The sequence below is a fragment of the Drosophila simulans genome, chromosome X (genome assembly GCF_016746395.2).
Source record: "Drosophila simulans strain w501 chromosome X, Prin_Dsim_3.1, whole genome shotgun sequence".
Lineage (NCBI taxonomy): Eukaryota > Metazoa > Arthropoda > Insecta > Diptera > Drosophilidae > Drosophila > Drosophila simulans.
Genome location: NC_052525.2, coordinates 19,257,898 through 19,399,466, shown reverse-complemented (window position 1 = coordinate 19,399,466; position 141,569 = coordinate 19,257,898). Strand labels below are relative to the sequence as shown.

Here is a 141,569-nt window from a genome sequence, read left to right as displayed (position 1 = left end):
CTAAATTAAATGTATAAAGATGCAGAATTGTAAATAGGTTGTGCATGCAATGTGTAAAATGTAAAAACATTTTACGCCGCATTAGCTGGCATAGTGTAGGTGCGTTCGTCACCAGATTTTTACCTGGTAATGGGAATTACAATTTTCTAGATATCAAAGATGAATGATGCTGTGCCATGGAAACGCCAACTTCTTATTTGGTACAGGGTATTTGATGGTTTGCTGGATATTGCTTTGTTTGGTCATTGTTTGCTTGCAACACCCTTCTGCTCAGAACCCTCTCTACCACCCACAATATAAACCCCTTCCAGAAGAGGGGGCAACCCCCATCATTTAGTGGCGACCGCGGCTTGCGTTGATTGTTATTTTATTGCCCGCATAGAGAACATCGCATTGCGACCGAAAGCCAAAATTGTACTTGCCGTTGTTTTGTGGTTAAAATTTCATTTCTGCCCCTTGAGCCCCCTCCAATTATATGGCGGGAAATTTGGGCAATTAATGGGTGACTGAAACTACAACTTTCGATTAGGGAAAATAATAATCGAATGAAAATACAGGCTTCTGTTGCAGAAAATCAATTACAAATTTACGATTACCTTAATAAATAAATCCATTATGACATTTCGGGGTGCTGTATAATTTTGGGTGCGCTTCGTTACTAAGTGAGTCACCGTCCACAGTGATAGACTGATAGCTCTCCTAGGGATCTTCGTCACTACGTGTACCGCCGGTCAGGAAGACTTTGCCCTATTTGATATGCTTTACTTAACTTCATCAAAGATTAATGCTGTAGCAAGCAGAAATCAATTGATTTGGCAAGCCGTTACATTACTATTTAATAACTTTAAGTTTATTTTAAGTTACGTGAGAATGCAACCATTAAACAAGTGACTTCAGGTGTATTTCCGCTGAAGTACACACAATTTTAGGCCAAGAGTCAGGGTTACACACATTCAAACTCTACATTATGCTGGCGACTGCGCCCTTCTGACGTCGTGTCATCTAGTTATTAGCCAGCATTTTGCCCGCTGCCGAACACTTAGCCTTGGCTTTGCGGCAATTCATTTAAATATGCAAATTAAGGGGCAAGTAATTAAATAAATTAAATGTTTTCGAGCCACGCCGCAAACTCACAAACTTATCTCCGCCTACGCCCACTCATCACTCGGCCCGTTTTCACATCCACATCCACATCCACATCCACATCCACATCCACCTCAACATCCACATCCACATCCTCTTTGTGTCATGTGCTAATTTTTGCATGTTGATTTAAATTAACATAAATAAACAAACGAGCAAATGAATGCCTGAGTGAGTGCAGAAGGGGGCTTATGGACATGTCCACGCCGAAACATATGCATATTTACGCCCTGCCGACCCACAAAACCCACTCTCGCCATAGCTCGGCTGCATAATAAACAACGAATAACAACAATAATAATAATAATAATAATAGCAACAATATTAATTGCAATTACACTCAACTCATTGCTAAGCACTTGTCATTTGGCCGAGCCTTTAAATTGTTTTGTTTTCATTGCCCATTAATCATGCTAATCGCCGAGGAATGCGCACTTTCGAAAACAATTTAAGCCTTATGCTCCAGCTTAAAAGGCAAAGAAAATTGCACAATAACCACAAGACGAATGCTCTGCGTTGGAACTCGAACATTATTAAATCCATTTAAATGGCAATTTAGTCATGCATATATATTAGTGGAGTCGCGGAAATCACTGCCATGTAATTAAAGATTCTATGACGAAGTTATACGCACTCAAAACCATCGAAGATATCATTAATGTCTATTAAATACTGTTAGTAAATAAATAAGTTATTTGGTAAGCCCAAATAATAAGCAATATTTACAAGTTATGATAGTTTATTACAAGCTTCTGCTTATCAGAGTTCAAATTTTTGAAACAGACTGCATGCAATTCAAATTGCCAAATTTGTGAAACTTAATTAGTAATAAGGAATTGTTATAAATGTATTTCTTACTGTTGCATAATGGAAACAGAGGCTATTTAAAATGGCAAAAAGTAACGAAACACTCTGCTCAGAATTAAAAAAACTCCAAGCTGCTGAAGAACAAAAAACAAACAAAACAATCGGATAAGGATTTTAGTCACATGACGATTCATTTTGAACTCTAAAAACCCAATGTTTTTTCCGTTTTTCGTATGCATGCCGTTATCCTGGCCTGGATTGCATTAATTAGCTCCAGACTCGCTGATGACATCATTCCGTGGATAGCAACAACATCGACGTATAAATCCGAAGCTAAAGGAAGCTGTCAGTAAGTGCGGCGGCCTAATTGCCATTTAAGCAGCCCATCTCCATCTGACCCCCGAGTCCTTGCCGGAGGGATGGGGTGGGTGGGGATACCCGATTCGGGGAATGCGATAAGACGGCAGGTCGAGGACATCCACATCCACATCCACATCCATTCCATGGCTGTATGGCTGTGGCAATGCCGCAGGCAGGATTTATGAGTCGGCATCGCCATCTCTCGCCACTAAGCAGCTTGAATTCTCTGGCGAAAATGCTCGGATGCCAAGCAACCGGGATAAGCCGCAATGATAAAAATAGGCAAATCCGACGAAGGACTCCAGCAAACTTGGCCCACCTTTGGCACAATCACCGCACCAAAGAACCACCGAGCCACAGAGTGCCACCGCACCACCAACACCACCAACAGCACCAACACTCCACCTGTGTGTCGATTCACTGTGGGCGCAAAAATGTCTGGCTAAAACTTGCGGCTGACATGCGAACAAACAAGTGCCATAAATAAATTTAAATTGCGCTAAAAATCGCACGCTATTATTATTATTTATTATGTAAGCAATTTGCTGGCATTTCTGTATATCCATCCACATACGGCTGCCAGTGTGTGGGTGTCTCTGTGTGCAAGTGTGCGAGGTTGGGTGCGCAACAACACCGAAAGTTTATTAGAACTTTGTCATAAAGCCAAAGTTCGACCGATTTAAGAGTCAGGGGTTGCGAAAATTTCTGTAATTTGTGCCCGCCATATTTAAGACAGCAAGTCAAGTCACAATTTAATAACTTAACAGTGGTGAACGAAATGAATGCAGTTCATTTATGATGAATATACACGAATTATCGAAAGCACTAGCAATAACTTTAACAAATATTTTCAAGGAATAGTTAGAACAGTGAAATACCAACAGGGGCTGAGCAAATTGGTAGAATGAATCCAATTTATTTATGATCAACTTGCACATAATTTCAGAAGCACGAAACTTCTAACTATAATTTTGCGAGGGTGGTAAGAGCAACATGGGTATTAAAAACTGAAAATGAACTTTAAGGAGTTAAAAAGTTGAAAAATGCATATTTTCTACGACGCAGTGGAGAATGCATCGTTGATTCTATATATGTATATAGCCAGAGCAACAGCAAAAGCAACAATGCGGAAGCAAAAGCGCAACAGCGCAAAAGCAAAAGCAAAAAGCAAAAGTAGACGCGCAAAAGCAGAAAATCCAACGCTTGTGCTTTGCTTTTGGCCTATGTGCACTTTTGGGTCTGCATATCTGCTTTTCCGCTGCTTTTGTCTTATTTGTTTTGTAATTTATAAAGTTATTTAAAATTTATTTAGGCAATTTTACATGCTTAAGCTTTTTACATTCGCTTTTCTGCTTTTGCTCTCGACTTTTTCTATTGGGCTTTGGTTTTTCCATAAGCACAATACCCCTTCCTTTTCCATTATGATTGAAAATGGGTCTTTGGTGTCTTGCTAATTTGCTACCCTGTGATAGCCCTTACTGAGCAACTTTTCCCTTTGTACAACAGTATATCAGTTTTACAAAATTCAGTGTGTTGAGTAGTTGGTTTCCCTTAGTCGGGACGCACGACTATAGCATAATTTATTGTTTTTTTTTCGCAAATGTATACATGCACATATACACTTTATTAATAGACAATAAAAATAATTCGCATTTAAACATTCAGTTAATGTATATGTAGTTTGTATAATAATAATATTTTAATATTTGTATTATAGTTATCATTTCTTCATCTATCATATAGTACATATATAGAATACAAAAATCATCTGCTTGATATCTCGATGGATATAGAGGGGTTTTAATAGTATACCCCCTTAGCTACCCCCGTTCCCCCTTTCTATCAACTGATTGGGGCAAACTATAAATACATACACATGTTATATAATACATCAACTTAGTTTTGTTCTGTGTCCAGATACTCCCAGCATTTAAAATCAAATGATTCGGGAAAGCAATGACTAAATGAAGAGATAAATGCATTCGTCGTATGTACGTTGATTCTGAATCGAAAATGTGGATAACAATCGAAACTACATAAATGGAATGGCCCTCGAGAATCGGGCTAGTGAACCGAAAAACCTTTTGGCCATATTGTCTAGCTAAGCTGGAGGAGATTTGTGCTCTGACTGATTGAGGATGTTCATTATCTTATAGCTAACTTCTTGGATTGATTCCGATTTGGTGCCTAGGTAAGTTCCATAGATATACGTGGTTGGTGTTGGCTTTTTTCACATCATCTTAGTCTGATATGTTTTTCTTTCGTACAAAAGAAAATCCCTCCAATTTGGTTGGCTCTGCATCTCAATATCTGAGCGATTATTAATTAATTGGTGTTGGTTTGTGTTCTGTTCTTTTCATTCCAATTCCAGACTTTGTCTATTTTGCTATTCTGCTTGACAAGGTTATAACATAAATTCAAATCGACAACAATTTGCAAATTTTTAGGAACCCGTAAAGAAAACAAATGTATCAGACGGAGCTATTTTCCGATCGAAACAAAAATTCTTTAATTTTCAACTTATAATAATGAAAAACTAAATCACGCATTTATTTCGTGTTCACTTTGGCAACTGAAAAGCTTCAAAACTGTTTGCCTCTCTTTCTATATCTCTATCTCTATCTCTATCTCTATCTCTTTCACTTTCGCACCCAGTAGCCCACCATTTTATTTCTATCCCGTTCTCAGGAACTTCGTCGCAATCGTATTTTAAGAAAAAAAAATGAGATTTTTCAAAACTCTTTCGAAGGTATTTCTAAGTTGGGAGAAAACCTTCTTCTTTCGGACACGAGCTGCGAACTTTGTATCTTTATAATACAATATACATTCATAGTTCTACAAATAGCTAAGTTACAATTATCGTTTATCGTTATCATATCTATTTATATATATATATATATATATATCTTTATATATATATATATCAGACCCGCTGGGCGTGTGCCGCATCTCGCTTGATCGCACACACCCATCCCATAAAGTTGGTAGCTCGTGCGTTCACATTCAAATGTAGTTAAGGGTCCCTTGATCCTGCTCCAGGACCTATTATGTATAGATCGGCACTCCAGACCCCTTGGAGTGCGAACGTGAATTTATCGCCAGTTTCTATCATTTTCATAGGCACAATGACTGACGGTCTTTCGACAAAATACAAATGGCAACATAAAAATAAAAACGAAGTGACACAACTTAAACAATAAAATCCGGAATACAGGATCAGCACTTTGAGCCTGTATCTCCCAGTCTGCATCTGCATCTGCATCTGTATCTGTATCAGCGTCCCACCATCCGCACCTGAAATGGTTGTCTAGTTGCTCGGCTTTGGCTTTGGCTCCATCTTTGGCTCGTTCTGAGATCGAAATTGCGCTACCCCCTTACCACACCACGCACTTGTCGATGGGATTCATCCGTTTGCCGGGCTTGCACTGGAAGACATCGGCGAACTCCTTCATGTTCGACAATGTGCCGATCACCCGGAACTGCGACGGCGAGTGCGGATCCTTCTCCATCTGCAGCAGGTTCGTTTCATCCGTTGTGCTGGAGCACCAGACCTTCGGGAATGACCACAAGTATTCAGTATTCCGTAGTGTAGCTATGGAAACAGCACTCACCTGGGCGAAGGACACGAAGAAGAGCTGCGAGTGCGTGAGATTCAGGCCCGGCAGCTTCAGCACATCCACATCACGGTCGCTCTTGGTTCGCTGGTAGGCGTGGTAGGCCGCCTTTAAGCCGCCATTGTCGGCTATGTTTTCGCCTATAAGTATTAAATGAGTAAATACAATTTAGCTTAGGTAGTATACATATTCCCCAATTCTGGATGCTGCGTTCTACATACTAAATTGATAAATCCCCTACAGATCCTATATAGATCATCACATAGATTACTCACCCAGCGTCTGCTTGCCGTTGAGGGTGCGTCCGTTCATCTTGTATCCACTGTACTGTCTGGCAATGCATTCGGACTTTTCGTTGAACCGCTCGATGCTCTTGGAATCCCACCAGCGATTGATGTTGCCGAACTTATCGTACTCACGTCCCTGGTCATCGAAGGCGTGGGTCAGCTCGTGACCCATGACCACGCCCATGGCCCCGAAGTTCAGGCTCTTGGGGTTGTTTATGTCGAAGAAGGGCGTCTGCAGGATGCCCGCGGGAAATACGATTTGGTTCTTGGTGGGCGTGTAGTAGGCGTTGACCGTCTGCGGGGTCATGCCCCAGTTGGTCTTGTTCACCGGTTGGTCGAGACGCTTCAGGTTGCTCTTCAGATTGTAAATGGCCACCTGGATGTTGTTCTCAAAGTAGGCATTCGGTGTGATGTTCAACTCCGCGTACTTCTTGTCCAGTTCCACGGGGTCCAGAATATAGTCGGGGAATCCGATCATGTCCGAGATCTGGTTGGCCTTCTCGATAGCTTTCTCGCGCGTCTGCTTGTCCACCCAGGTCAAATTCTGTAGATTCATCTTGAAGGCCTCGCGGATCTCGCCGATCATCTGCTCGGCCGCCGGCTTCGACTCCCCATGGAAGGCCTGACGCACAAAGATAGCACCCACGGCGAACCCAACCACATTGTTCGTGTCCGAGACGCAGTATCGCCAGATCTCCTCGCCGCCATCCGAGCCCATGAGGGCCTTCCGCACGCCCTTATAGGCATCCCGGAATGGTTTGGACAAGCAACTGGTCAGCGTGCGTACCGCCTGCCAGACGAGGTAATTGTTCAAGGTGCTGAAAGGATCAGAGATTCAGTGCAGGAACTTGAATAGCCCAAGCAGGAAATGGTAGTCATAGCGCCAACGGTCATACATTTTCCCTTTAAGTTCACTCACATTTTTCCCTCCTCGGTCTGTTCCATCTTGAGAATGATGTCCGATAGGTTCTTGAGGAAGTCGGGTGCGTAGACGACCACCACCTCGTCGTCGGTGACCCGGCGACCCACCATCTGCATGGCATTGTCGAAGTGATCCGTCCAGTTGAGGAACGGCGCCAGCTTGGACAGCTGTCGCAGCTGCATCGGATGATACATGGCCTCCTCGTTGCGGCGATCCTCCAGCGGAATGGTGATGTTGGCCAGCTTCTTCTCGAAGTTAATGACGCCGATCATCTGGGCGCGGGCATCCGACTCATTGGCCCCGAGCAGGACGCACACCTTGGTCATGTACTCAATGTACTCGTTGAGCACCTTGCGGTGATTGTCCGTCTTGTTGTTGTAGTAGTCAGCGGTGGGCAGCGTCAGACCGCCCTGATCGATCTGGATGACGTGACGCGAGGAGTTCTTGTCGTCCTCCCCGATCGCCCAGCCAAACAGGCAGTTGAAGTTGTACCTGCAGAGATGAATGCATGGTAGCTATATAAGTCGCCATCAGAAGCCCTGCTTAACTCACTTGTTGTGCAGAATCTTTAGAGTGTGTCCCATCGTCCAGTTGGCCACGTTGTAGCCGCTCTTGGTCACGTTCCATCCTCCGATCTGCAGCAGGAGATCGTTCATGGGCTTGGCCCCCAGCTTCTCCATGTGCTCATCCGCATCCAGGCAGGATTCATAGTAAATCTTGGCCTTCCGCTCCGCGTCCGACTTAAAGCTCTTTGCCGGCTTCTCCAGCACGTTGCGGATTATCAACTGGTTCATCTGCTCCAGCTTGCCGAAGGTGCCCCACGTGGACTTCCCCTCGGGAATGGGGTTGTTCTTGATCCATTGATTACTGCAATTTCAAACAAACAGTTACTCGAACTCCTCTTGAACAATTTGAATTATTTTTAGTTAACGCACCAGGAATATCCGTAGAAGTCATCGCAGGGATCCACGGTCACATCGATGGACTTGAGGATCTCGCTCGAGGCGAAGATGCAGTGCTTGTTCAAGCAAGGAAGCTCATTGCCGGAAGGACAATCTGGAAGGGAGAAGATTGAGTATCCTTAGATTACATTCACTCAATCCATACCTTTTTGGTGCGGCTGGACGTGAAGGACGTGCTTGGTCGCATCGCTGCTGCCTCCATCTGTGAAAAGGACGATGAGCAGCGTGAAGATCGTGATGGCCATCACAAAAGTCGTGATGAGCAGCCATTTCTCCGTCTTGTTTCTCGAGCGCCAATTCCATGTAGCCTGTGGAATGAAAACGCCGCATTAGCCACCAATCATTCTGGCCTCCACATGCACAAAAGATTCGCCCCATAAATCTTTTCCAGCGAATTGTGTTTTGTAAACAAGACGACGGCGGTTCAAATGAGTTCAAACTTGTACACATTGGGGTGGTATCTACATGGGATCAATCTCGCAAGCGTAAGGCACTTGCCTGCTAATTTTTCCATATATCGCTGAGATGGAGAGGGGGAATTTGGCTTATAAATGACTTTTCAGACGCCACAACGACTCTGAAATGCACTCTCCGAAGACAAATATTGGTTGCATTGCACGTTGCTTAAGTTAAATTGCTTTTTGTACACACTGTTTAAATTGTATAGTAATTTGCTTGCTTTTAGACATTTTGTTGATACAATTGTATGGAAAAGTGTGTAGAAAGTTGATAAAATTACGGACAAGTGCTATATACCAACTATCGTCTATCTACGGAATAATATCACATGAAGTGAAATTTTATTTGAACCACGAACAACGAACCGCCTCTCAAAGCCGTCGTTACCCTGCCACCAGATAGGGAATTCGTGTGAGTTCGCAGAGGGAAAAGCTCACACCAGCGCACTCCCACTCATAGGAGCCGACTTTTCACTGTCAACTGGCAACCTTCGAGCAGCGAATGAGAAAAGCGCTCACGTTGGCCCCATTTGCCACTCGTTTCTGGGTCATTGCCACAAAGATAAAGCTGATAAAGCTGCCTGAACTGCACTGCACGGAAGGTGTTATATGCGCTCTGTTCCCCGACAGGTTTCTCACATACCCGGGCGGTGTGGTAGCGTATCTGCATGCCCGTGTGGCCGGTCGCCTCGTTCAATTGAATGCCGCCAATGGAACTGGAGTCGTCCTCCGTGAATTCGGTCTGCTTGTAGCGCGTCATCTGGAATGAGAATCGAATTGTTGTAATCCCATCAAATTGTCTACCAACGCGCGTTAGATTAGATCTAAATATGTTGCTGCTTTCTGTTATCACATGTTTTTTGCTGTAGGGCATCCGATAAGTAGCCCGTCGTATCCGTACATACATGCGAAGCTTTTCCGCTCGGATTGTATAGATACCGTGCGTTCTTTAGCGCTCACTCAACGCCTTGTGCTTTACATTTCTCTCACATCCCCGCCCACTGCTGCCCATTGTCATATGGGGCTCTATGTACTCAAAAGTGTTAACCCTTGTGTCAGCAGAGCATTCCAAGGTTTTCAGATAATCTGCATTCATCGTAAAAACAATTTGAAAGTTACCTAAACTATATGGAAATGAAGAAATAGAAGCAGATAATGCCCAACTACTTAAGAGAAATATATATAATTTTGTCGAATATATAATTGAACTTGCTTTCTCATCATTGGTTTCTATGAAACACTTTTTATTGCTGACCATTAACTGTAGTTCCACGAAATCTTTGGACTATTTTTACTCGCTGCCTAGATATACATTCGAAAGAAATCGAGGGGTCTGAAGCACACATGAACTGTTTCGCCTAAGGGTTAACCCAAACAAAAACCATTCTCAACCACTTGTCAGCATTCCATGTCTAACTGAAACTTAGTGGAGGAGATACAGAAGCTGAAGCACGGACATACCGAACGGCAGTCGGAAAGCCACATTCTGGTATATCGATGTGTATGGGGAGCACGGTATGCGGTAGTGTGTTTATTTTTCGGAACTTCGACGGGACGAGCGGTATGAAAACAGAGCGCGGCAACGATACTGTATCTGTGCTTAGCCCATGACCGCTCGCAAGGCACTGGCGGTCGAGCCCGGCGAGCTTCGGAACTCAGGGACTGCGAGTTCCGAGTTCTGCGACCACCCAATTCAACAATGCCCGAAAGCAGAAAACATCTACGGGCCAACGGCGCGATATATTGGATAGTTTTGCATTGTACTCAAATTAATTGACTGGCGGCTGTGTGCGTGTTTGCTGCGGCAATATGTGCCAAGATGTAGCCGAAATGGATATACTGGGCGCATTGAAATGGAAAGGAGAGGCATATGTATTCAATTAACACAATGCAATATACCCCAAAGATTCGGCCTTGCTCATATGTGCATGTCTATATATGCATCTGTTGCTTACACCCATCCATAATATTCTAATGTCGATTTGGGATCGGGGATCGGAAAGGCGCCATATGACAGCTTTCGAACTCGATCTGTTTGCCAACGAATTGGTATCTCTAAGATAGATACGAACGTGATCTGGTGTCGGACAACAAGCGATATAAATAATATATGATGGATGGGGGCGATATGATAAAGAACCACTCTTAAAAACACATTAAGCAAGGGGTATCCCTCAGTCTGGACTGCCTCTCGCCACGATTTTCCATCGCAATGTAAACACAACTGACATTTAGCAGACTGTTGAATGTAAACACGCATTAAATGGCGTTATAGCCTAACGAGCACTCCTTTTGCCACGAATCAATCGGCTAATGTATTGGAAAAAAAGGAGGTATGAGTTAGTCCATAACATAATTGGATATGAGGCATCTCTAGGTCCCATTGAACATGATTAGCTAAGTTCTGAGGCAGCATTATATACCTTATCCTCAAAATAAGGATATTTAATACGACTGTTCTGCCAGTTTTAATGAACCGGAGCCCATCTGAAAGTCAATGGTGGCTACTTCGGATTCCCCAAGTTCATAAACGCTCTTCATGGCATTTTTTCTGGGCAACAGATGATAACTGCAGGGCTTCCGAATCGCCACAATGGGATTTCACTTGAGCTGCACTGAGTTGAAATCTGGTAGAACGAGTGCTCTCCACTCGTCATTATCCGTCGTTATGCCACCTCCTTTCCCGACTTTGCTGCGAGTATCCTGGCTACTTGGTATACCATATGGTAGCTACTAGCTACTTCATTTGTGCTGCATTCCTTCCAGTTTCTCTATACCAAGGGCCATAAAATCGGAGCAGCTTAGATGTGTGAGTGGCAGAGGGGGGTGTGGCTGGGATGCATTTATTCAATTGCAAATGAAATTATGACTTTGAATCGCACTGTTTGCAAGTGGTGGGGTGGGGGTGGGGACTTCTGGTGATTGCACATACAGCACACACTCGCACTCGCACACACACACACACACATACGGCGAAAGAGAGGCGCGCTCTTGGCCTACCTTTGCGCTCATTTTCTTTGTGCGCTAGAAAGAAGGCAATGCAACTTTTCCAGCTCCCTGCGCTCGCTTTTTCTCGACCCTTTTCCGTTTATTGTTGCACTTTCGATAAAGTTTGGGCGACCCTCGATGGGTATTACATTCGACCGTTCAGCAATTCATTTAAAACGCGTTTATCTGCATTCCGCTCGCGGTCAAACAAACCGCTCTGAGCCACAAAAAGGCAACGGTATCCACCAACACGGCCAACTCGAGCCACTGACAGCCAGCTCCAGCACCAGCAGCAGCGGTAATCGCACTCGAACTAGCCTTTTCTCTCCAATTTCACTCGGCGCTGGGAGTCGGGTGGTTGGACTCCCCCGAAAAAGGAAAAACCATAACACAAACGTAGTAGGTGAGCAAAACACACACAAACAGAGAGAGAAGTGCGTGGCAGGAGGGAGCGAGTTGAAGCCATGGCCGGAGAACTTGGTCCACTGCGCAGGATCTGTTTGCCCGGTGGCAACGCTCCGCGCGACGAGTTGCCAGACAATCACAGTGCCTTTCACTAAAGCTATCGCTTTAACACACGTAATCGAATATCCCAAGCTTACGATTCTCGAAATTCCCAATTAATCGGAAGCCAAGTTTGGCCAGATATAGTTTAATACCCGTAGGGTATACCAGAAGGAAGCGAATATATAAGGTGTATATATTCTTGATCAGGATCAATAGCCAGGTCGATCTAGCCTATTCCGTCTGTCCGCCTGTCTGTATGAACGTCAAGAGCTCAGGAGCTATAAAAGCTGGAAGGTTAAGATTCAGCATACAGATTCCAGAGACAAAGACGCAGCGCAAGTTTGTTGACCCATATTGCCACGCCCACTCTAACTCCCACAAACCGCACAAAACTGCCCCTCCCACACTTTTCAAAAGTGTGTTGAGATTTTTTCACATTTGTACTAGTCCACTTCAACGCCCTAAAACCGCCAAAACGGTCACGCCCACAACCTGGAACATTTTTTAAATTTTTTCTAATTTTTTCCCCAATCGAACTCAAGCAAATCTTAGAAAAAAATAAATTTAAAGATCGTCAAAAACGTCAGCACCATTCAATCTGAAAATTTATGACTATAATGGCATGCTCAGGTTGCATGCAAAATCGATGCTTTGGTTTTCGAATTCTTAAACATTTTTCGATTTATAAAACGGGCAATTTTGTCTGGCCGAAACGATAAGCTTTTTAAATCAAATCGAATTATTTAGTAAGGGAAAAAAATAGTTTAGTCAGTGGTCTATTGATGTTTATTCCACATCATCACCACAAGATCATGCTGCTACTTAATTATTTTATAAAAAATTTATTTCTGACCCCACCTCGGCAACGTAAATTTTAATTTTGCATGGGTTCACAAGTAGTACGTCGACAAAAATTAATGCGAAGGCTGCCACACTGTTGGTGAAACGAAACAGGCAGGTAAAATACTTATAAAATATAAAAGAGTTCATTAATTTAAAGGTATATTAATATATATATTATTATTATATATATTTAATTATATTATATTATATTAAATTATATTTTATTATATTTTATTATATTATATTATAATTTATTATAAATATATATTATAAAATTATTTTATATTAATTATCTATATTACATACAGGGTCTTTTAATATTTAATTTTGACTGAAATCAAAAACGTTTTTATTGTTTTCCTCAGCACGGACGGATACACCAAAGACACTAGAATAACAAAAATATAATAATAATAATAATTATTCTAGTGTCTTTGGATACACTTTTCCTGTGCGAGCAATGGGTATGAATAGTGAACGTCAATGAACATGTCAGTCGAATGACAGTCACTATTCAATTTCACTATCTTCGGCAGAGCAGCAAAAATACAAGCATAAGCTATTGAATAGTTTCGAATCGCACTGCATGGATTCCATATCGGCCGACCCAAATTGCTTTACGTCACAACTGAGAAAGCAAACAATTCGCACATGCCCACCAATTGTATTGTGGGGCTTTTCGTTTTCTACATATGCATGTATGTACATATACGTATGTATATTCCGTCGAACGGTAGCCACAACGTAGCTGCATTGTTTGCCCGCCCCCGACAGTCCCTCCTCCATCTGCATCTTAAAAGTGCGAAACGAACGGACAACAATATACCTATACATGTATATATGTTAATATTTAGATAGATATGCATGCAAAATATACTTGGTCATAAAAGATCAACGTAGGTTCGAATACAATTCGGGCGATCATCAAAGCAGCCTGACTCGACATTCCCCATTCGTCAGAAGATCTATGTATCTCGACTTCTGGGGTAAACCAACATGGGAGCACACCTTAACCCATGATGACCCCGGCCCGTGTCGTGCATATCATTAATGACCCAACCAATTATCGTGTTCTATACAGCAAAACAAAAAACATCTCGAGACTCGAACATGAAAGCACTTGAAGTTGGGTGTTCTCGATTGGGAAATAAAGTACGACTGCGGTTTTATATTCTTTGATCGAATATAAAATAAACTCAAATGCATGTGGAACAAATAAACTATGAATAAATTTGGAGTTTCTGCATACATATTTGTTTATATGTACATATATACAATAAGATACCTTTAGTATAGCTAAATTTTATTTTGAGGATTCACTAATTTAGCAGAAGCAAATAAATAAGGAAAGGGTATCAACTAAAAGATACCCATTACCTGCAGCTTAAAGACACATCGAATTAAAGAGTGAGATAAATCCAAGTTGTAAACGTTGTACATTTGTATGCGATTCGACTATATGATACCTAATAGTAACATTACAGATCTATAACTGCTGTTTATATAAATTTCGATTTCAGTGTTTGTTTACAGTGTTAAATAAAGTGCCTATTTCGATCATACCCCACCGAAGCTACAGCTCCATTCAAATTGGGTAAATAAACACCAAAAAATATGACTCATGGCAGCAAATCGCTATTGTTGCTCATAACATGAGAGCCGGGCTTGGGAATCGAGTTTAAAACCGTCAACGGCACTTCGGAGGCGGTTTAGTTGAAGTCAAACGCGCATTCGGAAAACATGTCGAATTTCAATCGCATTCTGATCGTCATTGTTATCGGGTTGGCACTAGTTCATTTTAGTGCTGGTGAGTGAAACGGTCCCATAGCCTATGAAAATTCGCACCAATAACACTATAAATAAACAAACGAATAAGCCTCAGCGGCTTTTCCATGGAAAATAACACATCGCATTCGCACATACATACGATACATACGATTTTGACAGTGCCAAGTAAACAAATTCAATTTCAACTTGTGATGGAGAATTAAGCACTGGGATATTACCAGCAATTCATTGATCCCTAGTTTTTGGGAAACGCATTAAATGTACACAAATGTATAGTAATATTTGTTCAAAATTGCGCCAATTTTAGGTTTCCAACATGGGGAGAGAATATAAGTAGTTATTGTAAAGTTTAAATAAGTGTTCGTTTTTAGTTGAAACCAAATATACTATATGGGAGCAAAAGTTTTGAACTATTTGGTTTAAAATGTGCAATATTATAGGTTTTTTTTTTGTCCACTAGGAGTGGCGGGTACTTTGTGGTCTAGGAAACTTACCTTTTAGATGCGTTACTAATGCAAGCACATTTCATTTGAATCCAGTGGATGCCCAGGCCGGTACGGTGCACTGGAACAATGGAAATGCGGCCGGCGTGGGCGTCTATTCGAACGCCCAGTCCGGCGGGATGCATCCGCCGGGAAGTCTGAGTGGCCAGGATCCGCAATACAGCTACGGATACGCCGGCATCGATTCGCGTGGTTCCTACGGCGGAGCGGGCGGCAATGGAGCCTACTACGTGGGCGGCACGGACGAGCACGGTCGCCCCTTCTCCTACAGCAACCAGGTGGGCCAGCCCGGCCAGCCGGGCTACATGGGCGTACGGCCGGACCCCAACTACCCGGGTAGCTACGGCTACCAGAATGGCGGAGCAATCATCGCCAGCTCGGTGGGCGCCACCGTGACCATAGCCCTTGGATTGGCCTTGGGCGGCATGAGACTTTGATGCGGCTGCAGCGTGGGATCGTTTTTTTTTTAAATTTTTTTTAATTAGTCTCTTAGCTTAATTTATGTAAACTTTTCAGTTGTGTAAATTCTCCATTATTTACTAAAACATAAAATGCTTTCTACTGCAAGGTGGTTTGTTGTCAGAATGAATTAGTTGATTTGATTTTGGTACGCCCAGAAGGCTTAGAGAACTCCATTGAACGTCACAATCGAAATTATATTTCATCAACGTAAAAGCCAAATTATTTTGTAAACGGAGAAAATTCGATTTTCAAATGTCGCTTAGAAAATCAGACTTTTGCCAACTGGTGATCCAGTGCGTAGACGCCGTGGGTGGCTCTGCCCCCAAGTCGGTCATCCTGAGAGCGGTGAGCACAGCCACGAAAATCAAATTCAGGGGATTGGACAGGCAAATTGAAGACGCTCTTAATGAGCTTATCGTTCAATGTATGATCCACGAACACGACGGCAACTATTATATTAAACATGCAAGGGATGAGATAACAGCAAGTGACAGGCACAGTGGCAATGGTAAATAATCTTCGCATCAATGGTATTACTTACATTACATTTACATTGCAATGTTTTACATATTACTTACAGAAGATTCAGATTAACTTCGGATTTAGAGGTAAGATATATGAAAGGCATTTCTTGCATATAGTAAGACCCTCTTTGTTTTCCAGAATAAGCTTAAAAGCTCGACAAATTCGTATGTATTCAAATATTTCTACAACTAATTTAAAACACTCCAAGTGGAGCGTTAAATAAAGGAATAATTAAATGTAAATTCATTTCGTTGTTTTATTCAGCATTTATATATATGTACATCATCAAATTAAAGTTTGCACGTAAGATCGTGAATTTGTTAAATTATTGCTTCCAACGCAGCTGCTCAGTTTAAGTGACTAACGATAAACAAGTTGAATTAGCAGATCGGCTGCGTCATCTTCTTGGGACACGCCCACCCAATTGATATATTTAAGCGGGTAACGCCCATGTAATTAGCCGCCCCTTCGGAAGGCAGAAAAGCGAAAAGAACCCAAACGAAAACAAAGACGACAAACAAATATGGAGTGGAATATGGGCTGACACATGTTGATAAAGCTTTTGGGCCAGAATAACTGAGTCGCAGGGCTTATGACCTCATAGGCAAACTACACCTAGAACACACATGTTTGCATCTACATACATACATATATAAGTACGAGATAATTGAGGTATGCATATGGCGGCACTAATTAGCACATAAGTATATCTGACTTTCTTCCGTGTACATATGTATGTAGTTATGTCTGAGGTAACAATTTAACCGGCTATTAACCTAATTGCCCGACCAAAATATTTCGTATTTCAGCGTTTGCGTAGTTCACATCAATGTCACTTCTGTGATCACTTTTGATTTCAGTTCTCAGACTTATGTACTTACGTGCAGGTGATGATTATCATACTCATGCCCTCAGCGACTTATCGAAGCGGGAAATACCCTATACGACACTCAAGTCAGCGTAATAGCAACTGAACTATTGTGTTCTCACAGAAGTTGGTATAACATTTAGAGAATCTCAAGAAAATGACTGAAAACTGTAGAAGAATAAGCATATAAATGTATGAAAGTATAGTAAACATGCAAATATACATATAGCATAAATCTACGCCAGTTGATAAACAAATTTCAAATTCGGCAGCATTTCCTTTGTCTTTGATTTTGACATTGCCTTTGCCAGCACTTTGATACCCTATAAGATAAATAAGCAAACTTAAAGTAAACACAGCTTCCGCTTGGAGACCAAGCCATGATCAACTTTCTGCTCTTCAATCGAACTGCATCAGTCAGCAAATCTCAATTTCACAATGCACTGAAATAATTTCATCATAAAGCTTTTATCCTAAACATAATTGAAAGTTCGAAAAGTTTCGAATGAAAAGCTTCTGGTCGAGGTTGATTGGATCAGGATTAAGAAGTAGAAGATCAGTCTGATTCGGGACAAGTTCGAGAACGGTTTCGAATTAAGGATAAGCTAAAAGAGTGTCTCGTAATAGTTTAAGTGAAATAGTTTATCATCAGTTGGTTGTAATTTTGGTCTATTCCTCTATGAGTTCGACGTTGTGTTTCATTTATTATGATCGCTTTATCTTCATTATTCTCTACGTCTTGCAGAAAAATCTTAGTAAAAATAAATTGGTCAGTAAAATTATTTTTTTGTCAATTTTTTCATAATCTCGGAAAAATTAAAAACTTCTAAGCTCTCTTTCTGAAATCGGATACTTTATAATTGTGAAAATCTGTTTTAGTTAAATTGTAAGAAACAACATAACCAAGAAATGCTACTTCTAATTTAAAGAATTTAGATTTTTCAAAAGAGATTTTCATATTTGCTTGTTGTAAAATATTAATTATTTGAATTAGATTGGTATAATGTTGTTCAGTTATATTTGAAAAGATTATTATATCATCCAAATAAACATGACACGTTTCTCTTAACATATCATCCATTGCTCTTTGAAATATTCTAAGTGCGTTTTTCTTCCCATTGTTAATAGAAAAGGCTGTTTTTTTAATATCTGATTCTTTTATTAAGATTTGGTGAAATCCTGATTTCAACTCAATTGTTGAGAAATATTTTGACTTTTCTAAGTTGGTTAATATTACAGATGGGTCTTGCATCGGGTATCTGTCCGGTATTGTGTTTTCGTTTAATTTTTTATAGTCAAAAACTAGTCGATGTTTTAGAATTCCATCTTCGTTTTGTCCCTTTTTGGGTACTACTAAGACTTGTGAATTATAAGGGCTTCTACTTGGTCTTATAATTTATTCCTTTAGCATTCTATCGATTTCATTATTAACGAAATCTGAAACTGACATAGCATAAGAATATTTTTTGATATAAATTGCTCGTCAGTATTTATTTCACCCCGAATATCTGTTCGAAAAGGAAGTTGCATATTTATTTTAGAATACTTCTTAAATACTTTTTCATCAAATCAATTTTTTATAATATATTCTTTTAATGGCAGAGCATTTTTTCCCCCAATTAAGCACAAATCGTTTTTTCCTCATTGCCATAATATTCGAGCTTTTCTCTATTATTTCTCTATTATAGTCCATGATACCCTTTTTTCCAACTATTTTAGCTCAAATTTTCCTTACTAGCACCCAATTAATAAGTCGGATTCTAAACTTTCTATTTCATAAAATAGATATTTTGTTTTAAATATTGTCAATTTATAGTAATATTTTATAATTGAGTATCCATGAACTGTAGATACTCTTGTAAGTTGGCAATTCTTTTTTATTTTCATAAATTCCCTTTTTGACATAGCAAGATGTGGCTGGTTGACTTAGGGTCCCAGTTTCTTCCCTTTTTAACTAAAAATTATTATAATTCTGTCTGTTATTATTATACCCCCCCTTAAATAATTATTACTCTGGCGATAGTAATTATTATTCGGACGATTTTGGTACCTTATGGAACTATCTACCTGCATTGGTTCTGGTGGGGGTTTTACCTTAGAATTGCTATTTGAATTACAATTATTATTTTGTCCAAGGTTCCCGTTTGGCGTCCAATTATTATTCTGATTATTATTAAAATTATTAATTCAATTATTACTCATTCTATTATTCTGTCTGGAATCTACTGGATTATATCTTAGGTTGTTTCCCTGATTTTTATTTGCATTCCTAAATCCATAATAACTATTTGCCAATTGGGCTCGAAGATTTTTAAGACTCTAATTCCTGACAATTTGCCAGAGCATTCGGCAAGTTTAGTTGGTTTAGGTACATAGTGTTTCTGAAATTGAACCGTTCGATCCAGAAATAAAAATTCTAAGAGCGTTGCTTCTAATTGTTTTATTCGTTTCCTCGGCTATTTCGCTGTCTTTTGCATATCTCATTATAGTTTTATTTATGAGTAATGTCATTTTCTTGTTTACTTCGTTGTAGAATTCTGTAATGGTCATGCGTCCCTGTCTTAAGATGCTTAATTCTGAATTGAGTATATGGATTGGTCTTTTATCGTTATAAATAAAATCCAATCTGGAAAGAATTGCTTGAAAGTTAAAAACTGTATTATGGTTAGTTAGAGCATCATGTGCTGCTCCCATGATTTTAATTAATTTTAAAAGCGATAAAATATTGTTCGCTTTAAATTTTTTTATAAAGCCCCATGGCAGTTTCTGCCGCTTCTCTCCAACCTACATATTGGGTTATTTCACCTGTGAACTTTGGTAAAGATTTAACTACCTCTAGGGTAGTTTCGCATTTTATAGTTCGGTCAATTGTTTGGATTTTATAGTCTTTCACTTATTTTCTGCTAGCGTTTAACTGCCCATCTATCCCTTCAATTTTTCTGGTCACTTTAGCCAATTGTACATTTATTAATTAAATTATTAATTAACTAATTCCTTTGTCAAATTGATGGTGCTGGATATCCCGCCCGCAGAAAAGGTTGGTGCTGAACCTCCGGTTGCCATTGTTAACTTTACATCTTCAAAACTATTTGTTAAATTTTCCAGATTTTTATCTTTAATTAATTGTTAAAGTTGATTTTGTAATGTTTAATTTCAAACGTTATATTTTTCCCTGTATCTTCCTATTATTTTATTAATTTCTTTTAAATATTTTATATTATTTTCTGCTCACGATACTTTCCGTTTGAGTCTTCTTTCCGTTTAGTTGTCCTGATTATTATCTATTTGGGTTTTTATTAAATTTTTGTATTTGACTGTGACGGGGATTGCCCTCAGCTCTTCATTCCTTCATGGTGTTGATTTTTTTATTTTTGAAATATATTTGTGGTTATAGTTTTTGGTTTGATTTTAATTGTGTTTGTTGTTGACTCCGATTTTTATTATTCATGTGTTCTCGTAATTTGTTTTAAGTGTTCAGTCCACCTTTTTAAATATTAAATTCTTAATTGGATTATTGCATTAATTAATTTCCAATTAAGTTTTTCCCGATCACTGTCACAGTAGTTAGATGTCGTTGGACTAATGTGGATGTTTTGATTTTTCCACTAAAAATATGAGTTTTTGGCGGGGCGAGTTCCTTTTTATATTTAACTTATTATCCTTAATATTTTGAATTGAAATTTTGAAGTATAAGAACCCACGGCCCCAATTTAACTTGTTACTGTTTAATTAAAAAAAAAATATATATTTTATTTTAATAACATTTTATATTTTTTGGTGATAAACTTTTTCAAATAAACTATTACAAGACGATCTTTTTTTGCATATCCTTAATTAAAAAAACCGTTCTCGATCTTGTCTCCAATCAGACTGATCTTCCAATTCTAAATCCTAACCACTCAACCTCGGCCAGAAGCTTTTCTTTAGAAATTTCTTGAACTCTCAATAAATTTGTTAACCGTGGCCCTCGGGACACCCAATTAAGGGGATAATCGCTTTGCCAGCCTCTGCATTATCCCCTAAGCTAAGAAAAAAAGGCAGAAATTACCAGTTGATTTCCCAGACCTCCCTGAAACACAAAATCAAAAAGCTCTCCGAAAACCATATCCGAGTATAACTGCTTTGCCGTCCATAGGGCCCTTAAGTATATCATCAAAGACATCATATCCATCTCCAATCTTCGCGACGCCCTCTTCAAAAAATCTGTACTTTCGGCCAAGCGTAACTCCCCTGAAAAATTAACGTCCAAAATCTCCCTAGTGTCCTCCACAAAAAAGTCTGGTTCGATATAAAACGCCTAGCCGGCATCAATCCCACTTCGTTTAAATATATCAAATCCAACTCAGGTACTCTAACTGGATCAATTAATTTAGCCATAGAGTTTGCCTTATCTTGGTCTGAATACTCATTCCGAGCAACATTTTTCAACAGAGTATATATCTTGGTCTGAATTATCTTGGTCTGAATACTCATTCCGAGCAACATTTTTCAACAGAGTATATACGAAAAGAAATCGGTATCTTTCAGAGCTCTATCTCATCGATTCACTTTCACCATTTGCTATATGCTTAGATTTCGAATTCACATTGCTTAAAATAGAAAAGTCAGTAGCATAGTATCATACCCTATGCTCAAAAACCTATCCTTCAACCTAAAAAACTAAACTTTTGGATATATTTAATCAAATGTTAAACACTGGAAAATACCCACAAACATGGAGATCGATTACCATTATCCCTATCTCAAAACCAAACAAAACTCCTTCCGATATTAACAGCTACCAATTTCCATGTTATCCCGTCTAGGAAAAACCATAGAAAATATAATATAAAATTAAAAAGAAAAAATTATAGCATTTGAAATGCTATCCAACACTCATCACCATATTATCCAACACTTCGCGTCGAGCGCTCTTTCGACCAAAAATTACATCTCTATCTTGGCGACGGATTTTGAAAGAGCCTTCGATCGCGTGGGGATTCATGCCGTACTTTGTAGACTCGAGCGCTGGGGCATTGGTCTAAGAATTAAAGCCTTCATGACCAATCGGTCCTTCAGGGTTCAAATAAACAATGTAACATCGAATTCCCACATTTTACACAATAGAATTCCGCAAGGTTCGCCATTTTCTGTGGTTTTATTTACGATAGCAATTGAAGAAATAAGTAACATTGTAACTCGGCATACAGATATTTACAGCTGTGTTCATAAAAATAGCAGTGCTTGCGACCTGCGAGTTTAAGATAAAAAATTCCTATGATTTACAGTTTTAATGGGCACATTTTTTTTATAATATCATTACATTTTACTGTACGCAGACGACGCCATACTTTTTTTAAAAATTAAGAAATGTAATACAGTCAGATTAAAATTTTTAGAAATATTGCAACAAATTAACTGGAAAATAACTCTTTCCATTGAAAAATGCCAACTATTTTACATATTTGTCGGTAACAACATTGTAACCTTTCCAACATTGACTTTAACATAATAATAACGCATAATAAAAGATGTAAACTTTTTTAAAATCTTGGGGATTCGACTTAAAAATACTTTTCAAACAGCACTGTCTTCTAAGAAAGAAGATAAGATTGTAAGAAAACAACTGGAAACTAGATTTAGCATTTTTAAATTTCTATCATGTAAATATTCTTGCATACATATTAAGACTCTCATAGATAAAAAAAATCTTCGGTTGGTGTGCAATTAAATCGCACTTAAAACAGCTAAAAGCCCCATGTCACACATCTCCAGTAGCGTTGACATTGGCAGAATCCGGTCTACCAAGTATCCAATCACGCGTAGAAGAAACTACATTGATGCTTATCCCGAAGCTGTGCACCACATCCAACTGCCTGCTAACCAAAGACTTCGGAGTCATTTTCAAACCAAAGCGGAATTTTAAATGCATCAAGCAACTTAACCTCCAGCTGCCAAAGCCCAGGAGGTTCTTCAAATCGCCAGCACATTGGGGTTCCAAACAGCCCAACATAAGCCTTCAAATCTACAATGCTGCTAAAAAGGATAAAGGATGCCGCTTAAAAAACCAAAAACGTTTTTTGAGTGCACAAGGAGATCTTGGTGAGATTAACTGGACGTGCGGTCGTTGACTGCAACCGTAAAATAATTCCAGGAGGTAGGCTCCCGTCATAAATACTCCCTCCATATTGACAGCCGAAGATTTCGCATGCCAATTCGCCGCCAGAATCGCTGGTAAATCTGTTATCTTCACAGATAGCCTTTCCTCTCTTTCCGCTATACGCAACTGGAATAACAATGAGCCCACATCACAAGAAGTTAGGCACATTGATAAGTTATCATCCAACAAAAAGCACCTTACTCTGGGTTCCCAGTCATCAAGGAATCCATGGAAACGACCAAGAGATGAGACTTACACCATCAATCCTTTTCACTCCGTTTAACTGCAAGGATATCCAGAGTCGAATTCAGCTATTCCTTCAAATAAAAGAAACTCTCCGAATGGGCAATCTTCCTGCACAACTACCAGATTATTAACCCAAATTGCATCATGTCCAAGCCACCACCGAACGTACGTACATATAAACGGAGATGCGCGATCTTCATCCGCTTCCGCCTCGGGCACACACAATCCACACATCAACACAATCCACACAATCCACACATACTGCCAACTTTGCGAGGACGACAATATTCTCGACGTCTGCAGTCGATTGCACTCAATTGTTATTTTTATTATTTATTATTTCGTACAGATAGTCTTTCAAATTGTTTAATCTTGTGAAAATATCTCAAATGTGTCCATAAAGCTCACTTTATTATATAAAGTAATAACCCATAATTCTCGTCGAGTCGAAGGTCCCCGTAGCTAGTACTCATTTAATTTGTTAGGCTTAGTATTGTAAGCTAGATTTAATTTTGTTAAATAAATAAAATAAATGTACTATATATGGCATACAAATATATTGTGTGTTTGTTTATTTTGGTAATTTAGGCTGTAAATTCGCTTCATGTCGTGCGTTGCCTTACACATGCCTACATATAAATAGTTATATTTGCAATCAAGCATCTTATATATTTTAATTTTTGTATTTTATCAATGTAAATAATATTTTATTGTAAAAAGGCGTCAGATTTTATTTGAAAACAAACTAACTTTGTTGGAGAAAAAGTTTTAAACTATTTGTGTAATAGTGATTTAACAGAAATTCTTCATAAAATGCTTTCTACTGCAAGGTGGTTTGTTGTCAGAATGAGTTGAATTAGTTGACTTGATATTGGTACGCCCAGAAGGCTTAGAGAACTCCATTGAACATTACAATCGAAATTATATTTAATCAACGTAAGAGCCAAATTATTTTGTAAACGGAGAAAATTTGATTTTCAAATGTCGCTTAGAAAATCAGACTTTTGCCAACTGGTGATCCAGTGCGTAGACGCCGTGGGTGGCTCTGCCCCCAAGTCGGTCATCCTGAGAGCGGTGGGCACAGCCACGAGAATCAAATTCAGGGGATTGGACAGGCAAATTGAAGACGCTCTTAATGAGCTTATCGTTCAATGTATGATCCACGAACACGACGGCAACTATTATATTAAACATGCAAGGGATGAGAGAACAGCAAGTGACAGTCACAGTGGCAATGGTAAGTAATCTTCGCATCACTGGTATTATTTACATTACATTTACATTACAATGTTTTACATATTACTTACAGAAGATTCAGATTGACTTCGGATTTAGAGGTAAGATATATGAAAGGCATTTCTTGCATAGAGTAAGACCCTCTTTATTTTCCAGAATAAGCTGAAAAGCTCGACAAATTCGGATGTATTCAAATATTTGAACAACTAAATTCAAACACTCCAAGTGGAGCGTTAAATAAAGGAATAATTAAATGTAAATTCATTTCGTTGTTTTATTCAGCATTTATATGTATGTAAGATCGTGAATTTGTTAAATTATTGCTTCGAACGCAGCTGCTCAGTTTAAGTGACTAACGATAAACAAGTTGAATTAGCAGATCGGTTACGTCATCTTCTTGGGACACGCCCACCCAATTGATATATTTAAGCGGGCAACGCCCATGTAATTAGCCGCCCCTTCGGAAGGCAGAAAAGCGAAAAGAACCCAAACGAAAACAAAGACGACAAACAAATATGGAGTGGAATATGGGCTGACACATGTTGATAAAGCTTTTGGGCCAAAATGACTGAGTCGCAGGGCTTATGACCTCATAGGCACACTACACCTAGAACACACATATTTGCATCAACATATATAAGTACGAGGTAATTGAGATATGCATATAGCGGCACTAATTAGCACATAAGTACATATATCTGACTTTCTTCCATGTACATATGTATGTAGTTATGTCTGAGGTAACAATTTAACCGGCTATTAACCTAATTGCCCGACCAAAATTTTCGTATTTCAGCGTTTGCGTAGTTCACATCAATGTCACTTCTGTGATCACTTTTGATTTCAGTTCTCAGACTTATGTACTTACGTGCAGGTGATGATTATCATACTCATGCCCGCAGCGACATATCGAAGCGGGAAATACCCTATACGGCACTCAAGTCAGGGTAATAGCAACTGAAACTATGTTTAATTGTCATCTGAACTACTGTGTTCTCCCAGAAGTTGGTATAACATTTAGGATCTCAAAAAATGAATCCAAAAAATATATTACATTAATTATTAATAAAAATAAAAGAAGCATTTTAATCAGTTAAGGACAGGCAGAAAATAATAATAATAATAATAATAATAATAATAATAATAATAATAATAATAATAATAATAATAATAATAATAAAAATAATAATAATAATAATAATATAATATAATATAATATAATATAATATAATATAATATTTTTTTTATCCATATACGTCCGTTCGTTTGTTTGCTTGTCTGTCCGCTCGTTTGTCCGTATCGTTCTAGACGATTATTATTTATTTAAGTGCGCCGATCTGTTGTACAAATATAATAAAATACATAAAACATGTTAAACAAAATCTTGGGCTATCTAAGAAATGTACATATAGAGGTAAATGAGCACGTTTAGAGGGTATCATCTAGTCTGGAAAGCGCAATCATCCAATGGCACTTATCTGTTTTTATTGCGGCATCGTGTGAACTTGATTTGGTCTGGATCGAAGGTAGTACCACTAGGTAGTAGCAATAATAGCAGTGGTTTTGCTGCTACGATGATGAAAACCTGCCAGGGGAAATCGAGGAAATTCGTGCAAATGAATTGACAACACTGTTTGTAATCTGCCAAAAAATACATTTATTAGTCTAGTAATAAACAATAATTATATTGGATTTGTTTTATTGATCTTGTTCTGTTGTTGTTCATTCTGGTTTTTTATTATTTATTTTGTTCCTGCTCCGGTTAATGTTAATTTTGCGCTCGTGGTGTTGTGGATTTTCAGTTTTGCGTTACAATGTTATTCAAATGTATTTCTTAAAGCAAACATCGAAGAAAATTTCAGACCGTAGGCTTACAGACGTACATGTAACTAACAACTATATGGAAATTATCATGCCGAAGGACATTGACAAGACTGGAATGAAATGGTGTCATTTGTTTATAAACGTTATCATATTTCTCTACAAAATACAATGGGGGATGGGGATCCACAGTTTTTGATCGATAGTCCGACAGAAACCAGCGGAAAAACGTGTTCGTTCATCGTTCATCGTTCATCGTTCATCGTTCCTTGTTCATCGTTTAACGTGTTTTCGAGTTTTCAGAGGCAATGGTGTGTATGTTCGTTCGTGTGTTCCTGTTAGTGTGGCCTGACTGTACTCAGCTGGGAAGGGCGCCAGAGTACTGGACGCCGCCCATCTATAATACAAACTGGATTGAATTGCTTTCGGTTGTGGGTGCTTCCTGTGGTTCCTTCAATTTGCCTATAGAAATATATATGTGTCCTTGCATTGGCCCAGCAGGAACAAGGCTCCAGTATATATAGATATCTATATATATATATTTGTTTTTGTATATGTGTATGTATATGTATTGTGTGTATATATATATTATATATATGGCATACAAATATATTGTTTGTTTGTTTGTTTGTTTTGGTAATTTAGGCTACAATTTGTGGTTGTTTCTTGGTTTTTCACTAATTGAATTCATTCGTCGTCCTGCTTCACTAGGTATACATATGTATGTATTAATGGATCGTACGCTCCTTGGGCGTACGTGTGCGTGCGTGTGTGTGCGTGTGTCTGAGTGTGTGTGAGTTCCTGTGGTTGTATACTTGTATCATATGTGTGTTTGTCTGGCTATGCTCCCTATATATGAGTGTATTTTTATACGATTTCTATCTTTGTTTTTGCACATTCTATTCCAAGCATCTATTCCAAAATCTTCGCATTCGCTTCATGTCCTGCGCTGCCTTATCCATAGCTCTACACATTGCCACGCCTACTAGCCTACTGCAGCTAACCGCCCACGAGGCTGGCAGATCTGGAGAGAGTATCCTACTTGCGCCCGCAAGTAGGCTCCGAAAATAGCTCTGCCCGTCCTCAAGTCACGTTAAAAAATAGAAAATGAGGAAAACAGTGGTTGGTTTAAAAAATAATACATGTAATTTATATATAACATTTATAGAACTATACACTTGTGCATAGATGTATGTGTGTGTGTTTGGGTGTGCATAAATAGGTTTCTTAGAATCGCTTAATGTTTTTTGTGTATTTGGTATAAAACAAACTATTTGCAATATCAACTTAGCAACTAAAAACGCTACTGCTAAATTAAATTAGGATTACAAAAAAATGTTTTATGGATAAGGATATTTGTTTATATAGAACTACGTAGATATATTTATGCATATATATTAATATAATAATGTGACTTGTTGTTGTTTATGTTGTTATTTTCCCTAAAAATTCTCGTTAACTGTTTGCAGCTGAATAATATAGTTTACTCATGTCTCTGAAATCAAATTTCCAAACTAAGGCGAACACAAAAGATAAATGTCAAATCAAGAGTACAAAATGTGTGTTCCATCCATCGCTTACAAAAACTAACAACAACTAAAAAAATATACCAACAGCGCCTAGCAAAAATCGATGTCAAGCCATCATCCAGTTTTCCGCCTCTGGAGCCAGAAATCTCAATTATGTCAGAGTTCAATTATAGTTAGATTGGTTTTGTCTGTGCGCTAAGTTTTTGCCTGACCATCAAGGGGTTAAGCCTGGTCTTTCATGCATCTGAATTTATGGACTAAACGACAGAAAAGGATGTCTCATAAATGGAAAAAGTGGAAACCGTAGGTGAAGTATATAAAATTATGGTTAATTCAGCTATTCCTAAAATAATAATCGGAATATTCCAAGTTCTTTTCAGGCATGCGCGATAATCATTACAATTTAAAGTCGGTAGACTTGATTTGGCGATTTAAAAATCGGTTATACCAAAAAAAAAACTATTTCAACGACTATCCGAACACTTTTTAGTTAAAAAAAAAAGCAAGTAGAAAACTTGTTCTTATTCGGGAAGCCGCAGAGATCTCTACAGAGCAAATGGATTTAGTTTTGGGAAAAGACAATTAAAATCGCAGCAAGTCGGTTTGCAGAGATTTCTGTGGCACACCAAATAACTTTTTGGCCATCGAAAGGGTCTTGGCTAATGGATATGGTTGTCGGTAGTAGGTTAAACCAATTCCTTGAGCGATTAGAGCAAAAGCGAGCGGAAAACTGTACACAGAATGCTGACTAACTCAATATTAATGATAATAAATACATACAACTTAATAACAAAAATATCCGCGTGTGTGTGAGGGTTGGCGGGGGGTGGGGTGTGTGGTCAGAATAAATAAATTATGTAATACAATGTAAAGTATTTAATGCTTTCGCCTAGCAGTTGTCTCCCAACATTCTCCCTCTTCTCTTTCCCATCTCTCGAAATTCTCACGTCTAAGTGAAAAGCCTTCGCCTACATTTTGGTCTGGTGTATGTTTGTGTGTGTGCTTGTGTGTATGTCTGCGTGTGTCCTGGGTGTACTTGGGGTCCCGGGTGTGGCTGTGTGCCCCTTATCCTGCCCCGACAGAGGTAGTGTACGTGTCCGTGTCCGTGTCCGCATGTGCTTGGGTCAGGAAACGTCGAACGACGGGCGCGACAAGAGCAATCGAAATTTGGTTAGGAACAACGAATGCAGATGCACAGCCCGGGCCCTTCCTTGCAGATATCTCTTAACAACAAAGACAAAAAATATCTTTAACAATACTGTAGACTGGTCAAAACAATGTAACTTTCTCTCTATGAGTTCCTTGTCCATCCCTCTGCCAGGGCTTCCTCCATCGCCACTCCGCATATCGCTCCCTTACGCTCCTCCTCCTCCAATTGCCACTGCAATCTGAATTTAAGCTAATGTTCCTACACTCCGCAGTTCATCCGTTGCCTGGGTTGACGGGAGCTCGATCGCAATGGCTCATGCCTTGCGCTAGCTGGAGCTGCACACGAGCCCGTTCTTATGGGGCAGCTTGAGCAGACGGCGCGTCCGGAACTCGTAGGCTCGGCGGCAGAACATCACCAGCTCCGGATTGGTGTGTTCCGGCACCGTTCGCACTGGAAACCCGAGAGCGGTGGCACTGCTTGGCCGACGCGGCACAATGCTTACGTCTTCCACATCCTCCTCGGCGGCACGTAGGCGGCGACGATACCTGTGGCAATTAAAATGGTCACTCAAACACACTCGACAGTTTTCCACGGCTTCCACTAACCTGCAGTATTCGCTGAAGGTGAGCACGTAGCACTTGTCCTCGACGCATGCCACCGAGTTGTGATCGCGATGGCGGGAGGCATAGACCTCGTCCGGACAATCGTTGCGCTGCCGTCCCTGATCGGTATGCTCGGGTCGGTAGTACCACAGCAGCGACATCATCATCTCGCCTGGAGAATTAAGCGAATTTAGTTTACATTTCACAGTCAAGCAATTAATCTTTGGGCACCCACCGTCCTCGGGATTCTGCCAGAGGTGCGCCACTTTGGCCACATATGGCAGCTCATTGTCCTCGTTGGCCTTGAGCAGCACACAGTCCCTGATGCGGATAATGTCGCCCTCCACGTGCCGCATGGCCGGGTAGCAGGTGCGCAGCACCAGCGGATCATCGCTCTACGAAATACAACAAAAACGTTAAGTTAAGAGCTTCCCAATATACGACAATCAAACACTTACATTGAGAAAGACAGCACCCTGGAACGCCTTGCCGGCCCACATCCATCCATTGTTCCACTTGGGCACCACATTGGCCTTGGTGGCCGGCGGCTGGGTCACATCCAGCTCGTAGCTCACGCCGCCAGGTCGGTGTCTTTGGCGCTTTCGGTTTCCGAACTTGCAGCGCGATCTGGTCCGCTTTGTATGCGTCGCCTGACCTTGGCGGCTGGGCGGAGGAGTGGCTGCTAGGGCAGCGGTGGCGCTGCCCGTCGCTGGATGACTGGGCACCAGGAACTGGTGTTGCTCGTCGGAATGTTGCTGGTTCTGCTGCTGCTGGGAGACTGATGTGGATGTCCCTGTTCCCACTGCTGTTGCATCAGTGACGGCCGGAGACTCACGGAACTTTTGAGCCTGCAGATCTGCCGTCTGATACTCATTGTTGTTCGTCTCCTGGTTGGATGCAGTGATGGCATTTACGGCCTCCGTCTGAGTTTCAGCTGTGGACGCAATTGTTGTCGCTGCTGCTCCCGTTGCCTTCTTGCCCTTACCCTTCGCCTTGCCAGCAGGCTGTTTGCGCGGCTTCTTGCACGGCAGACCTGACTCGGAACTTTCTCCCGACGGTGACTTCTTGGTCTCCGACTTGGAACGCTTCTCGGCAGTGGGCTGTTTGCCCCTGTGATCGGTCGCCGGAGTTAGCGGCGAGGACGCGGCATACAGCCCACCCACAGCCGTCGGCGCCTGCTTGCGACTACTGTGATTCAGTTCCGGGTCACTGAAGTAACCACGACTCAGCGTCGTGTCCAAGCCTTCGAGCAGATGCAGAGCAGCAATCTCCTGTTTCCGGGGACGTGCTCTTTTCGGCGAGGCACTGGGCGTGGCCGAGCTGTTGGCTGCTTGATCTTTAACGATGGAAACTTCTGATCCTTGCTCCATGGGAAGAGATGGAGTGACAACTGCTGCTGCAACTACTTCTGCAGCCGCTTCGCGTTGCTGGCGACGTTGCTGCTGCTGTTCGCGGCGTTGCAGACGCATTCGCTGCTGCTGCCGCTGCGTCAGAATCATCTGACGCCGTTTGACATATTTGGCCGGGGCACGTCCGTGTCGACGGATGAACCTGCGACCGGGGCACAGGTAATTCTTGGGCTCCGCCTGCTTGATCAGGCTCTTGTAGCTGTTGTTTGCTTTCGTCTTTTTGTTGCCGCTGGACGAGGCCAGCAGGTTGAAGCGTTGCTTGCTGCCGCCTGGCGTAGGCTGTTGCTCCTCGTCAACCGGCGGTTCCTGTTGTTCCCGCTCGACCTCCATTTCTTCTGGTTGCGGTTCCGTTTTGGCCACAGAAGGTACTGAAGCCGTTTCTAGCTCCAGCTCCTGCTCTGGCTCCGTTTTGATGGTGGGCTTCAGGTCCGGCAGTTCGCTGATATGTGTGCTGGCCTGCGCCTCGCCGTCGTGCTCGATTTTGATTTTGGTCTCTGCTTTGATTTCCGCTTTAAGTACGAAAGGCATCTCTGGTTCCGCTTCTTGTTTCGCAGCCGCCTCCTTTGGCTGCTTCAACTGCTTCTCGGGAAGCAGCTGCTGCTGGGCAGCATAGACCATTTCCCTGGCCATGCTCTTGCCAATCCTCGCCTTGCGCGGCACTGCTGCCGCCTGGGGCACGGTGACTGGGGGCGGGGTGCTACAGGTGAGATCGTACGCCTCGATGTGCTGCTGCCCACCGTGACTCTTCTCCAGGCCCAATCCCAGACGCAGGCGGAGCTCCAGCTCGGCCTCCTGCTCCTGGTCATCGAGCAGCTTCTCGTCACTGGCACAGTAGCTTTCCGGCGGCGTGGGCGGCGGCATCACGTGTGCCTCGTACTGCATCTTGGTAACCTGAGGATTCTCGCCCTTCAGCTCCGTCTTCACCAGCATCTGGCACTGGGTGCCTGTTGTGGCGGTTGTCGCCGTCGTGCTTGTCGTGTTGGTTGCTGCTGTTGCCCGTGAGGTCGTCTCAATTGTCTGACAGCTGCTGTTACTGCTGTTGTTGCTGCTCCTGCTGCTGTTGGTGCTGCAACTGTTGCTGGTGTGGCTGCTACTGTTGCTGTTGTTGGGGGTCACATTTTTCACTGGGCCTCTACTGGTAGTCAATGCTGACGCTGTGGTTGTTGTCGTAGCGCTGCTGCAGGCAGGCAAGGTGCTGCTGCTGCTGCTGCTGCTGCCGCTGCTGATGTTGCTGTTGCTCGTGGCACTCAGCAACATACTGCTGCTGCAGCTGCTGCTCTGATCGATGTTGCTGATGATGTTGCTACCAATATGAGGCCCAGTATGGACGTTTTTTGGACACGATTGAGGCATTGGGCAGGGACACTGCGGTGGATATTCTGCGAAGAGCAAAAGTGGATCGATGTTAAAACGTGTGCGCACATACTAAGAAGTGTTGCCAACTATAAGTCTTTGATAGTTTCCGAATCTAATCTTCATTTTAAAGGTAACAAAAAGGTTGTTGGTTTGGGTATTGAAAACTAGACCTTCACTTATTCCCTACCTCTACTAGTATTTAAATATTAAATCATTCTGTTTTGTGTTTCAGGATAATCCCGTATCGAATTTATGTTTGATAGCCTGCACTACAGACCCATCGAATCTTGGCTAGCTTTGTTGGCAACTCTTCACAGTGGCTATCATGCATCCGGGACTGGACCATACTTTTCCTTACCCATATACGGTCCTTGCAGTCCGCGCGTGTAGCACTGACCGGCGGATGCTCCTCCGCCGGGACTGTATCCGGCGTAGTAGCTGGGCGGTCCCGGATAGTGCTCCAAGTGCTGCTGCTGGTGCTGTTGCTGATGGGCCGGAACCAACTGGCTGCCGGTTGGTGCTCCCGCTGTTCCTGCTCCGGCTGCGCCTACAGATGCTGAGCTGCTGGTGGGCGGTTGCTGCTGCGCCGGCCCAGACACCGATCCGGATGAGACGGGCGGCGGGGGCGGCTGCTGTTCGTAGAGCTCGTGCGGCGGCGGCGGACCCGCGTGCTGATAGTAGGGGTAACGGCGATAGGCGCCCGGCGGCGGCGGACCCTGCGGATGAGCGGCGGGATGGGCGGGATGCGACGGCTGATAGACCTTGCTCGAGAAGTAGGGCGGGTAGGTGGGCGGCGAGTAGCACATGACCTCGCCCGGATATGGCGCGTAGTAATTGGGCGGATAGCCGGTAGAGTAGTGCATCTGGGCCGCGTGCATCGAGCGGGAGTAGGGCACACCCTGGTGGGCGGCGGCTGCCGCTGCTGCGGCCGCCACGGCGCCGGCCGGATACGGCTGTGGCTGCGGCGGATGCTGCGTCTGCTGCGGATTGTGGGCGTGGCTATGGGCGTGTCCGTGCGTTTGGCCCTGCGACTGTGACTGGGATTGGGCTGCCGCCTGATCGGCGGCGGCGGCGGCTTCTGCGGCCGCCTGTTGCTGTTGCAGCTGCGTGGGCGAACCGGCGGCTGGAACGGGACCGTCCTCCTCCTGCAGCTTCTTCACTTGCGCAGGCGGCGGAGGTGCGGCGATCACATGCGGCGAGATCAGCGGTCCAGCCGGCTGATAGTAACCTGCAATGGAAGTAAAGGATAGTACGTCATTAGTCAAGTGGTTTAAACTTTTTCAGTGGTATTTACACTATCATTATTTGCGAGCTGATTAGATGATGTTTTGGGTATTAAAACATTCCATGCTTTTGATAACTGATTTATTTTCTGAACCAAAGTTGTTGCTGGGGACTATACCAATCAAGAACATTAGCTAATTTGATCAAATGTATGATATTGTATAGCTAGATTCCTGTTTAACCCACTAGGAATCTCCCAGCAGAGGTGAGTTCATAAGGTGCTTAGAACATCATGGATAAGGCGGAACCACGTCGGCTTCGGACAGATCCCTTTATCGATTGCACTTCAGCTGGAACTAGGACTAGGACTACAACTAGGATTGTAAAATATTTGCCATTCAGGATCTCCACAAAGTGGGTTTTTTTTTGAGCGGGGCGGCAAGTGCAATTCGAGCCAATGTGAAGTGAAGTGCGGCAACAATGCATAAAGTGAAAGTTGGCCTGGCCGAAAAAATTGAAAAAAAAAAGCTAGCGAAACCAGTTGAGCGGCTCCAGTTTGCTGCTGCCCACAGCAGCAGGTCGTGCAACGAAACCCCCCTAAAAGATACGTGTACATGCTGCATCTTCCCCGCCTTTTCCCGCCCACCAGTGGCGGCGGTGGTGGCGGTGATTCCTTTACCTCTTCCCAGCATGTGGGCCGCATACAAAATGTCGCGAAAATGATGCGCCGCATGCTGCTGCAGGAACGTGAAAGACTCGGCGATGTTGGCCGCCAGTGCAGCGGCGGCGGAGGCCTCGTCGGCCGGCGATCCCGCTGCAGCTCCAGCTGGACCCAGTGCGTCGCCCGTCGCCCCGGCCAGGCCGGGCATAATGCCGCCAATGCCACCGATGCCACCGATGCCGCCGGCGGGCGAAAGCGCCGATGAGCAGGAGCCGGCGGACTGGTAGGAGCGGTCGGTTTCACAGGTGCCGCTGCTGCTGGTGCTGCCCACGCTGGAGCAGCGTTGCTGGTGTTGCTGGTGCTGCTGTTGCTGCAAGTGCTGCAGCTGATGTGGCAAGGGGTGCTGTTGCTGCTGGTGGTGCAACTGGTGCTGCAGCTGCACGGAGAGCGGCAACTGGTGCAGTGACGGCGAGATGTGGAGCGTACTCAGCAAACCGCCGGAGGGCGGTACGGTTTTATGACTGTGAGCGGATGTTGTTGCTGATGGCGCCGACTTTTTTGTGGTCTCTTTTAGGCGCATTTTCGAATTGCGATTCCAAGTGGTTCCTCTTTTCGTCACTCGTATAAAAAATAGATATATTTCTGACTTATGTGCTCCTGGTTTCCGTGATATTTGCTTTGTGGTTTTGCTTCTTCTTTCTTAGTTGTTCCTTTTGTATATAATATTCTTGTATATATGTACACTGTATATGTTTTTGTATATATGTATATGTAAGTCAACAAGGAAGTTCTATTGTTAAGGCAACTCTTGTTTTAAACATTTCCCTCGCTTGGTTCAGTTACAGTTTGTCCAAGGCGCCCGCTTTTCCAAGGCGTTTTCCCTTTTTACTTCGGTTTTTTCCCTTCAGTTATTTTATTCTACTCGAATTCTTCATTTGACGGGCTGCAATCACAAAGGTAAATCAAGAAAAGCTATTGAGCATTCGAACACAAACACTTTTTACTGCATTCACTGGCGCACTTTCATCACTTTGAGTCTGTTTCTCGAATCAACTGTTTTTTGATCGCAGTTTGTTCAGTGACACGCAGTGTTGGTAAACGCGGCAATTGGCATTTCCGGACAGCTGTGAAAGCTCATTTTAAACGCGTGCTTTACAATTTCTGTTGGCAACATTTTTCGAATTTATTCATTACTTATTTAACTTTCTATGCAAATTGTTAAAGTTTTTAGTTTTGCGGTGGAATTTTTTATTTGAACTGCATAACTTTGTTGTCCGTTTCACTTTTGAAGATTTGTTTTTATTTTATTTTGAACATTATATCAGCCGCGATTTTTTTATTATTTTTGTATTAAGAAGTGTTACGTTAAAATTTGTTTTACAAAATTTTGTAAACAGGGGTTCTAAAACTGTGTTGGGAAAAAGATATAAGGTACAAGCATGGAGCTAGATCAGGTCGCAAAGGCCAAAGTTTAAACAGCGCGTGTGTTTCGTTACCAAATAAAAATGCAACTAATGATAGCAGATACCCGCTCTGCGGATCCTCCGACTCCCAAGTTCCTAACGCAATTTCTCGCACCTTCTGTTCGAGAAAGCCAGAAAGCCAAACGACCAGTGACGAACGAAACCGAATGCCCGAGAGCAGTAAAAACAATAACAATAGCCTCCGAAGTTGAAGCGTGTGAAAATCGACGCCGGCAGAGACGCAGGCAGAGCGAGAAAGAGAGACAGGGACTTCGGCACGTAGCACGCAGCACGTAGAACGCTGACGTCACGCACCATAAGTTGTGCTGCGAAGCTAGCTAGTTTATAGCCAGTTGTGTCGTTCTTTTGAAAGGAGCCTTGTTTGTTTTGAAATACGAAAACATTTGAGGAGACGAGTCTTAAACTCTTGTATGTAACAGGGGCAACTGACAAACATATGAACATACATAAAAATATAGTAATATTCATTTTATATGTGTAAATAGATAACATTCGGTTTAATGATAAAACTGCGGCATAAGAGACATTAACCTTTATATGGGCATTTTAAAGGGATCTTAATTCTTTTAATACGATATTCGGCAAAAAGAGACTAGTAAGATGTAGAACTTAGAATGAAACAAGTTGTCTTTGTCGATACCTATGTATTTTTGCCTCAATAAAAATTGAAGCTACACTTTAAATGTTCAAACAAAGCCATAAGCAATTTTCCTATCTGAAATGGTGTCAACACTGGCCTTTAGAACACGTTGACGGGAAAGGGATGAGTGGTTCTGCTCTTCGCTGTCCGTTCAAAGGGGGGCAGACTGTGCAGAGAGCAGGCAAATGGAAATGGGATAGATGGCGCTCGAGTGCAGGCCAGGTGCTGTCATCATTATTGTTATTTTATGCCATCGCCTGTCAAATGCAAACAGGATTGTGCAAGACAGCACGCAAACACCGACGACAATTTGTCAACGCCTGCACTTGACCTACACACACACACACACGCATACACAGCCAGAGGAACGACAAAGGGATACGGTGATATACAGCTATTGACAACTGATTAGAACCCCGAGTAATGATATATATTAACAACAATAACAAACCTAAGTATAATTCAAATTAAAGTTAAGCTGTACATTTTGATATCCAGTTTATTTAAATTATTATTATTAAATATATAATCAGCATTCTATAGCTGTATGTATGTATATCCGTGCCTCGCTTGTGTTTTTCATGCCGGGATAATGGAAAAGGTGGCCGAATGGGTGGCTGCATTAAAAGGCAGTTAAGTAAAACACGACCAATATAAAACAATTTTCTTTCCCGCTTTTCCATAACCCCTTTCAGATGGCACATTTAATCGAGTTAAGTGTGCCCCCAATGCAAAGACGACATTAATAGCGCGAAATGCGAGTGACTTTTAATGCAATGCAAACGAATAGCACTCTAAGATTCTAGCTCTTCGGAAAACTGAAATTTTTTTGGTAACAGGAGCTACTTTTCACACATTTTCAATTAAAAGACGCCACGAGGAAGCAGTAGAAAGCCGATAAACGAAATGAAAGCCTTTCGCTGGCATCGATTTCAGATTCTTCTGGATCAACGAAGCTTAAAGAAGGCCTTGGATTCAATGCTCCACAATGCGGGTCAAAAGAGAATGGTTATCGCACATGACGAAGAACAACTCGATTGCGGATTAAACACTATACTTTAATCGACCGATTTATGTGCTTAAAAAAAAAAAGCATTATCTTAAACAGGTGACACAGTTTAAGTTATATTTAATATTATAAAAAACTAGCTATAAATATATATATATTTTTCTCGCTTCTTTATCTTTCCACGCGGTTGCGTCACTTAGTCAACGCTAATCGCCGCGCTTACAAGCCACGTGAGAATTACAAGAAAACGCGACGGAGGCAAAACTTTGGGCGGCAAACACGTGTAAGACACCAGTTTTTACCACTCCCCATCCGAAAATCAACACCCGGCCCTACATGGATTTTCCACCGCCCCTCCTGGGATTTCGTTTTGATCGCGGCTCGTGCAATTAGCGGAAAACGCTTGCAATTAAGGGCCCACGAACGTCATCTTTATGGCTGTTGCTTTTTAATTTTGTTGCCCTCCTCTTTCTGCTGTTGGCATAACACACTAAGTGAATAATTACGCGTAATTAGGCGCACGCAACATGTGCCACGCCCCAAAGGAAATGCATTCCGCAACACCACCTGCCGATCGGATTTGAGTGCTCGAAAACAACATATTATCCTGAACCAGAACTTGAAAAACGTGGTACTTTCTCCTCAGCCAGGCGATTTCTTAATCTTTTTCTGGGTATCAAAAAGATGCATTTTCGTGTTTCACACAATCGAAAGCATAATGCATCGCGGTTCGAAAGTAAGGTATAGTTTTTTAAAACTTCTATAACTATGATGAAATACAAGATGACGAAATGAATCAATAAAATGATTCACTGGACAAACGTAGCGCTTGTGAAATAAGAACATTAACTAATTGAAATAGTTACCATACCATTTCTAAATTCAATGGAACTTTCCAATTCGGTGATTGGGTTTGAACTAATTAGCAATCTAAGTGAATTCTTTAAAAATAAATCACTACCGTTTGTTTAAATAGGGGCCACCCTATTCATTAATCGATTGATGCGTAGCTAACCCACATGTGGCAATGCCAGAATGCACTAAAGGTGGACAACGATAAAAATCGATTAAGACCTCAAGTCCGAAAGTTAAACATTAATCATGAAGAATGCACACACAGTAAGTTAAATATATACCCCCACCCCCCCTCTCACTCTCTTATTTCTGTTCTGTTTTTTACCTTTCTCTTCATTGCTTTTCTTTCTTTTCCACCGGGTGCGATAAGTCGGGATAAGGAGTAAAAAGCTAAGGGAAAAGCGTCGAAAACAGGCAACAGTGACACAGGCTTGCCAGCAGACAAACAATTTATAAAAAGATAAATATACATACATACATATATATGTATCTGTATCTGTAACTGTATCTGTGTACACAGGAGGAAGAGCTGGCAGCAGCTGAAGACGAAGACGAAGACTGAAGAACCAGACCAGGGGGCCCAGTTTCTTCTGGACTTCCCGTTTGCTTGGCGTGCAGTCAAGAGTAAAAGTCAAATATTGTAATTATGCTAAATACATAATTTACTTTGAATTAACAGCTGAAAGCGGCGGCGAAACGACGGCAGGTGAGAAGGATGAAGATGAAGGCACCGGCGAAAAAAATATTGAAATTGCTGCCCAGCGATAAGGAAACACACGGTCGGACAACAAAAGGAGGAAAAGAAGACGGGAAGAGATGGGGGAAATAAGGAACAACAGGCGGCAAGGGGCGTTACCCTAATGCCGCTCGAAAAACCGAAATAAAATTCAATTAAATTGCGCTCAACTGCTGGCCAACAGGTAAGGAACACACTGGCCAAGAGGAACGCCAGCAGAAAGAAACAATATTTTGCGGTTTTGTTTTGGCACCTGCCACAAACCACAGACAGACAGACAGCCAGCCAGGTGAGGCAAGGGCAGCAATAAGAGGCAGGAGTCAGCTGTTCGCTTGCCACCGCACCAGCAGCATCGATATGCAGAACGAGCCCAGTGGCCGAAAGGGCATCGAAAACACCCGGCATTGACATCCTATCCATTATGCCCATATCCCTACCTCTGGTATCCCTAATCCTGCGGAACCCTCGAACCAAACGAACCGAGTCCAGTGGGGCGTGTTCATTCATTCGTTAAACTCGTTTGCGAATTGAAATTATGGACTAGGGAAATATCAATTAAACCATCGCAAGTGGCCACACTTTCATGCAGGATATTCCAAGACAGGATCAACTTGGGTTCACTTCTATGTGAATTATATCTATCTATAATATATATATATATTCATAATCAGCATCGCTAGTCAATTGAGTCATGTCCATTTGAATTCTATAAAAAGTTATGAGTACGCCGCTAAGTGGAGCCCTTGTGGCTTTTCTCGGAAACCTTTCTGAGTAATGGATATCTGATAGTCGAGCCTTGTTATTTATTTGCATGTGAAAAAACAAAATCACGATCAAATTGAAGCACACTTCTTATAAATCCACCTTGGAAAGAATCTTTGATAAGAATTGTATCCACGAAATGATGGTTATGCGTTAATTGTAACTTATTTTCTGAATATGTAGTTATGGCAACGAAATGTGTGAGTGCAATTGTGGCAATGAAATGTGATATTATTTGGGATGTCCTGGTAATGGGAACAATATCAAAAGTGGCATTCGGAGTAACGCATGTGAGTAACAACAGCAAGAGTGTATGTATATATTTGATTAACGACAACGACAACAAATGGAACAACCAATAACACACAGAAACGGAGAAGACGATGAAGACCATTGAGGTCAAAAATACTCACACGACTGTCTTCTCGCCTAAACATTACTCTCATTTTTGGGATCGTTTTTGAAAACGCGGCCGCGTTTCGATTTCTTATTTATTTGTTTGCCTACAGTTTTCGGTTAGTTTAACTTTGTTTCCATGCCATTTATGGCAAATGTGTATGCGAAAACTAAGAAATAATAATAAAAATATTAGCCACTGCCAGCTGGAAGTAAAGAGCTCGCGTTTTTATCGCCACTTTTGTGTGCGTGTTTTATTATCTCGTTTAAAGTGTCGTTGTTGTTGCGTTGCTGCTTTTTGTTTTATGATTTTATATATTTATTCATTAGCTCGCTTGCCTAGTTTTTACGATTAACTTTTCAAAAACTAAACAGAAACCAGAAAAAAACATCAAAATAATAGAAAAGACCACATGAGCAAGTAAAAAACTGCTCAAAAAAGGCAGAGTCGAGCGAAAAATCGAGTCGTCAGTTGTCGGACCTCTGCCAATCAAATTAACACATTTAAATTAGCATTTTTGCATAATGCCCGGACATATGTACATACATATATATACAACCATTTATACATATGTATTTACACACACACACACATACAAACGATCACAGACAGACGGATGAAATCTGATTTGCAAATTTTTAGTGAATCGAAACCGAATTGGAAATGTTTCTGCCACACAATCCGGACATAATGAGATCTCCACAATTCGAGATCTCATCGAGTTTTCAAATGCCAGTGTTGTGAAATAACCCTCGAAAGCACTACTAATTCGCACTCTCCACCAAACTAATACTATTGAAATTAAAATTGTTTCATGGCAACGTTTTAGAACAGGCTGTTCGAACTAATCTACAGTTTTAACTTTGTAAGAAATGTTTAAATATATATATTTTTGTTTAGTTGTATTGTTACTGTTGTTATTTTCATGTAAAGTGTCAATTTGAGAATAAAACAACACATAAAAACACCCAAACAAACCGATTGGGAATCCATACATACAAACTTAAATGTCTTTCTCTTGTACTTGTTGTTAAATTTAAAAACTTTAAGTCTAAAAACTAAATAACCCTAAGTGATGTTTCTCCATCAAAGGGAAAGTAACAACTGTTTGAGAAATTTAAAAGCTCTGATTTCAAAATTCTGTGAAAACAAATTCGCGCACTGATAAGAAACAGCGGAAATATACGCAAAAGAATTTTATTATTGACGATAAAACAATAGTTTCTTGCGAACTAATAGTTAACAGAAGTGTGTTGCTTATCGTACAATATTCATATATTAGCGTTAAATTGCCAAAAACCTGGGATGCTTTTGTCATAAAAACAGATGGATGAAACTTATAATAGGCTCAGAAAAACGCTCCTTATTTATTTTCTAGCTTTCTGTCGAGATTTCGGCACAAATACAAAAGAGCAAGACACAAAAAGAAATAATACCATATAATAGGCACATGGCAAAATTGTTTCGGTGCCTTCCGGTTTTGGAGTTCGGTTCGAGTGAGTTCATTATTCTTTGTGCCGCCAGTGCTGGCAGTCGAAGAAATAACAACAAAACATCACCACAACACTTGAAGGCGGCTCCGGATTTCGATGTTTGGACACCGAGTTCCGGAAGAATCGGGGCGACGGACGGTGGACGGTGGACGATGGACGATGGGCGACGAATTAGCATATACATTGGAACTATGCGATAAAGCGTCGCTACTCGGATAGCCAGCCAGAAATAGTAGTAATAATACTTTTATAATAAGTGAAGCTGTTCCGTTTGTCGACTGACGCGACGATGACGATGGCGACGCTTTGCTATGCGAAGGTCACACAACCAGCCGGAGCCGCATATAAAGCACAACTGCTCCATGGAGTGACGATAACGAAAGCCAGACGAAAATCGGGGGGAAATACCTAGTTAGTGTGGGCGGTTTTAGAAGGCGAGTAGGCGCTACCAGAAGAACAGAAGACCAGAAGACGAGGGAGAAGAATGCGAAGACTAATCGCAAAAATGATCGAAAGAAATTTCCATAGAATAAATTAATCAAAGTGATCCGCAATGTAAAAAAAAATACATATAAAAAATATAAAACAAACGGAACTTATTTATACACTCGCTCGAAGCCCATAAAGTCAATTTCTGAATGTGTAACTAACCTAAAAACTCGTTTTGATCTCCTAGCCGCGTTGTTATTTGTTTAATACATTCTAAGCAAAGCAAATGGATCAAGTTTGAGTAGTTTCTTCAGAAAGAAACGCTTTTATGGGCCCGCTAATCGCATTTCATCCATGATGATCATTCAATTCAATCGATTGTGAACGTAAAGTTCTCATCTTAAGTGAAATTCCGAGTAAGTCAACAGAGAACTTATTACAATAATTCAACCGAAATAGATAAGGGATATGATATCTAATCTATTCCGCACATTTAAAACCAAACTTCCTGTCACATAGTAAGACAAGATGGTATGAAGTCATTTGTTAAGAAAACAAATTTATCCAACGTAAGAAAATAATGGTCAATGGTTCAAGCGTTTGGAATTGCTAGATTGTATGGTATCTAGCTTGATATGGCTAGTTATTCTGATCTAGAATTATACCTTATATGATAGTATCTTTATACTTTATTCTTTTGGTGATTTTTGATTGCGAAGACAATGCTTTCTTTTAGAAACGCAAAATCCCAATAGTAAGATCCGAATAGATATATCTGCCGTATTTGTATCTTTGCCGTGTGTTATAGCCATATAGAGTGGACGCGTGCCAACTGCCCCTATATGGTGGTCCCCATTCCCCCAAACCCCTCGATTATCCAATGTCCGACATTCAATTGCGCAGCGGCGGCAGAGAACTACAGTTAATTGCATTTACAATATTGCCACAGTTATGTCGATTCTTTATGGTTTGTATGGGGATTGTATGGGTTTTAGGGGTATGGGAATCTTTCCGGGGGGAGGGGGTGGTGCGGAGGGGGGCGGTGCAGCAAGCATGTTCGCTTAACGATCTCCCCAGCTCATGTTTATTTATGAGTTGCCAATCGAATCAATTCCACTCGGCTCGACTTGACTCGGACTTGACTTGAATCGCTTCCAACTGTTGTTGTGCGGCTGCAAAATGCAAATTTTGGACAAAATCCATGGCACACATATGTACATATGTATGTATGAACGTCTGTTCGTATGCTGTGCACCTGTGTTCCAGTTAAACGTAGTGCCGTCCTCTCCTTTTAATTATTAGTATAGATCATATTGTCTAATATGCAGAAAAGTCCAATCGAACGGTTAAGGATCCTTTCCGTTTTAACATCCTTTCTAGGTACGTATGTACATATGTATGTACATGTACATCAGTTGTATACTGTACTGCCATATGCACCAAGCATACATAATACATATATGTATTTCATATACAGAGCTACAGAGCTGTTGCCACTGATCAGAAACTCGTGTTTTTTAATGCCACAAACACACCCCTTTACCTGTTGCACGCGTTTTCCCAAAGACAATATACCCCTTTTCTGAGCGACTAATTGAAATATAGTCCAGTGCGAACCCTTATTTTGACAACAGCTGCACGAGTGGCTGCCTACGATATATGTACGTACTGATATGTGGCATGGATTGGGTTCCCATAGATGGCATGGCATGGCATGGCATGCAGGTCTAGGGCATTGCCAAAACCGACGACGAAAGCAACTATCAAATGCCGTTCAAGGCCGTTTCGAATTGCGTGGCAGGCAGAACAAGTTCCACACATCGGTGTGTGTGTGTGTGTGTATTGTTATTAACCAGCTGATGTGCATCCGCGTGTGTGTGGAAGTCTTCGGAAGGGGTGCGCACATCCCAAGTGCGCAAAAGCCATGATTGCAAGCTTTTCGGACTCGGAAAAACCATACAACCAACGGCGGCAGATTTGGTCATTCAGGCAGGCGAATTGTCAAATACGGTTACTTTAGTGCTCATTAAGGTTTTTATGTGCTTTAATAGATGGCTACTAGTTGAGTTATTTCCCGGTAAGATGCTCATCTTCTAAGAGACGATTTTTTATTTACCCATTAATATTAACACTGCGAATCACGAGTGTCGTTTCATCATCGTCCGGATGAATCGGAAATCGCATACGAAAACCCCTTAGTCGTATAGTTACTCCTTTCCCTACCCTTACTACCGTATACGCAATAACAATAATGAGCCAGAGACGATTGGTGGCCAAGTGTGTACACTGGAGAAAAAACCTTTCGGCAAGCATAACTATAGCTTACTTTTTGCAGGATCCAGATGAAAAATGAACTGGATCCAGATAAAAATATTAGGCAGTGACATACATATGTTGCAGATCAGAATGACTAAGGACTACAAATTCACAAAGCTGCTTCTTTTCTTTCAGTGTGACAGAGAGAGGGAGAGAGAGAGTTTAGAGCATGAAATTGAGAGAAAACAAGGATAAACAAGCCGAAGGATATGGGACGGCACTGTTGCTTCGCAAGTGTGTGTGCACGTCCTGACCGCGTGCACACACACACACACACACACACACGCCGTGTGGCCGTGTATGCGTGTGCGAGCGAGAGGGGGCGAGCGATGGTGTGAGCGACTGGCAACAGCCGCCGCGTCTTATTGACATTAAAACCGCTGCTGCTGCCGCCGCACATATACCCGCTCTCTCGAGTCCTTCCCCCCACCATTCCATACCATGCCACACCATCCCATCCCTGCCATTCATCCTGGCTCGTTCTTCCTCTTTTATTTTTAAATAACACCCGGCGCAGATGCTAAACAAGACGCCAGGAATTAAAGTGCAAAGGTGTGTGCTGCAGCAACAACAACAACAGCGTCCTCGACAGAAGGACGATACCTTGGCGTTGTACTTAGCGTCAACAGAAGAATACGAAGACAAGGACCGCGAACAATGTGAGCAAGGATCTAAGCAGATATATGCACATATACCAAATGTTCCGAGCGTCCACATGGTGCGGATTTAATCACGCACACACATTGGCAGTCATGAAAGGATAACGGATATATATATGGAGTACATCAAACGGAACCGCTGCGCAAGATGGAAAACAGATTTGATCGCTGATCAAGTAAATAGATGAGACATATCATTGTCAAACTTGAAACTTGAAAGCAAAAGACATAAGGACATCTTGTGTGTAGGAATAATCTATAGGATCCCTTAGTGATCTTACTTGCAATGAATTCATTCAAGATTAGCCAATTATCTCTTATCATATCTACTGATTCATGCACTCCTTTGCAAAGAGAATTATTTATAGGAACTGTGATCTAAGGAGGAAAACTAGTGAAAACTGAATCGGAATCGGAATTCGGAATCTATTTTAAGTCACTTGTCAATATTGTTCCATTGCATATTATTGCATACGAGTTTGGTCTGTGGTTTCTGATTATCAATTCTCAAAGCCCTAATTGCAGTTGAAAAACCGCAGTGGAAAAATGCATTTCAATTCGATTTGAAATGAAGTTCATGGGATAACCAAAGCATAGGAAAGGTGACATGTTTTCATTTTAATTAAAATTTGAATACAGTTCCAAATCAAAAATACTCTATGAATTTGTTTACGTTCACGAGCGTCATTTTTATTGTTTACCAACGTGTTGGAAATACAATAAAAATGTATAAATGTTCTAGACCCAAACAATTGCATTAAAAACTTGACAAACTGTGTGTACATCTACATTATTGTCGAGTAAAATAACAACAAGATAAAGCTGGCTTGTTGTCAACAACTATCAGTCTAAAAAACAAAAAAATGAAAATAAAAACAAACAGAAACGCAAAAAATTGCCGAATGGAAATTTTGTGGCACGCAAACTTGTTGCTCCATCTGCGTGTGAGTGAGATGTGTGTGCCAGTGTGTGTGAGCCAGTCTATGAGCGCGCGAGTGTGTGTGTGTGCGAGGAGAAGCTTACTTTGCGATGTTTAAATAATAAATGATTTATTTATTTTTCGGTTTGTTTTTGTTTTGATTTCCACCTGGGCTGAAGCATCTTGCTGCCCACTTTTGCGCGAAAACGCCGAACTAATCGCTTTCGTTATATGTATTTATTATTATGTTTTGTTGCTTTTTGCATGTCACCAACAGAAACAGAAAAAAAAAACGAAACGAAACACACTGAAAAACGCGCGCGTACACTTGTGTGTATGTGAGTGTGCGCTGGTATTGGCGCGCGTGTGAGTGTGAGCGAATTTGCAAGAGACGGGGCGTATGAGCAATGCCGTGGCGAAAACTTTGCCACTTTTGTTGTCTGCGACGAAAGCAAAAACAGCGAGACACCGTAAAAAAAAAAAAACAAGTAATATAAACACAGCTTTACATGCGCAGTTTTTGTTGTTGTTTTTATCCGGCTGCTGTGGCGTTGCACTGCGTATTACTGTTTTACCTCTTTTTCTTTTTCTTTACTTTTTAGAGCGTCCGCGTTGCGGCGACGCGTTGTAAGCGGTTCGAAAGGTAGCGCAGCACTGGCGCTCTGCCGCCAATTCGAACAGCTGAGCGCCAGCCGAAGAGAGAGAGCCGAAGAGTGCCGAACGACGCAGCTCCGCTGAACTACCGCCACCACTACCACTGCAGTGGCGCTCAGTCGCGGTCGCTGTGCGCTGCCGTGCTCTGCTGCTGTAAGCGCTCTTACATTCCGCGCCCGAATTTTTCGTGCTTTTCCCTTGTTTTCCCTGTGGGCCAGCGTTTCGCTGCTGCTCGGGACTCGGTTTGGGCCAACACTTGTCGCCTCTTGGCCATTATGCAACGACAGCGAAACGAAGGCGCTCGCGAAGTGGCCAAGCTGCTCTCTGATTGGTCGGTGGTCAGCGCCACGAGGCCACCCGAAGTGCTCTCGCGAGAACTCAAGAACTTGCTCTCTCCCTCTCTTTTGGGAGAGATGAGATAGGAAAGAAAAGCCAAAACACTAGAACAATCCAGAAGCCAAGTTTTCCGGCTTGCACATACGCCGTATAATCTGCATTTTTTGCGAACTCTTAACTCGAGTCAATCAGCTTAGTTTTACAATTCCGTGTTTTACTAAAAACAAATAAACCAATATAATTTTGCTCAGAAATCGATGCACTTTGATGAGAGAACACAATTCTCAGTTAATAGCTTTTAAACTGCGCTGCAAATGGGAAAACACATTAAAATATACAAATTTTCATGCCAAATAATAGGATATCTATCCTTCATTATATAAGCATAAACAATGCAAATATTCTAGCTTGCTTTGATCTTTTAATGTGTGTATAATGTATTAGTAGGTGTACTTTAGTCAAAGATGCACAAATACCGTTTGAACTTTTTTGGGTTTGGAAAAGCAAATGTTTGGGGATTTAAGGCGTGATATTGGGCGGAGTGACCAGCATCAGCATCCCAGATTCACATCCACATCATCGCCAGCGTTGAGAGCTCTTTCGATCGAAATAAATTCGAATCGAGTGCGATTCATCAGCAAGGCGAAGATAAAGATTTCAGGGCAATAGAACAGAAAATCAATGTTATTCAATCAAAAACCAATGCAAAATTGGTTCGCACTCTGGCACACTGCTATGTAAAGTTAGAGATTCTACTGTTTCCAATTTTATTTTCCAAGTCCAAGTAAGTATTTTAAAGAACTATCGTGCTTAAGGCATTATAATGATTATAAATAAAGTGATTTGCTGCTGATAAGAATGGTGAATTCAGCTCATTATAGTCTCAACGTACTTTGTGAGCACTTTGTATTGCCTCGCCTCGGTTGATTTTCGTTTTTTTTCGTTTTGGTTTGGTTTTGTTTTGGTTTGCTTTCTATTTTCTCTAGTTGATAAGGATAAAAGTGGTTCATACTCGCATAATCACTCGAACCTCACAACATAAGATAGTTGCAAATAATACAAGGCAGAGATTTTGATGTTTTAAACAGTAAATAAAAAGGGTATACACATATAAGGATTATATATACATTCAAAATCCATTAATATCAAATATTTCGGATATCTCAAAATTATTACTTTAAAGTACATCCACGTGTTCGACAAACAGGGTATCTTTAAGTCGGGCATCTCGCCCATATCGTTCTTTGTTGCTTATAAAGAAATCTGTTTGCCGTTGTTTTTGCACAAACACTGACATACAAACGCAGCTGATAAGATAGACGAGAGTCCGTAGAAATGCCAAATCGAAAACTATACGAAAGTACGAAAGTACGGGCAGAAGGAAGTGGGTGGGTGCGGATGGGATCGAATTCAGCGCGTGCCCAAATGTCCCGTTAATGAATACATTTGTGTGAGCGCTGCGGTATTCGTTTTTGTGAGTTCTGGATTTTAAAGTGACCGCAGTGAGTCATGCGAATGAATAAATCACAGCGGGACCCGCTTTAAATTTAATCGTATTTCATCATAGAATGGAATATATTGCACCCGACAAAGTATTTACATACATGTATACATTTATGTGCATTTTTCATCTCGATTCGAGATCTTTACAGAAACCTTAAAAGCTGCTGGCTTAGTATTCAAAAAGCAAGGTCAAGTTCAAAACTATGCACTTTGCTTTTCAATGCAGTTCTTGTCTCTTTTGAACCATACTGCGTTTGGTATAGAGGGTAAATTAAAGAATCGTATCATACATATGTATAATCCTTTCCAATGTTGACAAAATGATCTGTAGATTCGTGTAGATTTGCCCCATTAAGGGCAGGCAATCCAAGCCGGACGCATCGGAGAAAGTTTTTTGGGAAGAAAAAGAGAGCTTGGCTCAGTTGCGAAGAATGGAGCATAGAGAGTGGCTAAAACGGCGCCGTAGAAATGGCCAGAGATGGAGTGAAAGGGATGGCAATGTCTAATTTTCTTTATTTCCCAATGCATTTGTGTCTGTTGATGCGCCAAACCTATCGAGCTCTTGACCATCCATTGTTGGCAAACTTGTTTGAAGCCCCCCCCCCCTTCTACTTTCACCCGCCGCTCTTTCTCCGGCGATAATTTGGCTCTTTCTCCAGCCGAAAGAGCCTGGTAATTGAGAGTGGCTAAGTGGGATACCTTTCGACTTTTGCGGAGCGCGAGATTTTTTTTGGCACTCCGAAGAGCCGGACGCGTCGAACTTTCGGAACGGAAATGGAAACGGACACACATGACGGCCAACAGCGCTGAGCGATAAGATAGAGCGCGGCGATCGTACACTGGGGAAATATGTGTGTAAGTTCTAAGAAACCATTCTATTTTGGCATCTCTTCTTTTACAACACAACCATTTGTCATATCTCAATTCAGAAAGTTTCAACGTGACTTCACAATTAACACTGAGTAGTGATGATAATTAACTCTGCGTTTGCATTTGTTTTGGTTAAATTCAGTAGTATTTATTAAATTTATCTATTTCGAACCCAATCCTTTTGGCATGTATGCAATGGAAAATATTGCTAATATGGCTAACTACTACAGCTTAAAGTAAATTTCCCGAAAATGCTGAATTCGGCGATTATTGAACATTTAATTGCTCCGACGATGGCATTAACTATTCTATATTGCAGCATTTTTTCCGAGTGTCGAGGTGGGAAGTAAACTGCGGCGGGGGAATAATGAAGTCAAAACGGTCACGCTTACCCGCACATCGATGGAAAATTATAATGAGCGGCGAGAAGAAGCAGCAGCAGGCGGCAGTTGAGCAGTGGAACAGTTGAGCCGTCGAGGAAAACGATGGAAAAAGAGCAGCAGATGATGGGGCAACCACGACGGACGTGAGAACGGAACGAACCGGCGAGAAGCCGCCGTCCACACAGGAACGAAAAAAGAAGGCGTCCAGCTAAAGAAACTTGAAGACTTGGAAAACCTCGTACCTCGAATCGCCCAACCATGCAAATGAGACCGAAAGCGACCGGCGATCGAGGGATTTCCATTTCCATTCCGGGGTTCTTGAGGTTGCGAATGGAACGCAGCGCTGGAGAAGCGGCGATAATGCAGCCCGCCGACAGCTCCCATCCATTAGTCCATCGCCCATCGATGTCGGAAATACATATATAACCTAATAACCCCGAGCACGTATGTGCATATCAACGGGATGCAATGGATGTTTGACTTTGGAATTTTCTTTTTATGACTTTAGCTTAGCTCTTGCGGCCAAACGGACGGAAGTGCTCACATTCTAAGCCAAAACTGACACCTTCTCTAATATACATACTAAATGCTAACACTACCAAACTAGCCACATTAGGTCATGATTCAATAGCATGGTGAGTAGTTAAGTAAATATAGATGAGCCCCATTCAATAACGACTTCCTAGAACAGCCACTGGGTATCGTATATCCCCACTTGCCGACCAAAACCATAATTTGCATGTTTAAGTTGAGCCTGCCACCAGCGCTTTCATCATCACCACCACCATCATCATCATCATCATCATCAGCAGCATAAGCATCATAAAAGGCGTTATCATTACCACACTACAACTCATCAGCATCAGACAATCATATGTACATACATATATGTATGTTTGCCGAAGGGTTTCTCGCCCGATGAGAGGCAGCTGCTAGCTGCTTCTGCTGCTTCTGCTTCTGCTGCTGACCAGTTGAGTTGACCACTCGACAACCTTGACACAAATGAATGCGAAAATCGAAGGACGAGCAGGACGAGGCGGCCCGCAGGGGGCGTGGCCGTCATAACAACAACATTACCATTACCAAACCAATTAGCCAGCACTTCCAGTCCAGAATGAGAGCGGTGGCAACATCCAGCGAGTGGCTGCTACCTGTTCCCAACTCATTTGCCTAATAGAACAATTATCGACGCCTACAGCCCGTGGGGCTATGCTGTGCGATGGAAATAGTCTGGCACCATGGGTCCTTTCGGCCGAGACTTGGTCACGCCGGGCACCAGGAGCGCAGGAGGACACTAACTGGGTGTTGCACAGCCATTACGATGATTGTGTCCATGATAGTGACGATAATTACCCTAACGACGGCAGCAATAATGGCCACCAGTTGGCCTGCTGCTCAAATACCCTGTCGATTAAACGGAAGCCTACAATTACCAATTCCACGGCAGCCGAGTGATATAATATGTGCATATGTAAATTTTAAATTAATTTTAATTTAGGAAAACTTAAAATTCGAAATCTTAATACGTTTGTAAGTCTAATGTGACACTTGCTATTAGTATAATAGTAGAAATAGTAGAGTTGTCCGATCGGAAATAGTTCGTCTAACTTACTGCCTGCAATTAAGGTCTTTCTCTAGTTGCGTAAGTTTTAAAACTTTGAAGAACAAACGGACAAACGGACAGACGGACAAACGGACGAACGGACAAACGGACAAACGGACAAACGGACGAACGGACAAACGGACAAACAGACGAACGGACAAACGGAAGTTGTGAAATTCTGAGCAATGAATAAATCTGAGTAATAAAAACATAATTTGTATAAAAACATTTAAAAGCTTAAAGATAATTTATATCGATAAACCAACTACAAAAGATTTCGATTTCACCAGGCATTTTGAAGCATTGAAATATATACGCTCAAGTTCAGCGTTTAGCTTGCCATACAAAAGCTATTCAAAGCGACTATTCAACACCGCCCACTTTCTCGCCCAACCGCTCCATGTGACATCCACATGTGTTGCTCCTGCTCCTTGACCTTCTCCGTCCGCTTGCAAATCAACTTTGGCGCAGAACAAGACAATGAACGCCGTAATGAATAAACAGAGGCGTCGCGGAGGGGATTTGCGAGTGCAAAAGCGCATTTAACGGCTTTTGCTGGCAAAGGAAACGCAAATAAGCGACAAGGACGCGAACAAAGAAAAGGGGAGTAGTCACCCCCTGAAAATAAAAAAAAAAAATAAACGAAGAAGGCCATCCAGCGAACTATGTGTTTTGAAAAATGTCAAGGCTCCTTTTTGGGCGGCGGGGGCGGTGGCGCAGGAAAGGGCACGGGCAGGGGAAGAGGAAGAGCACAATTTCTGGCAACCCTTTTGGCCAACCAGCCAAATCCATAAGCCAGCGAGCGCTCAAGGGCAATTCGGTTAACAAAACAATGGCCACGACGGCGAATCCGCCAACGACAATGTTGGCAATATGCAGCCTTTGTAAGAGGCTAAAATTGAAAATTGCTGGGGGTGGCATTTACAGTTGATTCCACTGGCGAAAATAGTCCAGTTAGCTAATAGGAATCCATAGAAGCAAAACTCAATATGCATGCAAAGCAAAACCATCGATTTTTTTCGATTACTTAAGGTGCACATATCGATTCTATTGATAGAGGTACTAACAAGGATACACCTCAAAACGGGAAATTTATTAATCTTGTTTGAATGCACTGTAATGCAAAATCTATCTATAATATCGATATAGATTATGCTAGGAAATAATTGAAAACGAATATACTTGAAATGAAAGATCTATTTAACTTAACGATATTCATTACACAAACTGTGTTGTGCAACCAATTGAAAAATGTCGAAAGTACGGAAGCTATCGCAGTTACCGATAATATCGATACTGTCATCGCTGTTGTTGCAGCACTCTTGATCAGATTTTATTTACTTTCGAAAGCATAAAAGAAACTTCAATTTATTATTTCTCTTGGGATTGCCATTTCAGTTGGATAACAAATTCATTTTCCTATAGGTGCGAGGGTATTAAAAACTTTGGCTTGCTTAAGTTAACTTTGGCTCTGGGAACAATTTAATTAGAATTAAAAACTTTTCCTCAGCAGGTTGGTGGCGCTGACCTTCAACTTTCTTAAGCGCAAAATACTTGTATAAATACCAGCTATCCCTTAGCAAGATTTTCGCAGAATGGTTATTGTCAACGCACCTGCCTCGCTTGCCATCGCGAGTTTCCCAGCACTGGTCGCGTTTTCAATTTTTCCGCCGACCATTACAATTGTCCACCCCACCCCCATCCCACTCTCATTTGCGCACCCTTGATGACATTGATTCGTCATCAAAGCAGCATAAAAGCATTAGCATAAACGCAAGTATAATCTGACTGCCGCTAAACGCTTTTGCACGCCAATCATTTTTGTGGCCAGCAGCATTTTCCTGCCTCCCACAGCCACGCCCCCCGTTTTCCATCGTTTTGTTTGGCTGCTATTAATGCTATTGTTGATTTTGTTCACTTTGTGGCTTTGCGTGTCAAATCAGATTTGGAATTTCTGCTGCTGCCTCTGCTGCTGCTGCTGCTGCTGCTTTTGCTGACAGAGCTTCGGGCGAATTTTCCCCCTTTTCCATTTCCTAATTTCCTTTTCCGCTTTGTTCTTGTTGCGCACTGGTACTTTACACTTGTGTGCGTTCTCCGCCAAACTCCCCGGCCAAAGAGCTGATTTGCGTGATGTGCCGATGCTAATCAAGGGAAACAGGAACAATTATGTTGGCAACACTCGCAAATGGCCTGCTAATGTGGCCAAAGCTCCAGGAACTTCAGAATTTAACCACACACTACTCTTGCTATCAAAGCAAATGGAATTATGAGCAAAATATTCGATTATCTTGCTTTACATTGGATAAATAACTATTAAATTAAGTGGATTTTGAAGAACGTTTCTTAACACTAATGGCATTAATGATTAAACAAAACCTATTTAAAGTTTGGTAGAATTCAGAAGACTTGCATTACAATACAATTCTGCAAGAATAAAGTATTCTAAAAGTAACTTTACTGTCTTTGAATTGAAGAACATCTGTTCTTTTCTGGTTCGAACAATCTAAACTGCATTACTTTCGCATTGCATTTATATGGAACTCTATTATAGTATTTTAACCATTAAGTACTGATGAACTGTGCATAAAATGAATGCTGAAAAGTGTATTTAACGTGCTTACTGCATGATGACGAATGAAATTGCCACAATTTAACAAGCAAAATTTCATCACCGGTGCAATTTTTTCTACAAGAGTGCCACTCATAATTTAAGCAACCTCTTTGAGGCTGCGCTGCATCTCCAAACATTTCAGGACAACAGCCTTGAAAGGCTTAAATCCCTGGCACACACAATCAAACAGGTGGGGGTGTTGGGTGTTTGGAAATGTTTGCTGAAGGGGTAAGAGAAAGGGAAAGGGAAAGCAACAGTTCAGGGGCAAACACCGGTCAGAAAATTGAAATGTGCGTGTGCAGTGAAATTGCGTTGGAGTCGCAACCACAAAGCCCTGCCCAAACCACCCCAATCACCAATGGGTACTAATTGTGGGTGGGCCTACTTTCGTCCGTTGCAGTGGGTGGCGTTGGTTCAAAGGTCACCACCAGTTCGGTTGCCACCAAGCCAAGCGGTTCGCCCAGCCAAGCGAGGCCAATATTATCATCCATGTTCCACAGCATCTGACACATCGATGACAGAATCCTGTGGCAAACGGAAGTGGGTGGATGATGGGTGCTGGTGGGTGGTGGTTGGTCTTGTTTGGCGCTGGTGCAGGGATGCAAATTCGATTTCGTTGCTTGGCCTTGTACGGGATATTGAATGCCATCTGATTGCTGCGGTTAGTCCTGGCGAACTGCGATGCAATTCAATTCAATTCGATTCGATTCGATCTCCATCGGTGCATGCCTCTGCGTGCATTCATCGCCTAAGTGGAATAGTCCGCAGTGATTAGTTATGCAGCCACACTCACATCCAACGCCCAATGGCCACCTGGAGTCGGGTGGTTCGATGACAAATAATCCATTTCACCAGCGCACCTTATTGGCGAACCTCGTGCTGTTGACTCACAGAACTTAATGAGTAACGCCCCCTGCGGTCAGTTTGTTTCGCCACAAAACGACAATCCATTAAAATCGAGCAACTATCAGGATTACCTAAACATCTGCCATTGCTGGAGTTATGCAAAGATCCATACAGATGCATACAGATACATATGCGTTTGGACAAAATTCGAGTTGCGGGGATTGTACAATCCGTTTACCAAATGCAGTTCTAGGAATTCGAAAAGACACCTGCCTTCCTTATCAGTTCCACTTTGGACTCTCCTCGAATAAGTGCTATACGTTCTTGCAGTGGATGTCTTATGATAACAGACTCGGCCACAATGCTGGTAACACTTGATCAATAATAATAAATTACTGATTAATCGCTAGACAAATAGTTAAACATCTAACTAATTCATTTAATTTGTTGTTTTAAGTAAAAACATTAAAAGAGTTTTTTAAATAGCCTGTGCATATATTTCAAGTGACATATATTTAATTATTCAGTTAACGCTTTTTCAATTAAGCTACAAAAACTGAAAATCCTATTTTCTCGAGTGCAACTGTAAATGTGTCACTTTGAGTTATTTTCAACGCAAATTTTCGAATTTATTTTTCGAGCATTGGCCGCGTCTGTTTCCGATGGCCCGCAGGTGAATGGTGTGTGTGTGTGTGTGTGTGTGTGTGTGTGCGCGTGTGTGAAGTGTGTGGCAGGGGGATCCCCAACATGCATTCCCATTCGCATTCCTTATCCGCTGCCTTTCTGCGCTTCTCTTGCACGTTTCCTCTCTTCTGTTTCTGTTGCTCTCCATGTGTTTGGGGGGCTCTTATTTTTTGTGCTCGTTCACTTTGCGTTATTTTTTTCTTTTCTTTTTTTTTTCTGTGTTGCCTTTTTGGACATTGCCAACGATGGCATTTTTGTGGCCTAAATTCATGGCAGCAAAGTGGCGGAGTGGCGGGCCAAGGGGGACTAGGGAGGGGCTATTCGAGGGGCCTGCACTGGCGACTGCAATGTGTCAGCGGCAGTTTGCCTCTGAATGAATCTGTTTACATTTTCCCCATTGGGGTCTCCTTCCCTTGCTCACCCACTTCGACCTACCATAGCATAGCCTTGTCCTTTTCCCTCGCCCACCCACCGCCACCCACAGACTCTGCTCATTACTGCTTGATAGCTGATAACAACCTCAATAGAAGTGACCAACAAAAGCTGAGCGAAAAAGCATGGAAACGAGAAAGGCAGAAAGGACAGTGGGAGAAAGAGGAGGCCACCAAGGTATAACAGAAGCTCACAATTCTTTTCAGGATGCCAAATCATAGTTGTTCATAAAAAATTAAGTACCGATTAATTATGTACTATATATGTACTTACATAAGTGGAATGAATATTATATCTTAGAAAAGGGATGACTTTTAAAAAACAACTAGGACTTCAAACTTTATCATAATTATAAAATAAATTTGAAAAATATATTGGTTTAAACTTTTTTACGAACGCTTACAAACGATGTACGCATGGAGTTGTCTTAACAAAGAATACCAAATATTCTGTAAATATCTTTGATTTGTTTTAATTATTGGTGGGTCTACTGATCGTAAAATATATAGAACAGAAAAAAATTTAATTACTCTAAGCATTTTCTTAACTTTAGTTAACTATTTTTTGGGCAAAAAGTAAACACTCAAGTAATTTCCTGATTATTTATAAGAATTATATTTATAAGATTAAGATATTTGTGTTCATTGACTTGTAGTTGTTATATTTATAATAACAAAACAAAAACCAAAATTTGAGTTTATGAGAGTATTTGCTGTCATAGGTAAGCACCATTATGGAAAAATGCAAATTTCGCTCAGTGCACAGTGAAACGGCGACTTAGGAGCACCGTTAAACGATGACGACGAACACAGAAGCAACAAGAACCGAACCAAAAGAAGAGGCAAGCAGAAGATGAAGCTGCCAAAGTTGCAGGCAAGGCAGACGACGACACCAACAACAGTAAAAACCATCTCAACTGGCTGCCAACGACTTTCAATAAAAAGAAGCGAGACAGCGCAGCGCAGCGGCAGCGGGAAAATTGCTCAGGAAAATTCTTATAAGAAATTAGCAAAAACGATGACGACAGCAGCAGCGATGCGATTTTGCCGTTAGCTTTTTCCCCCTTTCAGTTGGGCAAAACGAATTGCTCAAGAACAGGACGGAGAGCGAAAGAGAGGAAACTGGACCAGCGAGAGCGCCAAAGAGAGCGCGAGAGCGAAGACAAGGCGCGACTTGCAGCGCGGCGACAGCAGCAGCAGCAACAACCAACTCAAAAGCAACAAGAGCAGAAGCAGCAGCCAAAGGCGAGACAATTGCAGCACAACCGATGCAGCCAGGCGACAAAAGTGGCACACTATCGCGATTTCCATAGAAATCATCAGTGCACTTACAACAGTCGCATCCAAAAAAAAACCGCAATGCAAGAATTAAGCATAGGTGTATTTTTTTTAAAGAAGTATATATGTATACACTATATATAAAGCATCCTAAAATAGAAACAAGGACAACATCCTTCTGGGTTTATGGTTTAAAGCCTCTTCCTTTTCATAAGAAAAGACTTTATGAAGATGAAGAAGAAAATAAGAAGAGATTGTTAAATATTCCTCTTTATTGTACCGTTTATAGTCAATAAAAATAAGAACCAGTTTTAAGAAAAACAACAACTTAATTCAATAATATTTCTTCGGGTGACCGTTTTGTCACCTGCACCAGTGGACTAAGAGCACTTTTCAGATGCTTGGGCTTTAGGTTTTTTAGCTTTTTCTCGCTGCCCGACAACGACTACAGTATATATGTATGTATATATATAATATATATATATGTTTGGGGATGGGTATAAAAAGGGAAAAACCACACACTCGACGAAGGAGAGCAGAGGCAAAACAAAATATTGCAGACGCAAAAGCCAGAGAGAGAGAGGACTAAAAAATGATTTTGTTGTTCATAAATCAGTTGCAATTAAAATTAACTGGGGGAAGAATGCGAGGCTTATTAGATTTGTGGTCAGCGGCAATTTAACCGCTCGCAGTCGCAGTTGGCGTGGCAGTCGCCAGTAGCCGGCACGCGAATGCAATTTTTCGTTATTTTTTTGTACTTTTTTTTCGGGGTGGGGCGCGATTTACACTTGTGTTGAAATTGCCATTGCATTCTTGCACATAATTGACACACACAAAAAAAAAAAAAATTAGGAAAAAAATACGTTTCCCATTTGGACACATACGTATGTATATATGTGTTGTTCTTCTACGCACGCGGGGCATTTGTTTAATAACAATCGAAACAATACCCGCTTGTTGTCATTATTTTTAATACGTTCGTTTGTTGTTCCACAAGTGCCGCATTTATTTATTAACACAATCGCGAACGCGTGTGGCGCACGTTACGTATACGCAATGTGGCCGCTGCATCATGCTGATGACGTACGAACATCAGCGCAAGCATCATCGTTAGCCACGTCATTATCTGCACCATCATTGCCGTCGTCGTTGTTGTTCTGATTTCTTGTTGTTGTTTCGGCCAACAAGAACACGCATAATCGCGAAACACGCGCAGCCCACGTTACGTATACGCAACGTTGCCTGTGACAGCATCTTCATTTCATTTTTCCTGCGTTACCCACGAATTCGAGTATTTCTGAGGCATCGCCGTCGCAGTCTCAGTCTCTCCGTTGCTCAGTCTCGCACTTTCTCAGTTTCTCAGTTTCTCGGCTTCTCAGTTTCTCAGTCTCCGTTGCCGTCGACGTCTAAATGCGAACTAAAAATTCGAGAAACACGGCGGAACAGGCGGCGGCTGTCCGGTGCGGTCCATTCCGTCCGGGTGGCGGAATAAAAAGGCACAAGGAGAAGCAAGGAGAACCGTCCGAGGAGCCAAAGAAGAGCCGGCACAAAGCGGACGAAACGCGGCCAAAAAGGCAAACGCCAAATCCTTTCTAGCTCTCTCGCTGGCTTGTTATCGCCGCGTTGGTAACAGAGACGCAGCAGCCGAAGAAAGGCGGGTGTTCAGTTCAGTTCAGTTGAGTTCAGTCTAGTTCGGTTCTGGCAGCTTGAGTTGATTTTAAGTCTCTCTCATTCAGCCGCACTCTCTTTCTCTCTCCTTGGCGTACATACAGATGCAGTGTCATTGTGTGTGTGAACAGTGCACTTTAGGGTGAACCTTGGTCGGTGGAGATAGCTTTAGGTCATAAACGATGCTATACTATTAAGTAGATTCAATTTTTAAACATAATCACAAGTGTTGCATTGTCTTTTGCTACCTTTAAAGTTGAGTTTTTTAACAGTTCATTTAAATGAATTGCTATGTTACAAGAAATGCTATGTTGTATTATCTCTACCGTTTTATGGCCTACAAACACAATTGTGTTGCGACAATTCGGGTCCACCCTAGCGTGCACTGCGTTGCGTGTGTGTGCTTGTCCGCACGGATGAACGAACGTCAAATAGAACATGTGCTAACTGTCAGCACAGCGCAAAGTACAAACACTCACGCGGACACGAATGGCGGGCGGTGATGAGGCGGTGGTGGGCGGGTAAAGGGTCGACGGAGATGGGAGCGGTAATGGAGATGTGAATGGGGATGTGAATCTGAATGAAAGCCCCAACCTCCTGACTTTCCGACCCACTACTGCCAACTGGGCGGGTAGCCTACTTAAAGGATGCACCCGACAAAGGCGACGACAGCGACGCCGTGCACAGTGGATAATTAATGAGTTCGGATGGAGGAGTCCGCCTTGGGCGCGAATCAATGGGGCGGAATAAATGAGTTGGCATTGAGCGATCCTGCGAGCGAGCGAGTGAGTGAGTGCGAAACGAATCAATCTTCTCCACATGATTGGTAACCCCATTTGCAATTTAAAATTTGCTCGAATTTCTCCATCAGGGTAATATATGTGTGTACAAGAGGGCTAAATCTCAATTTACATCGGATCCTAGTGGCTATAGTATATATAGTGACAACAAGCGATTGCTTTCCGATCATATTAGTTAAAATCGATAAGCGAGGTTTTTGGCGCCGAAAGGCGAACAGCCGGAGAGCACGCCCTATTGCAACCCTTTTTCATCTCGCGTGAGAGAAACGCGAAGTAAAAAATATGCTGCCCGCTTTTAGGCGTTTAAGCGCAACTTTTGTAATATGCATTCCGCCCTGCCTATGTGTGTGTGGTGCATCTGTGTCTGTGCTAGTCGAAAGGTAAATGACATCAATGGAGGTTGGCTGGCTCCTCTCAGTCGCTGCCTGCAGGCTGGCTTGCTTTTTGCTTGCATTTCGTTTCCGTTTGCTGCTTGCCTGCTTACAGTTTCCGACTGCGGCCAGCACTAACACAGACACACACACACACAAACAAACACACACAAACATAGGGAAGAGAGGTTTTTTGGGCGAGCGCCTAAGTGTATGCAGTGAAAAATATGAAGGCATTATTGAATGATGATGAACATCTGACATTCGCTGGACAAGAAGATGAACCACGTCCTAAAATTTGTAGATCAGCAAGATATTTCAGTTTTTACCATCTTTACTATTATTATAATTAAAAATAAAGTTTTTGCTCGAAAGATTACTTAAAGTTGAAAAGCCAACAAAATAAACATCTTGAACATTGCATATCACACCTTTTTTTCCCCTGTGTAAGCAATACATCAGAAGGTGAAAGATGCGCGAAGGTTATAAAGCAGTGGATTTGCGGAAGGAAGCCAAAGGACATCGCCAATCCGCACTCATCTGTGCGCCTATTTAATAACTAATTTCAGCCCCAGACTGCTTTCGCAACCCCAACGAAACTTCCTTCGGCAAAAAAAAGCCTCCGATTATTGTGTGCTGCTAACTTTTGCCGGTAAGAACTAGATTTTTCCCCTATTGTTCAGCTTGATTTGAAATCAATGACAATTCTGGAAGCTTCTTGGCTATAACAAATTGAGTTGGGCAACGCAAAGTCTCATCGATTTTTCGACTACAAAGTTGGGGAAATAATTAAAAACTATCAGCAAAAAGTTGCATATCGATGCGGATGCGCATATGTACTTAATCCAAACTATAAATGTAATTAAACTGAATTTGCATTACTGATAGGAACCACTGATTTCAGGGTAAATAGAAAAATAGAAATTGAAAAATTTTTAATTTTTTTTATTTCATTCCTCAATATCTATCGATATCCCAGAAAAATGATGAAATTTCGCATTCACTCTAGCTGAGTAACGGGTATCTGATAGTCGGCGAACTCGACTATAACATTTATTTATAGCAAAAATATTTTAAATCGAATTATTTATACACAAATTATTGCTAAATGACTCGAGAGTACGAAATGAAGGGTATGTGCATAGGTTTTGAAAATGACCAACAGATGTCGCTTATTTGCAAAAACTTTTGTTTGAAAACCTTTCTTTTTGGTTTCTTTTACTCAAACTCAAGCCCAAGGATTAAGCTTACTTAGAAATATATAGCATAATAATGTATAACATTATAGAACCACTTACCACTGGGATCGTGATGCGGTGGCCCAACTCCTGGGCCCGGCTGCTGGTGCTGATGCTGGTGATGGTGGAGCGGACTGGGGGCGCAGAAGGCGCTCGACCCGCCCCCCAAAGTGGGCGGCGGCATGCCGACGCTAGACGGCGGCGGATAGGCGCTGGCGCGGTAGGATGGCGGTGGAGAGCCCACGTCGCAGCGCTCGGGCGGCACGGTCACCGTATTGGGCACGGCCACTGGCACCGGAACAGGTGCACCCGGCGGCGGTCCATAGTGGCCCTGGGGCGGCGGACCGCCGTAATGATGCGGTGGCGGGGGTGGTCCGCCGTGGTACTCGGCCGCCTGCTGGTAGTGATGTGCGTGGGCCGCGTGCGCGGCATACTGGTGCTGGTGGTGCATGTGCAGCACTCCGCCGCCACCCGGCGCCAGCTGGTGGGCGTGGTAGGCGGCGGCGGCAGCGGCAGCTGCTGCAGCAGCTGCGTACGAGGGCGGCGGCGGTCCGTGGTGATCCGGCAGGGCGTGCTCCGTGTGCAGGCCGAGATCGGGGGCGTGGTACATGCCGGCGCTGAGGTGCTCGCCGGGCAGGAGGACATGCGGTCCCGTCGGCGCCGCATGGACAGGCAGCGGCGGCGAACTGTGGGCTGATGGAGCACAGGGAATATGGGGCATTAGGAGAGGGTACATAACTATCAGAGTTTTGAAAGCACAAAGATTGATAATGATTTCTACTTGGAATTGAAGATTACTTGCTCGAAAGATTACTTAAAGTGTTCCACGTTTGTTGGACTTACCTTCGCTGAGTCCGGAGCTGGCTCCCGGCGGCAGCATGCTGGAGAGGGCGCTGAGCGGCGTGTATGACTTGGGCGGCTCCACGGAGCCGGGGCGCAGGACGCGCTCCTCGGTGACGCTCGACTGGACGCGGTACTGCATCTTGCAGTAGGCCTCCTGGGCGGCGCCGTTGCTGGCGTTAACGTAGACGCCGGTGATGGTGACGTCCGTGTCCTGGACAATGACGACCGACGAGGAGGTGGGCCGGCTGCAATCCTTGGCGTCCTTGGTGCTGGCCGCCGAGTCGCGGTAGCCAGTGGTGGTAATGGTGGTGTCCGTGTTGGTTTCCTTCGTCTCCTTCGAGTACTTGGAGTCGTTGCTCTCCTCGATGATCGAGTGGCTGGACATCTTGCCGACGGTGGAGTCCTTCAGCTCGTTATCCCGCTCCCGCCTGCGCTCGCTCTCCCTTTCGCGTTCCCGCTCGCGCAGGGATTCCTTGGACTCCTTGGGCTCCTTTTTGATGTGGATCACCTCGGTTTTGATAGCTGCCGCAGATGTCACCTTGCTAGTCGTGGTTGGCATCGTGTCCAGCTCGTCGTAGCTCTCGAAACTGCTGCAATCGCTGGCCAAATTCTTGTCCAAGTGACGCTCCACCTCGTAGGTGGCCGCCACAATGGCGCTGGCATTCAGGCTGGCCATGCGCTTTCTGGCCAGGATGCCCTTGTAGTCGCCGATCAGCTCCTCGGTGAAGGCCGTCTTGCGCTTCTTGGGCAGCTGCTTGGGTGGCTTCGGCTTCTCCTTCTCCTTTTCCTTCTCCTTGGCTTCCTCATCGTCGCTCTCCTCGACCTGGACCGACTTCTTCTTCCGCTTGGCTTCCGTTTCGCTGGGCGCGGCCTTCTTGGGCGGCGCCTTCTTGGGCAGCTTCTTCTTCTTGACTGGGGGCAAGGTCTGTTGGAGCTGCAGTTCCTCGGTCTCGCTGTCGCTGTCGAACTCCCAGTGCTTGCCCACTCCCCTGCCTCCGGGCACGTAGCGCAGTTCCCTACGTGGCTCCGCCTCCTTGGGCGGAGCAATCGGCGCGGCTGGAGGCGCAGCCGATGTGTGCGGCGGACTCACGGATCCCTTGTCCCTGTCCGTGTCCCCGTGACGCGGCGAGTCCTTGTGGTTGTCGTCGTCACTCCCGTCCAGCGTGCGGATGCGCGGCGGCTGCTGCGTCGCCTTGGACAGGCCCAGCTCATGGGCCGTCCGGGATTCGTTCTCGTACAGGCACTGCACCTTGGCCAGCGCGTTGAGCGACGCCATCCGGTGTCGCTTGGGCCCACTGTATGCACTCAGCTTTCGCTCGTCCTCGGAGGAGCTGCTCTCTCCGGAGCTGCCGCTGGGAGGAGGCTCCTTCGCTGCGGCGGCCTTTCCCTTGCCCACCGGCTTCTTCTTGCGCCCCGCACTGGAGGGCATTGGAGTGGCTATCTTCCGCTTGGCTTGCTTTTTAACCGACGTGGTGGAGGTGGTTGTGGTGGTGCTAGTACTGGTGGTGTGCTTGGCTGCTGGTTCGGACTGCTGTGCGTTGCTTAAAGGATCTACGTCTTTATCCTTTTCCTTCTCCTTTTCCTTGGACTTTACCTTCACCTCCTTCTCGGGCGGTGGCTTCTCCTCCTTGTTGACCAGTGGCTGCTCCTCCTCATCCACCTGAACCTTTGTTTTCTCAGCCTGCCGCTCGAACAGCTTCAGTGGCTTGTTATCCTCATCTGAGAACTCGCGCAGCTCCTTGAGCGACGGCAGCACCATCTTGATCGGCTCCTCGTCCTCCGATCCCGACTTGAAGTCGTATATGTCCTTGGCCCCGCTCCATGAGGCAGCCGGTGCCTTCTGGTTCAGCGCCTGTTGCATGCGACCCTTCGATCCCGCCGATGTCTTCGTGTACTTCACCTTCGGTCGCTGTTTGGGTGCGCCCCCTGGTGGTGGCGGCGGTGGACCGGGTTGCCCCGCCGCAATGGCAGTGGATGAGGGAGTCGAGGTGGGTGTGGGCGTGGGCGTGGGCGTCGGCGTGGGAGTTCTTGTCCGTGTGGCCGTGGGCGTTGGCGTAAGCGTGGGCGTGGCTGTGGGCGTCGGTGTCGCCGTGGGCGTGGCCGAAGGCGTCGGCGTCACCGTGGGCGTACTGACAATCTCCTCCAGGTCCATTTGCACAGATTCCGTATTGGAGTCGGGCAAACGGGCAGTGCTCTTCACCAAGTTGGCTTCCTTTTTAGGTTTGCCCATTTTGGCCAGCTTGGATAGCTCCTTTTTCGGCAGCTGCTCTGAATGGGCTGATTTCTTGCCAGGATTCTTTGTCGCTGTATGCTTGGAAGTGGCGGAGCTGGGTGCTGACGTAGCTGCGGAAGTTGTCGTTGCAACTGTCGCCTGTGCTGATGATGGCTCCACCTTGGCCTTCTTGGCCTGCTGCACCGTCTTCTTGGGCACCTTTGCGGCAGGAGACTCCTCTGGAGCGGGAGGCGGCGTGATCTGCTGCTCCGCCTTCGGTTTGTCCTTCTCGAGGACCTTTTCTGTCGGCTTCTCCGCAACTTTTTCTCTGACTGGCTCCGGTGAGGGACGCACTCGCTTTACAGGCGGCATCTTGCCGGGATTCAGGCTGGAAATCACCTTGACCGCCGCTGCGCGCGACTTGGTCTTGACATTCTCCGAAATGGAGGACTTCAGCACGCCGTCGTTGAGCCGCTCTTCGCCGCTGGGCAGCAGGTTGTCAAAGCCGTGGATCTTGATATCCAGGCTCTTAAGCATCTTGTTTATGGCCCGCGCCTTGCCATCCTCGTGTCGTTCCTCCGGCGACAATTTTAGGCTGTTGGAAGCGGATGCAGATGCGGACGCGGCGGTTGCCGAGGATGTGGATGATGTGGAGGTGGAGGTCGTGGGTTTTCCTCCTCCATTTCCAGCACCACCCTCCGTGGTGGCTGTGGACGCGCCCGATGATCCCGTGGGATCCTTGGCCGGCTTCTTGGCCGCCGAATCTGTCTTGCTGGCTGACTTCTTGTCATCCGCCTCGTCGCAGCCGCCGGAGCCCTTCGTCTGTTTCCCGGGCCTCTTCTTGCCCTGCGTCGAGGACGCTGTCGCTGCTGCGGCAGCTGCTGCTGCCGCCGCTGCCGCAGTCGCCGTCGAACGCTGAACACGCTCGGCGGCATTGGAGCGCTTCTTCGAGACCATTTCGTGGGGCTGTGCGGGAAAGAGGAGCGGTAAACGGGGGAGGTTAATGAATGAAGTACATATTTCGAGAAGAGACCAGGAAACAAGGACCTGCCTCCTACACATTCACTTTCGTTTGTGCTCCCCTTTCTGCTCCTTGGTACATTCAGTTCGGTTCCTTCTAATTCAGCTCAAGTGGCCGCACGTGACAAACAATGGGAACGCCAGCTACGAAATGAAAATGGAGGCGGAGTGCAGGAGAATGCATCTCAACTCGAAACTGTCAGCTGGAACACGGAGTATATAGAGTAGCTGCTGTTCTTATTTTCGAATGAAACAATAAATTGTTTTTTATCGATTTGGATTTATTTACTCGACTTGAAGATAATCGGCTGGACTAGGAAGGTTTGAAACTGCTTTATATGTTAACTGGAATGCAGAACAGTTTAGCTTTGACCTTTACTAACCTTCAAACTTTGAGGTACATATGTACATATATGCATTTAAGATGTTGGAAAAGCTTTCGATACGCAATTATGCGAGTTAGACAATTTAATCGTTTTAAATCCGACGAAATAAGATATCTTTATTTCAATAAGAAGTATAACGAAATATCTCCAATGAAGCATTTATTAATTTATGTTAAGAAAATGTAAGTTTAAAATCTAGAACTATTGTCCAAATTGCAATTTTAAGATAATTACGAAATAATGATAAAATTGAATAACAATTACAAAAAATACTATGCATATCATATTGTAATTATTGGGTTAGTACAAAATGTTGCAAAATTAGTTTATAAATCAATTGTTTTGATGAAGTAATAAGTGTGCAATTACAAAAAGTATTTATTTAAAATTTAACAACTGTTTTGTTTTACAGGAAGATAAACTCATTAAAAGGCATTCTTAAATTTATATGTTAGCTATTTCTTAAAGTTTCCTTTAAATACTACAAATATTCATTGAAAAGTGCGTAACGGATAAAAGGAAAGTTAAACATTTTTCATCTGTTCCAGAATTCCGGAATTATCTAAAAAACTCGTAGCTATGAAAACATTTTAAAAGGTCTGTATTTATCTGCATGATCTGCATTACAAGCGAGTGATCACTGTATTCCCACCCACTTCGCCCAGTCTTCCTCCCACTTCCTCTTCCTTTATCCTTTTCGGTCGCTCTTATTGTTCCGTTTTAGGGGGGGGATGCCACCGTTAGAAAGCCAAAGTCACTCACCTCTCGCTCGCACCTTCAGTGGCGCTCGCTTGCCGTCCCGCTCGCTCTCACTGCGCTGTGGCCGCTGGTCCGCTGCAGCTACTGCAACTGCAACAACAACTACAACAACTGCAACTGCTTTGGGAGCCGCAACAACAACAACGGCAGCAAGCACGAGGAGAATGGCCAGCGGAGGGCACGTCAGTCCGTGGGCCGCCCATCTGCCGACCTTTAATGGCGTTTCGCGATGCTTCCTATGCGGTTTGTTGTTCTCCTACTTTCGGGCGGGCGCACTTTTATTTATGTTTTTATTTATTTGCGGTTGCTGCTCCACTTTGTGGTGGGATTTATTGTTTTTGCCGATCGCGTTTCACTTCAAACTTGTGCGGCGCCTATTTGCATAGAAGTGTGCGTGTGTGAGTGGGTGGCGGGAGGGGGTGGGGAAAAACATAAACATAAACATTTTATACACATTTCGTCACAAATCGAGAGGCGCACACACACATGCACATACACTCACGGTGTATCAACAAAAAAAGCCTCTCTCTCGCTCGCTCGCTCGCTCTCACTCGCTCTCTCTCACTCTGGGGCTCCAACACAAAACACACTCACACAGGCAAAAAGGGCCAAGCCAGGTGGATTTCTCCTAATTTTCACAGATGCTTTTCGGGCTTTCGCAAGTTATGTTACATGCTTGTTTTAAGATAAGTTATGAGTTACGGGAAAACGAGGAAAAACACTTTTACGAATCCTCCCCCTTTCACGCACACACACAAATGCACCTTACACCCCACAAATACACACGCACGCACACACACACGTCGAGCGTTTGGCATACGAAAACATGATGCAAACTTTTCCTATTGGAAACCAATTGTGTTTTCCATCTGAATCGGATGGCACCGTGGGCCGAAATACATGCTATTCGCACATAAAAGTCGCATCGTACATGGCTCACTCAATAAACAAATCACAGGAAAAAAAATAAATAACCCAACGCACATTAGAGGTGGAACTAGGATCTATTCTCATGCGATACTATCGATAGATGCGTATCAAGTTGTGTTGGTGGTGTGTGTAATAGGCAAGGTGAGCGGATGGCAACTCTTGTCGTGGCGCGTAACTCCGATAGAAGAAAAGGTGGCAGCACAGAATTTATGGGCGCACTTGGTTAGCAAAGGAGCAAGTACTTGCTAAGCGCGAGTGCTTGGCAGCACAGATGTGGAACGTAGTTCCACAAAGTGGAGAAATGTGGAAGCTAAAGCCGTAAACGATATTACCGTTTGGTAATCGATTCCTTTCGATTCTAAAAAAGATCGATTAAGTCGAAATAAATGGCTTGAAATCAATCAATCAGTTTAAAAATCAAAAGGAAGCCGTTAAGCTTAGAATTGTTGTTATCTAAAAAAATGATATGTAAATATATTTTGTAAGATCAATATGTTTTCATTAATTACTTATAATCCATTGGTACGTAGTGGGCAGTAAAAATGTGATTATTTTAATTGAGGAATATTTCAATAAGATTAGATTTATCACCTTATAAAGATAAAATTTAGCTTAAGGGTAACATAGCATCGACTTCCTAGTAATGCTATCGATTTCTTCGCCCATCTAAAAATATCGATTAGATCGATTTTGAAATCGAATTGCTCACAGCTCTAGTGACAACACCAATGTGGCTGATTTAAACCACCTGTTATTTACTATTTATCCGCAATCCTGACAGAACCATGAACGATCTGAACCTGCGCGTGGCCGCCTTGAAGTTGTGTGCCCACCCCAAGAGGTTTGCCGAGCTGCGCGACGCCCTTGTGCCACTGCCCAACACGTGGATTGCCGGTCGGTTGTGGGTCACTTAGTGACCACCAGTAAGCCATGTATGAACATGCATGCTGAGGCTCCAATCGCTTTTCCATTTTCCAGCGCCACATGACTTTGTGCTTCAGTTCGCGGCGGCCAGGAGCAGTGCGGAGCAGGTGCAGGTGGTCAAGGATGTCTTCTACGGGCAGCAGGAGCAAGATCATGGGGATGTAGCCCGCTTCCTGGCGGATCTCCTGCTAGCCAGTCCCCTGAAGCACGCCGTGCGCAACCAGCTGACCAAGTACGGTGAGCCCACGGCGACTCAAGCCACACGATCCAACTCGATGTCCTATAGCCGATGATCAATCCCATTTAGACTCTTCTCGGACAATGCGCTGGCCAAACAGAATGCGACGCCACATCGCAGGCACTCGAAGGAGCACCTGCTGGAGGCTCTGCAGCAGTCGCTCGGCGAAATGGCCAGCAGTCTCGCGGTGATCACGCCGCCTGTCAGCCACGAGCGCACCAACGATGTCTTCGTGTCCGCCAACGCCTGCCTGCAGAACTTTCCCTTTGGACGGGAGGCCCTGGGCAAACAGGTGCATCGCTTTGCGCCGCTGCTGGCCAACGCTCTGGAGCGCTACTGGGCGGACATTTGGTGCGTCAATCTAATGTATTTGATAGCCGCGCACAATGCTGACTCCACGATTACCTTGCTTTAAGACAGTGACCCTACGCTGGAACTCTCGCCAACGCGTCGCAACGAGCTCTACCTGTACGTGCAGAATGCGCTGCGGTTCCTGGTTAGTCTGCTGGCCGAGTGGAGCGACCGGTTGCGCCTGTTCGAGGATCAGCGGTTTCCGGGCACGGCGAATGCGGTGGCCCAAACGGTGGCTCGCCACGAGGACACTCCCTGGGATGTACGCTCCATTGCCGGCCTGCTGATCGGTCACCTGGCTCGGTTTTCCGGAACTTTCAAGGCGTACGTCGAAGACTGCTCGAGGCCAAAGGCAGAGCAGGACGTTCCCGTACAGATGGCCGCCCTGCTCGTCCTGCGGCCCGTCGATTATGCGGAAAACGCTGCACTAGCACTGGCCATTCTGAAGACGATCTTGGCCGTCAGCGAGCAGAAGAGCACCGTGACCAATCTGCTTGTCTTTATTTCCAAGCACCTGTTCATTTACTCCAAATCGCTGGGCGAGATGCACGCCCATCTGCCTGACGACCAGAAGTTGCTATACCAACGGATCTTGGCGCAGCTGCAGGTGTTCGCCCTGCAGAACATCTCCAGTGACACGGACTCCGTGCGCCACATGAGCAGCGCCCTGCTGCACCAGGTGCTGCAGCACGCCCAGGCCGCCGGCCAGGAGGAGCTCTTCCAAGTCGTCTACCGCCAGTTTGAAGATCGTGCTGCATACCTTAATGCCAGTTGCATGGCACTGGAGCAGCTGGTTGCGGTGGCCGGAGTCAGCAAGTCCATCGAGAACTGCCCTTCGCTGTTCGGAGCCATATTCCCGCGCCATCTGGGCTGTGAGGATTGTGTGGATGCCCTGTTCAAAGGCAAGTATTCTTCATGCGATGCAGCTTTGAATCCTTTACTTATTCCTTTTGTTCCCCTGTTAGCCATGATGGTATCGGCCCACAAGACGGAGCCCTTCGCCGAGTGGCAGAGCCGGTGGTTCGGTCAGCTTTTGGCGGCGATCCGCGTGCCGGAGAAGCGCCGCCAGGTCATTGAGGAGCTGATCGCACAGGCCGTACAGCTGGAGCCAACGAGACTGGCGCAAGTGCTCCTGCCGGACGCCCGGCTACCGCTTAGCTGCAAGCTGGCGGCAATCCTGGGCGTGAGGCAACTCAGCGCCAGGCGGCAGAACCTGTTGCGCGGCATGAAAGAGGAGGTAGAACAGGCCCTCATCGGACTGGACGACCACACGCGCCTACTGGCGCTGCGATTCTTGGTGGAGACGCCGCGTCCCAGCGAGCTTTTAAATGCCGACCAAATGGGCGCCATTGAACTTTATGTGCGGCACAATGCCAACAATCCCAGCGCCCACCTGCGGCAGCTAGGCTACGGACTGCTGCAGAAGGCCCTCAAGAGGGTCCATTTCGGCCTGGTCGAGTACCGGAAGAGCCGCACGCCGGCGTCGCAGGAGGTGCTGCAGTTCCTAATACGGCTCATCCGTGCTCTCGCGCAGAATCTGTTTCCTTCGGCGAACTACGGACGACGCTGGCTGTCGCTGCGCTTGCTGCGCGATTGCCTGGAGTTAAGCGAGTTGGTGGGCATAACGTTCAGCGAGTTGGGAATAGAGCTGCCCACAGAGGCGCTGATGGCCTGCTTGGGCGACAGCTACGAGCACAACAAAGTGCTGGCCGCTCAGCTGCTGGAGCGGTTTCAATCCCATTCCCTCTTCAAGCCGGATGAGATGATCGAGCTGCTGCTCTCGCTCAGGCCATCGGACTCCGCCACCGGAGCCTTCCAGCTGCAGGTCTACTGCAAAGCCAGTCAAGTGCAAAGCGAGCTGCCCACCCCAGCGCACGGTGGCCCATCCTACGAGCCGCTTACCTTCAGGGCACTGCAGTGGTGCCTGCAGCACCTGAGGGAGGGCCTGCGCCTCGCCCAGCTTGATCTTGGCGAGGCGGCCAAGCTGAACCCTTTGTATGGCCTGCTTTTTGCCAGCCGACATCTGCTGCAGCAACTCAAACTCAGGGAATTGGCGAAAGAGCCTGAGTGGAGGCAGTACATAGACGAGCTGGTGACCATGTGCCTGGCAGTCAGCAGCGTGGTGCTGCCTGTGGTCAGCAGCGCTTCCCCCGAAGGCCACCTGCCCGAAACCTGCGACCAGGAGACGGATCAGCCGCTGACCAACGTGCTCGACCGTCAGTTGAGCCGCGCGGAACTGCTGCAGGTGCGCACAACGCCCCAGATGATACTGCTGTGCGCTTGGCGCAGCAGCAAGGAGGTGTGCCTCATCCTGGGCGAGCTTGTCCAGCGCGCGCCGCTGGAGGAGGAGGAGGAGCAGCAGCAGCGCCGCCACGGCGACTTCCTGCTCAGCCGTGCTCAGCTGGAGGCCATCGGGGAGCACTTCCTGCAACTGCTGGCCGAGACGAAGCACCGCGGCGCCTTCGAGCAGGCCTACGTAGGATTCACGATGCTGTGCCGCCGCTTCTGGCACAGCGAGTCGGTGCGCCTCAACCAGCTGCCCGGCCAGTGGGTCGACGAGGCCATGGCGATGGTCAGCGGGCAGGAGGAGTGGGCTGGCAAGGGTGCCCGCCTGTGCGCCACGCGCCGCAGTGCTGGCATGCCCTTCATGCTGCAGGCGCTGGTCTGCACGGAGCTCAAGCTGGGCACCCATGCCACCCTCTATCGCTGCATGCACCGCCTGCTCGAGGTGTGTGAGCGCCGGACAGCCGGAGCCGCTGGTATCACCGCCCGCAGCCACGCCCTCAACATCATGCGCGCCCTCTTCCGCAGCAGCGAACTGGCCGAGCTGGTCACCGAGTTCATGGCCCGCGGCATCCAGTGCGCCCTCGACGGACTGCTGCTCGCGGAGGAGTGGGCGGAGCGCAATAGCGCCACTCTGCTGCTCGCCGCCCTCATCGTTCGCGTCTTTGGCGTGGAGCGCGCCCGCCTGGAGACCGGTGAGCTGCACGTGCGCAACCGCATGACGGGACGCATCTTCTTCACGCGCTATCCGCAGCTCTTCGACTACTTCCACGCCGCCCTGCAGCGCGAGGCGGAGCAGATGGACACCGGCGGCAGGGGCAGCGAGAACGCGAGCGGGAAGCGGCGGCAGGCGGTCCAGCTGGAGGCCATGCTGCTGATGCTCAGCCGGCTGTATCCGTCCTCGCTGGAGGGCGCGGAGTCAACCTTAAATGTAGGTGGATCGGACACATCCCTTCTTGCTTTCTTTCTTTTACGAATATGATTTATTAATTTCCCACAGCTCAGCGAGTTTGTGCCCTTCCTGATTAGGATCTGCCACTCCCACGATCTGATGACACGTGAGATGGCTGCCCTGGTGGTGGCCAACTTTGTCACCCAGGAACAAGCGCTGGCCGAGATCAGGCGCATCGTCGTGGAGCTTAAGGCACTGCAGCTGCGGCTAAAGGTGAGTTCGCATCCTGCTATTACTCGGAATCCTCTCAAGAGCTTCAGCTCCTCCTCCTTTAGAACCCCGGGGCAGCGCTCAAGCTAAACACCAATGTCCTGCACGGCCAGTTGCTTCTGCTGCTGCATCTACACCGCTTGGTTCGCTGGACGCGTCCTTCGTTGACCAGAATGCAGCTACACACCCTCGCCGAACTGGCAGCTCCGCTCCTCCAGCACGACGCGTGTGCATTCAGTGCGCTGGTGGAGGTGATGGTGGCTGCCATGGATGATGCCGTGGAGCCCGGCTTGCTGGACTTCCAGCTGCTGGAGCAGATTGGCGCCGTTTATCTGCTGGATCACAAGGAGGTCCAAAGCCGTTGCCAGCAGCTGGGTATCTCCAACCGCTTCCATCAGATCTTTGGCCTCCATCTGCACCGGCTACGCGGCATTTCCCAGGGAATAGTGCTGCACATCGTCGAGGATCTGGCCGAACCCATCTGGGCTCTGGACGAGCTGAAGGTGGAGCTGTGGCTGTACATTCTTCTACAGAGATCCCTGAGCGAGCAGCATTCGCTGGTCAGCGAGCAGGATATCGAGCACTTTGAATTTTCACGCGACATTCGCCGATATTTCGAGACCCTTAGTCGGGAGCAGCGGGAGGAGGTGGGCCAGGAACTGTATGAATCGCCGGCTGTTCGCTCGAGCATTCTGCACATGACCAAAAGCTCAAAGAATAGCTGTTGGAGCCTTCAGCTGGCCGGTCGTCTGGCCGCCTTGCAACCCCTGCTCCGGGATCCGGGACTGGAACTGAATCAGCTGGTCCAGCGCTGCTCAGAGGAGCACTCCATCCACCAGGAGGCGGGCTTGCTGCTCGGCCTGCGAAGACTGATCGGCGAAAGCAAGATCCTGGAGCGAAAGCACTGGCTGCCCGTACTGCACTACGCGCAGCGACTTGTGCATCCTGGCCAACCGATCTACCTTCGCCATCAGGCTGCCGAGCTGTGCGATTTGCTGGCTCGCAATCACCTGCGGGATCAACTGGGTGCGGGTACCACAGACGTGGACATAGAGTTGGTCGGACGCTTTACTGGACTGGTGCTGCTCCTGCTGCACGACGACGCGGAGTGGGTGCGTCATCGGGCTGTCCAGCTGGTGTGCGGCGCTGGACTGCGGAGGAGGAGCGGGGCTGAACAGGAGCAAGAGCAGGCTGCCAGGGCGCCACTCATCCTGCCCAGTGCCTTGACCCCAGACTTCTTGGACACCATGATCTGTGAGCTGAACCTCGATGACTTCAACATGGTACAGCGCCTGGTTGACATCATCGCTGAGCCCTTCACTTCCGCCGATGCAATGGAGCTGTTCGACAAGCAGGAGAACAACCATTACTGCGAGAGGAACCACGTTTTGACCGAGCTATGGGACGCTCGTGGACGTGCACATCCACCTGCAAGAACACCAACACTAAACGGGGTAGCAAATAAGTGACTATCGCACATTTAATACATATGCATGTACAAAAGTTTTTAAATCAGCCAAATGTTTTACTTTTGTATAGGGTATTTGATAGTCGATCATTTTAAATTGTTGTATTTTGACCAATTTTGGGAAGTACTGTTGAATACAGATACAATCTTTCCTGATTGTTATTTGCTGCGTAATGGGTATTTGATAGTCGATCATTTTCAGTTATGTGGATGTGTAGACTGGCAATTCATGTTGTATTGGGGGTTTACTTATGATCTCTCCATGCGCACTGATACAAAGTCCCTGTGTCTGCGTTAATGGGTATCTGATAATTGCATTCTATTGCTATATTTTGTAGTGAGTGCTGAATTAGAGGGAGACAGACTACAATGCTAGCGGGTAAGGAGGAACAAACAGCCATTCGCTTTAGAAATTTAACACCTTTTATTGAAATATAAAACTAAACATATCGCTCGGTCGGCGCCTACGAATCGAAGCTGGAAGTGAAGTCGTTGGCAGTGATGGGGGCGAACTGGACGAGCGACTTAATGCGGCGGAGGAGCGAGGCGTTGAAGCCCTTGCACTTGATCGAGTATTCCTCGCTGGCGGTCATTAGCTGCGTGCAGAAGGTCTCGTTGAATGTGGAGATGAGCAGCTGCTTGAGCTGCAGGATCTCATCCTGCGACGCGTTCAGCACGGACACGTCGTTGCCGTCGTCGTCCATATTGCTCTCGTTGATGGTGTTCCTGTTTTCGTTGGCGTAGTCGATGGTGTTGCGCATATAGAAGTCCAGATGGATCCACAGCAGATACAGGTTCTGCTCGGCTATGAAGACGGACTGCCTCAGTTCGCTGTGCTTCTCGTTGTACCGCTGGCTCAGTTCGAGGTAGCTTTGTTTACCTGTTGGTCGGTCCAAATGGATACAGCCAAATATCGAATGCATCAATGCAAAATGCTAAGATGATAAAAGCAAGGAGAACTTACCGTTGGGCCCAAAGCTGATGTTGGGCAGGGAGGCGCGTTGCTGGAGGAGATTGTCGGCGATCGACTTCTGCGAGAGGTAGTGGCCGATGGAGCCCTTCAGCTGGTTGAGGATGGTGTGCAGGATGGCCGTCAGCTTTTTGCTGGCTATTTTGCCAGTGCTTCAAGGAGGATTAAATAGATGACATTAATCGATGGCTATACAATTAAGAATGCTGGGGGAATGCTGGACTTACAGCAGCGTCACATCGTTGATCACGGTGGTCAGCAAGTATTTGGAGGTCATGCTCGTCTTCGAGTGGCTGGTGACCACGTTGCGGCAGTAGAGCGACACGTTGGCTGCTATGTCCAGGAAATACTTGACACGTAGCCTCTTCGCGTCCTCAGTGGGGTTGGTCTGCTGATCCTGATCCTGCTGCAGCATGCGCCGAATGGTGGGCTCGCTTACGCAGAAGCGTCCGAACACCACGATCATCAGCTGCTGCACGCGGCCCAGGCGATTGCGCAGCTCCAGCTTCACGCTGTCCTCCAGCACGGTCAAGTCGTGCCTGGAGGCGCGGGCAAACAGACTGCTGATGACCGCCACCTGCTCCAAGTGGCCGAGGTCCATATACGGCGTGGCCGAGCGCAACATGGCCTCGACCATGTCGATGTGCGCGAACAGGAAGTTGAGCACCTGCAGGGCGGCGGAGTTGTTGCGCGGGCCCAGCGAGTTGATAATGGCATCGCAGAGGCTCAGTGCCGGCAGGAGGATCGACCGGAAGCGCTCATCGATGGACGGGAGGAAGTTCTGCGGCTCGTTACGATTCAGCTCGCTGGCTTTCACGTCGGGCTGCAGGTCGTAGACCTTCATATTCGACAGCACGCCCAGCGCCTGCTCGCCGAGGAGGAGCCGGGCTCCCACATTGCTGTGTGCCATGCGCGTGAGGAAGGCCATGCGCGACTCGTAGACGTAGAGCGGCCTCAGGTTCTCCGGCACGGGCTGCATAACCGCGCACAGCGCCGGACTGGACTGGTCCAGGCTTTCCAGTATGTGCTTGAGGTAGCCCCGCGACGCCACAAAGTCGCACAGCGTGCTCACCGCCTGCAGCTCGGAGATCATGTCCAGGCAGGCCAGCGCCAGCATGCGGCACACATCGTGGCCGGTCACCGCGTCGTGGCAGATGGTGTCGATCAGCTTCTCGCCGAACGCGCCGATCACTTCCGCCGCCATGACCTTCAGCCGCAGACGGTCGCCGCGCCGCTGCTCCGTGCTGTTCATGCGTGCACTCTCCTGGCGCGAAATCAACCTGCAATGAAATAGAACGGACGCTACAACTGCCTGCTGCTGCTGCTTTGGGGGATCGGTTGAAGAGGATACACTTACGTCTCCTGGTACTCCAGTTGCTCGTCGGTGCGCAGTCGCTTCGCAATCCGCAGGCAATTCAGCAGGGCGCTGTACAGATTGATGCGCAGCTGCTGCGACTTCACCTCGCTGATCATGATCCACTGGACGAGGTTCTTGAGGATGAAGCGCAGATTGCTGCTGTTGCCACCGGAACCGATATCCCGTCCACCTCCACTGCCGCCATCCGCATTCTGGCCGATTGGCCTCTGGCCCAGACCCAATTTGGAGACCTGCGAATCGTTGCCGATGCCGATGCCGTTGCCATTGGTGAGCGACTCCTCGGCGGCCAGATCCTCGGGGCTCTGTTCCTCGGCCTGGTAGCAGCAGAAGCGCAGATTGGCAAGCAGCAGCAGCACCGTCTCGCTCACCTTTACGGAAATCTCGATGATGGGCTGTATGGGCTGCACCTTGATGAGGACCTGCTCGACGATGTCGATGATGTGCTGGCGACGCTGCGTCGCCGGCAGCACGGCCTCGGGCATGTTGCTGAAGAGCACCTGCACCAGTTGACCCCACGCCGACATGAAGGCCAGCGTGGCGCAGCGCTGCGTCCGCACGCGATTTATGTTGACGGCGTGGTTGAGCAGCAGCATGATTTCCGTGGAGATGGCCTTCCGCTGGCCGCTGGCAATGATGCTCTGCACCATGTTCAGCTCGTCCGTGAGAGTGTAGTACAGTTTGCGCACGTTGATCAAGGTGGCCCTGGAATTGGCGCCAGCTTCGGCGGATGCCTCGCACTCGCGCAGCAGTTGGGTGACCAGATGCGCGTCGAAGAACTCCAGCTGCGGCTGGATCAACGCGCCCTCCTCCAGGACGAGGATATCTAGCATTCGGATGACGTGCAGTCCCTGCGATGTCTCCTGCAGCAGCGATGGCTGCAGGGATTTGACCGCAGTACTTGGAGGTCCGAGAGGCGCCGAACCAGCCCCAGATCCCACGCCACTTATCGATCCACCGGGCGGTAGGGCATCCATGGCGAGGAACGATGACGACGTCTGTGTAATCAGGCTGTGGCCCAGCTCCATCGACATGCCATGGGATGAGCGCTCCATGCCGTTTGCCATTAGCAAAATGTCGCACAGCTGGTTGAAGCGCGTCATCTGGCCATGTTGGGCCGCCAGTTTGACATCGATGGAGACGCAGTTGAGCAGGTAGCCCATGGCGTGCAGCACGTGATCCTCGCGATGCTGCCGAAAGGGCAGCGAGCGAAGGTGGCGCATCAGGAAGTCGCTGCACGTCAGCCGGAAGTAGCGCAGTATCGTCTCCGTGGTGCGGCGATTGGCGCATAGTCCATGGAACAGATGGTAAATGCGCTCCACGATTCTCGCCGTGTGCTCGCAGTACTCATCGCCGTGACGCTGTTGCTGCAATATCAGAGATCGATTTGATCGGTAAGAGTTAGTTAGTTGGTGGCCAAAAAGGCGTTGAACTCACATCCAGGTACTTTTCCAGCAACAGCACCACGGAGTTCACGCACGAGCTTTGCATCTCGATGCCCAGGTGCTGCCGCCCGTTGGCCATGAATTCGCGCAGCACGTCCACGCCGAGCAGGAAGTACACAAAGTTGGGCAACTGCTGGCTAAGATTCATCTCGAACAGCTTGATAATGGCCTCCTTCAGTTGCAGCTCGATGCTGGCCGGTTTGCTCTCCAGCCCGCCCTCTCCCGCCTGCAGCTCCAGTGGCGATTCCACAGTTGTACATTCGCGTTCCCCGCTCACCTCTCGCTCAGTGTCCAGCTCATCGCTGAAGCCCAGATACGGAACGTGATTGTTAAGGGCCAGTTGGTCCAACAACTCGTCGTCGTGCCTGCCCGCGCACACCTCCATTTCCAGGCACTCGACGAAACCCTGACGGATCTCGAGCTTCTCGTTGCTGCCCTGGCCGTACATGCTGAGGATCTGGGTGGAGACATTCGGCAGCTGGGTGACCGAAGCCAGAATCTTGATGGCGGCCAGGGCGTGGCGCGGCAGCCAGCTATTATAGGTCACATACTTGATGATGTTCAGCACGTGATCGGGCTTGCGGCTGCGTGGATTCACATCCAGGAGCATGCGGTTCAGGCCCATCAGCAAAATGGGGCAGTTGGCCGCCGAGTGGGCCTCAAAGAAGGCGTTCTGCTTCGCCAGCGCGGCTTCCAGGAGCAGCAGTGCGTACAGGGAGCACTCCTCGAGTAGCTCCTTGCCCTGGAAGCGGTTGTACTCGTCCAGCCGCTCACGCACATCCTCCACAATGGACAGCAGCAGCTGCAACATTTCGGACTTCAGCTGCAGCTGCAACATGACGTGAAAGCCCGGATAGGGAGGTTCGTCGGGCTTCTCCAGAAAGTCCGTTGCGCACGGCCGGTAGGTGGCCAGTAGGTAGTAGAGCAGTTTCAGGCACTGGGCGCCAACCTGCCACTTCTCGGAGGGCACCTTGTACGCGCGACTGTAAAACTTGAGCACCACCGAATTGATCATGGACTTGAGATAGCCTTCGTAGGCCGGTGTCCGCTGCCCCCCGCTAAAAACCTTCGGCAGGTTGGTGGTCATCAGTGTGTAGAGCAGCTGGAGGATGCCGCGCGTCAGGTCGTACTGCTCCGAACGGCTCTCGATTTGTTCCATCTCCTGCAACAAACTACACTGGCCGCCATAGCTTCTAAGCACGGGCGCAGTGGGTATGATCTGTGAGGCCTCCAGGTGGAACCAGATGACGCGCGCCGTCTCCTTCGATTTGGCCAGGGCAGCCAGCGTCTGCAGAATCTCCGCCTTGAGCAGCAGCGGCGTGGCGCACGCTACCAGGCCCAGGAGCACCTGCGGCGTCTGCCAATTGGGTTGCTCGCAGATCATGATGCGCGAGACCTCGTCGTGCTCCGCCACCGCCTGTATGATGCCCATTACGGCCACCAGGTGCTCCGCCTCTCGCTGCGTAATGGCCTTTGGCGTCGATCGGGTGCGGTAGAAGGTCTCGCCGCTCATGCCGATGTTGGTGTGGAAGTCGTTGCGCATCGAACTAGAAATAGAAGCATGATCGCACTAGAGTTCCCCAGAGATCTTCAATGCCAGATTGAGCCACACTTACGTGTAGTAGTTGCCCAGGGTCGTGAAGAAGTGATCCCAGCTAACCGCATACTGGCCGCCGGTGGCCATCTGGTGCACCCTAAGCATGTTGAAGGCGCAGCGGGCCGAGAAATCGGTGCGTGTGAGTCCGGATATCATCTTGAGGTAGGACTTGAACAGCGTCTGTGGCAGCAGCTCGCTGGCCAAGCTAATGAACTTGAACAGGGACACCGAGCGCGAGGTGTTCTTGTACGCCGTGCAGTTGGTGGGTTCGCCGGGGCCCCAGTACTCGTCGCACAGCCTGATGGTGACGCGCGGATCGCCGTGCATCTTGGCCACGCACAGCATGAGCAGCTCGAAGTTGGTGTCCAAGTTGGGCGGCGGCTCCAGACCCTCGTTCAGGAAGCTGATGATCGTGTGTGACGACTCGTCTGCCCGGCCGCGCAGCTCCGTCACCTTGGAGTTCATGAAGTCGATGAAGTCCGTGATGAGCAGATGGACGCGGCGGTAGAAGAACTCCGTGCTGCCAGCGCAAATCATGATTAGCTTGCCAATCGGCAATTGGCACTCGAGCAGGCAGTACTCACCTATAGACCATGTCCTTTTCGAGCAGCAAGCTGTGCAGGAAGACGAATACCTGCGCTCCCAGTGCCTCATCGATGAGCATCTCATCGCGATTGATGGTCGATATGGTGGTGGCCTGGAGCTGAGCAGGCGCATGCCGCAGGCTGGCCAGCGTGAGTCCGAAGCTGTAGGCAATGATGGCATTGAGGCGCGGTGCTTGCCAGCTGCCCTGCGCGTACAGCTCCTCCAGGAAGCACTCGGCGAACTTGTGATCGCTGAAGATCGGAAGGCGGTCGGTGTGCTCATTGATGTCCTCGGCGATCAGCAGAATGGAGGTATCGTACGCATACAGCAGAGCCATCAGCATGATCAGGGTCACGTCGTCCATGATGCCGCCCGCGTCGTGGTTCCTCCGGCTGGCCAACTGGCGCAGCAGCCGAATGGCAATGTGTCGCGGCAGGCCGCGCTGCGCCGACCAATTGAACAGGGCCATTGCCAATGCCTGTTGAATGTCCTCGTACAGGCCCAGCACCTGGTTCTGGTGCTTCTTGGAGCCGAACGCGCGGTTTGTGGTCAGCATAGCGAACTGCGAACGGTGGACAACAAATGAATAAGTACTTGGGCAGAAAGATATGCAATTATATGCCTTCATACAAACCCACCTCTTTGTCAACATCCATCTCATCGAGCAGCTCCAGCAGGCGTCCCAGTATGTTGGAGCCGTCGACAAGGCCCTCGGCATAGTTGGTGACCAGTCCGGTGATCTGCATGCGTGGAAATAATCAGGGTCAGTGAAACCCGCTCCTTCAGCCGCACTGATCTCGAAACTCACCTCCTTGGGCAGCTCGGTGTTCCAGGAGACGCCGCTAACCACCTGGAAGATGTCGCGAAGGGTGCAGCTGATGGCCTTTCGTCCGTCGTAGTAGAGCAGCACAGCGACAAGGCCTCTGGACAGGCCGGGATGATGCTTCTGCTGGCGCTGGGCGGTGCACAGCAGCTCCACGGCGAACACCTCGTCCAGGTCGAACATGTCGGACAGAATGACCGCCTCGTCAGCCAGGTCCTGTGATATCATTAGCTTTCGCGATTGCGCCTGGATCGGGACGCCCTCGTTCAGGGCACTCCTCAGTAGGTTGCGGCTCTTCTCGCTCCTCGCCTGCCGCCATTTCCATATGATTACCAATGATTAGTTAAGTCTACGATCTGCAAGCGCTAGTTTGGCTGTACCCACCGGATTGCGCAGCAAGTTGGTGAAGCTGGGCTTGTACTTCTTGAGGCACTGCTCCAGGTCCGCGGTGTAGCTACTGCCATTGGACACCGTCGTCTGAAAAACGCTGTACAGATGCTTGTACGGCGTCCACATGTCCTCGGTTATGCCTGTGGACGCATGGGTGGCATTAGTGGCATTAGTGGTTTGGCGTCCCACGCACATCATCATCTGCCCGCTGGCCCGGCACTCACCGTCCATTTCACTTGGTTTCCCTTGCAGTTCTTGCTAAATTGGCAGCTATTCACTATAAAACGCGGCAAGTTTGCTTCGCTTGCGAGAAGGCGCCGGTTGCTAGGGCTGGGTAATACAAATACTGGAGATTTGACAGATGTTCACCACCGTACGAACTCACCACGCTCATGCCGCTACGGTTCCTGTGCCCGCTAACTGCGGTTGCTGCGCTGGCTAAACGGTTGACTCGAACCAAGTCAATCGGAAAATCGATGCTTATCGAACGGTAATCGAGGCGCTGCATCGGTGCGTTGGCGCACCACTAACTAACACAACTTCAGTGCGGCGCGGGCGGGGCGTTTTCGTGAAAATCTACGCACGGACTTTTCGTAGTTACCCGATAGTAGCATCCGTTTGTTTTGTTCCGATTCGCGTTTTTTTTTTCTGTTCTCCGCCACTCTGTTTGGCCAGCGAACGCACTGCCCACCAAGTGGTGTCCTGTTCGCATTGTGAGTGAATCACCGATGGCCGCGGGCAGGCTGAACTGCACCATAGTGGGATGCTGGTTCTGGCTGTCGATGCAAGTGGATGTGGAAGTGGATGTAGAAGTGCAAATGCAAATGAAATCGGCGCAGTGCGGCTGCAATAAATGCCAAAAGGGATTCTAACTGCCAAAGCCACTGCAATTGGAAGGAAAATTCAAATTTCATTGGGAATCATTCGAATTGGAATTGAATTTGTAACTGGAGTTGGAGTTCAGAGTACTTGGTACTGGGTGTGCGAGAGCGACAGAGAGGAAGAGAGGCAGTGCAAGTGTGTGGGGGTAGCAGTCACACAGGCACACACACACACACACGCACATACTCACAACTCCAGTGCATAAAACTCCAAACTGCGTTCGCCTCTCTCTTTTCGTTTCGTTTGCTCTCTCCCCTACGTTCGCCCACGCAACGCCTGGTGAGCGAGAGAGAGCGGTATAGAAGAGCAAGGGAGCCAGAGCGAGAGAGCAAGGAAGTGGTTTTTCCACCGAAAATATGGACAAAGGCAAACTGCAAAGTTAGCTGAAAATAAATAAAAATATAAAAAAAAAGGAACGAGACACAAACAGCGACTGAAATAGCGGTTAACTGCGCTCCCTTACGGCGAATCGTTGAAATTCAAGACGGATCGCTATCGCATTTCTTCAATTATGTCTGTTTCGCTTTTCATTCCGCTGCAGTAAGCGATCGCGCGAAGGAGCACCAATACAGAGAGCGAGATTTGAAGAGAGAGAGAGAGAGAGATAGAGAGTGCGCTCCCAATTGACGACTCCACTCCACTCCCACACACACTTAACCCCGCCCCCTCGCACCCGTAATTACTATGGATTGTGGTGGTATTGCGGCACATCAGCAACAACAAATACAACAGCAACAACTGCACTTACTCCAGCAACAGCTACAACAACAACACCACCAGCAGCAGCGGCAACAACAACAGCACAGCCTCGAGGAAGCAGCAACAATAACAAATGTAAGTATCTCCCAAGTTTCTCCAAACGTGTGTGTGTGCGTGTGTTTGTGTTGCTCGCCCATTTCCTCTGTACTTCATAATTCGCTCCCACACACAAAAAAAAAGAAGTCATAGGGCAGAGTACACAGGAAGAAACTGAACTATACTTTTAAAGTGCAGCTTCTTCAAATTATAGCAAGAACGATGCAATTGATGGACTCACTTATAATAATATATAATAATTATATAATATAATATAATTCTCTATTAGTGTTTTTTTTTTTTTTTCGAGTGTATTCAGCATTCTTTACTCCTTGGCTATGAAAATAACTTAGCAGATCGAATGGCTTTAAATTCGGTGCTCCAAAGTTTAGACTGCCCAACTAGTATCATAGACATAATTTCCATTAGTTTGATAATATAGAAACTTAAAACTTTACCACTCCCCCCCGTCGATTGGGCAAAAGGGGAATTAATAAAAGCAAACGCAGAGAGCGGAATGATTAATCTTTGGACCAGCTGCTGGGGCAAAAACGACCGCAGCAACTGCTCCTCAATGCTTTCAAGTCCAACCGAATGCCGACCCATTAATTGGTGTACTAACTTTTTCGCTCTCTCTTGCGCCTCTTTCTCCGTTCTTGCCCCATTACTTTCACCGTGCATAAACACTGGAAAGAGTTCCCGATCGTTGTGGTTCTGTTTTTCGTTTTTCGCCTCTGAGGTTCTCGATTTGTTTATGCGCGGGCGGCGGAGGAAAACCCGATTCCCCACGAAAGGCAACGGCGATGTGCGATACCATGTGGCAACAACAGCAACAGCAACAACAACAAACGCGAAGTTGTTGCTGCCCCTTTGTTTTGCCGCAACAGCGGGCATCGCCCCGCTCCCCTAAGTCACTTCACTCCACAGCAGTTTGTGGCACAACCCCAGCAAGGAAGGTCGATTAGTTTCTGGATCAGAATGGTAACAAACAGTTAAAACAAAAGCTCCATTTGGACGAGATAATAATCAGATCCAATAAAAACATTTTGTTTATAAGTGAACTATATAGATATTTAAACAATGTTTGAACATTGCTTGTGCTTTAAGTTGAAGTATATGTACATATATTAGAGATTCATTTGGTACAAAGAAAATAAACCTCTAAAATGGTCACTTTGAACAAAAGTTAATAAAGGCTTAAAATGGTTTAACAATTGAAATTCCAAATTAAATAATAAATATCCATGATCATCCAGTTTTATATATTTATGTATATACTTTATATCTTTGCAAGTTAGCCCTGTTTGTTGTCAGTCACGGTTTTGTTCACTGCACACAAACATTTTGTATGTATGTAAATAAATACATACATATATATATATATACATATAGTTTAGAGTGAACTGTCAGGATGCCAGGACGTGACTGCGTGCAGCTCAAGGACGAGGACATGAGAATTGTCCTCCCGGTGCGTGTCAAATTTGCCTAATTGCGCCCAGAGGTCAGCAAATTCTGAAAAACTGCGCTGCCCATTTGACCATTTCTGCTTGGCCAGCACGCACATTTTTCATTTCCCAAAAGCAAATATTACACCTCAGCACAAAAGGTTGAGTAAGCAGTTTGCTTGACAGCAGGACAATCTGCCAGTTGGCGATTTTGCATTGTTTCAAACAGTTTCATGTAGTATACGAAACTCATCGGAAAATGTTTCAAAAATAGTTGACAACTTTTTTCACTCCATTTTCATATCTTGTGGTCTAGTTAAGCGACCCCAATATAAGTGAATATAAAAAGAAAATACAAATAGGAAAAAAAAACTACTTCTACATGTAAATTATTTTTTTGTTAAGTCATTATGCTGTTATTAAATACATTTAGGTAGTTTTTCTTTAAAATCAAGCTATCTGTGGTTTCCGTGCATTTAAGACAGTTTATAAGACCATTGGATTGGATGTATATTTTAGGAAATATACTTTAAACTGCGTTAACAACATATAATGTAAAAATATTTTCTTTATTCTTCATTTCTTTTAAAAAAGTAAATAATTCAGATACGTATATTCTTAATGTTTGGCCCCACAAAAAAATGAAGATTGATTTAAGTCAATACTAAATGAAAGCTGGTGGTTTTTACCCCATCTACAAAAAATCCTAACTAATCCTAAATCAAAATCATAACTAATTATAATAGAGCCAAACATCGCATGTGAAAGGAAACGTCATCAAACATCATACATATATGCCTGCATACCTTGTCCCTTTTATCTACCCCGTTTATTTTCAAGACAATTATAATTCTTAAGAATTATTTGTAATAGCACGGGCACTAGTTTCGTTGCTATCCCCGATTTCTAACCGTGTATGCACTTGCATCCGACGTCCAGAGCTGCCAACTCGCTTGCATCTGCAGTCCGGTTGGCAGCGCCGTCGGCGCTCTCGCTCGCGCCTGTTGTGTTTGAGTTCGAGTTGCTGCGCTTGTGAGTTTCTCAGCTTGTTGTCGCCATTTGGGTTTCGACCGACGCGCGCAGGAGACGTGACATCGCAGAGCGGAGCGACACGAACGTAACGTAACGGAACGGCACGGCACGATACGAAACGAAACGAAGCGCTACGCAACGAAAGGCGAACAGAAAACGAACAGCAAAATCAACGGCGGATGCGAGTGCGAGAGTGATTGGAAGTAAAAGAGCGCGCGCGGAATTCGAAGTGCACAATTATTCAATTTTATTTTTATTTTATTTTTGTTGACTTTGCGTTCCGTTTCGGTCCAAATACGTCGCCTTCTTTTGTTTTTTCTCTTTTTTCTCTTGTGCGCTGCGCTTATTAAGTTCCTTTAAAGTGCCTGGTCCATTGTGTTGTGATTGCCGCTTTTACATACACAAACATCGCAGGAAGAGGAAGCAGCATTGCGCGGGGTAAATGAAACAATAATTAAGAGTGCCCTTTATTAGTTTCCAAAAGGGGCTAAAGTGATGGATGGGGATGGTGGGTTGGAGCAGGGGTCGGGGAAGAAGGGTGCAACGAAAAAGAATCCTACGACGTAAAGCAAAACCAGAACGATTGACAATAGAATCAGTATACTTTATCATTTCCCAACCACCGATAACCTCATTTCACGGCGACACATGTGCATATCTATTTGAAAAGCTCAACAGCGAAGTGCAGATGAACAATGTTTGTACAGTGAAGTGTGTTGGTTCCAAACAAGTGGAAAATCAAATATTAGCGAGAAAAGTAGTTCACAATTTTTGTTTAATATTTGCAAACGCACTTGACGGGCACTTGTAAATTTTGCATTCCAAAACTCAATTTGCCAGTTAGAAAATGCAATGATCTGGGGCAATCATCGAATTCCCCCCTTGTAATTCCACCATTTTAAATAGACCTTGAGTTCATTTAGCCATTGTTTACTGTGCCCTTCCATTTGTTGCGCCCCCCAAAACCGAACTTGCAACGCAAGCGTGGGTGGCAACCCTGGTCTGGCCACCACGGCTCTCCCTTGTGATTTTCGCCGGTTTTTGGCTCGGTCATATGTGCGTCATTCCGCTTCCTCCCACATTTCCTTCGCATCCTCCCCCGCCAACGCCACCCCGCAGAGAGTCACCCGCATTGTCGACTCCTTGGCCACTCTACTCTCTGTTCTCGCCCACTCCTTACTCCGCCTTCGCCAAATTGCTTCTGCACGTTCGTCAAATATTTGCTCAACTCTTTTTAATTACATTACACACACTCACGCATTTGCCGCTGTTAGCCCGTTTACCCCTTTTACACCATCGCCATTACACGTTGAAAACAGTGGCTTACGCAGAGGGGGCTTTTATTACTGACACAACCCCCCCAACCCCTTCTGGTTTTAAACTACTAAACTTTTGGCTTTATTGTGTTTCTAAGAGTCGTAAAACTCTAAATTTACATAAATACAAATGAAAAACAAACAATGTAAAGAGTAAATTAGAAGCCCCCCTCACAATTCACTGCATACGCCACTGGCACGCACACAACAAACGGATTGTAATTGCAGATCTCTCGTCGATTTGACGAGAGAATGGGACCAAAAAGAGAGCTGCATTTGGAAAAGAGTGACTCACGCGGCAATTCGTGGAAATTCAGTGATTGATTTTATAGATTCCAAGCGAGAAAAAGACACTGGACCAGTTTTCCGATCATAGCAGGCCCATTAATTACACATGTACAACACACACAGGCATACGTATTTTGACTTGGGCCTCTTTCATTTATCGCTGTATAGAGTTGGGGGTGTTGGGCATTCGAATACCCCAAATAGGTACATAGGTACATAAAGTATCAGCATATCCTATCTAGACTGTAGGATCTCCGGAACCAAAACAGCTAGGGAAATGTGAGTGGAACTAGCTGCATGGTAGTTAGATAACAGCAATTACATACAATATGCATTTCAAGGGGATTCGATGTGGCAGAAATCTTGACCTGATTGATTTCGGGAAACGTACTGCATTACACAGTGCTTACTTTGGTAATGGTCCACTTGAGTGAGCGAGTGATGCGCAATGGAAATGTACTGATGCGATGTTCTGTTGCGATTGCATTGGTGGCCCTATTTGATGGTTCTGGTCTTCTGTTCGGGCCCCCAGCCACCTACGCACATGTTTGTTTCGTAAATCCATGGGCAACGCAATCGCAGCCGTGAAATGGGATTTTCATCTAACAAAATATTTAAAAATTCTAAATGGCGTTGCAGCGAGATATTGACAAACTATAGGATTTCTTGTGCATTGTTCGGTTTAAAGAGCAGATTTTTAGAAGATCAGAGAAGTAAATTTATTAGTTTCCGTTACTTTTGTTTCTATTAATTTTCAAAAGTTTTTATTAAGTTGTTCATCCAGTCATAATTTTTCCCCCCATTTACTACCTGTAAAAACTGCGCTAGCTGGAAAATTTTCAAACAAGATATGCCATTTTAAAGGTACATACATATGTACCCATTAGAAAGCCTCTTTATAGGAAAGTACCATAAAGTTTGTGATCACCTCATGTTCGGAGGTACGACACTTATTTTGGGTGTTCTGATTTTACGATTCTCTTGTAACACGCCCAGCTGCCTCTGATTTGCTTTGCTTGTGCTTCGGTTCTTGCTTTTGCTTTTGCTTCTGCTTGCTGCTTTTCCCTTTCTGCTTTTGCTTTTGCTTTTACGTACATGCTTTGCCGGGTGCGACATCGTCTGAATTTTTATGCGGCAACTGTTCATTTGTTGTTGCTGTCGCTGTGAAAATTTTATTATCGCTTGTTTCCGTTTAGGAACCAAAAATGGGGAAAAATAATGTACCGCACACTCTCGCATGCGTTTTCCCTGAAAGCAGTTTCCATGATGGACACCATCGTTTAGTGAAACACGGCAGTTGAAAATGGCATTAAATTAAACGAAAGAAAGGTGTCACTTGTGGGCGAGTGTTTATATTAAAAGAAAATATTAAAACCAAATATAGTTAAATGCAATAGGCGGTATTTCGACTAAAGTGCTATTTCCATAATCAATTACCTTGCGGAAGTTCTAGATAATGATGTAATTATAGACGGCGCTTTTTGTGTCGACACATTCATTGCGAAATCGTGAATTTGTAAATTTATGCCTCTGCCCTCTTACTTTTTGGTGCCATTCGGTGGTTCTTTTCCTTCACCCACATAATATTGTGTGACCGTCGGGATTTCGCCATCTTGCGGCACCTTGAGGCACTCGGTCATGGGTGGCCAATGCGATAATTCTTTTGGGTTTTGATAATAGTCACTGCTAAACCTTATAGACTTCAAGCCTCTGATAGTGGTAATCCAGTATGGTATCAGTAAGAAAATAACTCAATGAAGTGTATAGATGTTGCCATTTTGGAAACAACAGTTCTGTGTTGCAGTGGATAAGCAATGGTTAATGTCCCAAGATTATGTTCTGGGTCAAGTTTAGCAATAATGAGTACTTCAATACGCTAATCTGTAAACCCTTCATGTTTAATTTTTGTATTTAGAATAATTATTATTGATTGGTCTTCCAGAACTTCAAATGTTCAAAATTCCACATATTTATGTTATTCTCACAGTAGTATCTACTGCATATGCCCAATTGGTAAGGAGTTTCCCCATCTGGTTTTCCCTCCTCTATTGATTTCCTCCCCCCTTTCGCTTCTCCATCTCGGGGTCGATGGGTCTCGTCTTCATTTCAAAATAAGCGGACATTTTCTCGTATATCGTATTTTTAGTTGTGGTTTTGGTTTTGGCCTCGGATGGGGCGGGCTCCCCTCCGTTTTCGCCTCTCGCCATGCCTTGCTTTATTCCCCACTCATCTTCCGCCATCCGCAGTGGGCGTCTGTTACAGTTTGTAAACTATATTTAAACGCGAGCTGGCGTTCGTCGTCTATCGATGCGGATTCGTACTCGCATTTGGATTCCTATTCCGATTCCGATTCGGGTTCGGATTTGGTTAGCGTCGTCGGAGCAGATCGGTTTAGATCAGGAGGCAACTGCGGCGGCAAATGGGATCGTATGGTGGGGGTCTCTGTGCGCCACCAAGTGGGCGTGCAGTGGGCCAATTTGGCTAATAGATTGTATTTCGCCACACAGGCGAAGAGAGACAGAAAGCAGAGAGAGAAAGAGACACCCGAGTGCAGTTGCATGCTTGGGATTATTTAGCACACTGAACTCTGCGTTAAATGGGCCTTCGGTCACACTGTAAATCAGTTGGCTTGCTCCCAATTCAAATGCGACTCCCATTCCCATTCCCGTATCCATTTCCATTCGCATTCGCATTCGCAATCCCATTTCTATTCCTATTCCAATTCCCATTCCCAGGCTCAATGTTTTCGCTAATTGACTTCATCTAAAGTCCGCAATAAACATTTCAGCAATTTAAAGCGGACTCGCACACACACTTAAACATCTCACACAACACACACAGACACATGTGCGTTGTGTTTATATATGCAAGATCTAGATATAGACTAGATGGACTGTATAATTTATAGATGGTCTTTAGCACATTTTGAATTCCGCATTCCGTTCCTAATTGATTCCGTTTGAAGAAACGAAAAAGTTCTGCGTGGGCTTTGCATTTAGCTTCCAATTTGCCGAATTAGTTTATATATACGATATAATAATGCACATTGATCGGAATTAAAATTGGAATCGAAATTGGAATAGAAGCGCGCCCATTTGGGCCAATGATTTATTGAAAGTTATGCGCTTATCACCGTCTAAATTCCCCTGGGCGACGGCAGCCACCCCCAATCCCCTCGCAATTGATTGGGCTGCAATAAAAAATTTGTCCGAATTAAGAAAGGGTGGGTAAATCGACCATAAAAGCCTGTAATCATACATTCTGTTGATTTACAATTCAGCCCACAGAAGAAAATTATAACGAATGCGAGACCTACGAACCCGAACCCCCAGTCCACGCTTTACTACACTGCACTTTGCGGTATCAACAAGTGATTGATGTTGATGTGCATATGGTAGCACTGGCAGTGGAGGGCAGCGGTACTGAGTGCCTGCTCCTGGAGGAAGGGAAACCGATTCGATCGCACCCGGAGTGGCAGGAAAAGAGGACGGGGGAGCAGCTCAAGTTTCAAGCATTGCTCTTGTTCTCGGCGCACTTGAAAAATAATATGCGTCTATCTTGAATGTACATGTGTATAACCAATAACATCGATTACTACAATTGAACATCCGAAGTAGGATAAAAATGGTTTGCTGAAGAATTCGCGCGGTCAGTTGTGAAGAAAACACACAAAACAATGGAATATCTATATCGATATATATCTATATCTATCTGCAACTTTTTTTTTGTTTATTTCCTTCTTGACCACTACTTTTTTTCAAGTGTACTTTGCGACACGCCTTGAATATCCGCAAATGGGATAGCCAACCACCGCCACAGGAGGATGTACTCGAAAACGCATCTGTTCCACGGGCCTGCGACGTCTGAGACGGATACTATCTTGATCTCATAATCAACGCAGTGCGGGGTGTAGTGTGTGCGGCTCAGTGGACGACGACTCAGGGGTTGAAGAAACAGGCAAGACGGGAACAAAACAAAAAAAACATGCTTAAATAAGCGGACGAACGTCATCGGCATTTTTTTTTTTGGGCCTGCTCGCTCCGCTCTCCGTTTGCCACTTTGCATTGTGTGTTTTTGAGCTCAGTGGCAGGTGCAACTCCGTTTGTGGCCATTGTTGTAGAGGTTCCCCTGGCAATATGGGCATCGCGATGGGTATGGGTATGGATATGGGCCTGAATGCGTAGCAGCAGTTGCCCCGAAAAAAAAGGGGCGAAACCTCGGATCCGATTTATTGTTGATTATATTGTACAGGCTGCGGCAGCTGCATTTAAGGACACGCGTCACTTGCCGCTCCTTTTGCACGCGCCACACAACAGCAACAAGAAACGAAGTTAAGAAAAAGGAGCGGAGAACGGTCAACAGCGCAGATTTCTGCGACTTGCTTCATGGTCCATGGTCTTCATTCCCTGCCGGGGATTTCGAGCCGCTGCCTCGAGTGGCATCAGATGTTTCCCAAGGATCGCGTGCGCTTGTTTAGCCAGCATGCTTTCTCCTTCCGCTTCCTGATGAGTTTCAGAGTTTTGAGTTTGGTTCCTTGAAAGGGGAACGTTTGTTGTCCGCATAAATGTGAAGATTGTTCAGCTGTCTGTGTCGCAAGTGCTTAAGAATGTCTCAAAAATGGCGATTAGTTGCACGGCAATTCTTTCAGTTGGTCAAATAATATGTCAAAAATCAGTTTTGGGCAGCATTTCCGTTTCTCGGCAATTGTTCTTCATGGTTACTTCACTCGTTGGTTTACTCCGTTGCATCGCCTTGAACTTCAGCGTACAGAGACAGAAATTCGGCATCGATTCGCCATGTCATCGTTTTTTGCAAAGGCAATTGCCAATTGTTGCTAATGATTTTTGACAATGTCGCACTGAAATAGCTGATTATTTGGCTGTACAAGTACAAGTCATGTTCCCTGTTCTTTTCTCTCCGTGTACGATGGAGTGGGGAGGGGGATCCTCCAATTAGGCTGCTTAACGAACCAAACCCAAAGTCAAACCGAAACGAAACGGCGCAAAGTTAAGTGTTGTAAAGTCAACTGAACTCCACACAACTCAAATCGAGTTTAAACACAACTCTGTTGCTTCTTTACGATGGCGCTGATGGTTATGGTGTTGATGATGGCCAAATTCGAGCTGTGACATTATAAATTCTGCATGCCATATATATATATACATATATATATTATATATTGTACGCGGTCTCCGCGTTTTACGAGCGACAATTTCGCCAAAGGAGCGAAACGCCTGCTCTATAAGGCCGTGGCTCCATGACCAGCCGGCTTTTTGGCTGTGTGTGTGTGTGTGAATGGGAATGGGGCCCATTAAAAGTTAAATTTAATGTATTAATTTATTTTCTGTTTGCCCGCCAGTGTTGCTTTTTGTCCACTCTTGTGTGTCTTGGTTATTTTTTTGGTTTTCTTTTTTGGCAACGCTTGTTTGTTGTTTTTATTAATCGACTGCGGAAGTTGCTGTAAATGTCCACAAACATGAGAATATTCATAATGCGTTTGGCCGAGCTCCACCACCGAGCTCCCTGCTCCCTGCTCCCTGCCCATCTGCTGTTTTCACCCACAGCCCTTCGCCGCTCCCTTCTAGCATTCTGTGCCATTTTTGGGGCAGCTCCAATGACGTAAGTGGGAGGAGGGGTGTTGGTTGTTAGCAGGGAGTTGTGAGCGAGTGGACTCTCGCTTTTAGTTAATTACTGGCGATATTATTGTAGTGTAGAAGTAATTACTTTGCAGCTAGCTCCCGCGGGAACGGAATGAGCGCCAAACATGCGACTTTGGTTGGTTGAGTAGGTCATGAGTGGTAAGCAACCACTTGTTAGATGGAGCTGGATGGGACACTTTGGGTGAGGTAGGTCCATCAAAAGAGCAGCGCGCGGCACCTCCAGCTCTTGGGGCTTAAGACCCCCCCACCCCCATCCTCGAATCGGACTTGAAACTCAGTCTGTCAGTCTGTCTGTCTGTTTATACAATTATCGGATCCGCTGGGTTATAATTGGTTTATCATGGAAGTCGGACGGGCCGGGCTGTGTGCCCAAGGTGAACAACAGCCAACCGATCCGCCAAGAACATTGAACTGCAGCTGAAAATCGTACTTTATTTACTTATTTCCAGATCGACTGCGACTGAAACGCAGCGTTCCACGGAAAAAATGGTTTATTCCATTTCAGACTCCTCCAACGATTGTAATTTAAAACACCTTTAAACACAGACGTTTTCTCAATAACGCGGCGATTTTATTGCTAATGAAATGAGAAGGGAAGCTCAAGTGTTCAGCAAAACAAAACAATCGTCGTTGTCATGTGTCGAATTTATTAATAGGAAACAATGTTTATGTGGATCGAGTTCCATTTGAGAGTCAGTGCTTAATTGTATGATACAAATTATATGGTTTTTTCGATTAATGCACGTTTTTGTGCCAAATGCCGCATAAGTTGTTACGAATCGAAAGCAAACTTACGTGAATAACTTAACTTATGGCCAATAGCAGCAGTGTATAATTAAGTGTTTTGGGTGCAACAGGAAATTGCAAAACGCCCAGCTTATTAGTTGGTAATACTCCATCTGTTAGCCACTTTTATTTGGTAAAGTTTCAATTCACAATCAACATGCTGACACGCCTTCTACTTTTCTATTTGGTCTTGAATTGCAATTTTTGACACTTGTCTGCGTAAACTGATGATGGTCCACCAAACAGAAAAAACGGAAATATAGTTGAATATATTGAGTCTTAGTTTAGTTTGTAAGGTTTATATAACGAGTTATAAGGGTACAGGGTATAGAAACGCCTAGTTGTGGGGGTTTTGATTCCATTTTGTGACTATTGCGGCTGCAGTTCATTTGCTACATTATTGGAATACATTATCATTGTGATTCTATTATGTATGCATCAGCCTCCGCTTCTTCTTTGGCGCTATAATTCCCAATGGGTTTTAAGCGTGAATTGGATTAAAACCGGTTCTGATCCCTGGATAGATAGCAATTAAAATCTAGGCTAATAAACGACCTTGTTCATTAATAAACGCCATACACATGGAGCTTGCGAATATCTTGCTCTCAATCTAACAAACTAGACAACAAAATCGTTCAGTAGAACGATTCTTGAAGTGACGCGCTTTTTTTCTGTGTGTATTGGGAGTGCAGTGGTGAAGCGACCTATGCAAATATGCAAACAAGAGTCGTAAACTAACAGCAACAAATGGCCGGTAGATGGGGATTCTGTGTGGGGTCTGTGCCTCCACTTCTGACCCCCGTGTCCATCCATGCCGCTCCTCCCCCCGCACCACTCACCCCTTCCCGACGGTCATGTCGATGGGATTCTGTTGTTGTGGCTGTCATTGAACTTTGTGGACAACCGATTGCTGGTTTTTGAGGGAAAAGGGCAGGCGTGGGGGTTATTAGAAGCCTCCTCCTCTTCTCACTCTGTGCATTCCGTTTCCCATATGCATTTATGTACATATGTATGTACATACATACAGACAGACAGACAGACAGACACTTATGGCCATAAATCAACGCTAACCAAGCGGGGCGACATGTGCATTGTTGAATGGAACTCGAACTGGAACTGGAACTCTCTAACCTCGTTTTAACCTTCCCCGTATCCATATCCATATCTCCACATCCATTCCATGTCATCATCAGCAGCCGCTGCCCTTCTCGGTGCGTTGAGCAGCTGACACTGATGGCAGATCATCACGGGTCCCCGGGTGGAGTTCACTTGACTAAAGTGCCAATTACCCAAAAAGAAAAAAACAAAAAAACTAAAACAGAAACATAAACAAAAACAAGAAAACCTTTTCGAGCCACGCAATGACTCATTCAGTGGAGCGTTGAAAAGGCCATAAAGCAAAGGCGACAACTCCATCGGCAGAAAGTAACCGAAATGACCAGTAAGACGTCGGCGGTTGTCAGCGATGTACATATCATGCCCAGTTGCTCCGAATGGCGATCGGATTGAGTGGATCGGATTGGATGTGTCGGAACGTGGAAGACTTGAAAGTCTTGACCGAACATTAAAATGAGCACAAGCACCAGGTTCTAGGGTAATAAATCAGTGCCATACAAGAGAGCGTGAGTGACCCAGTCCATCGGGCAAGCGTGATTATAAGTTCTTGTATCATACGGTCAAGTCAGTAAATTCTATATAGTATACTACTTTTTGTCGCTCTTTATAAACTCGGTTGTAAATATAGACTTGGTGGTTTCATTCAAATCTGTCTGCACCACACGACGTTCCACCTCTTCCGTCTTTCCCTTTCCCTTAACCCCCCTCCCCCCACTCCCATTTCTCTTGGCCAACTGCCAGTCATTGTGATTGTTTTTGCCTTTGCCCCCAGCTGTTAACAAGCCCCACTCCTCCGTTAATACGTGACTTATGCCCTGGTAAATTACTTAACACTCGCCAGTCGCCGGGCAGCTTCAACTGCATTATGTACATATATCGACAGTGCGGATTCGGATTCATGGGAAACATCAGGAGCAGTAGCAACTAATACTAGACTATATCGCCAAATGGCCACGACTGCTGCTGGAGAAACGCCAAAAGTACTGGACTTGGACGGAGGAAAGGAAGGCGGCTTTGCTTTTGATTGCCGAGCGTCTGCAGTATTAGCAAAATGCACAGCAAAAAGCAAATAGTAGCTAGATATGTATATAATGATTTGGATTTGCTTAGCTTATTAGATATTATCTTAAAGCAGACAACTTTTAAGATTTAATGCGACAAAAGGTTAATGCTATTAAAGGTTATAGCCTTTCTTTAAACTCTTTGAGTAAACTATTGCATATGAGTGTATCTTGTGTGGATACAAGATGTAGTTCGAGCAGAAAAAGGTCCAGGTTCTAGTTCCACTGCTGTTCAAGGATTTGTTCTTTTTCCACGTTTTCCACGAGTGTGGAAATATCTTAGCGATACAAATATCGTTTCATTCATGAGCGCTTCGTTACGCTGGAATCAGTTCGAAACTGATTATTCAAAATCGTGGAATTGCTGGTGTGTTCAGTATCAGTTTTTTCTCCAGGTGCGATTGCTGTTGGCGGCGGGAAGTCGTTGTCGTCCAAAGTAAAATGTGTAACGTGTTTGGAGCGACAGAGGGCGGCGACAGAAGTGGAAAGAGGTTGGGTCAGCCAGCTGCATTGGCAAGCGACTACAGCTTCAGACTTCAGACTTCTGACTGCCGACAATCGCCAATCTCTAATCGGAAAATCGTCGTTCGTCAGCGGACGTTCCATTGGGGCACGTTTCACACAAGCTGCCACAATGCAAACAAGATGGGGCGCCCAGCTGATAATACTTGGGCATTTCTGGGTCCCGCTATAAAGCCAAAGTTCCCCAACTATGCTCGTAATTATCAACTGCCGCATTTTAAATTCGAGCCACGAAGACTCCAATAAATTATGGTCACTTAAAACATACATATTTTTTTTTAAGAAACATTAGACATTGGATTGTAATGGCATGTTTCTTACTTTTATAACTTGTAACCATAATGATAATACTGTCTGCTTCTCCTTTTCAGATCAACCTAAGGGGCATCTTGGTCGGCGGCGCTGCCAGCGGCGCAGGAGTAGCAGGAGCAGCGGCTGGTGGTGCGACGACGACGACGACGACCGCCGCTGGCTTCGTGGCTGGTGGAGATTGCCCTGTGATCGGCGCCGGTGCTGGCGCTGGCGTCAAGCTGCGCAGGCACAGCGATCGTCCCCTGACGCCGGAGGCCAAGCAGCTCTCTCACACATACCGCATCTCGATGGCCAACCTGGAGGATTCGCAGGAGTCGGAGCTGGACCAGATCCTGGGCGAGCTGAGTCTGCTGGAGGCGCAAATTAGCTACACCGAGGCCTCCATGCTGCCCGCCATGTGTGCTCCAAGTGCGGGCGCTCAGATAGCACCGCCACCGGGAGTGGCCCAGCTGCCGGGCAGTGCTCCATCGATGGTCTCCATGTCGGCAGCATCCTCGCGTTCCCATTCGCGCACCAACAGCACCATCTCAGCAGACGTAAGCAGCTGCTCGTCGTCGGGGATCTCGGAGAATGGACACGGACTGGGAATGGGAATTGGCGGGCCCGGGTCGGCCGGAATGATGGTGCAGCCACCGCCACCGGGCGGCATGACCATGGGAATAACGCTGGGTGTTGTCACGCCCCGGGAGCCGCGCACCGAATCGCCAGACAATGATTCCGCTTTCAGCGACACCGTTTCGCTGCTGTCCAGCGAGTCGTCGGCCTCCTCGAACACATCCCTGCAGCAGCAGCAGCAGCAACAACAGCACCAACAGCACCAGCAGCAGCAGAAACAACAGCTGGCCGGCGCGGAGAAACTACACCACGGCGTCCATGGGCAGCACGGTGGCCAGCAGAGTGGGGCCAACAGCATCACGAAGGCGGACAAGATCCAGTTGGCACTGCATAAGCTGGAAAGCGCCCCCATCCGTCGGCTGTTTGTCAAGGCCTTCACCTCCGACGGTGCCTCCAAATCACTGCTGGTTGATGAGCGCATGGGCTGTGGCCATGTAACACGACTTTTGGCCGACAAGAACCACGTGCAAATGCAGTCCAACTGGGCGTTGGTCGAGCACTTGGGCGATCTGCAGATGGGTGAGTGCTTTTAATTGGCTTTTAGGAAGGCTTTACATGTTAAATTGTAGAAGAAAAACTAAATAATAACTGATCGCTCTTCCCACAGAACGCCTCTTTGAGGACCACGAGCTGCTGGTGGACAACCTGATGACGTGGCACTCAGACGCCGGCAACCGAGTGCTCTTTCAACAGCGTCCGGACAAGGTGACGCTTTTCCTGCGGCCGGAGCTCTACTTACCCGGACCCCAGATGGCGCCCGGATGCCAGCATGACGAGCAGACGCGGCAGATGCTGCTCGACGAGTTCTTCGATTCGCACAACCAGCTCCAGATGGACGGACCGCTTTACATGAAGGCGGACCCAAAGAAGGGCTGGAAGCGATATCATTTCGTGTTGCGCTCCTCGGGCCTCTACTACTTCCCCAAGGAGAAGACCAAGAACACGCGCGACCTGGCCTGCCTGAATCTGTTTCACGGCCACAACGTGTACACTGGATTGGGCTGGCGCAAGAAGTGGAAGTCGCCGACTGACTACACCTTTGGCTTCAAGGCGGTGGCGGACTCTTCGCTGGGCAAGTCGTGTCGCTCCCTCAAAATGCTGTGCGCCGAAGACCTGCCGACGCTGGACCGCTGGCTGACGGCCATCCGCGTCTGCAAGTACGGCAAGCAGCTGTGGGACAGTCACAAGTCGCTGCTCGAGGATCTCTGCCTGAGCCGCGACGATGCCGTCTCGCAGTCGAGCTTTGCAGCCTCCATGCGCAGCGAGTCCATCTCGAGCATCTCCTCGGCGGTTCCGTCGCAGTGCGGCAGTGTTTCCTCGGCCATCAGCAGCATGTCCAACTCGACTAGCGGCCGCACATCGCGCGCCTCCAGCAGCAGCTCCAGTGGCTGCCTCTCGGACGACAACAACGCCTTCGACTCCGAGTTCACCACTGGCACCATTAAGCGCAAGCCCTCGATGAAGCCCAATCTCCCGCTGACCACGATGACACGCCAGCTGAAGGAGGTGGGCGAGATCACCATCTGTGAGAGCGCAGGTGGCGATGCCAGTTCCCCGGAGCGCAGTGGTACTCTAACGCGCCGCCATAGTCGTCGCAAGTCGCAGGAGAGCAACGGCAGCGGCACGCTAAAGCGCCGCCCGATTGCCGTGCCGGTGGCCACTGTTGTCAAGCAGACGGAGCCAATGGGCAGCGCCTCGTCGACGTCGTCCAGCAGCAACTCTACGCCCACGCCCACACCCAGCATATGCGCCAAACCGCCGCCAGGCGATTCGGCCTCGCTGATGTGTTCGTCTACCCTGTCTTTGGATTCGCTGCCTCCGCCACCTCCGCCGCCCGCTTTGGATGGGTCGGAGGATCAGGATGTGTACGGGTCACAGCTGTCGCTGGCCTCACTGCCACCACCGCCTCCGCCCGAGGATGTGCTGGCAATGAACTATGCAGAACCCTCCAGTCCGTCTACGCCCACACCAATGAGCACTCCAATGATCATGCCCAACAGCAACGGATCGTTGCCCCCGGCGGTGCCGGCCAAGCCCATGAAGCCAGCAGTGAAGCAGGCGGCGGGCGGTCTCAAGGCCGCGCCACCATACAAGGCGCCGCCGGATTACGTGGGCCCAGCCCTGCTGCCTGGGCCGCCATTGCCGCCGCCGCCTCCCGCCCAGAAAAAGGTCTCGTTTGCAGACTCTCCGGTGCTGCTGCGTCGCAAGATGTGCTCACCGGAACCCGTGCTGCCCCAGCGATCGCCCAGCACCACGCTCAGCTGTCATTCCAGCTCCAGTGCAGGATCGGCCTACCAGACCTACGCGCCCGGGCCTATGTTGCCGCCGCGTGCTGATGTGGCGCGCCTGTCCAGCCTGAGTAACGGCAGCAGCAGCGAGGTGACCTCGCCCAAGCGCCTGCAGGAGTCGGCCTCGAATCCGCCCCGCGACTTTCTCAAGGATCTGCAGCGCGTGATGCGCAAGAAATGGCAGGTGGCTCAAAAGTGCAAGGCGGAGCCAGCGACGACGCCGCATGAGGTCCTGGGCTTCCGGGACTTTAGCAACGAGGACCTTCTGGCCGCCCACAACCTCAACTCTGGGGCCAACTCCTCGCACTACTACCGCGAGACGGCCAACGTGAGCCACTGGGTGAGGAAGCACTACGAGTATGCCCACAATGCGCTCTACGAGAACGTGCACGCCCAGGCGGCGGCGGGAGTGCCTGGGAGTGGAGAAGCCACCACGCCTCCGCTCCCACCACCGCCTGGTAATTCAGTGGCAGCTAAAAAACGTCCGCCGCCGCCGCCTCCGAAGCGGAGCGACAAGACGCACCTGACCAACCGGGTGTAATGGCATCGCAGGAGAAGAGTAAGTCACGCGCTGAATGCACACAATCACCTTGACTATCAGAGATTTGCGAACTAATTTCTTTCATTTTCAGGTGAAACCGCTTGCTTACCGAGATCCTCGTTCTCCAAAGGAAGGATTTTCGTACAGGATCACAGTTATGCACTCGTCTGAAAGAAAGCAGAGAAAAGAATCTTACAAATTCCTATTTAAGTCCAGGCGACAGCGGAGCGAGATGGAAAACCACTAATTAAAACCTACATATATATTTTCTTAGAATATGCTATGGCCACGCCCACTTCTCTCACAAAAGTATTACACATCATAGAGAATCAAACTGTTGAACTTGATCGCAGTTCGGGGTCAAACCACGTCAAAAGTGTCAACAAGAGAGTTTTCAAATTTCCAATGGCAGGCGTCCACAAAGAACCTTTTTGCTTTTAATTGTATATCTAAATTGAAAACCTCGTCTTGTATATTTTTAAAAACCTTTAATTTTAAGAATACCTTTACCAGAGTCAATAGTTTTGAGTATCTCCCCTAACATATTTTTGTTGGCACTCTTGACTTGGTTTGATTCATAATCTATATTTTAATTTTGAAAATCAAAAAACTTCTGCGGCACTGGCCTGCGGAATTAAATGCGAAATGCAAAATAGGAATTCTGGCATTAGTAAAAATATTTAAGATACATTTTAGTTTGTAAAAAGGAAAAATGCATTTTAGAAACGATAGTGCATTATTTAAAGAACACTAAATTAGCGCTAGATAAGTGTACAATGTTTTTATATATACATGCACTCTTTTAATTGTTTAGTTGCTCGTAGTATTGATTTTATACATTATCTATTTTTTTTGCGATTATCTTTGTAACGGTAGAGTGAACGTTTTGTGAGCGCATGAAATGCGCTGCGCTAGCAAAAGGAAATGCCTTATAAAGCATATTAACCTAAAAAGGGGAAGCCCTGCATAAACACCTAATATACATATATACAGCGATACTATTCTCATTTTCGAAATTTGTAATGCCACTTTGATTGTTCAGTTTAAGAAACCAAATGCTTAGTTTCAAAAGATTTGTCAAGTTCCTCAATAGTGTTAAAGTTGTATTTCTCTTTGTGCTTGGAAAAGCAGACAGATCGGCCATAGAATGCAATTTGTATGTGCAAATCAAACTATTTATATTGAAGGCAATAGGAGAAAATGGAACTAATTCTGTACACAAATCAAATATGTATTCATATAGTAATTGTAATTGTAATAATATATAAATTAATATACTTGGCAACATTTCGTTTGCGAATTTTGTTTTTCAGCATATAATTTTTGAAGCGTTCCTATAGGTTCAATTTTTATATGCATACATTATGAACAACTTTCGGCTAAGCTAAATGGCTTTTGATTCTATATAATCGATGCAATAATCGAACCGATTTGTTTAGCAAACCTATCCCCAGGCGATAGAATGTCATTTATCGATTGTGTATTGATTGTAATTTGTAATTTGTACTTTGTAATTGTTTTTGTGTAGTAACTTGTTTGCCATTTGTTTTGTGTGTATGTTTGTGTACAGCCAGAAACAGCCATATATGTATATCCATAACTATAGGAACATATATGTACGTGCGTGTGTGCATTTTAAATCAGCTTAGAAATGTCCTTGCTGCATAAATTGCATGAATGCATATATGATTCTATACTATATGAGGTTTTGTTACGTTTACACCGGCTTGTGTGCTGCGATCAAGTAGTGATCGGAATCCATCGACTAAACTTCAACTTCGCCTTCTCTCTCCAGCCATCCTAGAAGTGTTCGGACTCCAGTCCCCCAGATACCCTGCATCCGCCAGATAAGCCTGCTTTTGTTTGTTGCCCATCCCGTGTCACAGATAGATAGATCCCTCCCTGCGCGAATATGTGGAAACGTTCGTTTCTGTAAACGAATGTAAACGAAAAGAATCTTAGTTGGGTGTTATTATGGTGAAATTGCATTTTACTTTCCTACATATACAACACTAAAGGGTATTATGCATATAGATCTAGATGTAAACATACTTAAATAAAGGAAATGCCAATTTTTTAAAGCTTGAATTTATACGAACATATTTTTTAGAAACTATACGCTATATATATATACATTATATATGGTAGGAACACAAGGATGTGCCATAGGCGCCGTCGTCGTGTCGAAACAAAAAAAAAGGGGATCGGAAAACCCGCAACGTTTTTTGCTAAGAGTGTATTGAAATCTAAAAAGAACCTAGTCATTAAGTCCACGATAAAAAAGAAAGTACATTAAAAGCTAAATAAATTTATATAAAATGACACGCATATACACAAATGTATGTTATTAATGGCAAAAGATAAATCTAGAAACCTGAATCTAGAAACTTACTCCATGCTTTAGCTACAGAAAGCATTTTAAATCATTTTTGTTTGCCATCTTTTACACATGATTTGTTTCCGTTTTGTTTGCTTACACGTTTCGAACTGAATGTTTAAACAATTAAGTAATGCAGTGAATTAAAGCGAGGTTCAACTAAAAGAACAGAAATCAAACACAGAACAGAATCCTAATTATGCTAAATAAGCAAATAAGCAAACTCATATATTGCAGCCCAAACTAAAACTAAATGAAAAAGACTACTTACTCACTGGAGGTGGATTAAATAAGTAAGTTAATTACTATATCGCCGACACATTCAGAAATCATTCATATGCATTAACTACAAATTTACAAGTACAGCAACGGAAAACTACGACATCTAACTAATGAAATCAAAGGAAAATTCAATCTAATAAGTAAAACCAGAAATTCTTTGCAGGGCTATTATATAGTGAACAATGTTGCCATTTGATACCACTTTTTTCCACAAATAAAACACATTTGATATGAAAATATATATTACTATATATACCTTATATTCCGCATCAAATGGAATTTTTTGTAATTTTGATAGAAACATTCAAAACGTAATTAAATCGAAAGCGAGCAACAAAAACTGTGCGAATGAAACGTGTTACGAAAACTATGAAAAATAAATGCGAGAAATGCCTAAGAAAAATTTGAACTAAATTGAGATGCTATTTATTTGTCGGTGGGTGTATGCAATGCAATTGGATTTTATTTTGGTCACTGGTAAGTTTAGTTTGCAAATGGGAGGTTTGTTTTTAAATTTAAAAGCCGAAGGCTTTGCATAATAATAGAAATAAAGGTCCAAGGCTTAATTATAAATCAATTAATTTTTAAAATTGGCTTACAATTTGAGGTAAGATAGTGAGTTAAATTTTAATTTTAATTATTAAAACTAAACGAAACAGTAACATCAGAATTAGGACCATTCTAAAATAAATGATTCGCCTATCAACATCTACTAAAACCTATTTCAACTATAAATTAATAAACGATTATTATATTAAGAGGAATCTTATAGTTAGATATTCATTTTAAACTTTTTATATTATAGTTATTATGATAAGTTGGCCAAACTTGACGCTGATTAAAAATAAAACTTTTGATATTGAGGAAGAATTATGATGTTCAAAACAACTTTGCATTTTTAGATACAATCTTTAAAATGACAAGATATTTATTTAAACTATACTTAATACTAAGCAAGGTGAATTTGAATAAGGTTGACTTTACAGCTGCGTTCATAAAAATAGCAGTGCGAGGGAAAATAAGAAATAGAAAGGTATTTTTCCATGTCCCTTTTTGAATTTCTGCCTATTATCTTGATTAATTAATAAGATTACAAATCTATACTTTTGAAACTATTGAAGAAATAAATGTGAAACATTTTTGTTTATTATATTAGGTAATTAAATACCTAATGATATTATAAAAAAAGTTTGACCGTTAAAAATGTAAATCATAGGAATTTTTATCTTAAGCTCGCATGTCCCAAGCACTGCTATTTTTATGAACACAGCTGTATATTATAATATTTCATACAATATAATTTAATTTTAATTTTAAACAGTGCGCAACACTTTAAAAATCGGTTTTCAATTCAGGATTGATGGCTATAACTATGAGTAATACAAATATGAAAAAAAATCATACCGTTGTGCATATCCATGCTCCACTGTACCCATTCGCAGCACACACCCACTTTCAAGTCGCAGGGAACGAGCGAAGCTTTGCAAATTTACGCATTTTAATGCCCTCCCAACGCAGCTGACCAGGATCGCCGCTTCGAAGGATGTGAGCCTGCGCTGCCCCAAAACGCCGGCGTCGACGTCGACGTTGCCTGCGGCAGCGACGGCGGCTGCGGCAGAGGCAGCAGCAGCAGCCGCAGTCGACATAATTTTCAGTTTCCTTGCCGCATTTTGTGGGGGTTTTTGGGCGTTTTTTGCGAGCTTTCTTCTTTTTTCGGGGGGATGTGGGCCACGCACTGGCTGCCCACTGGCCGAGCCAAAGTAAGAAGAAGACGAAGATGCAGAGAAAGGGTTGCTCTCCATGCGTGTGTGTGTGTGTGGGAGTGTGTGTGTGTCTGCGGACCTTTGCTTGGCAGGCATTTTATTTATGCTGCGTAGTCGCTTCCTTGTAGCACTCCCCCCTCCTCTGCTGTCCACCGCTGTTTATGCCCGTTAGACGGACATTACAGGGTATCTATTATATTCGGCCAAAGTTACGCAACTGGAATAAGGCGTCTTGGGTAGAGAGCCTGCAGATCCGAACAAATTGGAACAGAGCGCTACTATAAAGATATATATGGTATATATATACATTTTGGAGGGCAAACACTTTATAAGTTTTACCAAAGAGTTTCAAATACACCCAATTAAATAAGCGAATTGGCACTTTAAAATAAAAACGGAAAATTGCTATAAGTTTCGTGATAATACTGATACATCCAATTAAAGCTATTTTATAATGCAGCAATAACTTTAGACGGTGTACAATTTAATTTATTTAATGATCTGTTTCATATTTTTGAAGAAATACCAATGAAAAACAGGTATAAAATGTGTTTTAGCTTTAAAAAAATATATATATTAGTTGTTCTTATGCACAATTGATTCAAAGTTCGCTACATTTTGTAAATATTTTCAAAATATAAATGTTTAAAATAATACTTATTTTTAGACAGAGGCTGACATTTTATTGAACCACAAAGCTGGTTTTGAAATCCCAATATATTTTGTTTGTTATATTTTTAAGCCCGATATATACTATGTACATACATATGTGATTCTAGTGGGTATCGGATAGTCGTGGCATTCGATCCTGTTTAAATTGGCAAGTGCCGGCGGGCGGAACGGCACCACCTCCTGACCTGACCCCTGCCTCCTGGTAGTCCTGGTCGCTCTGGTCGTCCTGGTGCTCCTGGTCCTCCTGCTCCTCCCCCACCCGCATCCTCATCAGCGTGTTCGATGCTCGGAGCGGCGAACCCTTCAACCCGTTCGTGCGTTTGCTGTCCAGCTGGAAATTCAGCTCCAGCTCCAGCTTCCTTTTGTGGGTGCTTTTGGGTGTTTTGGGTGGGTTCCGGGTGCTTCCGAGTTGGGTGGTGGCTTCTGATGGTGGCCAGTAGGTGGGCTTAATTTAAGCGGGTTTTATTTTTTCTCAATTCCTCTCCCCGTTCGCTCTCTTCTCACATGCCTCTCGCTTCTCCGCCTATTTTTTGTGTTTTTTATTTGATTTTGCTTCGCATTTTTACTTTTTTTCGGGGTGGCTCTCTGTTTGTGTGTGTGTGTGTGTTAATCTCGTTATGTTGTCCTTTGTTTGAAATGCCCGCTGCTGCAGCGCTGCCGCGTCGCAGTCGACGTCGCCGCTGTAACTCTTTCGTTTTTTATTTTTTGCTATACAATTTGATATACATATGTATAATGTAAGATTGTTGTATTTACTTTCTACGTCCTCGTCTAAGTTAAACAATTTTAATTGAATTTTGACAAAAATAGGGGAAACCATTTATTCACGAAAAAAAGGGTTCGAAAGTTAGATATTCCGAGTTGTTGCAAGCAAATGAGTCGCAAGCGAAGGCGAGCTGATTTTGGGCAAAAGTGTTGCCTATATTTCGGGGCACATTCCTACAGATTTTTATGGAAAGCAATTTGAAATAGTTTTTGAAATATTAAAATGCACCTACAAATCAAAATCCAAAGCTTATCTATATATGGGCACTCTAATGGACTAAACTTTACTCGATTTAAAGGGTATTTAGATTAAATATGTTGATATTTTTGATCGTTCGCAACAATACAATAATTTTAAATGACTGCAAGAGATACATAAGTATGTTATTAGCTTTGGGCCTTGGGATTTCACAAAATTCGATTAATTTATTAATTGCTACCTTTTATGATTGATTTGCAGTGGCTCCTCCGACTTCCGATCCGACTCCAAAGAAGAGCCTCATCTAAGGTTAGACCCATGCATTGATTAGGCTTGGATTGGGCCACGGAAGGCACTGGCATCGAGTTGTCCACCTCCTGGCACGCCATTAACCGCCCGTTGCCATGACAAATGATGCAAATTTAATTGGGCTGAGGCATCGGGCATCAGTTTGCCAAAGAAGATGGTCATGCGAAATGTGAGCAGAATTGGGAGCCGGGGCGGTTGTCCTTTGATATTTAATATGTTTAAATATGCGAAGTCCTTCGAGCATGTCAGCAAAAAAGGACCCTGCTGGACGGACACACACACACACACTTGCACCCATGCACACATACACACACATGTTATGGCATGGCTGGAAACATCAGCAAAAGTCCAAAGCGAAATTCATTCAAACGAATCGAAATGAAACGAATTCAATTGATGACGACGACGAAGCTGGAATAATGCCAATGAAGAGTAAAGTAGATCGATAGATAGCCCATGCTCACACACACACACACACACATGTCCATAATGTGTGACCGGTGGGCGGATGGGGGAGGGAGGGAGGTGTAGGTAGGTCCTACACAAAAGAAAATGCATCCAAACTAATCGGAAACTATAAGTGCTGGGAAAAAAGTAAGTAGCAAAAAGCATTTGATTAACTTATCATATTCATTCAGATTGGATAGTTTTAAACATTTATATCAGAAAGAAAGAGTTTACGCACTCGAATACAATATATAACTTTTTAAGAATCCAGTTCCCAAGAGAGCGAAACTTGCCATATTTGGCCAGAAGATTGTCTTGAGGTATCTCAGAGATTCGGATTCCATTGTTCTCTGTGTAGCGACGGGGTTGACTAGAGATCGTAATGCAAACTGTCAGAATGCGTAACTCAATTTACAATTTTCCCTTTTCCGCCTTCTTCATCGCAACAAAAGAAAAGCAGTGGGCGGGCAAGGGCGTGGGGGCTAGGCTGAATTAAAAGAAAATGGAAAATGCTAAAAAAAAGACGAGGAGAAACAGCCAGCCATCCTGGACGGCCGAACGGACATCGTCAATGTCCTTGCTTCAGGGTTGAGCTCGCTGCGTCCCTTTCCCGCGCGCTTTCTCCACCACCCCCACCCCCACTACGACTTTCTCCCTTTCTCCGTGATAAAGACACCCAAGTGTGCGTGGCGTGTGTCAGGCCGAAGAAATGCTTGTGTGTGTGTGTGTGTGTGTGTGGGAGGGGAGTTGTATGGGTGGTCAGCGATGGGCAGTCTTTTTGTTTCGCACGAATCCTTTCGACAAAAAAAAAAAAAAATATGAAAAAAAAACGCAACACAACAAAAACGAAAGTGAACAAAAATGTAACAAAATCAGTGGGTGTGGGAGGAAAAAAGGCAGGGGAAGGGATTGAGAAAATGGTGAGGGGAGGTTGTGCAAAAAATATGAAAAGTACTGTACACACGCGGTACAGTAAACGCTTGCCAAATCAAAAATTAGTGCGCAAATCCATAGTGAAATTTTAGATTGGAAAATAGTCTTTTTGAAATTAAATACTCTTAGAGCAGTTATTATCCTCTATGGTCAGTTATCTGACCATTATTCACACTCCGCTCATGTGACCATACGTGTTGGTGGACCTGGGTAATTTCAATGCTCTCATCTTCACATAAATCCTACTTAATTATAATCTTCCAGATATTACTGCCTTAACATTCCACTTCTTTAATACTCATAATCATATAATCTTTGTAAATAACTTAGATATTAAGAATCGTTTAAATTGATATTGAAATTAGATTAAGTTGCTCAAGAAGGCCAATTAAATAATTTCGTTTAATAAATAAAAAAAAGATGTACCCGCACTATGACAAAAATACCTTACCTCGTAGTGTTCACTGTACACGCAAATCGTACAATATTCGCTTGGACAATTGGCTATGGCTTTCTGAACACCGCCCCCGCCCAACTGAACCTTAAAAAGCCTTTCTACCCTTCCTGCCCCCTTTTCTGTTTTCCTTATTTTTTTTTTATTTTTTTTTTTTTGCGATGTTTGCCAAGCGTGCAGAAAAGCTGACCAGCACAAAAAATAAGAACGGATGAGGAGCAAGGAATGAAGGAGCGAAGGCAAGCAAACTCACAAAATTATATAGAAAATGTACAAACAACAATACAGGAACACACATAAAAAACGAGCGAAAATCTCTAAAAGAAAAGCGCTGCGGCGGAGGTGGGTGAAAGTGCCCGAAAGGGTTACCAAAAATTGCGTCGGCAGAAAAAAAAAAAGAAAAAAAAAACAAAAAATAGGCGGGCAAAGAAATGTAAAGAAAAATACGAAATCACCCCCTTCGGCCAGGCTTACGTGCTTACAGTTATTACCATGATAAGGTGGACAGATTGTCCTGGGCGGGGGCAGTGCCAAGTGTCCGGGTGGTGAGCTGGTGGCATGCAACGGTCCCGCTGTTCCGGGAAACCCACGCGCCACAGACCACGAATCACGGGCTTATCTGGCTCGTCCGGAAATGAGTTGTGCCAAAAACGCAGGCTGCAAGTTTATGACGGGATGCGAGTGGAGGAGTCCAAGTGGGTTTATGTCCATTGGAAAGGGATATTCTCACCTCCCAGAACTATTAGGAACCATAGGCATTGGGCATGCATTGTAATTAGCCGTTGCTAAGACTTGATACAAGTAAAATCAAATATAGTGAACGTTTTCCAACCTTTATCACGCTAAGCGGTTCGAGTTACTCCAAGTTATATTACCTTCAAGGAACATTATGGTTCCGTCTGTCCGTAAGGCAATAAAAAAAAAAAATAAAACAAATAGAGTTAGTTAGATTCAACAAACAGATTCCAGGTGCGCCCACGTAATGAAAGTTTGTTTCAAAACGACTATAATGTCTTTTACCTTAACTTTAGTTGAAATCGAGTAAGGCCTGCACTACGTACTACGTAAGTTAGCCTACGTGCCATCTTTTAAGCAGTTCAATTGCTGCGTGATAAAGCAGTACTCTCTGTTAAAGCAATCTTCCACAGGGTTCCGGAACTAGTATTGTGAACTTTTTGATTGAGCACTTAGCAAACATTCATATGGATATTATAATTCATAAAATAGCTACAAAGGGCTATTACTACGAATAAATAACACAAAGCACGCAATTCGCAATAAGAATGCTAAAGCGAATGTACAGTTCTTGATGTTAAAACTACCAATTTCTAGTGTGTAAACACTTGACGACGATGTTTTCGCAGTGGTCCCATCTGGTCACTCTATTCTTTATTCGTTTTCTTTGAACTTTCGAAGCGTCTAGGCGCCACGTGGTCTTTCATCATCCCATCATCTGACTCTTCTGTTTCTCTTTTTTAAAGTAATGGAAATGGAAATGGATGCTCCCACCATCAAACTTGAGTCCTCGGATGCGATGATCTTTCCGACGGAAGTCCGAGTCGCCAAGCTCTTCGTAACCATTGAGAATATGTTGGAGTGCTTTGCCGTGGAGGACGACGAGAATGCCGTCGTGCCTCTCCGCTCCGGTGAGCGGGCTCATCCTAGGCAAGATTCTGAGCTGGGCCGATCACCATTAAGACGATGAAGATCTGGAAACGGAGGCTGAAGAGGTGAGACACGTCCATTTATGACGACATCTTCTTGCTCGTCAATTTTAGGATCTTGCTCGAAATCATAGTGGCCGCCAAGCAACTGCAGATCAAGGGCCCAATGAAACTCATCCACAAGTTTTTGACCAGTATGATTACGGGGAAGACTCCCGAGCAGGTGCGCCACTTCTTCAACATCCCGGAAGACGTCTCGCCATCCGTAGACGGGCAGGTGAGATGGAAGGTCCTGTTTTTGTGGTTAAAAACATATTGTATAATGGAGATCCCTTACTGCTACCGCCTGGAGATCGTGGCCAGAGAATTTATGCATTTTGGCGAGCAGCAGCCGTGCGCCGATCCTCGGTCCCCGGTCCACGAAGACCACAGATGACTGTGGCATGGAGACGGTGTATTTGATTGCATCGTGTCCGTTGGCTTGTATTCAATTTAATGATTTCCTTTCTCGTCAGGTTGCATTTGGGATATGGTCGTTAAGGCTGTCGTCTGGAGAAAGTGGCCGTGGGAAAAGAGCACCGCGCGCCACCAGCTAATATTCTTGAAGGATGACTGTGGCATGGAGACGGCGTTCGACATTCAAGGAATGCCAAGGAATGGGTAATCATAGCCCTTGTTGAGACGCATTTGGATGCACCTGGAGGATGACTGTGGCTTGGAGGCGCCGTTCGTAGATGCCACTTTGCTAGCATCTGGATGCCTGGTCATTGTAACAGGACCGGGAGGATCCCACGTAGTGCACAGACTCGCAACATTGGGCCTTGCTTTGTTATATCATATTTATTTATTCTCTTCTTTTTCAGGGATTTTTGACCATGTTCCATAGCTGCGGGGAAAGCGTGCAATACATGGAGTGCGATTTCGACCATTTAATGGAGCAGCAGAAGGAGAAGGATCGGCATCGGGGAGACGGACTCCTTGCTATTGAGCAAAATGGCAAGAGCCATCAAGGGATCTGCGGACTAGTATTGATTAATACCATTATGTATTATGCCTCGCGTTGATCCCAATCTCTTCTCTTACAGATCCATCAGCTGAGGTCCTTGTGGCTCCTAGCCTCCTCCATGGGCGCTACGTCAGGATCAGCGGGGGGATACATCGTCAAGAGGCCTATTCTTCCGGATTACATGTAAGTAAGTTGTTATTGGAGGAGGGTCTTAATCTACATGTAACAGCCAGAGTTCCTTCTTTATGGTTATATAATTATAAAGGGCTTTTCTTCCTTCGTTTCCTTGGTTCGCTTCCCTCATCTTCCCCATTCGTAGTTTGTCTTTGATCAGTTGTATTATTATATATAATGTATATCTGATTATAGATCAGAAGTATTATGTTACAACAATTACAATTACAATTATTTACAATATTAGGACATACTGTGATTAACAATTGAGGGTTTACAAAGATGTGCTATTTGTATTAAGAAAGAGTGTTTATAGCAAATGGATTATGTTGGCTTTTTCCAGAAATTTAAGCAGATGTTGGAGGCTTTCAGGTGTTTTAGGGCTTTTAAGTTGTCTAATAGTTTGGAATTCGAGTTGCTGGATCTAAGTGATTGGAGGGCGATGCAATCTTCCAGGATGTGGGTCATTGTCATGGTGTCAATATGGCAGAAACGGCATTGGCCGGAAGAATCGGTGCTCATGGGTCAGTCTGGTGTGTCCTGGATTTTTAAGAGATCTCTTCTTGGTATATCACAGGTTTTGTAGTTCTCGGTATAATTAGATATATTAATATGATATGTTGGTGTTATCGATTGAGATGCAAGGGAGATGCACTTCTCATGTAATTGGTTTTGTCATTGATAATGATTGCTTTTAAGTATTTGTTTATATCAGTGCGGTTGAAGTTTGAAATAGTTATCAAGGGGATACGTTGCCTTCGATGCCAATGTGACTGGGGACCCATAGAATTTTGACTTTAGGAGCATGTTTAATGAGCAAGTCGCGGATCGTTGAGACGAATAAGGTTGTGTTGTTGATTGCTTCTATTGTGGAAAGGGAGTCTTCTTTTTAGCGCTGATTTTATTGCATCCAAGATGGCGATGGCTTCTGCTGAGCATACTGAGGAGTAGCTTGGAAGCACTGCTCGTTTCAGTGTCTCGTCTTCTGTAGTCTGTAGATTGCAATGCAAGCCAACTATTTCCTTGTTTCAAGAACCGTCTGTTCTTAAGTTGGTTCTTGATTTTACAAATTGTTTATTGTAGCTATCCTTGTTTGTGTTTGCTTAATTGGGTGTCTATTAACTTTATGTCGAAAAACCAGGGATTTGTTTAGGGATTTATGTAGTAGTAGAATGCAATTAGAAAGGGAATTACTGAGAGAGGAGATCCTTGTGGAATGGAATGCCGTGATTTTCCTGTTGGCCATGCAATTTGAGACAATACGTGAGTTTTTTTATAATTGTGTGCAGTCCCAACTTTTCATATAATCTATGATTTTAAAGAAATCAGGACCCCGGGCAGCTCTATATATTTAATCAATCAAAATTTGTCATATCTTCCGAGCTCTTGCCATTTGCCCTGGAATCTGAACTGCTGCGGGAAAGTAAAGTACACAAAGGCAGGGCAAGCTCGTCTTCCTGTTCCTGCATATGCATATATCATTAAAATAGGCCCAGATATATATATATATATATATATATATATGTACATCTATGTATTGCGATTCCTTCCCCTTGGCAGCTCCATGTTTGCTACTCAAACTCCACATTTCACATATGACTTGATGGTCAAACCCCTTGGAAGAAGAAGCTTTTTGAGCGACTGCAGAGCAGAAATCGCCAGTAGGAAAATGATAAATTACATAAAAATCCAATTGTATGTATCTGTGCCTAAAAAATAAACGACCCAAAGCGCAGGGAAAAAGAAACGAAGGGAAATTTTCCCCCGAATTTTCATTCGCAATGTTATGTAGTTGACAGACCAGATGCCCCCTTTTCGATTTTCTTTTTTTTAAGTAGGAAATTGTGTCCGAGCTGTCTCCTCTCTCTCTCTCGCCCTATCGCCGTCCTTCTTATCAAATGATTTTCTTCTGTAAACTTTCGCTGGCCGTTACAGGCGGACAAGGACAAGACAACCCTTTTAGTCCACCCCATCTGGATGCTGGTTTGGTGGGTGGTGTATCCAGCTTGAGCTTGATTTCTGGCCACGACCAGTGCACTCAGAAATAATGCTAAGGGCATTAGTTAGTTAAAAAATAAATAAATATATATATATAAAATATATGCATAAATATAATAAATATATTCATGGGACATCCATAAATTCAATGGTAACTTTAACAATGCTACTAACATTTGCAATCTGTGTATCTATGAGCTACATTTTGCAAATCATGATTTAATTTTCTCCAAATATGTGTTTTTTTTTGCAGTGCATCAGTGTCGCCTCCGCTTGTCACTGCCAGGCTAAGGAATAAAAATAAATAAATAAAAACAAGAATTTCGACGTGATTTTGCATTTCTGGGCAGGACTTCAACCCAAATGTACCGCCTCGCTGTGGGAACTAAGTCACTGGGTCCACCTTAAAAGAGCGCAAAGAAAACTACACACACACATCCGCATGTACACACACACACACACACATGCATGCGCTTGTGGGATGCTGTTCGGCCATAAATTAAACATGCCGCCCGCAAAAGTATGCTATGGATTTGAACTCGGATTGCGAATGCGCTGAGGCGTGCGAATGCCAAAGTTACCAGAAAAAAGAGCTGGCGAAACTTTCACTCCAGAGTCGTGGATGGCGGAGGGCATCCCTCATACTCTATTTTCCATTTTCCACTTTCCACTTTCCATTTGTTTGTCTGTGGTCGCAGCAGCAACAGCAGCAGCAGCAGAACTTGAAAACTACTTTGGCCAAGACAAAGTGGCTCAGAAGCACGCATACGCATGACCAGAAGTTGGCCAAACTGGGATATGTACACAACTGGTCCACCCTCGGCTTGATTATAAATTTCAACTTAATTACTAAAACAGAATTTAATCCCTTCGAAGTGTGTCGCCGACTTGCCCATTATGTATGTAGGTACAAGCTTGGCCTGGCGAAATGGGGATGCGGTTGCCAACTACAAAGGACGCCTCACAACTTATGGCCAACCAAACTATCCGGTCCGCTATCAGACACAGTCGGCAACAACAATCGCCCGAGGCAATCGTGCGGCGCGCACAGTGGGGCAAAACGCACAGCACTTGGCGCCCATTTTGGAAAATGTGTTCACTGAAAAATAATATGTGTGCATTTCTCGTTTTGTTTTCTGGCACTCAATAATGTCCTTCCTATTTGAAACATCGTATAGATCAATAATTTATTATATCCATTGAATTAAAAACTATATAACATTCAATATAACATTTTCAAATTACAGAGCACAAGTAAATAAATTTTAATATTTATATTTCGATATTTCAATGCACATGTACTCGTAGTTTACAATTGAGAATCTCAAGTCGAGTGTGGCATATTTGGCTATATTTTTGTTATGTTTATGCAGGAAAACCAATGGCCACATACATACACACACATACATACGCCCACCTGACATTCTTGTATGTGTATGCTTTCACCCCCTAAGCACACACACACACAAACATACGCACACTGGGCACACACATACAGGACTAAACCAATTTCCACAGAGCATTTTAAATTTCAAGCACACATGAAACGGACGAAGAAAGGCGAGTGGCAAGCCGTAGGCCACCCCCTCCCATACGCACACTCACTCACACACACACACACACACACGCGTGTGTGGGCAGCAACTTAACTTACAATAAAGGACATTGCCCAGCCTCCTGCCACCCACCACCCACCACCGACTCACTCCTCCCACATCGCCAACCGCCTCCCTCCCCGCACTGTATGTAAAGTGCGTAAGTTGTGTCCAAGGGTTTGGAACACGAGGATTGGGACCCTGGGCTCGGGTTCGTTTGGGGGTTTTCTGCACTATTTTACATACGTAATGCGAACTTCATGGATCCAGAGCTCATAAGCGCCATCGGCCAAGGCTTTTGGAAATTAGCGTGGCTGCCAAATCAGGAACCGGCTTAAGGAGCACCAGGATTCCGGGGTTGGGGTGCTATGGAGTGGGTTGGCGTGGGGTGTGTGCTTGTATCCCCGGGCGACTTGGTGGCAATCAACTGGGAATAGAGCAGAGCACGCCTTTAGCCCAAGCGAACATGAAACGATTTAAAAGTTATGTATTATGTGTTATTGTTGCCAAAATAAACTGCAATCTGAATATGTTGATAGATATAGATATGCCTTTAACAATACTCGTAACATGTTTCCTTCTCCAGGTGTCGCAACCGGATTTGGTCCGAAAAAGACTGTGCCCCACAGGTCCTCGCCCCACTAGTCTTGCCCCTAATCATATGGGCCACCGTCTTGCAACAGAGATCCTTTTAGAGCTTAAATTGAATTCCATTGTTCTTGAAAACCTCATAAGTACTGATCAGCTGTCACTCTAATTTGATTAAAGGAAATAATTTTTGATACCAATTATCACCTGTTTTATTTATTGTAGTCCAACACATTTTCTTAGGTAAAACAAAATGTACTTTTCCCAACACTGGTATTCATATTTATTCAGGTGAAACAAAAAAGTTCTCAACAAAGTGGGGTTGCAGTGCAGAAAGTTTTCTCCTCTTCTTCTCCAGGTGTCCCAGGTGGATTTGGTCCGAAAGAGACTGTGCCTTACAAGTCATTCGTGATGTTGAAGATGCTGCAGATCTGCTCGGGAGTCTTGCCCCGAATCATATTGGCCAATGTCTTGCAACAGAGAGCCACTAGGTCCTTGATCTCCAGATACTTGGCGGCATGTACGATTTCGAACAAGGTGGGTAGATCGACGTCCATAAAGCTGGCGTCCCATGGGGAGATGACAGGTGGGCTTCCCGGGATCACCTCCACAGCCTCCGTTGCCTGGGCATCATCGTTCTTGTGGTGATCGGCCCAGATTAAAATCTTATTTAGGATGAACGCGTCCACATTGGGCAGCGGCACAATTGCATTCCCGCCGTTTTCCAAGGCAGAGGCCGCCAACATGGTCTTGACGGTTTCGGAGACCTTGACGACTCGGAATTCCGCCGGAAAGATCACCCCATCCGAGGATTCAAGCGTGATGATGGAGGCATCCGAGGGCTCATGTTTAACGTTGGAAGCATCCATTTTCGGTTTGCTTTGCCTTTGAATTTGCCAAACTGCTTTTAGAGAGATTTAGAGGTACAATATGAGATGATTGATAGAGCACGTGACAACTAGACGATTCGAAAGTTCAAAGGAAAAGGAATAGGAAAGAAATAGAGAACAGAGTGACCAGATGGGATCACTGCGGAAACACCGTCGTCAGATGTGTACACACTGGAAATTGGCAGTGTTAACATCAAGAACTGTAGATTCGCATTAGATTTCTTATTGAGAATCGTGTGTTATTTACAATATCCGACCTTATCTGAAAGCGTAATATGAATTTTAAAACCTATATGAATGTTGGATAAGTGCTCAATCAAAAATTTCGAAATAATGGTTCCGGAAAGAACCATGTAGAAAACATCGTTAACAGAGGGGACTGCTTTAGCAAGCAGGAGTTGAACTGCTTTAGAGATAGGACGTAGCAAAGACAGTAGAATAACAAGATGCGTAACGGCCATACATTCGTTTGGTGAAGGCCAAATTTGCTCTCTTTCCGCTCGCTTACGCTGAGAGCGTAAGAAATCTAAAAATAGAATTTGCTTGCTTGTGTGAGTAAAAACAAGAGACGAGAACGCGTATATGTGTGCGTATTTGTGCTAGAAGACGATTTTGGGCCGAAATCAATTCTGATCGAAGATCGAAGATCGAATTTACACATTTGAAGTTTTGGCCAATTTCGTAGCATTATGATGAAATAAAATAAAAATTCACGCCCTGACTATTATAATTTAAAAAATTTTTTAAATTCGTTATTTAAGACCGCCGTTCGAATAAGCTACCTTTTACATATTTATATTTATGTTGATATTTAATTATGTGTAATATATATACACTACTTTTATTTGTGCACTAATGCTCAACAAAACATTTTTTTATATACATTTGTTTTTTATTATTTTTAAAAATATTTCAAAAACTTTAATGTGTATTTTACAAATATTAATAAAAAGATCAGATGGTGCCCTTAGTTTTCCGAAATATTAAAAATTTAAGTAATAAAAATTAATAAAATAAATAAAAATATGAAAACTGTTTATTGCAAAAGTCATATCTGGAGGCACAAAGTGCGGACACAAGCACTCAACAATCACTGCCTTATTAATTTTTCTCACGTCGCAAGCTGAATACCCTAATGAGAAATTTATTTTGTGATGTACATAGATTCGTCTATTTCTATTTCTAAGCTTTATTTAAATAATAATAACGTTAAGGCAATGCAAAACAAGAATTTTTCGGATGGTGTTTATCAATTGGCACCATCCGAAAAATTCTTGTTTTAATAATAATAGTAATAGTAATATAGATTTAAAGTCAACGAACATCTAAGGTGAAGGGCATATTTTGTCAAATTTACAATGCATGAGCACACGTATGCACACATACAGTTGTCTGCTATCACTGTATGCGTAGAAAAGAGCTGTTTGCTGTAGCGCTCTCCGCTCTTTCTCTCTCGAACTCTCGAAAACTCGAGAGAGCCTGGAGCCACCTCTAGAGCCACGGCCAAAAAATCGCGTGCCAAAAATTTGTATGGCGTTACGCATCTTGTTATTCTAGTGTCTTTGGAAGTAGGCTGACATTACCTGCTCAAATGTCAAAAATTTAAGATTCAAGCCAAGATACACAGTATCTTGTACAGTACAGTATTAATGGATTATCGTTTAGGCCAAATTGTTGTATAAAGAATTTCGGTTTGCTGGCTTTAGTACTGAGTCTTAATACTGAACGTGGATGCAATTCGGCCGAAAGAGTGCCAGTTTTGGATAGCCAATAGCTTCACCTTATGATTGACTAGAGGAGGATGAAAGACTCTGGTAGCACAGGATTCCCAGGGGAGCAATTTTTAGCCTGTTTTTGAAGTCCGATCAAATCGCTTGAGCTCAAAACGCTGGCATCCGCAAATGTTTTCAATTTCCCAAATGTATTCCAAGTTTTTCCCCGCCCATCGTTGTTCGTCCTTCAAAATCGACTGGTGCATGGCCAGAACTTTGATCTCTGTATTATTCAATATATTGAAATTTGAAGCGTAGATGTCTGGCTGTATTGGCCGGGAATTGCCAGCAGCTGCCGACTGCGAAGGACGAAGGACGAAGGACATCCAATGACTTGTGACTGACGGGGACGTGTGTGTCTGTGCTTGTGTGCGTGGCGGTGGTGGGGCGATAATAAGGGGGTGTGTGTGCGAGTTCGACCGTGCCAAACGCACACACACGCATGAATTTTTTACACAGGACTCGAGGAGCTTTCTCGTTTCCTGTTTTCGCAATTCGCATTATTTTTTTTTTTTTTGAATTTTTTACTGGACGCCAGGACTTACGAGCGATTACGTTCTTTAGCTCGTGCCACATGTGTCTGTGTGGCTGCGAGTGTGTGCGTTCCTACCCCCATTTGACTTTCACTTGCGTCTGGACGCGTCGCTTGCCCCTTTTTCCCGCTTTCACTCGCTTTCACTTTGCCCGCTGGCCAAAAATAACGCAAGTGTGAAGCGCTTGTCTGTCCCTCTATTTGGTTTATTTGTGCATGTGTGTGCACGTTATGCCAATTCATGTGGGGCCTTTAAATTTTTCATTCACTTTTTCGCTCAGAGTTTTCCGCGTTCTTCTACGCAAATCAATGGAGCTCTTAGCTTTCAACGCTGGCCAACAGATGGCGTCGCGGCCTAATTAGAGACGAATGCAAAAGAAGGAAGAAGAAAGGGGTTCGCTCTACCCTTTGTTGCCAACTGTACCTTCTGGCGTTTCGAGGCTTTCTCTCAGTTTTTGGACGGAATTTCTCGCGATGCGCGTTAGCCGAAAATGGCATTGAAATATTACCAAATTTAAAAACCATTAGAAGCAGACCCCATCAATCTGTCCCACTCGCTCGCGCTATTTACCTCCTATGTACATACATATATATGCATATATATATATTCATCCTGGCCGAAGGAAGAGCGAAAATCTTAGCACTGAAATTGCGAGGCAAATCAAATAATACAACAGCAACAACATTAGAAAATCATATAGAAAAAAGAATAAATAAATAAAGAAAAATCAACCACTTTTCCACTTTTTGTTTTGTCCTCGCCGACGGTTGGTTGGTCCACAGCCGAGTGACCTGAGTGGGCGGGGATCCTCCCGTTCTCTGGTGGCTGTGTACTACCAATTTGCTAGTGACCATTATCAACCCCTTTTTATTTGGCCCGAGTTTTTTTCCACTCGCCTCTTGTGCATGCAAAAAGGCGAAAAAAGCCAAAATCGTGCGTAAGGATGAAAAAGCGCGTAAGGAACAAGGTGGTTGGGGGAAAATCGGTAGCAGGGGCGTCAGTTACGAGGGGATCTATGCCAAGTTTTGAGGAGCAATTGAACAGTGATCAGTCCGAGGCTCCATGATCTATCATGGACCTTATCCTTGGCCCCGAGTTTCCAATCAGCGTAGTACAACTTTGATACTTAGCAAATATTATTCATCCGCCTAGTTGTTTGGAGTCCTGTTCACATTTTTAAGTAGTAAAAGTGGTCATTTAACACTTAGGTAGCAATAGTTTACCAAAAGGAACAAACTTAAGTAATCAACTGAACATTAATCGTTTAACTTGACTAGCTGACTATTAACTTGTATTTATACCCTTTACTCAAACAAACAATTTTTTACCACGTTTGATATTTTTGCATAATTTTATCAGTTCTGTGAATTTTTAACGATTTGCCAGAAAACTTTTTGCCACGCCCTCTCTAACTTTGGAAATATTTTTCAACTTTTTTTCATTTCATTCCCCAATATCTATCGATAAATGAAAAATGATGAAACTTGGCGTTCGCATTCAAACTAGCTGAGTAACGGGTATCTGATAGTCGGTGAACTCGACTATAGCATTCTATCTTGTTTTGACTTTACTTCGTTACTTCTATTTATACGGGGTAATTGTGAAGTAAAGGGGAATACTACTATTCAAAATGACTAAACGAATTGATCAAGCTTTTTTCGTTTGTCCGTCCGTGTGTCCGTTGGACTGTCCGTCCGTAAAAACTATACAACAGTTAGTCGAAGTGCCTTACGCACATGTGTGTGTTTAGTACGGAGTTAGCTGGTTTTCCCTCTTTACGTGAATATAGAGTTCTCATTTGAAACCATAAGCCACGCCAGTGGTCCAACCAAAACTGGCTGTCCGCCTACGCACGTGGCATTCATCAACGAACCCTGCGCTCATGCATATTCAAATGATGCCCGGCCAGGAATCTCAGCAACGAAAATCAAGCCGACGCACTTTGGGGCTGCGCGCCCATCCCCCACGCCGGCCACACCCCCACCACCCAAAAAATTCTTAAAGGCCATAAAGCGCGACAAATGCAAAAAAAAAAAAATAATAAAAAGTGAAACAAAAAACCAAAAAAGGGTAAAAACGATGAAAAAGAGACGCGGAGAAGCAGCAAAGTACGCACAAAGTTTTGACAACCGAATTGGCATAATGATGGGGTTAGTGACGCCCATGGAAGGGGCTCAAAGGGGGAGGGGGGTTGACTGGGGGTGGGTCGATCCCCTGCCCATGGACACACCGCATTGTCACTGCCTTGGCCAACCTCTATCTTCTTTAGCCGCAATGCAGATGGCCCGTCTAGCTCCTTTGACCATCTATCTCAGCTTTTTGTTTTTGGCCCCCTTTTCGGTTCTTTGGGCATCGCGCCATCATCGTTAATTTATCTACGCAAATGCAAAATAATTACTTTACTTTTTCTTTGCTTTTTTACAACAGCCGCCGCTGCCCAACCCCCTTTTTTAACCCTTTTTTCAGGACAACGGCTGTCGAAATTTATGTACTTTGCTTTCCATTTTTCTGCTGCTTTTTTTCGGTGCGTTTGGGTACGTTTTCTGTTTTTTTGGTTTTCGTATTGAAAAGCATTTTAAAATCCAGCGCCAGCTGTCCTATCGCGGCCTTCGTCCTTCCTTCTTCGTCCTTTGTCCTTGCCCATCATCTTCCTATTTCTCGTCTTCTTCTTGCAGGTTCCCCCACAACACGCGCTTTTTTCCGTTCGTTTTCTGTGTTTTTTAATTAAACAAAAGGGTTAAAAAGTTTCGCTAAAGGACGAGATAAATCTATGCCGCGAGGAGGGAATGAAAAAGGACCAAGGATATGGGGCGGGGGGTATAAAAAATCGAAAAGAGCGAAATGGGGGTAAAATCACACTTTTGCCCCCTTCCTCTCACATCTATTTAGTTTTCATTTATTTTTAAAAGGAAATTTTAATAACCAGGTCTCGGCCCTTTGGAAAACTTTGGATGGGGGTTGTTGTTCTATGTGGCGCGCACCGACTGAAATTACATTTATGTAATTTTTTACATTTTTCTTCTATATATATATGTACGTGTACATATATTTATTGGATGGACACATCATTGGGGGATGGAGCATATTGTGGGTGGCCAACCCCTTTTGCCAATGTCCGGTTTTTCCCGTTTTCCCGTTTTCACTTTCCATGGACTGCTGTGTGTTTATCTCTCGGATTTTCACTTGAATTGTTAGCCGAAGAAATGGGTGCATTGCACAAGCCTTTCATTTGCTTAATTTGCCTTTGATGTGTAAGTAGTTGGCAAAACTTGGCGATTCGCAGTCAGTTGGGTCAATTCGAGGTCAATTTGGGGTTCCACGCAAGTTTCCTAGTTCAAAAAATGGATTTCGAAATAAAAAGGCGGAAGGTTAGCTGAGATCGATTCCCTAAAACAATATTTTCATTTTCTCACTGAGTGTAAAAGGGTTTGAAGCTGCGTAATTTGTTTTTTTTTTCCTTTATCGCACTGAGAAGGTGAGCAAATCAGAACTTTGTGGTTTTCCGAAAGTCATAATCCATTAAAACAACCCCAAATTTTAATTTAAATTCAGTTTTTTTTTTCAAAAATACATTTGTCGCCGTATTTTACCCGCTTTCATGGGAAAGATTTCCCTTCAACCCCTAGAAGCACATATATATAATAGTTAATGCAGAAAATGAGCAGTCAATTATAAATTTGAATTTTTAAGTTTTTTCACTGACAGCTGAACGCCATTTGCTTATTTATTTGGTATTCCGATACAATCCATCTGGCATTCTGAATTCAATTACAGATTTCCTAACTAAATGTTAATGATTATTATTAATTACGAAATGGAACAGAATAAACGCATCTGCACTCAAACTATTTCCATAATAGGAACTACCATGTCTTATATGGTATAAAAATCTTCTCGAAATCGTTATGTATTCCGATCGCACATTCATTTCTGATTTAAAATGTGCTGCTTTAATGGATTCCTCGTTGAAAGTGCTGCACATATCAGAAGCTTCCCAAGGATCTATTCTATTGAAAAACTCAAAGAAACTGCAGGTGGGGTCAATGGCGCAGGCGGAATTCAGGGACCTAATGGATGGGCCTCCATTCCTGCTCCCAATTCCAATTCCAGTTCCAATCCCTAGCCCAATTTCGGCCACAATCCCCAGACAGATTCTCCGCTCGTTATGGCCAGTAGCAACAAGTTTCGTAACACTCCCATTAGCCAAGAAGCCCCATCCACGCCACACATGGCCAAATTTAAACTCACACGAAGTCGCATTTATTTTTATTCAATTTGATAATAACCCCAAGGATCTGCGCCCCAGGATGAAGTGGGCGAGATGGTGGCGCTGGAGCAGCTGTTCTGGGTGGCCACAGTGGAGCATTTAGAGTGGACCCAATGTATCAACGGCTGCTTAGGCTCTGCATCTTCGCCCCATTGCCCCCCCCCCACCTTTCTTCCCATTTTCCACACTCCTCTTTGGCCCCCTAAGTGAAAAAACTCATTTTCCCCTTTAGTCGAGAATTTTCGTAGAATTTTTTCCTTTTTTGTGCTGGCCAAACAAGAGAAATGGTTAAGAGGGAGAAAAGTGAAAGTCAAAGGACTGGACAGGAGGGGTGGGGTTGCGAAAGGGGCGAGCTTCTCAAGCAATACCCCCTTGAGTTTATAACTTAAAAATTCAGAGCACGAACAAAGTTCTAATTTAAACACCCGAAAAAAGCACCGAAACTGAAAAGAAGAAGGCGCTGCAAAATAAGAAGAGGCACGAGGACCGAAAAAAACTGCGAATATATGCTGAGGGAAAAAATATCACAAAAAAGGAGGCCGAAATAGAGGGAGAGTTTCCTCCTTCGGACATAAAGTGCACGCTCCAAGGCGAGTAAATAAAAAGCGAAAGCCCGGGCTTTTGCGAACGGACAACCTACAACGGACAGAGGGCGCAAGTAAAGGGGTGGACTAGTGGGACCAAAGAAGGTGTTTGGAAGGCCACAAGGTGACTGACTGGCCGAAGCGGAGAACACCCACATAGCAATACACTTCCCTAGCAAAGAAGTGGGAAAATATCAAAAAAAAAAAAATAAAAAAAAGAAATAAAAAAAAAAATAAAAAAATAAATAAATAAAAAAATAAATAAAAAAATAAAAATAATCAAATAATTGTGTAAATATTATAAAATCTCAAGAAATTTTGTTTTATTCCTATGATCAAAAAAGAAATAAATAAAAAAAAAAAAAAAAAAAAAAACCAATAAATTATGAACTCGATTGTACCAGTGAACTGACAGCATGGGAAAGGGTATGTCAAAGAGAAAAGTCGGAGGAAAGTGAAAGTAAAGTAAAAAATGCGCTGGGGGGGGGGGGGGGAGGAGGAGGGGGAATGGGAATGGGAAGGAAAATAAAGTGACAGTACGAAGACATTGAGGTCCGGTCAGTTTTGCCCGACGAACCTTAAAAAATAGAAAGATCTTGCGCATATTTAGATCTTCTATAATCCCAAGGATGGATTTGTGACCTGATGCATAAGGAATGGCTTTCCATTAATGAGATTGATTATCTTAATGGCCTCTCTATCTGCGTTTATCCCACCACCACCACCACCACCAGCAGCACCACCACCACCACCGCGGTGCACCGCCTCCAGACCTGCCACCCTTTTTTCCCAACTTTCGCTCTTATAATTTCCCTTTTTTTGCGTCTCACTTTGCATTCCGAATTTATATAAATGCCAATTTTCATTTACCCAGTTCGGCTGGACCAACCCTTCCACCCTTCCCAGCACACGACTGCCACACTCCCGGAATCCGGGATCCGGGATCCGGGATCCGGGATGCAGAGGGGTGTCCGAGTTCCAAGGATCCAAGACTCTATTTACTGGACCTTCACTGGGGGTCCAATCATTTCATTCGCTTTTTTCTTGCCTTTGTGCCATTCTTTGGAAACTTTTCTCTCTTTTTTTTTTTACTCGGTATTCTTGGCGGAGATGAGGAATGGGGTGCAGTTGGGCGGCGGGAGGTGGGAGGTGGTGGAAGGTGGTCAGAGGTGGGAGGTCGGCAATTATGTTTAATTGGACCTGGTGGGCCTTTCACTCTCAATCTTTGCGCTCAAGTACTTAGCCCAAGGAAAGGATCCGAAAAGCGGGCACTTGATGGACTGGAAGCCTCAAGAAAACAAGTCAATAACCGTTGCCCTTCGTAATAAACTCTTTCCACTGCGAATTTCGCGCTTAAATGATAATGAGCATTATTAATCTATGATCCCATCTATTTTGCACATAATGTCGAAAGTCTTAATTCAAAGTATAAAATATTGAATATTGATCAAATATTAATAGAAATTGATTTACATGTTAAGCGGTTAACCAGTGAGATTTCCATATTAGACTGGAAAACATTGTAGGATGCATTCGTCACTAAAGATGTACATAAGCATGATAACTAGTTTTTGAGAACTACACTCATTAACACAGATGTTCCATAGCCGAGTGCCCAACTTCGAGATACCAAACGTAACCCTTTGGAGCAATTACAAATAATTCGCCTGCCTCCAAATTGCGCACGTAATTCTATTTTGCGGAATGGGACACCAACTATCGTAAAACTCGGAACTACTCCCAGCGATCGGCGGAGACAAGTGTTTAATGAATGGAAAAGTTGGGCATTTTATTTTAACAGTTATTGCCGAACGAGGAGCAATCATGGCACCAGGATGAACAGGACGAGGCCATGACAATCAAACTCGGAACATTTTTGGGCCAAAAGTTTGCCTAATGCCTTCATCCTTTGCCCAAAAAGGACCAGCAGCAATGCTACATTTGCGTCATTTGAGCTGCCACTTAGTAGAAGCTCACTCACACTCGCAAACGCAAACACACACACACGCATAGCTGGGCCACATAAATTAAGTTATTTTGATAATCAAAACTGGAAAGCGAAATATTTGGCTTAGACAACACTGGCTACAACTGTGAGGCATTCGGTGGGCATTCATTTGTAGTTTTCGCCTTTTTCGGGGCAGGAGAAGTTGTAAGTTGTAAGTTGTGAGTTGTAAGGGTTGCTTCATGTTCCTCTCGGCCATTGTTTGTCACCCACACACACACACACACACCATGCACACATGGAATACGGTGGAAAATTGCGCGCGCGCGAAGTACATTGAATTGGCGCTCGTGGGAAATCTCGAAATTTCCCGGGTCGCGCCGGCCCGACAGTGACAGGTGCGGCTGTCCCCCAACGCACGAAGGTTGGGCCGTACTCACAGCAGTAGGCACAGCTCCAAGGGTCCAGGGATTGCCCGCCGTCGACGATCTTCAGGGCCATGGGGCAGGACAGGGTGAGAGTAGGAATCAACTTTCTCTTCACTATTTTCTCTTCCTTCCGTGTTGTTGTGGAGGCTGACAAGTGCCAGTCACGTCAGCTGATCACGCAGTCAGCTGGGATAGCAGTGCTGGTAAACGGCAAAAGCTCCCAGGTCTGGCAGCGCTGGTCGGCTGCACGAGCCCCCTGGCATAGGTGGCGCTTTCTACCCAGTGCACTCACTGACGAAAGTTGGCAGCTACGGAAGCCACCAAACGATCTGTTCTCCGGGCGTAGCATACATATATGGGCGGCCAACGGTTATCCTTGGCAACATCCCATGGAATCCCGGAGACAGACCCATGAATCGAGCAGGAGAGGCAGAAGATTAGTGTTAAAAGTCAAGGAGCAGACCAATAGCCAACCCCCCCCGCGTAGGCGGCACACTTTAAAATCGGGGCTCTGGCGACCGAGCTGGAGCGGTATATCTCCCACCGCAGCAACCTTTTTTTGCCCTGCTCACAACACCACCCCCACCCAAAGCCCACGGCGCGTCTGACCCAAATTGGGCGGCTACGTGGCCTGTGCCTGTACTCTTGGCAGCCGGGCATCAGCAAAACTAAAACCCATTCTGCGTCTGTGCCAAGTTGGCCGGCAGAATGGTCTGCGTCTGCGCCGCATCGGCCGGCAGTGAACCTAAAACCTGGCGAGAGGTATAAAGCCGCAAACCTGGCAGTAGGAATAAAATGCAACAAAAATCAGAATGTCTGGAAAAAACAATATTACTCCAGGTGGCAGCCACATATGTGGAAATCCACCCTCGGCTAATCCCGAGGCTAGGGCACGGATTCTGGAGGCCCTACCCAACATTCCCCCCATCCCCGCCCCGACGGCGGCACACTTGGCCGTCGGAACAAGCAATGCAACAAGTGCAAGCAAAGAAGAGGAGAGCTTGGCGTTTGGAAAAAGGTCAAAGGTTTTAAGGACCCCACCCCAAAACCCGAGCGATGGCACCCCCAAGAGACCATTGGAGGCGACATCACCCCCTACCAGATCTCAACTAGCAAAGCGGGTCAAGACCCCCCAGCTAGAAATCGAGGAGATGGGAGAAATCCTGGACGACCTTCTGACGAAGGTCAACCTCAACGGGGTGAGGAGCATTAATCTGGCAATGAAGAACTCATTCGCCAGATTGAAGGAGCTCCAATTAAAGCTGCGCACTAGGCTGCCGGAGGCGGAGAAAACGAAGGTCGGACGTACGGCAAAAGCAGATGCTAGCCAACAGACCACCCCTAAGCTCCCATCCGGCCTCGAAGAACCGTGCAACTCTAAGGGCAGCCCTAAGCCAAAGGATCGCACGGCGCTGTCTGCGAAGAGAGCCCAGCGACCCGACCACCAGAAGGCTGCGGGACCCAAGCGCCTACCAAGGGCTCCGCCCCAAGCCACTGTAGCGGGAAAGAAGTCGCAACCAAACTTGCAGCAACCGCCCGGACCGCGCAAGAAGAGACCGCCGAGGGAGAGACCAGATGCGCTGGTTATCACCCCCACAGCTGGCTTACCTTACAGCGAGGTGCTGTCCCTGGTCACAAGAGGGCAGGACGCTAGGCTCAGGGCCATCGGGGAAAACGTAGCAAGGGTGAAGAGGACGGCCAAAGGCGAACTGCTCCTCGAACTACGTGCCTCAGCCCAAGACCTGACGCAGAAGCTCAAGATGGACATGGGAGCGGTGCTAGGTGACCGCGCCAGCCTTCGCGCGTTAACACAAACCAAGGTATTTGTGATTCGCGACCTCGACGAGCTCACCACGAAAGACGAGTTGAAGAGTGCCTTGGAGGCCCAGGCAGAGATCCCTGCAGCAGTCGTGGCTATCAAGAGCCTTCGGCAATCGCAGTACGGAGGGAAGACTGCGGTGATAGCAGTCCCAGCCAATCTGACGGACCCGCTGATCAAACGTGGCAAGCTGAGGGTAGGATGGTCCCAATGCTTGATCAAGGAGCTGGAGCCACGCCAAAGATGCTTCAGATGCCTGGAAGAAGGCCACATAGCGGCCCACTGCAGAAGCACCGTGGACAGAAGCCAGTGCTGCTTCAGATGCGGGACCGCGGGACACAAAGCCGCCGAGTGCCCTAATGAAGCTAAGTGCCTCTTGTGCGCAAACAGAGGTAGCCAAGCGACCAACCACCAAATGGGCACCCGGAAGTGCCCATTGGCGGGTAAAGGAGCACCAAAGGCACTGCAATGATGCGGCTGATTCAGCTAAACCTGAATCACTGCACGGCAGCCCAAGACCTGCTAGTGCAGACGGTGCGTGAACGCAGAGTGGAGCTCGCGCTACTTAGCGAGCCCTACCGAACGCCGGCTAGCCCAGACTGGGCCTTCGACCGCACCAAGAAAGCAGCGATCTGGAGGTGCAGCAGAGAAACCCAGCAAATAACCGATGTTCTTTCGGACATCGGATTTGTTAGGGCCAGGGTAGGCAGATGGTGGGTGTACAGCGTATACCTAGCCCCCAGCCTGACCCTAATCGCATTCAGCCGGGCACTGGACAGACTGGCAGCGGATGCTAGAGGCCGCACCCAGGTCCTAATAGCGGGCGACTTCAACGCATGGTCAGAGAGCTGGGGCAGCTCAACCACCAATGCGAGAGGCAGGATGGTGCTGGAGGCTTTCGCGACGTTGGACCTGGCTCTTCTTAACCATGGAAACCGGCACACGTTCAGGCGCGCCGGACTGGGCTCTGTGGTGGACCTCACCTTCACTAGCGGCTCGTCGTACAGGCTAGCGAGGTGGAGACTCAGCGAGGACTACACTGGCAGCGACCATCTGGCCATCATCTGCGACCTGGGAAGCCCACCCTCGTCCCAAGCCCAGACACCAGCCCAGGCCAGGATTAAATACAAGACGGACTCTCTGGACACGCAGGTGTTTCGAGAGCAGTTCCTACCCATGGCGAGCAGACAAGGAGCCGAGCAGACGGCAGTGGAGCTGATGAGACGGCTGAAGGCCGCGTGCGACGCCAGCATGCAATCGAGCAGGCTGCACAGCCGACAAAGAGCCCCTGTCTACTGGTGGAACCAGGAGATAGAGACGGCTCGTCGTGAGTGCCTCTCCGCCAGACGTCGCTACCAACGCGCGAGAGGTGCGGAGTCCTTTGCCGAACGCCAATCCGAATACAGAGCCCGCAAAAAAACGCTTAAGTTAGCCATAAGGGAGAGCAAGCGCAAATGCTTCCTCGACCTATGCGACTCTGCCGACAGCGACCCATGGGGAAGTGCCTACAAGGTGGTGGTCAAGAAGGCGTACACCAGGACTCCTAAGCTACTGGACCTAGCGATGCTCCGCAGTGTAGCGGAACACCTGTTCCCTGTGATGGATGGGTTACGCCCAGCCGACCCAGCCACAGGGGACCAAGTCGATTCCGACGCCACGGTCAGCAGTGACGAGATCCTGGAGCTGGCAAAACTGCTGAAGGACGGCAAGGCCCCCGGACCTGACGGCATTCCGAACAGGGCGCTTCGGCTTGCTCTCCAACTCCAGCCAGACTCGTTTGCGAAGGCATTCACCAAATGCCTGGAGGAAGGAGTTTTCCCGAGTTGCTGGAAAATCCAAAAGCTGCTTCTCCTCCCAAAACCAGGGAAACCACCCGAGGAGCCTTCATCGTTCCGGCCAATATGCCTCATCGATGGAACTGGCAAGCTCCTGGAGAAACTGGTGTGTATTCGGCTTGAGAGGGCTATCGCCGACGCGGGTGACCTCTCACGGTCCCAGTTCGGATTCAGGAAAGCGCGGTCCACCGTCGACGCTGTCAACAGAGTGGTCGAAGTAGCGGCCCAAGCAATCGACGGCACCAGATGGAAGGGTGGCAGCAAAGAGTACTGCCTCATGGTCACTCTAGACATCAGGAACGCCTTCAACACAGCGAGATGGGACCGGATCCTAGAAGCACTAATTGGCTTCAGCGTCCCAGCCTACCTAGTCAGGATCATACGCAGCTATTTTTCTGATCGGGTCTTACTGTGCGAGTCGTCGGAAGGCGTCTTCAGGCACCAGGTCACCGGTGGAGTCCCACAAGGCTCGGTCCTCGGCCCGCTTCTGTGGAACACCATGTACGACGGGATACTTCGTCTACCGCTGGTCGGGAGGAGCGAGATCGTAGGCTTCGCGGACGACGTGGCCTTGCTCGTTGTTGACAAGTATCCCGGCAAGGCCGAAGAAAGCTGCAACCAAAACATCAGGGCCATCGAACATTGGCTCAGTTCAATGGGGCTAGAGCTGGCGCCGGAGAAGACTGAGGCTGTCCTGATTAGCTCAAGGAAAGCGGTGGAGACGGCCACCGTCGAAGTAGGCTGTACCAAGGTGTCCTCCACTCGGGCAATCAAGTATCTGGGAGTCATGATAGACACCAGGCTTTCGTTCCGGGAACACCTTGCCTACGCTAACTCTAAAGCAGCAGGAGTAAATCGGGCGCTTTCAAACATAATGTTGAACTCCCGAGGCCCAAAACAGGCGAGCAGAAGGCTACTGACGAGCGTCACCCGAGCGACCATGCTATATGCCGCCCCGGTGTGGGCAAAAGCGCTTGGTACCGAAAGCTACGCCCAGGGCCTAAATGCTACCCACAGACTTTCGGCCTTACGTGTCTGCTGCGCCTTCAGAACAGTGTCTAACGCGGCGGCTTTGGTGATCGCAGGGATACCGCCTCTGGACCTGTTAGCGAAGGAAAACGAAGTGGTCTTCAACCAAACCCACGGTCGAAGACTCTCCCCCGGCGTCAAGAAGGCAATTCGAGCTGAAGCAAGGCAGCACACCCTGGAGTCATGGCAGCACAGGTGGACCAACGAGCCCAAGGGTCGCTGGACGCAGCAGCTGATACCCAACCTCAAGCCGTGGCTAGAGCGGAAGCACGGCGACATTACGTTCCACCTTACGCAGCTGATCAGCGGGCACGGCTGCTTTCGCAGCTACCTGATGCGCTTTGGACACGAGGATGCGGATGACTGTCCATGGTGTGGAGGTGGTCGGAGCGAAACAGCTGAGCATGTTCTCTTCTCGTGCGGTAAATACACTAGGGAACGGAGCTCCCTGGAAACCGTACTTGGCGGCAGACTGAATGCGGACAACCTAGTCCCATTCATGCTGCAGGGGGAGGCGGAATGGCAAGCGGTCAACAGCTTCGCCGCAGCGATAACCACCGAGCTCAGAAGAGCCGAGAGAGCCAGGAGGGTCCACGAGTGAGCAAATCCTGATCGTCCTCGCGAAGCAATGCTTCACGGCCATACCGCGGGGAGTCCTGGATTTGTCCTCATAAATGTTATATGTTGTATAGTATATAGTTTAGAATAAGGATTCAATAAACGAATTAAAAAAAAAAAAAACCATGCACACATAGCCGAAAGGAACAACATGATTTCCCCAAAATCCAACCCTTTTCCCCACCCCCCTGGCACCTCCGCCCCTCATAAATCAGGAGGCAACATAGTTAGCCCAATTGTGTTGCATACTTTGTTGGGCATGCGTCAGATGAACATTTAAACTTGCCTATGTGTAGGTGAGGCTGCTTACGCAAGTGTAAGTGTGTGTGTGTGTGTGTGTGTGCTTGTGAGCTTGGCCAACAACTGCCCAAGCTGCTCCCTCCCCCTCATCCCTCCTCGGCACACACACCCACTCAAACCACTCAGCACACACAGGCACACGCATAAACTTACAGTTTTAAAGCAACATTCCTGGCTGCAGATGAAGTCACTGAGAGAAAAGTTCCTTCATTTACCCATCCTAATCATTCCAAATCACTTAACTTTATATGTAGGTCTGGTTTCACTGTCCTAAAATCACTTTAAAACACCAAGAGCAGTGTTTGAATAATGAAAATTACATATATCTACAAAATAAAACTATGATTATATAATCCAAAACATAACGAGAGCTACCAGGATTGATAAATGATAATATATTCCTAGACCTAAATAAACTCGGATAGTTTCTATTTTAGATATATTTACATATATTTTTCTTGTTTTTGCCAGTGTATTAGGAGATTTTCGGGGGCATGCGAAAGTGTTCGATAACGGTGCACACCAACACCACCTTCGCACGCACACACACACACACATTAGCACATTCATAGAGCAACTAATTTACCTACGCCAGCAGTTTTTGGCACACGCACACATGGACACGAGCACACATATGCAAATTTGTAATGCTTTTTGGGGTTGGTCCACGTGTGTGGATGGGGTGGGGTGGGCGATACTGCTTAAAGCGCCTTCGTCATTGTGCTGAACTCTAAACACTACCCATCCCACTCCTCCTCCTCCTCCTCCTCCTCCTCCTCCTCCTAATGTCGTTGGGTTGCCTTCGGGCCATTGTTGGACTTATGTTTCCCTTTCACTTTAACTTCTCCTCCATTCAGTTAGCAACCCCTCCCCCGCTCGGCTGGCCATGGCCATTACCAAAAAAGGGGGTGGGGCATGTGAGAAGAGTGGGTCTCTACTATACGGACAGTATACTCGTATATACGGACACACACCCATTGGAATATGCTTGTATGTACGCACGGGCATATATTTTAATCTTTAATTTATGGCTTATTCAAAACTAATGACACTGAAAGCGTCCAAAGGAGTTGGCTTCAGTTTGGGGTAGAAGGTGGATAGCTGAGGTGGTGGCAGGCAAAAAGCAGACGCGAGCAAGTATTAAGGGTAAATTTCCATTTTGACCATCCGAATATTGCCGGTCTGCTGATGAATGAAGCTCACTCCGGCGTATAGAGGTCAAGCTGAGTTCTATCTCTATCAATCCAAAGTCCAGTGCACCACTCGTCCTGGAAAAGGAAAGCATCCTGATTTGGCAACCGACAGAGGCCAGTGCAATCGTTAACATTCCTCGATGGTTTCCACTGGCGCCGCCTGATGCCTTCATCGGATTTTAAGCGAAATAGTTTTCGATTAAATCGAATCAAGTTTTTAGCACCATTTTCTGAAGCAGTAGTATTCGGCGGTAGTATAGTAAATATAAATAAATAGTAAAAAAAATATAAATATAAAAATAAATAGTAAAACCAAACCTGGCACTAAGCATTCCAAAAGAAAAAAAAAGTAGTAGTAGTAGTTTTTTGAGGTTATGTTCCCATTGAAACCATTTATAACGTGGTAACAACAATATCCAAAATCGATTGATATTTTTACACATAAATCAAGTTCTTTCTTCATAGCAAAATGTGATAAAATTAATCATTTACAATATATTGAAGTCATATTAAAACTGTCTCATTTGTATGGCATATTTTTAAGCACTTTTATGAGTAAATTTCAAACCTATCCGTAGGAAATACCATTTTATTAATTGTGATTATTTTCGATTGTATTTTGAGTGACCATTGCTGTACCTGGTATTCGATATTCCTTCAGGATCAATGGCTATTCCTCTTTTGAGTTCTCCGAACAAGTCCTCCGCCCAACTGCCACTTTCCATTTACCCCTTTCCCGTTCGCCATGTGAGGCGGCTGCTCGTTTGACCGCCTCGCTCCTGCGAATTTCCGGAGATGTTCGCAACAAGATGCCACAATGTGAGTGGCCCACAGCACAACCCTTGTAGCCGTGCGTGTTTGCATGTGTGTGTGTGTGCGTCTGAAATTGATTGCCATTTGTAAGCGCTGTGTGTTCTAGGCCTCGGCTCGTCGTTCTGCTGTTGTTTTAAAATTAAAATGAATGCCCGCAAGCAATAACTACGACAAGACCAGCCCACCCAACCACCCGTCCTCCAGTTCGGTGGGCGCCTGCTGCTGTCCAGGACAAGCCAACATCATTATGCATGGCTGTGTGTCCATATCCCATCAGCCCCACCCCTCAAATCCACACCCACACAAGCACACAACCCCCCCGTGTGTGTGTGTGTGCGCGAAATAATCTCGAAAATTACGCAAAAGCAGCAGCAGCAGCTGAAGCCAAGGAAGGACGCAGGACGAAGGACGAAAGCTGTGGCCGGTGGTTGGCTTTGATGCCAGACGACGCAAACGACGACGCACCACGTGCACTTGGACACACATCCACTTTCTCCCAAAAAACGCACACGCAGCCCACTTTCTATGCCCAGATGCTTTCCATATTGTTTGTCTGTGTGTGTGTATGTGTGTGTGTGTCCACGTTGAACAGGACAACTAGGAACTGTAAGTAGCGAAAGGAGAGTACACTAAAAAAGATAATTTAAAGTAATTTTTAGTGCCATAAGTGTATGCAACATAAAATGAGTTGCATTCAACCAGTGTTAGTATAAACACCAATAATTTACAAATTATAACCGTAATGAAATCCATTATTTACACGCAATTATCATGGGTTAACTTAATCTCGATTATTAGCCAACATATTAACAATATTCTATCTAATCTTCACAAAAAATACAAATATGCCCAATAAGTTGCGTTAGTTGTACAAAACTATTTGATGACTTGATGACTATTGTGGCAACCCTCGCCATTTGCATACATACATATGTACATACATATATTTATGTGTAAGCCCATGTGTACACACAGTGAGCAGCAGGAAAGGAAAATTGTAAAATTCGTTCGTTTTCCCACTACGCACCCACTACCCCATTCCTCATTTCCGCATATCCTCATTTCCCGATTTTCAGCAAACCCCGCCCCCCAGTTCACTCCCACTTTCCCATCTGCCTTGGAGTGGCATGTCCATTCACAGCACTTGCCACGCACAATGTCCGCCCACTGCCACCCACAACCACCCACACCCACCCCACAAAAGCAACAACAAAGTCAACGATGTCTGCGTTGGCTCCTTTTGGACAACACACACACACACACACACACACAGGGGCACACATGCTGATGCTGGTTCACTTATGATGAGTTTACATTTTCGAAAACTGGGCAAGCAAAAACAGCAAGGACAACGGGCGTGCACTGAGAGAAATGCGGTGGGACTTACACTTTTCGTAAAAAAAAAATAGGCATTACATTGAATATACTATTTAATAACAAAAAAGTATATAAAACTGAATAAGAATTATTATTGATAATAAAAATATTTACATGCTTATATTATTTGCAATGCATTGTTACATAATTCACCATTGCTTAAGAATAGCCGATATATTTTGTACAATTATCAATTTAAAATATTTATATTATTATTATGAATCTTTCCTAAGGTGGAGATTTAATGCTTTGCTTTGAACAATATTAATAAATATTATATTCCGCTCAATAATAAATCAAATATGAAATTATATATCAAATACAAAAATACAGATTTCTGCATTTTTTACTAGAAGCTTAAAAGGTGCAGAAATAAAATGTTCAATATTCGATATGAAAAACATATTTTTTCCGAGTGTAACTGGGGCTGGGCAGAACCATCAACCCCCCCCCCTCCCCCCCTCTCAAAACGCTTACAGTGGCTGCGGAAAGGGGAAACGGGGATAGCGGGGTTAGCTGGCCACGGGTGGAAGGAAGGGGGGGGGGCAGAGTTTGTTGTCGGCTGTCACACATTTAAAACAGTTCAGGAAGCAGTTGGCCAAAAAGGATGTGACGGGGGGAGGAGGGGGAATGGGGGGAATGGGGAGTCTGTGCACAGACGCACACGCAACCAAATGTGTTCGTCTATCGCGCTACTTTCAAGTCCAAAATCCAAAGGCAGCTACTACCCCCAACACCTGCCCCACCCCCTCCCACAAATCGACTGTCCGTTACGTATTACGTATACATATTCCGTGTGTTCCTTGGATGGGGAGCGGGAGGGGGGGGATGTGGAGTTGGTTGACAGCCCAGGGGGCGGGGCAGGGGGGCAACGTCAGTCGAATTCCGGTTGGTGGTGTGCGGAGAGGGGCGGCGGGGCGTTGTACAAATGAGTTTGGGGCAAGGACGTCGAGCCAAGATGTATGAGCCAAAATTGTGAGCGAGAGAGAGACAGAGAGAGAGAGAGGAGGAGTACACTGTCAAAAAAGAGACTCGAGTTTGCTAGTAAGTATGTTAATAGCGTTACTTTACAGGTAACCCAAATACAAATGTACCTTCAATATAAACTCATATAACAGTGAAATGTATTGATATATAATATATATATTATTATCTAAAATATTATAATTATATATCAAAAATTAATATATAAATATATTAATATATTAATATTAACATATATTAATATCTATAAAAATACATAGATATTGTGGGAATTGTTCATAACCGTACTCAAACAAACTAACATAATTAAGCATAACTGCATCATAATGCACCCAAATTTCTCTCAGTGCAATGATGTGTATGTGTGTTTAGGATGGGGCGGGGGGAGGGGGGGGGGGGTTTCACTTGGCGGACGCTGGCGATGCTGACTTCGAATGTCCACGGTAGACATTTTGCAATTTTGAAATACATGCGGATACACACACATGCGTTGTTGCGAATGAAAGGGAAATGGAAAGGGGGAAATGCGAGTAAAAGGGAAAGTGAAAGTGGGAAGGGGAAAGGGAAGGGGAAGGAGTTGGGGATGGGGAGTGAGCGGGAGAGGGAGAGCCTATGGAGCAGGAGGAATGCTTTTAACAATTTCTAAGATTCAAATTTCGTAAATTATCCCTTTGCGACTTCAGCACGTGTGTGTGTGTGTGTGTGTGCGTGTGTATGTATGTGCGTAGTTCCGGTGGGGAGTGGGAGTGGCAGGGGAGGCGGTGTGGGCTTGGCCATTAGGAAACTAGGCACATAAGCCCCACGGCAAGGTGGAGTTTTGGTTTTGGCCAGCAGTTTTTGATGGGGATGGGGGGGGGGTGTGGAAACAGATGAAAATCCGCACACGGCAATTTCCGCTTTCGATTGCACAGCATTCAGCATTTGATGATCATCTGCCCCTTGAAGACTCACTTGCCTCATTTGACTACTAACTTATTTTCAAGCCTACAGAATATTTTAATATCTTAAAATATTAAATTTAAAATGCGTAAGATGTCATAATGTGGTTGCAAGTTTTTAGCCTTAGTATTGTAAAAAACATTCAAGCTTGGGGTTGTGAATTTTCCTAGGCCAAATGAATCCTTACTGAGCATTTTCCAGGAGCACTTAGTTTTTAAAAATGTATTTTCCCTTTGAACATCCTAATCCACAATTTTTATTCATTTTAGTTAGTAGAACTGCTGGAGAATTCATCTGCTTAGCAAAACTCACATGATTTATAGAATTAAAATATATAGTAAGTAAATAAGTAGACTTTAGTTAAATTGCCATAGAGATACATACATATGTGATTCAAAATTCCCGTACTTGCTGTTTAGTTTTAATGAGTGATCATCTAATCCGCATTAGTTTTAAGCTTTTAATCCTAGTTGAAAGTCAACCCATTCCTAATATCTTGAGGTATATCCTTTGCATTGGCTTGCGTGTGTGTGTGTGTGTGTCTTCAGTTTAAATTGTGTTTGTTGTTCCGTCCGAGTTTACATTCGAAATTAATTTATTTGGGCTGGAAGGCTAACGCACACACAATCGCAATCAAAAGCACACAGACACACACGCACACACTCACACACACACACACAGCAGCAGCAGCCACAGAAATTTGCAAGTGAAAGTGTCGGCCGTTTGGTCCAAGTAACCACCAACCCCACCCACACCACCCCCTTCACCCCACGATTTTCTCCCAGTGTCCGCGCATTTTGGTTGGCTGCCATGTGAACTTGACGCCTGCCAAACACCCAACACCCATGCCACACACACACACACACACCCCCCACCCCCTTGTGCGTGTGTAGTTGCCATGCGGTTAAAAAGGTATCTCGAAGATACTAAATACTTTATGCATGAATGTGCCAAATAGATTTACGAGAGTACAAGGAGCAGCAGGAGCTGTAGTCCTGCGAGTGTCCTGCGTGTGTCGGTGGTGGATTGTCCGCCCATGCGTCGATATTAAATTTAAATTGGCGCTCGGATATTTTAGAGCGTTGTGAGTGGCGGGCGGGGGGGGGAATGGGGATTATTTTGTTCGAGGGGGTGGGGGGGATCGGAGTATGCTGGCGGTCATGTGGGCGAAAATGCGGCGACGGTCATGCCGCACAGCGAGGAAATACAGTTCAATTTCGGAAGTCCATGTGGAATTAAATGTATGAAGCTGCACTGGAAGAAAAGGGAATGAGAAAAGGAAATGTCTAACTTTCCTATTATTTGATATTTTTTATAGTATTATTTTATTTAATTAGTAGTGACAACAAATTACTTTAGGTCAATGCAAAAATATATCAAATTCCCGGCCTTGCAGCTGTATCTTTCCAAATAATAAATTAAATAAAATAACAAAATAAAGTTTCTAATAATAATAAGTATCTAAATAAAGTATCTAGTATATATTAAAATCCTGGCTAAAAAGTATTGCCTACCTAAGAGGGCTCTTCAGATTGCTAACGATAGTTATTTGCAATGCAAACAGCTCATATAGTCATGCAAAAATCATTTTTAATATTTTTAACTTTTTTGTCGCCACATTAACTTTAAAACTCCACTCGAGATAATAGTATACTACGAGTAGATATCATAATATATTCCTTGCAATGTAAGTACATATGTATGTGTGGCGAGGAGTGTGTGTCTGCGTTTGTGTGTGTGTATGCTTTCCATTATGTGGAAGCCTTAAATATTAATAACAGTTGCGATTTTAAATGATTAAAACTCGGCGCATGTGTGAGTAAGCCTGCCCCTGTGCTTGTGTGTGTGTGTGTGTGTGTGGAAGAGAAGGTACAGTTGGCCACAGGAAATGCCAGCCAAGCTGTGACCCTTCCACATCCACATCCATTTGCCACCTTCCCCACCACTTTACCCACACTTTTCCCCCCTGAAAGCCAACTGCCCACGCCGATGGGGCTGCGTTTACCCAATTTCCGGTGTCAATTTGCCTTGTCGCACTATGTGGCAACCCTACGACTTTATGACATTAATTAATAACTGAAAAAAGGTAGTTAAAATAAAGACGAAAAGCTGTCGGTATTTCCCTATAATACAAGTTCTTTATATACATATATTCGCAATTTCATTGCAATTATCCGTTAGATTCGAATCGTATATTATACTCTTACTTTTAGTGGTAGAAAGTGTAAGTTAACATACACTGAAATAAATGTCTCTTAAAACAACCAATTCATTGCATTTAATCAAAATTTGGAGCTAGAAATAAGTATTTTACAGTTCTATAGCAACCCCTACGCAACTGAATTTTACCTTTTGAGTAAGAACCTTTTTTTTAAATAACCCTCTAATTATTGGTATACCGCACTATAAGATTTATTTGTATTTTCCATACATTGCGGATAAAATTAGATTAAGATTATCCCCATTTACACTCTGTACGTACATCTATGTTACCCTTTCTCTATATTTCTATAGAAAAATAAGAAAATCCCCGCTAAATAATCATTGTTTGATAAATATGAAATACACACAGGACACACTACTGTAACTCTGCACAGTTTTTCTTCGAGTGTAGTCTCTGCCTCAGCCGACGTCTCTGCCGCCGCGCTGCTTTCTTCTCTGCTCATTTCGCTGTTCGTGTTCCATTGCCATTTTGCTGCATGTGTACATGTGTGTGTGTGTGCGTGTGAGCTGCATTGTTTGCATTTCAAATTGAATTCCTTTACATTTTCAACTCCTTTTCGTGTCGCTCTCCCTCTGTCTCCCTCTCTTTCTCTTCCATTGCCACTGCTTAAAAATATGCGATGGCATTTGTTGTTGTTGGTGCGTTCTGCATCTGCTGTTTTTTCTCTCTTTGTTGTTTGGCTGTTGTTATTGTTTTTGCTGGCCAGCATGCATTTTTCAATTATGATCGAGCAGTATTTGTCGCTCGTTTTGTTGTTTTGGTTTGGCTTAGTTGCCCATTGTGTTTTTCCATCGTCATTCGTATCTGTATCTGTATATGTATCTGTATGTGAATGTGTGTACTTAGTTTTTGTGATGGTTTTTCTCGCATTTCACCCTGTTTTAAGAGGCTCTAAGATCATTATTTTGCTTGCCGGCTGTTCGGCTCTTCCGTTTCTTTTTCACCCATCGATCTTCTCTTTCTTCCCACCACCCATCACCACCCTCTCCCCCTTTCACAATCCATCTATCACTATTATGCTCTTCTTCGCGTTTCTGCTGCTTCGTCTTCTTCTTCCTCTTCTTCTGGCGAGTAATTGAAATCGTAACTGGCAAAAATAAAAATCTTTGAGATATGCAAATGAGAACCGAAACTCAAGGCGCTGTGGAAGAAGAAGCAGAGCAAGATGAAGAGAGCGCTGTGAAAGAAGATGAAGAAGAAGAAGAAGTGTTGGGCAAACAAGCGGAGAGTGGGAAGAGAAAACGAAAGAAAACGCCAGGGACGAAAGAGAGTGAGATATAGATATTGTGCAAACGAAAACAGCCGACAAGCAAACAAGACAACAACAGACACAAAAACAACAACAATGGCCCACCACAGCGATCCGCACAAAGTTTTAATAATAATATGAATAATAGTAATAATAATGACCATATCTGGATGTACAAATGTACATAAATTGGGAGAGATATTGACAGATACAAGATAGTATTTACGTATTTAAAATATTGTATTTAATTTGCTCACAAGTTATATATTTTATATGAAAATGTGGTATGATTTACTCATGTACTGGGAAAAAATCATATTACTTGAAAATATCTTTAAAATCAACCCTATAAAGACGACAATATTCAACCCGATTGTTTTTATAGGATCATATGTACATATGCATGTACATATGCTTATGTACATACATACATATGTATGTGATACAAACCATGAGTTTCTTAATATTAATTGGATTTCTTTTTTTCTACATATAGTTAAGAAGGTTTAATTTTCACAGTTTCATCACCTCTATAAAAAAAACTAAGATACCCTCTGTTAGGGTATAGAACGAAAAGTAAGCAATTTCTGTAATTCACAATTATCGTGTGAAGAGCAAATACTAGATAAATGCGTGCGTTTACATAGAAATCTACACGAGTACATATGCAAGTATATAAACAAATAAATCTTCGTGTATGTACATATGTACATATGTACATATATGTCAACAAATTTTAAAGTTGTGCTAAACTCATCTCTAATTGATCTTAAACATAACTTACATTTAATGAAAAGCTGGCAAATATAAGCACCGAATTAAAAGCAAATGAAATATACATTCTTGTTGGATTTACCAATTAATATTTTAAATAAAAAGAAGTCTTAAAACTGCATTTAATATGTGTATGTAAGAAGTATGTAAGAAGTGAGTGCATATGGAATTCCATACAACATTACAGTCTTGCAAGATGATCTACTTTGGTTGCATGAGCAATAATGAACAAAGATAATGTTTCATTTTAATTGTATTATGTACATACTTAATAAAAATACAGTTATAAACATATTGCTACTGTCACATTATTGAAATCCTGCATCCACGTAGTTAGAATGCATTATTGAGAATTCAAAGTTACAGGTGTAAGTTGCTCATTTCGCTGCCATCGTGCCGCGCAATTAAGAGAAAGAAAAGGGAAAAAGTGACGGCGCTGGGACGGACATCTGTACGCGCTCAATTAAAAAGTCATTAACTGCGGCACACAAGTGCGCAAGTTGCACGCAGAGGGACCAAAACCCGACCCGAGCGATAGAAGGACTGTGATTGACACCAGCACGCAAGATCCACCCTCGTTCCGCCCTCCTCCGTCTATCTGTCCGTTTGTCTGTCTGTCCGTCCGTCCGTTTGTCTGTCCGTATAAATCTGCCGATATAGCAGAGACATATCGATGCACGCACCTTGCAATTACCCGGTTGGATATCGAGGATCGAGATCCGGGTATGGAGAGGCATGTGGCGCAGAGACTCTGCGTAGAATTGCTCTCAAGTAGCAGGGATGACAAATCCCATGCTGCAGGTGGTGGTAGGTCCAAATTCAGGTACTCTGCGCTCTTTCAAAATTGATTTTCTAACATGATAAGGCACCAGACTAAGAAAATACTATGAGCATTATTATTTTTGATTAATAAAGTTGGTAATGCAATCGTCACTATGATGGAAGATCACTACTGTAAAACATAA

The 141,569-nt window shown here is 44.7% G+C and overlaps 9 protein-coding genes, 2 long non-coding RNA genes and 1 pseudogene across 22 annotated transcripts; 8 read left to right on the top strand and 4 right to left on the bottom strand.

Moving 5' to 3' along the window:
* Positions 1-3,843: 3,843 nt before the first annotated feature.
* Positions 3,844-11,894, bottom strand: LOC6728580 (neprilysin-3). 2 transcript variants are annotated; one of them, XM_016176996.3, is made up of 9 exons: positions 11,554-11,894; positions 9,197-9,313; positions 8,241-8,403; positions 8,069-8,189; positions 7,686-8,000; positions 7,131-7,625; positions 6,200-7,029; positions 5,922-6,064; positions 3,844-5,861 (listed from the first exon to the last, which is right to left on the bottom strand). In XM_016176996.3, exons 1-9 carry the CDS (start codon positions 11,563-11,565, stop codon positions 5,685-5,687), a joined length of 2,373 nt encoding a protein of 790 aa, XP_016040109.1. In that variant the 5' UTR covers positions 11,566-11,894; the 3' UTR covers positions 3,844-5,684. The 2 variants fall into 2 exon arrangements, with proteins under 2 accessions (XP_016040109.1, XP_016040108.1); XM_016176995.3 differs by lacking the exon at positions 11,554-11,894 and adding an exon at positions 10,015-10,189.
* A 2,666-nt stretch (positions 11,895-14,560) lies between these two features.
* On the top strand, positions 14,561-15,771 carry LOC6728579 (pupal cuticle protein Edg-91). The gene is made up of 2 exons (XM_039297034.2): positions 14,561-14,698; positions 15,219-15,771. Exons 1-2 carry the CDS (start codon positions 14,632-14,634, stop codon positions 15,617-15,619), a joined length of 468 nt encoding a protein of 155 aa, XP_039152968.1. The 5' UTR covers positions 14,561-14,631; the 3' UTR covers positions 15,620-15,771.
* A 125-nt stretch (positions 15,772-15,896) lies between these two features.
* On the top strand, positions 15,897-16,411 carry LOC120285303. The gene is made up of 3 exons (XM_039297035.2): positions 15,897-16,152; positions 16,225-16,252; positions 16,308-16,411. Exons 1-2 carry the CDS (start codon positions 15,897-15,899, stop codon positions 16,236-16,238), a joined length of 270 nt encoding a protein of 89 aa, XP_039152969.1. The 3' UTR covers positions 16,239-16,252; positions 16,308-16,411.
* Positions 16,412-24,216: 7,805 nt separating this feature from the next.
* Positions 24,217-24,883, top strand: LOC27208737. 2 transcript variants are annotated; one of them, XR_005544556.2, is made up of 4 exons: positions 24,217-24,358; positions 24,415-24,659; positions 24,732-24,759; positions 24,815-24,883. It is a non-coding gene; the product is annotated as an uncharacterized LOC27208737 (long non-coding RNA). The 2 variants fall into 2 exon arrangements; XR_005544555.2 differs by having other exon boundaries at positions 24,310-24,659.
* A 2,719-nt stretch (positions 24,884-27,602) lies between these two features.
* On the bottom strand, positions 27,603-67,681 carry LOC27209339 (mucin-5AC). 5 transcript variants are annotated; one of them, XM_039298028.2, is made up of 9 exons: positions 67,590-67,681; positions 66,609-66,979; positions 62,229-65,406; positions 61,446-62,078; positions 32,884-33,753; positions 30,219-32,548; positions 29,996-30,155; positions 29,764-29,932; positions 27,603-29,703 (listed from the first exon to the last, which is right to left on the bottom strand). In XM_039298028.2, the coding sequence occupies exons 3-9, from the start codon at positions 65,395-65,397 to the stop codon at positions 29,484-29,486; spliced, it is 7,551 nt and encodes a 2,516-aa protein (XP_039153962.1). In that variant the 5' UTR covers positions 65,398-65,406; positions 66,609-66,979; positions 67,590-67,681; the 3' UTR covers positions 27,603-29,483. The 5 variants fall into 5 exon arrangements, with proteins under 5 accessions (XP_039153962.1, XP_039153961.1, XP_039153964.1 ...); XM_039298027.2 differs by having other exon boundaries at positions 67,537-67,667; XM_039298030.2 differs by lacking the exons at positions 61,446-62,078; positions 62,229-65,406; positions 66,609-66,979; positions 67,590-67,681 and adding exons at positions 34,429-35,353; positions 46,705-46,825.
* LOC120285385 (amnesiac neuropeptides) lies at positions 46,295-47,387 on the top strand. Its single transcript, XM_039298032.1, is given in 5 exon segments — positions 46,295-46,699; positions 46,701-46,850; positions 46,853-46,999; positions 47,001-47,150; positions 47,153-47,387. Coding segments are annotated over 5 exon segments (561 nt in total). The 5' UTR covers positions 46,295-46,618; the 3' UTR covers positions 47,186-47,387.
* Positions 47,426-57,764, top strand: LOC123327388. The gene is made up of 3 exons (XR_006542133.1): positions 47,426-49,457; positions 49,792-50,490; positions 50,547-57,764. It is a non-coding gene; the product is annotated as an uncharacterized LOC123327388 (long non-coding RNA).
* Positions 67,682-68,209: 528 nt separating the features above from the next.
* On the top strand, positions 68,210-74,008 carry LOC6726487 (thyroid adenoma-associated protein homolog). 4 transcript variants are annotated; one of them, XM_039297806.2, is made up of 7 exons: positions 68,212-68,429; positions 68,514-68,691; positions 68,767-69,048; positions 69,118-69,950; positions 70,014-72,262; positions 72,332-72,496; positions 72,559-74,008. In XM_039297806.2, the coding sequence occupies exons 1-7, from the start codon at positions 68,321-68,323 to the stop codon at positions 73,960-73,962; spliced, it is 5,220 nt and encodes a 1,739-aa protein (XP_039153740.1). In that variant the 5' UTR covers positions 68,212-68,320; the 3' UTR covers positions 73,963-74,008. The 4 variants fall into 4 exon arrangements, with proteins under 4 accessions (XP_039153743.1, XP_039153740.1, XP_039153741.1 ...); XM_039297807.2 differs by lacking the exon at positions 68,212-68,429 and having other exon boundaries at positions 68,562-68,696; XM_039297808.1 differs by lacking the exons at positions 68,212-68,429; positions 68,514-68,691 and having other exon boundaries at positions 68,789-69,048; positions 69,114-69,950.
* Positions 74,009-74,361: 353 nt separating this feature from the next.
* LOC6726486 (nuclear pore complex protein Nup205) lies at positions 74,362-81,524 on the bottom strand. Of its 2 annotated transcripts, XM_039297805.2 has the most exons (11): positions 81,371-81,524; positions 81,141-81,286; positions 80,742-81,065; positions 80,572-80,673; positions 79,933-80,495; positions 79,368-79,868; positions 77,744-79,298; positions 76,289-77,673; positions 75,159-76,211; positions 74,926-75,083; positions 74,362-74,841 (listed from the first exon to the last, which is right to left on the bottom strand). In XM_039297805.2, the coding sequence occupies exons 1-11, from the start codon at positions 81,375-81,377 to the stop codon at positions 74,426-74,428; spliced, it is 6,210 nt and encodes a 2,069-aa protein (XP_039153739.1). In that variant the 5' UTR covers positions 81,378-81,524; the 3' UTR covers positions 74,362-74,425. The 2 variants fall into 2 exon arrangements, with proteins under 2 accessions (XP_039153739.1, XP_039153738.1); XM_039297804.1 differs by having other exon boundaries at positions 81,141-81,509.
* A 539-nt stretch (positions 81,525-82,063) lies between these two features.
* LOC6726484 (amyloid beta A4 precursor protein-binding family B member 1-interacting protein) lies at positions 82,064-102,878 on the top strand. 2 transcript variants are annotated; one of them, XM_039297810.2, is made up of 4 exons: positions 82,064-82,862; positions 96,421-97,495; positions 97,584-99,823; positions 99,897-102,878. In XM_039297810.2, the coding sequence occupies exons 1-3, from the start codon at positions 82,713-82,715 to the stop codon at positions 99,803-99,805; spliced, it is 3,447 nt and encodes a 1,148-aa protein (XP_039153744.1). In that variant the 5' UTR covers positions 82,064-82,712; the 3' UTR covers positions 99,806-99,823; positions 99,897-102,878. The 2 variants fall into 2 exon arrangements, with proteins under 2 accessions (XP_039153744.1, XP_039153745.1); XM_039297811.2 differs by lacking the exon at positions 82,064-82,862 and adding an exon at positions 85,271-85,738.
* A 6,018-nt stretch (positions 102,879-108,896) lies between these two features.
* On the top strand, positions 108,897-113,166 carry LOC27206368 (annotated as a pseudogene).
* Positions 113,167-115,287: 2,121 nt separating this feature from the next.
* On the bottom strand, positions 115,288-125,591 carry LOC6726483 (S-phase kinase-associated protein 1). The gene is made up of 2 exons (XM_039298049.2): positions 125,463-125,591; positions 115,288-115,932 (listed from the first exon to the last, which is right to left on the bottom strand). The coding sequence occupies exons 1-2, from the start codon at positions 125,521-125,523 to the stop codon at positions 115,427-115,429; spliced, it is 567 nt and encodes a 188-aa protein (XP_039153983.1). The 5' UTR covers positions 125,524-125,591; the 3' UTR covers positions 115,288-115,426.
* Between the last annotated feature and the right edge of the window lie 15,978 nt (positions 125,592-141,569).

Coding starts and splice junctions, on each gene's coding strand:
- LOC6726483 (XM_039298049.2), bottom strand. CDS start 125,523: ATGGCCCTGAAGATCGTCGACGGCGGGCAATCCCTGGACCCTTGGAGC. Junction 115,933..125,462: donor TTGGAGCTGTGCCTACTGCT/GTGAGTACGGCC, acceptor CTCTAAAAGCAG/TTTGGCAAATTCAAAGGCAA.
- LOC6726487 (XM_039297806.2), top strand. CDS start 68,321: ATGAACGATCTGAACCTGCGCGTGGCCGCCTTGAAGTTGTGTGCCCAC. Junction 69,049..69,117: donor CGCTACTGGGCGGACATTTG/GTGCGTCAATCT, acceptor GCTTTAAGACAG/TGACCCTACGCTGGAACTCT. Junction 69,951..70,013: donor TGTGGATGCCCTGTTCAAAG/GCAAGTATTCTT, acceptor TTCCCCTGTTAG/CCATGATGGTATCGGCCCAC.
- LOC120285303 (XM_039297035.2), top strand. CDS start 15,897: ATGTCGCTTAGAAAATCAGACTTTTGCCAACTGGTGATCCAGTGCGTA.
- LOC6728580 (XM_016176995.3), bottom strand. CDS start 10,038: ATGTGGCTTTCCGACTGCCGTTCG. Junction 9,314..10,014: donor GGCTTTCCGACTGCCGTTCG/GTATGTCCGTGC, acceptor TTCTCATTCCAG/ATGACGCGCTACAAGCAGAC. Junction 5,862..5,921: donor TCTTCGTGTCCTTCGCCCAG/GTGAGTGCTGTT, acceptor TCATTCCCGAAG/GTCTGGTGCTCCAGCACAAC.
- LOC27209339 (XM_039298028.2), bottom strand. CDS start 65,397: ATGGTCTCGAAGAAGCGCTCCAATGCCGCCGAGCGTGTTCAGCGTTCG. Junction 33,754..61,445: donor ACCGCATCACGATCCCAGTG/GTAAGTGGTTCT, acceptor CTTCCATTGCAG/GTTACTATCAGCCGGCTGGA. Junction 29,704..29,763: donor ACCTTCAGCGAATACTGCAG/GTTAGTGGAAGC, acceptor TAATTGCCACAG/GTATCGTCGCCGCCTACGTG.
- LOC6726486 (XM_039297804.1), bottom strand. CDS start 81,377: ATGGACGGTGAGTGCCGGGCCAGCGGGCAGATGATGATGTGCGTGGGA. Junction 79,299..79,367: donor ACCCTGGGCAACTACTACAC/GTAAGTGTGGCT, acceptor TTCTATTTCTAG/TTCGATGCGCAACGACTTCC. Junction 74,842..74,925: donor CATCAGCTTTGGGCCCAACG/GTAAGTTCTCCT, acceptor ACCGACCAACAG/GTAAACAAAGCTACCTCGAA.
- LOC6726484 (XM_039297810.2), top strand. CDS start 82,713: ATGGATTGTGGTGGTATTGCGGCACATCAGCAACAACAAATACAACAG. Junction 82,863..96,420: donor AAGCAGCAACAATAACAAAT/GTAAGTATCTCC, acceptor TCTCCTTTTCAG/ATCAACCTAAGGGGCATCTT. Junction 97,496..97,583: donor CTTGGGCGATCTGCAGATGG/GTGAGTGCTTTT, acceptor CTCTTCCCACAG/AACGCCTCTTTGAGGACCAC.
- LOC6728579 (XM_039297034.2), top strand. CDS start 14,632: ATGTCGAATTTCAATCGCATTCTGATCGTCATTGTTATCGGGTTGGCA. Junction 14,699..15,218: donor ACTAGTTCATTTTAGTGCTG/GTGAGTGAAACG, acceptor ATTTGAATCCAG/TGGATGCCCAGGCCGGTACG.